This window comes from Hypanus sabinus, chromosome 7 (genome assembly GCF_030144855.1).
Source record: "Hypanus sabinus isolate sHypSab1 chromosome 7, sHypSab1.hap1, whole genome shotgun sequence".
In the NCBI taxonomy this organism is placed as follows: Eukaryota; Metazoa; Chordata; class Chondrichthyes; order Myliobatiformes; family Dasyatidae; genus Hypanus; species Hypanus sabinus.
Window position 1 is genome coordinate 63,786,206 of NC_082712.1, and position 129,796 is coordinate 63,916,001.

At 40.2% G+C, this 129,796-nt stretch overlaps 1 protein-coding gene and 1 pseudogene across 5 annotated transcripts; both read right to left on the reverse strand.

Annotated features, from left to right (window-relative positions):
* Window positions 1-796: 796 nt before the first annotated feature.
* Window positions 797-4,807, reverse strand: LOC132396336 (general transcription factor II-I repeat domain-containing protein 2-like; annotated as a pseudogene).
* An 18,215-nt stretch (window positions 4,808-23,022) lies between these two features.
* Window positions 23,023-105,392, reverse strand: ptbp3 (polypyrimidine tract binding protein 3). 5 transcript variants are annotated; one of them, XM_059974834.1, is made up of 16 exons: window positions 105,209-105,392; window positions 104,304-104,337; window positions 71,195-71,270; window positions 63,141-63,310; window positions 62,424-62,570; window positions 50,814-50,978; window positions 49,834-49,944; window positions 42,365-42,539; window positions 40,198-40,299; window positions 39,754-39,828; window positions 39,136-39,272; window positions 36,824-36,857; window positions 36,417-36,509; window positions 34,801-35,017; window positions 33,978-34,055; window positions 23,023-25,730 (listed from the first exon to the last, which is right to left on the reverse strand). In XM_059974834.1, the coding sequence occupies exons 1-16, from the start codon at window positions 105,214-105,216 to the stop codon at window positions 25,598-25,600; spliced, it is 1,755 nt and encodes a 584-aa protein (XP_059830817.1). In that variant the 5' UTR covers window positions 105,217-105,392; the 3' UTR covers window positions 23,023-25,597. The 5 variants fall into 5 exon arrangements, with proteins under 5 accessions (XP_059830817.1, XP_059830816.1, XP_059830820.1 ...); XM_059974833.1 differs by having other exon boundaries at window positions 42,344-42,539; XM_059974837.1 differs by lacking the exon at window positions 104,304-104,337 and having other exon boundaries at window positions 42,344-42,539.
* Between the last annotated feature and the right edge of the window lie 24,404 nt (window positions 105,393-129,796).

The window sequence follows — 129,796 nt, forward strand, 5'->3', positions numbered from 1 at the left end:
CACATAATTTCCTCTACAAAAAGTACCACCTGATGTGGTTCTGTCCATTGGATTGGGACAAACTGTAAAAAAAATTTAAGGTATCTTGCTCAGTCTAAAAATGCCAAGGAGAAGAGCAAGGATAAAGATATTTAAACAAAACCACCTCGCACTTCTCTTAACTCAGGGTGCAAGCATCTAAACCTACTCAGTCTTAAAGACAACCAAATCATTAAGGAATTGACAAACTACATTTTCTCTGTACTGCATGTATATCACTACTTAAATGAGGAGACCATAACTGCATATTGCTCCTATCCTTGTGACTTTACAGATTTGGCCACATTTGTTTTAAAATAAGTAATTAGAAAGCAGAAGAGCTTAGTCTCCAGTACTGTAACATTTTCTCTGAACCTGAATCAGAATTGGCCTTAGTATCATCAGTTGTGAAATTTGTTAACTTTACGGCAGCAGTACAATGCAATACACGATAAATAAATACAGTATTGATGCACCATCAATAACTCTCTCTGAGACGTGAAGGCGAGATATCGGCTTTTATTGACTGGAAGAAAGAACAAGCAGTAGTTGACCACCATACTACATCCTGGAGACTGAGGGCCGGGCTCAGGCCTCAATCGCCTTTATACAGGGGTCTGTGGGAGGAGCCACAGGAGCAGTCAGCAGGGGGCGTGTCCAGACAGGTATATGTAGTTCACCACAAGTATAGAGAAAAAAACTGAGTTACATTAACGCAGGGGTGTCAAACTCAAATACACAGTGGGCCAAAATTTTAAAAATCGGAACAAGTCGAGGGCCGGACTGGTTCAGCGTTTATTGCAAAACTTATTGAAATGAATTTATTACACATATTAACCTGGAACTAACAAAGCTTAGGTTATTGCCTACAAAAACAACATTGAACATTAAATAAATAAAAAATCAGTTGCATTTATTTCTTATGGCTTTATCTGCAGCTTTTCCGGAGTAATTTCTAATGAAAACATTTTTCCACAGGCCAACACTCTGTGATTCACACTAGTCTAAGCCAGATACTTGGCATCTCATCTTGGATGCAAGTTCATCAATGTTTGGAGTCAGGCTCTGAGCTGAGGAAATCCTCAGAATTGAGTGAAGGTGTTCATCAGAAAGACAACTCCTGTGTGATGTTTTGTTTATCTTCATCAAAGAGAACAGCTGTTCTCACAGATATGTGCTGCCAAACATAGAGAGCATTTGAGCAGCTCGGGTACGCAGCTGGGGCATTGTGTCGGGAATGAAACGTAGAAACTGTGCAGCGCCCACCGAGTCATACTTTGCCTTGAGTGTGTCACTACATTGGAGTTCAATCAGCTCCATTTGTATGTTGGTTGGTGCGCTTTCCACGTCAGCTGCAAATGGATTACTGAGCAGTTCAAACCTGCTTTTTTGGGCTTCAAAGTCGGCAAATCTCCGTGTGAATTCGGCACCAAGTATGCTAAGTTTTTCAGCAAACTTTGCATGTGGGAACACTGCGGTAGAAACCTGCTCTTTCATAGTTTGGCAACATGGAAAATGGCTCAAGTTTTCTTGCTGCATCTGCGTCTCCCACAGGCGCAGCTTGGTTTTAAAAGCCCTCACTGCAGTGTACACGTTGTGATCACACGACCCCACCCCTGAAGCTGCAGGTTGAGTGCATTGAGATGGCTCGTGATGTCACACAGAAACGTCATTTCACAAAGCAACTTTTTATCCCGGAGCTCTGTTGTGTCTTTCCCTTTGCTTTCCATGAAATGACAGATCTCCTCACGCAACTCGAAACGTCTTTTCAGCACTTTTCCTTGGCTTAACCATCGCACCTCTGTGTGATAGGGCAAATCATTATATTCTGAACCCAACTCCTCCAGAAACGACTTGAACTCACGGTGATTTAAACCTTTGGCTCTTATGAAGTTAACTGCTCGTGTTATGGTGCTCATTATATGTTCCATTTTCAAGGCTTTGCCACACAACGATTCCGAGTGTATGATGCAGTGATAAGCTGTCAGCTCACCTGCGCTGTTTTCCTCCCGGATCCTGCCGACCAATCCACTCTTTTGACTGCACATCACGGGCTTCTGTTTCTTGTCCAGATGCTTGTATTTGTCGTGGTGTTTCGTTTCATAGTGTCGTCTTATGTTATATTCTTTAATTACAGCCACACCGTCTCCGCACACAAGACAAACAGGTTTGCCCTTTATATCTGCGAACATATACTCTGCCTCCCACCTGCCTTGAAAACCCGTTTTCAAAGTCCACCTTTCGTTCAGCCATTTTTGGGGTGAGGGATAGCTGAAAGTTGACCACACGTGACTAGCGCCATAAGGATGCTGATGAGAGAGTAAGGGAAGCGTGAGCAATGCACTGGCAGTGCATTGTGGGATTTGTAGTATTAGTGGTGCATGCAATATACCGACGGGCCAGCTCTAATAGAAAAAAAAATATTCATTAATGATATTCAGGAAATAAACCAGGGAAACCGAATAAACACTAAAAACCCTGAAAACCTGGTACCTGAATAAACTCAGCATTAGCCATATCATACACCATAGGCGCTTCGATTACTGGGGCCAGCTTTAATAGTAACTAGATATTATCTCGTGGGCCAAAGATAATTCCACCGCGGGCCGGATTTGGCCCGCAGGCCTTGAGTTTGACATATATGCATTAAGGACATAGATGTCTACTAATTAGTTAAGTTAAAATAAGTAATGCCAAACAACAGAAATAAAGAAGTAGTATGGTCGTGCTCGTGGTTTCAACGTCCATCTAGAAATTGGATGTCAGAGGGGAAGAAGCTATTCCTGAATTGCTGAGTGTGTGCCTTTAGGCTCCTTCTGACAGTAATAACGAAAAAAAAAGGCATGTCCTGGGTGGTGGGGTTCCTTAATGATGGATGCCACCTTTCCAAGGTGCCACTCCTTGAACGTGTATTAGATACTACGCAGGCTAATACCCATGATGGAGCTGAGTAATTTTACAGGTTTCTGCAGCTAATTTCGACCTTGTGCAGTAGGCCCCTCACACCAGACGGGGATGCAGGCCAGTCAGAAGCTAACAGGTCTAGAGTTCACTGCTTTCATACAATCTCCAGGTATTGATGCTTTATGTACATAATTTTGGAAGAATACTGACAACAATGTATCCAGTATTTTCCCAACTGCCTCTGTGAACACCAGGAGATTCAGATCATTGGGTTCTGGGAATTTAATAGTTTTCAGTCTTGTTAGTTTCTGCAACAATTTTTTTAATGGATTAATTCTGAATTCCTTAAATTCTTCCTTTTCATGACTCTTAGCTTCCTAAGCATGCCTGGGACTTAAATCTTCTCTGAAAATGGCTGAATTATGTGTTTAACTGCTTTACCATTTCTTGGTTTCTCTTTATAAGTTCTCCAGTTTCTAACTGTAAAAAAGTGACATTTGCCATTACTAATGGTTATCTTCTATATGTTTTTGGAAACAGCATTTTGCATTCCTTACTATTTACTCAGCTTTACTTCTGTTCTCTAAATCCTTTGGTCCATATGGCTGAAGTCCAAACTGCTGTCAGTTTTCCAGCTTGCACCTTCTGCTTGGAACCTGGTGACCGATGCTGCCCTGGAGGCACAGCCTGACCAGCCAGTCATGGAAGAGCTTGACGCACTGCTACCTATGGAGGAGCTCAGCAAAGCCATCGACTGTCTCGCCATGGGAAAGCCCAAAGGAAAGGTGGAAATCCCCCCGAAGTCTTGAGGAGCAGGAAGCCTGCCTTGCTGCATCATCTACTCGAGCTTCTGCGTCTTTGCTGAGAGAAAGGCCACATTCCCCAAGACATGCAAGGTGCCAATACTTCACACTGTACAAAATCAAGGGCGACCATAGTGATTGTAACAGCCACCATGGATTCTCTCTCCTTAATATTGTGGGATAGTGTTCACCTGCGTCATCTTGGCACAACTTCAGAGCCTTGCATCCAGAGTCTACCTGGAGTCTCAGTGCGGGTTCAGAGCAGGCAGGTCTACAGTGGACATGATCTTTTCATCTTTCACTTTATTCTGTATTCTCCTCAGCAGGCCGACATTTTTCCCCGTCAAATTAGGAGATCCATCTGTGGTGACGTTGATAAGTTTACTCCAAGGGAGCTTCATATTTTCGATGACAGCAGACACCCGGTCATACAAGTCCTGTCCCCGTGTTTTTCCTTTCAGAGACTCCATTGTCAAAAACTCCTCCGTTATTTCAAAAGTATTGTTAATTCCTCGGATAAAAATGAGGAGCTGAGCAGTGTCTTTTACATCGTTGCTTTCATCCAGTGCTAATGAATATAATGTGAACGACTCTGCCTTTTTATTTAAGTCGCTGGTTATATCTTCATTTATCAGTTCTACACGGCGAGTCACTGTCCTGCGTGATAAACTGATTTTTTCAAATTTGTCTTTGCTCTCCGGACACAATACACCTGCTGTCTCCATCATACATTCTTTTAAAAACTCGCCTTCAGACAGAGGCTTGCTGGCCTTTGCTAATTTGAATGACAGCATAAAACTCGCCTTGGTACTTGCCTCATGAATGGCAGTTTGACGGTGAAAAAAATTTTGTTGAGCCTGTAAATTAGCTGCCAACCTCTGAGCATTAGCTTCCCGTTCTTTCGTTGACTGGTTGCTAGCATAGTTGGCATGTTTTGTGGCAAAGTGACAGCTGATATTATATTCTTTAAAAACTGCCACAGTCTCTTGGCATATCAGGCATACAGCAGTTGATCGGTTTTCGGTAAAAAGATATTTAGTTGTCCACTCCTTATTAAACACCCGATATTCTCTATCCACTTTTCTTTTCTTAGCTCCACTCATCTTTACAGAAGGGGTGAGAGGTCAAAGAGTAAAGCGCAAATGTGGAGTAACACGCTGCACCTCAACAAAGGTCAATGTATATAGAGTGCGTCATCTATTGGGAAAACGCCAGAATTGCGGCGAAAAAACATTAACAAGGTTCTGCGGGTCGGATTAAAAAGCTTAACGGGCCGCATATGGACCCCGGGCCGTAGTTTGCCCATGCCTGTCCTACACCATGGTATCTCCTAAGTCAATTACCTTCAGATTTTATCCTAACACCAAATCATTTTCCTTATTGTCTGCCCTTCCCAAGTAATAAATTAGTTAAAATCAGAATAGAGATGAGCTACCTTTATTATGAGGTTTTCACATATCTATATTTACTTTTTAGATATTTTAACTTTTTTTTATACTGCAGACCCTAAATTACTTTCTTAAATTGATCCAATTTGTTAATACAGTCCTTGGTTTGTACATTGAGTCTCTTCAAACAATCTTGTGAACATTTCCTTGTCTTTTTTCCCCCTCTCTTTAACTCTCTCTCCATAGGACCTCACCGTCACATTATGATTGTTTAAAGCTCATCCCTCCATTTAGTCCTCAGATTTCCCAATTGGTATTGCAATCCTTTTAGTCTCTAATTGTGAGCACCCTAAAAGTATTTCTTCAAAGTTTTTGTCATTTCCATAGTTCCCTATCAATTATTCAAATCTGTTCTCAAGAGTAAAAATGCTTGCCTTAATTACTCTTCCTTCATATATGATTGTACAGCATTCCACCTGGGGCAAAACATTTACAACACCAATGCTTTCCTTAAGTCAAGGTATTTTTAATCCAATATGATTTCAAACTGTTTACTCCATGAGCATAAACTTCATTAAATTGTTTCGTGGCATTTTATTAAAAACTGTCAAAATCCAGAGACAACATCGATGTGCTTTTTTTTCCCAGGCCTTTTCAATCACTTAAAAAAGTACTTAATCAAATATAATCTGCCTTTTAGTAAGTAACACACACAAATGCTTGAGGAATTCCAAAGGTCCAATCAGCGTTGAGAACAGAGCACTTTGAAGAGGTCACTTGCAGGTTGGCAAAGCGAGTGAAAAAAGGAGAACTTTGCGGGTGTTCATACATTCCAGAGGGTCCAATCAGTGTCAGGAGCAGAACTGCGAATTAAATAAAAGTACAGAAGGGACAAGCGGGGCAGCTATTGTTGGGAGTAGGCCAGCAGTGAGAGTAAGATCTTCAGGCTTTGATTCAAGAGGCTTCGACGAGAAGAGGCTGAGGCCAAAGAAACAGGTTAGAGGATTTGGTCATAGTTGCCCATTGCACAGTGCAGGCAGGATGGCAGATATGGCAGTGGAATGTTCCTCCAGTGGGATGTGGGAATTCATAGAACCTGATAAGTCTCCCTGATGACTACACCTGCAGGAAATGCAGCCAACTCCAGCTCATGAAAGAGTTGGAGTTGGGTGAAAATTGGAATATCCAGGAGGCAGAGCAATTGATAGATACAACTTTTGACCAGGCAGTTATACCCAGAGTGCAGAATTTGGGCATTAGATGGGTTAATATCGAGAGAGGTAAAGGGCGAAGGAAGTCAGTGCAGGGCCCTCCTGTGGCCCCTCCTGTCAGTAACAAGTATACCCCATTGGATACTGATGAGGGGGGTGTCCTACCTGGGCAAGGCAGCAACAGCCAGATCAATAGCACTGTGGTTGACTGTGAGCCTCAGAAGGGTTGGGTGAAGGCAGGTGGAGCAATAGTCATAGGGGATTTAACAGTTAGGGGGGACAGAAAAGAGATTCTGCAGCAGCAAAAGAAACACCAGGATAGTGTGTTGCCTCCCTAGTGCTAGGGTCCAGGATGTCTCAGAGTTGTTGCAGAATATTCTTGAAGGGAAGGGTGAGCAATCAGAGGTTGTGGCACTGATGCACCATCAATAACTCACACTGAGACGTAGGTGAGATATCGGCTGTTATTGACTGGAAGAAGGAACCAGGAGTGAGTGTCTATCATACAAGGTCCTGGAGACTGAGGCCGATCTTCAGGCCGCAGGTCTCCTTTATACAGGGGCCTGTGGGAGGAGCCACAGGAGCAGTCAGCAGGGGCGTGTCCCGACAGGCACATAGTTCACCACATTCACCCCCCCTTCGTTTGAAAAAGTCCTCATGTAGCGAAGGTTCTTACAAGTCAAGCCGATCAGGCGGTCGAATCTGTCGCTGCGATCTACGTAGCACCGGCTGTGACCGCATAGGTGCCGGCAACATTGGCGATTGCACAGGGGACGGGGGTTGCGCGTGTTCTTGCCCACTAGGCGCCGGTGATCCCTCATGCATGTGCGAGGCGCCTGGTATAAATGCGTACGAAACGCCCGGTATACAAGTGTCGTGAGGAGTCTGTGTAGGGCCTGGTGAGTACGGTGTCACCTCTGGTGCAGGGTTCACAGTTACCGGAGAGCCTTCAGGGTAGTGGTCTGCTGCACCTGCGGGTGCCAGGTCGCGGATGGAGACCGTGTCCTCCCGCCCATCAGGTAAGACCACGTAAGCATACTGGGGGTTCGCATGGAGAAGGTGAACCCTCTCCACCAGCGGGGAGTATTTATTGCTCCTCACATGTTTCCGGAGCAGCACTGGCCCCGGGGACGTCAGCCAAACTGGTAGGGTGGTCCCAGTGACAGACTTCCTGGGAAAAGAGAATAGGCGTTCGTGAGGGGTGGCATTGGTGGACGTACATAACAGAGAGCGGATAGAGTGCAGTGCCTCAGGGAGGACCTCCTGCCATCAAGAGACCGGCAACCCTTTGGACTTAAGGGCTAAAAGTGTGGCCTTCCACACTGTGGCATTCTCCCGCTCCACCTGGCCATTACCCCGGGGATTATAACTCGTGGTCCGACTGGTAGCAATGCCCCTAGCTAGCAAGTACTGGCGCAGCTCCTCACTCATAAAGGAGGACCCTCTATCACTGTGGATATAGCAGGGATACCCGAACAGAGTGAAGAGCTGGCGCAGGGCTTTTATGACGGACGTGGCAGTGGTGTCGGGGCAGGGGATGGCAAAGGGGAACCGTGAGAACTCGTCAATAACACTGAGAAAATAGACATTGCGGTCAGTGGAGGGAAGGGGGCCCTTAAAGTCAACACTCAGGCGTTCAAAAGGGCGGGTGGCCTTGACAAGTTGTGCCGTGTCAGGACAGTAGAAGTGCGGTTTGCACTCGGCACAAATTTGGCAGTCCCTGGTCATCGTCCTGATGTCCTCCAGGGAGTACGGCAGGTTCCGAGCTTTCACAAAATGGTAAAATCGGGTGACCCCCGGATGGCAAAGTTGTGCATGAAGGGCGTACAGCTGGTCGAGCTGTGTGCTAGCACATGTTCCCCGGGATAGGGCATCAGGGGGCTCATTGAGTCTGCCAGGCCGGTACAGGATATCATAGGTGTAGGTGGAGAGTTCTATCCTCCACCGCAAAATCTTATCATTTTTGATCTTGCCCCGCTGTTGGTTGCTGAACAGGAACGCAACCGAGCGCTGGTCGGTCAGCACAGTGAATCTTTTGCCAGCAAGATAGTGCCTCCAGTGCCTAACAGCCTCCACTATGGCCTGGGCTTCTTTCTCCACCGCGGAGTGCCGAATTTCAGAGCCTTGGAGGGTGCGAGAAAAGAATGCTACTGGTCTGCCTTCCTGATTAAGGGTAGCAGCCAGAGCGAAATCGGAGGCATCACACTCCACTTGGAAGGGAGCGGTCTCGTCCACTGCATGCATCGTAGCTTTGGCAATGTCCGCTTTAATGCAGTTGAAGGCCGTGCAGGCCTCAGCAGAGAGGGGAAACGAGGTAGACTTGACCAGGGGGCGAGCCTTGTCTGCGTAATGGGGGACCCATTGGGCGTAATAGGAAAAAAACCCCAGGCACCGTCTGAGGGCCTTGAGAGTGGTGGGAAGAGGGAGCTCTAACAGGGGGCGCATACGTTCGGGATCAGGCCCAATAACCCCGTTTTCCACGACATACCCAAGTATAGCAAGGCGGGTGGTACCAAAAACACACTTGTCCCTGTTATAAGTAAGGTTCAGAGCTGCGGCCACTTGGAGAAACCGTTGGAGGTTGGCGTCGTGATCTGGCCTGTCATGACCACAGATGGTGATGTTATCCAGATAGGGAAATGTGGCCTGCAGTTGGTACTGGTCCACCATCCGGTCCATTTCCCTCTGGAAGACAGAGACACCATTCGTGACACCGAAAGGGACGCGCAGGAAGTGATAGAGCCGGCCACCCGCCTCGAAGGCGGTGTAGGGGCGGTCCTCTGGGCAGATGGGGAGCTGGTGATAAGCGGATTTCAGATCTATTGTCGAGTACACCTTATACTGAGCAATCTGGTTGACCATATCCGCGATGCGGGGTAGGGGGTATGCGTCAAGCTGCGTAAACCTATTGATGGTTTGACTATAGTCCACCACCATCCTATTTTTCTGCCCAGTCCGAACAACAACCACCTGGGCCCTCCAAGGGCTTGTGCTCGGCTCAATGATCCCCTCCCTGAGCAGCCGCTGCACCTCCGACTGAATGAAGGCCCGGTCCCCCGCGCTGTACCTCCTGCTTTTGGTTGCCACAGGTTTACAGTCGGGGGTCAGGTTGGCGAACAGCGGTGGGGGAGGGATCTTGAGAGTGGAGAGGCTGCAAGTGTCGGTAGCGCAGCTGTTGGCCTGGTTCTGGATGGGATGTGTGTGTCCGTGTGTGTGTGTAGTCAGTAGCGGGGTATGTGAAGAAGTCCCACAAAACTGAGGATTCTTGACAGTGAGTGGTGGGAGGGGCCCGTCGTATACCATAGTCACACTTTCGAGATGGCTCTGGAAGTCCAGCCCCAATAGCACAGGTGCACACAGATTAGGCATGACCAGCAGTTCAAAGTCCCGATATTCTGTGCTTTGCACCACCAAAGTCGCTACACAACCCGCCCGGATGTCTGCGGACTGCGACCCAGAGGCCAAATGGAACCTCCGACTGACCGGCCGCGTTGCAAGTCCGCAGCGTTGCACTGTGTCCGGGTGAATAAAACTCCCAGTGCTGCCCGTGTCAAACAGGCATCCAGTCCAGTGCCCCTCCACCTGGATGTCCATCATGGATCTTGCAAGCTGGTGTGGGGCGCTTTGGTCGAGAGTCACAGTGGCCAGAGTTGGATCGCCGTCGGGGTACCCGGTCAGCATCGGAGGGTCGGGGGCGGGGCATGCTGACGCCGACAAAGATGGCCGCTCACATCCGGGGTACCCGGTCAGCATCCGAGGATCGGGGGCGGGGCGTGCTGACGTCGACAAAGATGGCCGCCCACATCCCGGCATGCAAAATGGCGGCCCCCACGTTTCACCCGCAGCGCTGCACTCCGCTCGAGGTTGAGACTTACAGACCTTGGCGAAGTGGCCCCGCTTTCCGCAGCTGGAGCAGGTCGCTTCTCGCGCTGGACAGCGTTGTCGAGGGTGTTTCTTTTGGCCACAGAAATAACAAAGCACGAGTTTCTTACGGGCCACAGCCGTGGTCTGGGTCGGGGAGCTCGTGGAATCGCGACTGGCGGCGGCGTTGGCGAATTCGCTCCCGGGAGCCGGCGGTGGCGGGGTCTGAGGCGTCCACGAAACCGGCGGGGAATCGCGTGACTGGACAGCGTCGGCGTTATGCCGCGCAGCTTCTAGAGCGTTGGCCTTCTCTATCGCCGAGCTTAAGGTAAGATCCGAGTTCTCCAGCAGCCGCTGGCGCATGTACACTGACCTCAGTCCCGTCACAAAGGCGTCTCGCACCAGCAGCTCCGCATGTTGTTCTGCCGTGAGCGTCTTGCAGTCACAAGCTCGGACGAGTGTCTGTAGTGCTCGGAGAAACTCAGCGCACGATTCGCCAGGCCGCTGTTGCCGGGTAGCTAAGCGATGTCTTGCGTAGACGGTGTTCACCGGCCGCAGGTACTGTCGTTTGAGGGCGTCCAGTGCCCCTTCGTAGGTCGGCAGGTCCCGGATAAAGGAGTAAACTTTGGAGGAGACCCTCGAGAGTAGGATTCTGTGCATAACGGCGGGTTCAGTCGCACGAAGCTCCGCCAAGTACGATTGGAAGCATGCAAGCCAGTGTTCAAAAGCGAGAGCTGCGTCAGGGTCTTGAGGGTCCAAATCCAACCGGTCCGGACGCAAAATGGGTTCCATGTTTTAAAACTTCCAGTCAATAAAATTGATGCACCATCAATAACTCACACTGAGACGTAGGCGAGATATCGGCTGTTATTGACTGGAAGAAGGAACCAGGAGTGAGTGTCTATCATACAAGGTCCTGGAGACTGAGGCCGATCTTCAGGCCGCAGGTCTCCTTTATACAGGGGCCTGTGGGAGGAGCCACAGGAGCAGTCAGCAGGGGCGTGTCCCGACAGGCACATAGTTCACCACAGGCACATGTTGGTACCAATGGCAGAGGCAGCAGAGGGGTAGAGGTCCTGCGCAGTAAGTATAGGGAGTTAGGAAGGAGGCTGAAGAGCAGGACCTCCAGGGGGGTAATCTCCAGATTACTCCCAGTGCCACGAGCTAGGGAAGGTCAGAACGGGAAGACAGCACAGATGAATGAGTGGCTGAGGAGGTGCTGCAGGAGGGCAGGGTTTCAAGTTCTTGGATCATCAGAATCTTTTCTGGGGAAGGGTTGCACCTGAACTGGAGGGGAACCAATATCCTGAAAGGGATGTTTGCTAATGCTGTTAGGGAGGGTTTAAATGAGATTTGAAGGGGGTGGGACTGAAGTGAAGAGGCAGAGGATGGGACATTTGCGCATAAGTAGTGACAGCTTGTAGGGAGTTTAAGAGGAAGGATAGGCAGATGATAGAACAAAGAAGCACTCTGCCAGTGGTTTCAGCTGTGTCTTTTTTTAATGCAAGGAGTATCACAAGCCAGGCAGATGAGCTTAAAGCATGGGTCTGCATGTGGAACTTTGATGTTGTGACTTCAATGTCTCAGGAGCAGGAATGGCTGCTGAGTGTGCCAGGCTTTAGATGTTTCAAAAAGGACAAGGAGGGAGGCAAAAGAGGTGGCAGAATGGCACTGCTAATCAGGGATAGTATCATGGCTGAAGAAAAGGAGAAAATCATGGAGGGATTGTCTATTGAGTCATTGTGGTTGGAAGTCAGAAACAGGAAGGGGACAATAACTTTACTGGTTGTATTTTTTTTTAATAGACCCCCATTAGTAACAGGGAAATCAAAGAACAGATAGGGATGTAGATTCTGGAATGGTGCAATAATAATAGGGTTGCTGTGATGGGTGATGTTAACTATACTAATATTGACTGGCATCTCTTTAGAGCAAGGGTTTTAGATGGGGTGGAGCTTGTTAGTTGTGTTCATGAAGGTTTCCTGATGCAATATATAGATATGCCAACTAGAGGAGAGGTTGTACTTGATCTGATATTTGGAAGTGTTAACCTGGTCAGGTGTCAGATCCCTCGGTGGGAGAGCACTTTAGAGGTAGTGACCCCAACTCTATCTCCTTCACCATAGCACTAGAGAGGGATAGGAGCTGGCAAATTTAGGAAAACATTTAATCGGGGTAGAGGGAAAATATGTTGCTACCAGGCAGGAACTTGAGAACATAAATTGGGAGGAGATGTTCTCAGGGAAATGCATGGCAGAAATGTGGCAAATGTTGAGGGAATATTCGCACGGCATTCTGCATAGGTATGTTCCATTGAGGCCAGGAAAGGATGGTAGGATAAGAGAACCATGATGTACAAAGGATGTAGAAAATCTTGTTAAAAAGAAAAGCTGATGAAAGGTTCAAGAAACTAGGTATTGTTAGAGCTCTAGAAAATTACAAGTTTGCAAGGAAGGAGCTCAAGAATAAAATTAGAAGAGGCCATGAGAAGCCCCTGACGAGCAGGATTAAGCAAAAGCCCAAGGCATTCTACAAGTATGTGAAGAGCAAGAGGATGAGCTGTGAGAGAATAGGAACCAGAGTGGAAACATGCATGGAGCCAGAGGAGGTAGCGGAGGTACTTAATGAATACTTTGCTTCAGTATTCACCAGTGAAAAATTGACTTTGGCAATTGTGGGGATGACTTACAGTGGACTGAAATGCTTGAGTGCATAGACATTAATAAAGGGGATGTGCTGGAGCTTTTGAAAGGTATTAAGTTAGATAATTCACCAGGTCCAGACAAAATATACCCCAGGCTACTCTGGGAAGCAAGGGAGGAGATTGATGAGCCTTTGCATCATCAATAGGGATGGGAGCAGTACCAGAGGTACTTCCAGAAGGCTGCAAACATTGTTCCCCTGTTCAAGAATGGGAATAGAGATAACCCAGGAAATTATAGACCAGTGAGTCTTTCTTCAGTGGTGGGCAAATTGTTGAAGATCCTGAGAGGCAGAATGTATGAGCATTTGGAGGGACAACATTTGATTAGGGATAGTCAGCATGGCTTTGTTAAGGGCAGGTTGTGCCTTATGAACCTGACTGAATTCTTTGAGAATTAAACAAAACATATTGATGAAGGTAGAGCAGTGGATCTAGTGTGCATGGACTTCAGTAAGGCACTTGATAAGGTTCCCCATATGAAGCTCATTCAGAAAGTAAGGAGGCATGGGATCCAAGGACACCTTGCTTTGTGGATCTAGAATTGGCTTACCCACAGAAGGCAAAGGGTGGATGTGGATGGTTCGTATTCTGTATGGATGTCAGTGACCAGTGGTGTTCCCACGGGGATCTGTTCTGGGACCCCTCCAGTTTGTGATTTTTATAAATAACCTGGATGAGGAAATAGAACGATGGGTTAGCAAGTTTGCTGATGATACAGAAGTTAGGAGTGTAGTGGATAGTCTTTAGAGTTGTCAGAGTTTAAAACAGGACATCGATAGGATGCAGAACTGGGCTGAGAGGTGACAGATGGAGTTCAACCCAAGTGTGAAGTTGGTAATTTTGGTAGGTCAAATTTGAGACAATATAATATTAATAGTAAGACTCTTGGCAGTGTGGAGGCTCAGCAAGACCTTGGGATCCGTGTCCATAGACACTCAAAGCTGCTGCGCAGGTTGACAGTGTTGCAAAGATGGTGTATGGTGTGATGACCTTCATCAACTGTGGGATTGAGTTCAAGAGCTTTGAGGTAATGTGACAGCTATACAAGATCTTAGTTAGACCCCACTTGGAGTACTGTGTTCATTTCTGGTCACCTCATTACAGGAAGGATGTGCAAAATATGGAGTGCAGAGGAGATTTACAAGGATGTGCCTGGATTGGAGAGCATGGTTTATAAGAATAGGTTGAGTGAACTTGACCTTTTCCTCTTGGAGTGACGGAGGATGAGAGGTAAACTGATAGAGGTGTACAAGATGATGAAAGGCATTGATTGTGTGGATAGCCAACAGCTTTTACCCAGGGCTAAAATGGCTAATATGAGGGGGCATAGTTTAAAGTGCTTGGAAGTAGGTACAGTAGGGATGTCAGGGTTAAGTTTTTCCACACAGAGAGTGGTGGGTGTGTGGAATGCACTGCCAATGAAGGTAGTAGAGGTGGATACAATAGGGTTTTTGAAAAGACTCTTAGATAAGTAAGTGGAGTCTTATAAACCTCTATCAGATCTCCCCTCAGTCTCTGCCGCTCCACAGAAAACAACCCAAGTTTGTCCAATTCTCATGACATCATATGCCCTCTAAACCAGGCAGCATCCTGTAAACCTCTTCCGCACTCTTTCCAAAGCCTCAACATTCATGCCATAGTGGGGCAACCGGAACTGTACGCAATAGTCCAGATGTGGCCTAACCAGAGTTTTATGAAGTTGCAACATAACTTCTTGACTTTTGAACTCAGTGCCTTGACTAAAAAAAACAAGCTTCCCATAAGCCTTCTTAACCACCGTATCGACCTGCGTAACCACTTTCATGGAGCTATGAACTTGGACCCCAAGGTCTCTTGGTTCAGTACCCCTGGTATTTGTCCTACCAAATTACAATATCTCAACATTTACGTGGATTAAACTTCATCTGCCATTTCTCTGCCCATATTTGCAACTGATTTATATCATGCTCTATTCTTTACTAGTTTTCTACACTATCCACAATTCCAGCAATCTTGGTATCATCTACAAAACTAACTAATCCACCCATCTAGATTTTAATCCAGGTCATTTATACGCATCACAGACAGTCGAAGTTCCAGCACAGATCTCTCTGCCGAACGCCACTGATTACAGACCTCCAGCTCGAATAAGACTCTTCAACCACTACCCTGTCTTCTCTGCGCAAGCCAACTCCTAATCTAAACAGCCAATTCACTGTGGACCTCATGCATCCTCATCTTCTGGATTATCCCCTCATGAAGGACTTTGTTAAATGCCTTACAAGAATCCATGTAGATAACATCCACTGCTCTACTTTCATCAATCTCTTTTGTCGCCTTGTCAAAAAACTTAATCAAGCCGGTAAGACACACCTTGCCCTGCACAAAGCCATGCTGGCTCTCGCTAATTAAGCCATGGGTTTGCAAATGCTCAAACCCCTAAGAATTTTCTCCAGCAATTTCCCTACAACTGATGTGAGACTCACCAGTCTATAGTTCCCAGGATTTTCCCTTGTTCCCTCTTAAATAGAGGTACAACATTAGCCATTTGCCAGTCCACCAGAGCTTTGCCTGTGACTAGAGAGGACATGAAGATACTGGTCAAGACCCCAGCAATCTCGTTTCTTGCCTCCTTCAATAATCTTAGGTAAATCTCATCAGACTGTGAGGACTTAACCACCTTTATAATTATTAGACTAAATACTTACTCTTTGTTGAACTCTAAACATCCTAACATATTTATACAGTCAGCACCAATCTCCTGGTCCACCACATTGTTCCCTTGGTAAACACTGAGAAGTACTCATTAAGTACCTCACTCACACTCTCTGCATCCAAGCAAATGCTCCCCCCTTTATCCTTGAGAGATCCCACCCTCTCCTTAGTCATCCTCTTGCCCTTCATGTATGTATTGACTGCCTTGGGATTCACCTTAATCCTACATGGCAGTGACTTTTCATGGCCGCTCCTGGCTTCCTAATTCCCTCCTTTAGTTATTTTCTGGTTTTCTTTTACTCATGTGCTTCATTTGATCCCAGCTTCTGAAGCTTTACATACTTCTTTCCTTTTTTGTCTTAATTAAATACATCACGTCTATGGACATCCAAGGTTCTCATCCTTCCATCCCCATCTGTCCTTCTAACAGGAACATAACTTTCTTGTACTCTGTGCAATAGATCTCTAAACACCCTCTGTATGACTGATGTGGACTTGCCTAACACTCCTTAGTTTGTCTAATGCCCTTGTAATTTGCTCTGCTCCAATTTAAAGCTCTCCCACAAGGATGGTGCTCATTCTTATCTGTAGCTGTCCTGGAAGTTAAGGAGTTGTGGTCATTGTTTCCAAACTACTCACCCACTGACAGGTCAGTCACCTGGCCAGGCTCATTACCCAACACACAGCCCTCCTCTTGTTAATTTTTAAACACTCCCTCTAATTCTTTAGAAAATCCACATTCTACCAGTAATCCAAAGTAAGGGACTTGCCGCTAAGCACTAAGTTTTATTGCTCGTCAGTTTCCTCCCAGCCATCATCTTTACGATATCTCCATCCACTTCTTTGGCAACACCGAAGTACTTAAGTGTTCGAGTGTTGCCTCCTTGGTGCCAAGTAGGTACCTTACATCCAGAACAATTTCTACTGGTTTGCTAACTCCCATTATATTCCGATATTGCCCCCTTTACCAGACTTCTTTACTCTTCTCTTCCAACCTATTAAGCTTGGCTCCTGTTTGAATAATTCACCTAACGTGTCAAGTCTCCCTCTCTCTCTTCCCACTTCATTAAATTCATCTCTCACCATTCGAGTCTCTGTTACCTTTTCTTCATATAGGAACATATATAGCCTGCAGATGAAACAATAGAACATAGGAGCAGAATTAGACCATTTGGCCCATCGAGTCTGCTCTGCCATTCCATCCTGGCTGATTTATTATCCTCTGCGGCCTTCTCCCAGTAAACTTTGACGCCCTGACTAATCAAGAACCTATCAACCTTTGCTTTGAAACATCTCCCAAAAGATTATATTGTTCCATTAGTTTTTTTTTGCAAATAGTTTCATTCTATCTTGGCAATATATCCTCTTATATTACCAATATTTTCTTTTTCCAATGGAGAAGAGGCATCTAGGACTTCATAAAATAACCAACTTTTACCCAAGTGTTCTCCATTGAAACCTTAAAACATGATGCCCATCTCATGCTTCAGCACCAGATCCAGCAATGCCATAGTCCTAGGTAGACTGAGAAAAAAAACTGGTTAAGGAACGTTTTGTAATCACTTTTCAAGAATTCTTCAGTACATTATTCCTTGTACTATGACTAAGTTTAAGATATTGGAGGAAAGTACGAGGGGATGGGGGTATGTCTTTGCACAGCAAGTGGTGGGTACCTGGAATGCCCTAGCTGGGGTGGTAGTAGGCAGCTGTCGATCCCAGGGGATCCAGGGTTTGTGCATGTGGTGGACTGTGTCCTCTACAGGGCTAAAGATTTGAAGAACCGGCTGTTGCCCACATAGTGGGTTCCCCCTCTCCACGTCATTGATGTAGTCCAAGGGAAGGGCAAGCGCTGATATAGCTTGACACCAGTGTCGTCGCAGGAGCTGCCCGAGTGAAGTTATAAACATCAAACGGCCTTAGGGACCCCGGCTCTGGATTTCTTCCGCGGGGTTTACTCCCAAAGCCTTTTCCATGGCTGGATTGGTCGCAAAGCAGCAGAGATTTAAAATCAGAGTTTTCCTTCTACGAGGCAGGCTGCTATCCAAAGCTGATAAGCTCTACCTGCCTGGGGTGCTGGTACAGGCAGTTTAATTATGGGCATTTAAGTAATTCTTAAATAGGCACATGGATGATAGAAAGATGAAGGCTTATGTAGAGGAGTTGGATTGATTTTAGAGTAGGCTGAAAGGTCTACACATCGTGTGTTGTAGTGTTCTATGCTCTCATGTTTTCCCTCACATCAGATGGATAGCCTCTCCAATACCAGATTGCTAGTTCTTGCACATCTCAAATTTGCACTTCTATAGATATCTGAATAATGAGAGGAAGTATAATGATGGAACCTTTATTTTATTTTCCGATACAGCACGGAGTATGTCCTTCCGGCCTTTGAGCCACGCCTCCCTAGCAACTCACAACCCCGATTAACCCTAACATAATCACAGGACATTTTACAATGACCAATTAACGTACTCAGTACGTCTTAGTGCCATCTAAATGTTCTTTCCCACAACAGCGAGAAGGAAATGAACTCCACTACCTTCTCTTTTCTGAACTTCCCTCAAAAAAATTCAGCCAATTTGTTTTGTTATCACATGGTTCAACAGAACACTTTGTTCCTGCCTACCATTAAGCACTGTGCATTTATAGGTACATCATGAAATTCCACATAGTTTCTTCTAATCTATTCTTATCTAGTATGGTACTATTTTCTTCTCTAGTACTATCCAGCATTGTTACCCCTTTGAATGCCTTGCTTTTTTTTTCTAAAATGTTAAAACATTGGTACCAATCGCTTCAGTGGATTTTAAATGCTTGCCAACCACATGACTAAACATCCCCATGAGGACATTGACCCCAATCCAGATTTTCATCACCTTCTGTAGAAAATCTTCCCCCTCATGTTCACTGCAAATTTCTCTCATTAAACCAATGCCTCTGACACAGGGGCAAAAAAATTCTATCCTATTTATGCTGTTCAGACTTTATTAAGTTCTCAACCCCCTTTACCAGTGAGAATAAAGCCAGCCTACCCAATCTCCTCTTGTAATTGCATCCAGGTGGAAACTCTTCTGATCATCTCCCACTAGCAAATTTGTACTGTTGTGTGGCAACCACAACTTAAGGCCAACACTTTGCGTGTGGTATCCCAACTCAGTAATTTTGTTTTCTTAGAATATAATGCCAGGGAATATACTTCTGTTAGTTAAACTTGTAGTTTAGTATTTCTGAACACTTGGTCCCAAAACACAAATTTAAATTAATTTTTCCTCCATAAATCTCACTACCCTTGCAAGACTGGCCTTGAATGAGATTCCTGATTATTGTTCCTGTAAGCTAGGGAGCAATAAGGCTGGATAACAGATGTCAGCAACATTCCCATTCTATGCATTGACATTACTAATAACAATTCCTTTGCTGCCTCTCTTTGTGCTATCCTCCATAATTTGCAACTGTGATTTGGCTATTTGAACTCAAATCCAAACAGTAAAACAAATGTCCTACATATGAAGCTTCCTGGCACCCAAGAGTCCCCATGTTCCCAGATAATAGCCTATAAGACAGTCTGTTTTTATTTACCTCCTTTAAGATAACTTGTATATCTTGTCATTATGGATTAGCATGGATAGCAGAAAGCTGGGAAACTGGTTGGCAATCAGTGGTGAGCAGCGTTGCTGCAGAGGTCGGTGCAGGGCCCCCAACTGTTCATGATATACATTGACATGCTGGAAGATGGAACCAAGTGCAGAGTATCTAAGTTTGTTGATTATACTAAATTGAGTGGAAAAGTAAATTGTGCAGAATATATGGAAAAGCTGTAGAGGAATGTAGATAGGTTAAATAAGTCGGCAAAGGTCTGGCAGATGGAATACAATGTTGGTAGATGTGAGGTCATCCACTTGGGAAAGAAAAATGGAAGAGCAGATTATTATTTAAATAGTGAAGTATTGCAGCATGCTGCTGTGCAGAGGGACTTGGGAGTGTTTGTGTATGAATCACAAAAAGTTGATTTACAGGTGTAGCAGGCTACCAAGAAAGTAAATCAGATGTTGGCCTTCATTACTAGAGGGATTGAATTTAAGAGCGGGGAGGTTATGCTGCAACTGTACAGAGTACTGATGAGGCCACATCTGGAGTACTACGTGCAGTTACAGTCTTCTTACTTGAGGAAGGATATACTGGCTTTGGGAGGTGTTGCAGAGGAAGTTCACCAGGTTGATTCCAGAGATTGGGGGGTTAGACTGAGGAGAGATTGAGTTGTCTGTGACTGTAGTTCAGGAGGATGAGAGATCTTATAGAAACATAGAATTATGAAAGGGATAAGCAAAATAGAGGCAAGAAAGTTGTTTCCACTGGTAGCTGACACTGGAAATGGGGGACGCCATCTCAAGATTGGGGGAGTAAATTTAGGACGGAGATGAGGAAATTAGTGAATCTGTGGAATTCTCTCCCCAATGAAGTACTGGAGGTTAACTCAGTAAATGGAGGCAAGACAAGGTTGGATATTTTTGCATAGGAGGGGAATTAGGGATAATGGCAGGTAGGTGGAGATGAGCCAATGGCTAGATTAGTTATGATCTTATTCAATGGCAGAATAGGCTCGACAGGCAAGATGGCATACTCCTGCCCCTATTACTTAGGTTTAAAACACAAAACTTGTAGTTAACCACCTACCTGCCCATGTTTGAAGTAACCAAAAAAACTTACTGGCTTTACCTGAAAATTGGTCTGTGTGTGACTCTGCCATGTGCCAACATGTTGCATAAGGTAATGCTAAATGCTGAATTGGTCTTTATTCCTTAGTTTTGACAGAGGTGTTTTTATGTAACCAAGTTGCCTGTTAGGAAATTCAGGGTACAATTTGAAATCAATTATATTACTATGGCAACAAAGGCCTGACCAGGCTAAGCCATCAGACTCCACTCCCCCCTCCCCCCCATAAGGGGATTAGTGAAGCATAATGTTTTCGTTTTACATTGCTAATTCCAGCACAGTTTAATTAACAATCCAAATAACATAGCTTATTTAATAGGGTCTCATTATTAGCATGTTAACCAACTCGATTTACTAATTTCAATAATTAGTGTCTCCATTTTAAAAACCACTTAATTCCTCTAAAAATAAGTTTTACTAGTTAAATTTTCTTCATTTCATCCTGGTGGCATGAGACAAATCAGAACTACTCTGGAGTATTCTTCAAAAGCAGCAAATTAAAAGTCACCTCACAATTTTTTTTGATACAAATGCATAGAAATACAAGTTTCTTTTTAAATCTAGGAATAAGCTCATACATAGCTTTCAATTCTTTAGATGTTTTTGCATTCATTTTCACAGTAAACATCACTAGCAATATTTGTCAGTGATATCGTGTTTTATTTAATCAGGGATCTCAGCATGGACTTCACTCAGATGACAATGCTGGGATGCCCTTCTTCAATGTACCCAAAACACTGCCAATTGAACTTAAATGTTCTGAAGGCATTAAATGGCATTGTGGTAAAGTGCCTAATACCTTTTCTGTATAAATATGCATGTTTCTTGATGTGTCAAATGTCAAAATTTTGAGTGTGGCACCAAAAATTCTGTATTACTAGCTATGTGCCACATTGCACAATTTGAAAACTGACTTTACATGCCATCAATTCATTTAATGGAAGCAGTTTGAAGACCAAATCTTGTTTGCCTGAATGGCCTCATTTTACAAACTACACAACGTCCAAGTGTGGCTCTCATCTCTCCAGCTACTAATATATTTGTAATACAAATCCTGAAAATCTATGACTGTCTTGAAAACTGGTGAGAAGATAGTGTATGGTACATCAACTGAATATGGATATTCCCATCGTAAAATTTGAAACTGATGATGTGGTTAACGTTCTGAGTACACAGATCGCAATGAGTGGATGGTACTTATTAAGTAGTTGACTCTATTGTAGCATTGCACCTACTTGAAGTATTGGTATTGACAAATTAGATTGCTTGTTAGACTATGTGAGAAAGGAACTCTTGTCACCCAGTTACTCACATGTAAGCAAAAAGTAGATTGGATTTCTTCCCTTGAAGAAATAGGCAACTGGTTTAAAAATAGAACACCCTTCATCATTTTAAAAAATGATAGTTTGTTGTAATTCAAACCAATGTAAACTCAAACTGCCTCAGCATTATTTATGCTAGGGTATTTACAGGTTTTGTCAAACCATCAGAGGAATCCATTAACAAAACTACTGAATGACCATGCATCTATCCAGTGATACTTTCACAGTAACACTCTCTAAGCACATGCCACAACTAAAAGTTGTTTATGTTGAGAAAACAAGGGATATGAAACAAAATAATCAGGAACAGCTGGTTAATGAAGCAAGATAACAAGGCTCAATAATCCTGCAACAAAGCAAAACTTAATTTTTCTAACCATTTGTTATGCATTGTGCACACATGCGCTTGTTTACAATGCACTAACAAAACAAATGAGATGGACTTTTCTTTTTGAAGATTCCCATTTTGCCCTGCAGCCAACCCTAACACCATTCTTCTCCCAATATCATCTGATAGGATGGGGCTCAACAGAATGGCACAAAGCAAACAGTACAGCTGTAAAGGGCAAAACAATGCCACATTCGTGCATAAGATGTTTAAGAGTACTTCAGCAGGAAAGATTGTATTGAGAAAGATACAAAAAAAATCATTAATTAGATCTCGAGCAGAGGTTTCCAAACTTTTAATAAAAATAAGGCTCCTCTTGAAATGTGTTACTTCAATCTCCCTACTTCCCCTCCTACAAATCAAATTTTGCTTGGATGCCAAGTCTGTCTTTTATGGCATTCTAGCTGCAGAGTATTTTTCTGGAGTTCATCAGATTCACTGCACAAAACTTGTGTTTGAATGTTAAAATGCAAGTACTGAAATCAAGATGGTTACATCAATTATATGCATTGTCATTGCAGATTGTCCCTTCTGCAGAAGACTTGGATTCTGATAAATGTAATGCAAACAGTGAAAGACCAAATGGGCTGCAGTTTCACAGACAAAGCCAATTAACAAGGCCTCCTTGACTATATAGGAGAACATGCTCTGAGACCTACCACATTCATCTCTCTACTATCACAAGAGTACAGTTAACTTAGCAGAATCTGCAGTTCCAAGGTCAGCCTTAGCTCCAATGAAAAAGAACTGCAAATGATCTAATGTGTGGATATACAAATTTCAGTGCATACCATCTCCCTCACATCCTCCCCACACTTCCCCAGTTTGGGAACCTCTGATTTAGAATAAAAGAAAAAAAGGAATTTAAAAGCGTTAGACAAAGAGGCAGGAAGATCAAAGAGGTGTCATGACATTTATTGAAAGCATGCTACAATTAGAAGAAAGATCATCAAGGCCATACAAGTGTACACAACGAAAGAAATGGAACACTTTACACAGACACATGCAATAAACAATTAGAAAATATTATTTTTAATATTTCATTATCTGTGCATTAAAAACAAATCTCAACAGAAATGGAATCCATTTTGTTTCTTCCACTTTTGACACAAACTGCTTTACAAATGAAACCTGGTACTGTTGCTTATCAAAATATACAAGACAATCAATGTTTTCATATAAAAACCAGTTTGTACTTTTACTTGTTCCCAAAAACCTCATTTAAAAAAAAGTTGTTTAAATATTTACAGCATTTTCACTTTGTCTGCTGAACATTCTTACAAACTCAAAAAGGCAGGAATTTTAAGAACAGATCAAGTACATGAAGGAACAGGGAGGAAAGCCTATATACCTGCTGATGACTGAATGTCATAAGGGAAGCAGCTTGAAAGAGTTTAAATATTTCACAGAAAATGCTTCAACCTTTTTTCAACTACTCAGGTAGAAGCATTCCAATGACATTCTACAAACAAAACTGCAGGTCTCAAACCTAGTCATACAGGGTGCTGAAAAAACCCCCATGACTGAATGTATGCATTTACATGTCTGATATTGACCTAGAGTACATCACAAATCTGGGATACCAACTGCATATATCTCCCTATTCTGTGTCATACAATGGTAAGTTTTTAAATGGGGGGGGGGGGGGGGGGAAGAAGAGAAGGTGACACCTCACTGTGTCAGTCTATTAACTCTCTTAATGGAAATTTCACCAGCACTTAGACAATGGTGCAACTCACATTGAGGATGAGCCCATGTTAATTAATTCAGCACAGAGTACAAGTCTTTCACTGTTATGAATGCTACACTATTGTTCAGTATTTAAGAACAAAGGCATAATGCAGCACCCTTTAGACTGAAGTAGGGAATGGTGAAAACAGAATTGCAACTTTGGTAGATTTCTGGCTCAGGGCACCAAATTTGTTGGTGAAGAAATTACTATGCAATTCTGGAAAATTCTTTTAAGACACTTCTTTTATGAAGTGGTTCAATGCTCAGCATGACAGTGCTGAAAAAAATCCAATTTAGTACAAGTTAGTGACCTTTAGTGTTCTCTCTTTCAAGCCTGGTGCAAACTAAACACCTCTTTGCAAAGGAAAAACAAATTATTCTATTTCTCTCATTCTGCCTCCTTTTATATTTGAAACTACATTCACATTTCTATTTTAGCTTTAAAGACAAAAAGTTAAATGGGAGGGAACAGAAAATAAACTGACTATTGAAGGCACATAAACTTTGGTCCTTTTTTCTCTCTGAAACCCTGAAATAAAAGCTTGTATTCCCTATTTTAGTGAATCATTCACTATTTTCTTCTTTTCTGTCAAGTGTGTACTCCTTCAGAATTCCACTTGAATGGGACTAAAAAGTCTTGTATTTAATAAATCAATAGTTCTAACCATGGTTTAGTTGCAGCTTTGCAATGTCTGTGTAGCTCTGAAGTATTCTTTCAGAATGGAAGAGTTAAAGATGTTTTCTAGACTTGCAGTTAGTCCAGCGATCATTCAATAAAACAAAAGCCTAATGCAAATTGCTGGATATTTAGCTAGAGTCTAACAAAATCACATTAAAAAAAACACATGTTCAGAGAGGACTTAAAGTACCTACACTGAAACATTCAAAAGCCAAAAATTCCCTCAAAACAAAAGCCAACATTTAACATTCTTAAACTTAACAGCTACAGTTCGAAATAAATGAAATATTCAAAGATATCATAAAAAAGTTTAGCACACAGATAAGATAATGAAGCTATTTGCATCTTGTAGATCAAGGGAAAGGAAAGCAAAAAAAAATATTCAGGCATTTTCAACTGGTTAAACTTATTCAATTATGCCTCCTGCAGAAGCTTTGTTGTAGCACATCTGCAGCCCTTGACTGGGATGGAAACAACATGGATCAGCAGTCTGCCTGATGAGGAAGAAAATTTGTTATTCCCATCTGTGTACTAAATTGTAATTCAAATCTAAGCATGTAGCAGATTTTCCAACATCGCCAAATGTGTAAAGAAAATTACCTAAAACTACAATGACAAAAGGTCCCTTTTAAAAGAATCCATAATATACTGAAGAAAATGCAGAAAAAAGCTTCTAATCTAATTGGTAAACGGATAATAAGGCACATGATAATTAAACAAGTACACAGTAAATAATTGATTTTTTCATAACTTCAGTGGTATGAAAACCCATGATGTTTAATCTCCCCCTGCCAAGAAAATTACTAAAATATTTGTTTTTAAAGTGTGACAATCATGTAGATCAAACCTGATTTTTTCCCCTTTCCCAAGATTGTAAACTTCTGGAAAAAAAATTCTCAATCACTAAACCAGCCACTAACAGGTGAATAAACATGTATGGCTGCTGATTGCTTGCAACAAACCTGCACTTATGGAAAAAAATTAAAGAAAACTGGTATAAATTGAAGTCAACAGATAGATAAAAGGAAAGTCACTCAAGATGAGAAACTCCACTTTTTGTGTCCCACTTAAATCATTAATCTAAACATCTCTTGCAGGCATGGTTGGTCATTGGTTTTCAGTCTCTGTCTGAATGCTATCTTACCACCTGTGTGGTCCCCAGTCTATAGTGAAAAGAATTATTAAATTGTGGATTTAGAAAAGGACACTCTGAGATGGTGATTTTCTCCAAGGTCATGATTATGAAGGTCAATGAGGGCCTGGATTGCTTCTTCAAGACTGTCTAACTGGATAAGGGCCATCTTACGGTCTTTCCTGCAAAACAAAGAAAATAATTCAAATGAGAGAGACATTTACAGTTTCTTAAAGGGTAGGATTCTATATGTCAATGCTCAATCTTTGGCCAAGAGGTCTAGCAAATAACTTCCTACAATGTTTTTTAATTTGACATTAAAAAGTTTCAAACCTTTGCCAAGATGCCATGGAAAAGATTTGATACTCGCCAAAAAAAATCAAATTAAAAGCCATCTACCATCAATCAAGGGAAGAGCAACATACTGGATGAATTTCTCCATCAATAACTATTAGGAATTATTACAGTTTTATAGTACAGAAGCAATATTGGTAATGTTCTAATGTTTTGTATTGCATTTAAATACACAATTTGTTAACTCAGTTAAACTTTTTTTTAAAATATACCTTTTTCACTATTTCCATGAAACTTTGGTAAATTGGGCAGGCGCTTAAATGGGCCAAAATGTACTGGTTCCCAAGTATCCTCAATAACCAAAATCCATTCTAATAGTTAATGGTCCAATAAATATTTGCAAAGTATTAATAAGCAACTTCAGAGTACTGAGAAATAAATCCTTAAGCATTGGACTCAAATTATTGCATGCCAAAAAATTGGGATGTATTTTTTTTTAACTGACAAATTTGAAAAACATCTTGTGATTCTCTCTTCTGGTGATTTTGGAGTTTGAAAAAAAAAGCCATTTGGAAAATTAGATGTGATAAGGTAAGGAGGATGTTTTAAAATGGATTTAGGCTGAGTGAGTGGGCAAGGTAGATAAAATAATATGCATAAAACAGGAAAGCCATGCGTTTTTAAAAGCAGTAAAAGTAGACAATATTGATGCTGAGTTCTGAGTTCTTGCACACAATACACCAAAAGGAAACAAAACAATTGGACAGTCAACTGTTATGCTGATCTATATTATGAGATTTGAATAGAAGAGTAAACAAAAGATCACTTCCACCTGGTGGATTCGAGTTAATTGGAATACATGGGGACCAGAACATTTTGAACCAATTAAGCGACTGCCCCAATTAGCCAAAATTTCATGGAAATTGTTTTTTTAAAAAGACTATCATTTACCAGAGTAACAAATTACACATTTAAATGAAATACAGAATTAGAGCATTATACCTATGCCTCTGATGTTGTTTGCCCTTCAGGTCCAATAGTAACAAGTGACCTGCGCAAGCGTGTTTTAAAAATGGAAAAGCCACTGCAGTTTCACCCTCTCAGGTCCAGGTCCAGTGGCACTAGCAGCTGTCACAAACTGGGCATGTTCTTGGTTGTAGTAGATGACCATGATTTCTTCCACACCACATCATGTGTTGCAGAACCACCTTCCTGGCCTTTCAATTTCACTGTTCATCTCATCTGCTCAGACCACCAGAGGTGACCATGTGTGACAGGCATGTCCATATATTACCGATGTATGAATGAGGCTCACCAGCTGAAGCAGTGTACTGGGTGTGGACGCTGTCACATGCAGCTAATTACCTGGAGCCACAGGTGAGAGTTGAGTGTCTGGGGGGGGCAGGGACTAGAGCAAATGAGCTCCCCAGAATGGACAAGCCCCTTTGCCCAAGTGGTATCCCTCCTTTGACACTCCATACACCTTACCACCAGAGTACTATAAAGCTATATCGGTTCCTAAAGTAATTGTTGACAGATTAATTCATTCAGTGTACACTGCCAGGTTCTTTTGATTGACTGTAAATGAACAAAACAGCTGACACCTAGTGTAGACAATGCACAGCCTTCATACTTTCGTATCCTCCAAATCTACATTTCCTTTGTAACATTCAAGATTGATTGCCAGTATCTTCAAACTCCTTGTAGTTCCTAACTTGAAGTAGCAAAATAGTTTCATTTTTACCCCTGGCCATTTATGGCATCTCTAAAACTGAATGCTCGAAACTGCAGTGAATAAAACGGTTCTGAATTCTTATTGCTCATTCCTCACCAACAATCAGTGACAAATACCACTGTGTTTTGAAACCAAGCATACATAACTGGCACTATTATAAACTGTTTTACTCTAAGCATGCTGTAGTGTCTAAAGGTCACACAAGTGTACACAACTGACACGAGTTAGAAAATGTTTGGCAACATCCTGCTGCCCCAATTAAGTAGCATCATGTTGTAAATGCACAAAGTGAATGCCACCATTTTCTCTATCATTTTGTGTTTTTGTTTTAAAAAAAAGTTGTCCTAAATAAGTGGGTGCCCTGCATAACCGATGGCCCAATTAACTGGAATCCACTGTATATACATATTATGTACAGGTCTGACCTTAAAAGGATATACTTGTCATCCAAGAACTGCAACAATAATTCACTAATCTGGTTCAGAGAAATTAAGACCCAGCTAATATTCTCTAGGGATTAGGATAGGGATTGGGAGTTGAGGAGAGTTAGGAAGAAATGAGATCTTAGCCACAATCTTTTTAAGAATTTTGCAATTATTAGGCCGACCACAGTGCAAATATTTTCCCCGGCTGAGATGTCTCCAATACAAAATAGGAAGATCATTTAGGACAGATTTTTAAAAAGATCATATAGAAGGTGGCGAACTGTGTGAATTCTCTAATCTGGAGGCTCAGTCATTATGTTAATTCAAAATAGAGTTTGATACATATCTCAACAGTAATATGAAATAAGGATAGGGGCATTGCTCTATCTGTGGCAACATAGATTATGAATTTGACAAACAGCAGAAGATACTCCAAGGACCAAAAGGGACTATGGTTCCTGTTCCTTTTGATGGCCAGTCTCTTACCAGGAAACTGTGTTCTAATTAAAGAGAAAACATCTCAGCTTCCATTTAGTCTATCCTTGCTCACAATCTTACGTTTCAATGAAATCACTCCCTCATTCCTCTAAGTCCTAGTGAGTATAAATTGTATCAATCTGTTCAACCTCTACTCAGATATTAACCCTCTATTTGAGCAAACAACCCTGTAAATCTTCTCTGCATCACCTCTAAAGCAAGCACAGAAAAAAATTTGCAAATCAGTCGGTCTTTTCCAAATCATTTTATGGTTATGCTCAGGTGCAAAAGTGCATGGATGATCTACCTTAGATTCTTCTTCAAATCATTCACAGAAGCCTCTCTTCAGTCACTTTAATTCATTCAATCTGATCAAGATATCATGGAACAAAACATCCCAGCAGTTAAATACTGTAAACTGAACCATGAATGGGCTGTTTCTCTCTCCATAGATATTGTTGTAACGTTCTCCTTCGCGTGTACTAATAACGCTGAATTCAACGTCGAGATAAACCACAGTCAATGAAACCAGATCGCAGTAAGATTAACCATTTACTGTTCACTCTTCACATTAACATATGGTGAAAAAGCGTTGCTCTCACTGTGATTTCTCATGCCTGCAAAACAACTTCTGCTCAGGTGTGCCTCGTGGTGAGCCCCCACCCTCGCGTTAATTTCAAACCGGTACTTTCCCACAAGACGCGGCGAAACCGGATGTGACGTCATCGCATGCCGATATATTTTACATGCAATGAATATACTTTAAACACTTCTAATTCTAACTAGAAAATACTATCGAATGAATTACTAAGCAAAAATATTATAAACTAAATAACTGTCGTAAAGACAGCACACTCCCCGCTTGACCTTCGTAAGGTCATAATGAACAGAGTACAAAACTTAGTCTCTTAATCAGTCATTAGGTAGAAGTAGAATAACTTCTGTAACTGGCCTTCGGTAAATTTTCACATCGCCTTGGTCGGTAGTCTTCAATTCAATCTTCCTGACATGTCCATCCCCGCTAGGGAATGTAGCAGTGATTCTGGCCATTGGCCAGCTGTTGCGGGCGATTTGCTTGTCCCTGAGCAGGTCTAAGTCTCCAACTTGAAGATTCCTGCGGGGTTCTGTCCACTTTTGTCTCTGTTGCAACAAGGGTAGATATTTTTGTCTCCAGCGAGACCAGAGCTGATTTGCCAGAGCCTGGACTTGTCTCCATTGCTTTGTGTACAAATCCTCGTCTGAGAAGCCTCGTGGTGGAGGGGGAGCTCCTGCCTTCTGCGTAAGGAGCATTGATGGCGAAAGTATGAAGGGGTTTTCTGGGTCAGAAGACACAGGTAGGAGTGGTTGTGCGTTTATAATGGCTGTGACCTCTGCCATTAGGGTGCACAGTACCTCGTGGGTCAATCGGGTGCGTTGCTGCATCTCAGGTTTCCTTTTCCGTGTTTTCCGTAAGGACGTGAACCGTTTGACTGCCTGCTCTTTGTTATCTGGTGAGCGCTGGCGCGGTTCTCTGAAAGGCAATGGGGCAACCTCATTATTTGCTTCATCTCTGAAGACCTTGGTGTCCTTTGTTTTTAAAGAAATGGCATCTTGAGCTGATTGTGCAAGTTTATTTCCGTGCTCGATTTGAACGATAACAGACTGACCTAGCGTCTCGTCGGTTACTTTACGCTTGTTAACGTCTTGTTGTGCTTCCTTAATGCACGGAACACTCGGGCAGGGTTGAAAGATTGAATGGCGGCCACTCTCTAGCACATTGGTCTTGAGTATGTTAACCATCGGTTTGTGCACGTCTCCGGGGCACACCCCTCCTATCACCACCCAGCCTAGATCCAAGCGTTGCGCAAAGGGGGCGTCGTGTGGTCCATTGACCTGCTGCCTAACCTTGTGTACCCGGATTACATCTCTTCCTAATAGCAGGAGTATTTCCGCTTTTGGATCCAGTTCTGGGATGTGTTTGGCGATGTGGTGGAGATGTGGCTGGTGTAGCGCCGCACTTGGTGTCGGGATCTCAGTGCGGTTATTCATGATTCCATCGTACTCTAAGAGCGGAGGGAGACAGATGACGACTTTACCATCCAGGGACTCGATCTGGATGCCTTCTGCCTTCCTTCCTTGGGTTTCCATGTTGCCTGAGCAAGTTTTGAGGTAGTATGGGAACTGCTCACTCTCAATGTTGAACAATTTAAAGAACTCTGGACTGACTAGTGAGCGATTGCTCTGATCATCCAGAATCACATAGGCTTTGATGGCCTTGTCTTTGGCTCCTTTAGGGTACACCTTAGTGAGGTAGATCTTGGAACAAGAACGGCTTGACTGAGCTTGACCGCAAACTTCTGTACAGTTCGAGCTGACAATTGTTGTCCTGGGGTGAGCCTCTCCCTCCCCGCCGTCCTGTTGTGGGGGTGAAGGAGCATCGTCGGTTTGCGGTGACAGGTCGGGATGCATGGCCCCGACGTGATCTGGGCTATCACATTCCGAACATTTCACGGCGATCGTACACTCTCTAGCGAGGTGAGAGGTTGAGGAACAGCATCTAAAACATATTATTTTCTCCTTGAGAATGGCCGTCCTCTCTGCAAGGGGTTTTTCCCTAAACATTCTGCATCCTTTGAGGGGGTGAGGTTTGTTATGCAACAGACAATACTTGCTAGGGTCGTTGTTAGTTGCAAGGGTTTCGGTCTTGAGCACTGACACGAGTTCATCAATGTTGAAAACATTTGAAGAGGATCTACCTTGCTTGGTGTAAATCGTACTGCTTCCTGGACCCGCGAGGCTAGGGTCGTTTCGCTTCTTCGCCTCCCTGCACACAAACCTAGTGAGGAGCTCAAAGGGAAGAAATCGATCATCGTGCTCTTCCTTGTAATCTAAAGCAACGGACAGCCACCTGTCCTGCAGCCCAAAAGGAAGTTTGTCCACGACTTGTCTAATCCCGGATGGAGTATCTAGGTATACTAGACCAGCTGAGTAGCCATCTTCTTTGGCGCCTTGGATCTCCATGAGTAAATCTCCGAATTCTCTTAACTTAATGTGATCTTTGGCTGACACCTTAGGAAAGTTTTCCAGACGTCGATATAGCGCCGCTTCAATAACTTCGGGGACCCCATAGCCCTCCCACGCTTTGCTTAAAGCTAGCTCGGGTTTGTTGATGTACACTGAACGTATGCGTCTCACCTGTTCGCGTGATTCTTTTCCCAGCCATTTCGCCATAAGGTCCAACCTTTGGGTTGCACTGAGCTGGACTCCGTCGATCGCGTTGGTGAATGTGGAGTACCATGCACGGTAATTTTCAGGTTTATCGTCAAACTGGTACAGTCCCGAAGTGACGAGATCCCGTCGTGCTAAATACTGCATCGTGGGATCGGCTGTAAGCGGCATGCGGGCTGGAGAAGTACGTTGGCGCCTATATGACTGAGAGCGTACGTTTCTCATGGAATTTGCCGTCCTGGATTCGACCTCTGCATCTCTTCGCATCAAACTTTGTAAGTTTGGTGTCGAGAAGTATCGGTTGTCAGCTCTTTCATTCTTGACTTCATCACGGAGTCGCGAGGGTAAATTTTCTTCCTCGTATGGATGTGATGCAATCGTGACTCTCTGAGGTTTCTCGTAGCTGGGGAAGTTATCGAATACGTATGGAGAGGAGAGACGAGCCTGCCTGTAGAGATTGTACATAGTCGCTTGTGCGTTCCAGTCTGGTCCTTTCTAAAGTAGATCTTACTTCGGTCAGATCACGCGACCCTTCAGCTTCTTCTATGTACTCTGCTTCCGCCTTGGCAGCTTCTTCTTCTCTTTCTAGCTGCAGCACTTGCAACTCTGTCGATATTTTTGCCATTTCCAACTGGGTTTCGGCTTCTCGGGCGGCCGCTTCACTTTGTCTGGCGGCCCTTTCCTTCTGGATTTTGGCTTGTCTGGCGGCCTTTTCCTTCTGGGTTTTGGCTTCTCTGGTGGCCTGTTCCTTCTGGGTTTCGGCTTCTCTGGCGGCCCTTTCCTTCTGGATTTTGGCTTCTCTGGTGGCCTGTTCCATTTTCAAAACTGCTTCTTGTCTGGCGTAACGCAGTCGCACCTTGGCGGCTTCTGCCTTGGCTCTTGCCTGGGTGGACTTACTTGATGTCGCTCTACTGCCCTTGTCGCTGGGTGGCATCGACTTGATCCCAGATCGAGCTGACATTGCAGCACTTGAAACACCTGATAATGCCGCTTTTTCACTGTAACGTTCTCCTTCGCGTGTACTAATAACGCTGAATTCAACGTCGAGATAAACCACAGTCAATGAAACCAGATCGCAGTAAGATTAACCATTTACTGTTCACTCTTCACATTAACATATGGTGAAAAAGCGTTGCTCTCACTGTGATTTCTCATGCCTGCAAAACAACTTCTGCTCAGGTGTGCCTCATGGTGAGCCCCCACCCTCGCGTTAATTTCAAACCGGTACTTTCCCACAAGACGCGGCGAAACCGGATGTGACGTCATTGCATGCCAATATATTTTACATGCAATGAATATACTTTAAACACTTCTAATTCTAACTAGAAAATACTATCGAATGAATTACTAAGCGAAAATATTATAAACTAAATAACTGTCGTAAAGACAGCACAATCGTCCCATCCGCTGCTTACAATATTTGCATTCTGATTTCAAATGTCTAGCACATGTATTCTTCTTGATTTATACCCTACAAGGCAATATTCATTCACCGACTCTCATCACATTTCATAACCAGCAACATATTGAGATCAAACAACCAGAAGAAACAACTAGACTAACCATGTATGGTGAAGGTAAAAGAGCAAACAAAAGGTATCCTGCAACAAGAGGCCTCTGATGCTTCAGATGTCTTTCCACCATTTAAAGGACAGATTTGCTCCTGACCATCAGATAGGCATTTTTGGAATGAAGGGGAGACAGGGCTTTCATTTGTTCGGGGAAAATTACATCTCAATTCAAATTTCAATTCCTGACCCGGATCTGGGCCATACCTTCCAAATATCTGGATCTGACTTGCACTACCGTACTTTCTGTTTTCTAATCATGATTTATAATTTAAATTTTTAATATATTTACTTTGATTTGTACTTCAGGGAGCGCAAAGCGCAGAAACAAATATCACTGTGATGATTGTACGCTCCAGTATCAATTGTTTGGTGACAATAAAGTATTTGTATTTGTAATTTGTTGGAAATCACAACTGGTTGCAGATGCAATGTCCTTTCATCAATGTGGACCACAAGCCAATTATAACTGTCATTTGACCAACATTTAATGTTTACAAGTTTAGATAACACTGTGGGCACATTACAAATCTGTTACAGATCTTGATGGATTACATATGTAGCACCATGTAGCATATCAAATAAACAGTAGAAATACCATAGGATTGGCACATACAGCAATATGAGAAATCTGCAAATAGTGAACATACCTACTCAACCTTGCCAACCAACTGGTTAACATTAAACAGATTATGTACAGAACCTGTGACTTAGAGGACTTACAGAAAAAACTTGAAGGCTTTCACTGAGAATCCAGCACTTTCAAAAAGGTTCTTCAGGTCCTCATCTGTGATTGAAGGTCTATAAATGAACAGAAACACTTTCTTGTATACAATACATTTAAGGTAGAAACTTTCTAAATTCATGAAATGTCAAATGCATATGCAATTACTAAAGAAAAATAGTGCATGTGTGTCTAAAGCTTCAAAATTGTTTTATAATTCATAATTAGTGAATTACATATACAAGTCAAGGTTGATCAATAGTGATACTACATTAATTCAAATACAGGCTCTGGATGCCAGCTATACAAAATCAACACGAATATATGGTTTTGGCTTACTATGCTGCTGAACATGTAGATGTACAAATCACATACAAATTAACTTATGATGCTTGGACATGGCAGTGCACAATAACCAGCATCAGGCCAAAAGAAAATGTTGAATGAATTCTTTCAGTGTTAAGAGTGAAACAGAATTATGAAGATTTAGAAACAGGAAACCAATCCAAGGGATAAATTTGCTCTGCAGTAGCTCTGACAGTGCAATGCAACTCATCTGGGATAAACTGCATTTCAGACCAAGCAGTTAAGTCACAACACTGCGAAGTAATCATGCTGGAAATACTTCAGCCCTAGAATCTGCCTGAACAAATTTGAAAGGCTGATTAAGAAAGTAATATTCAAAGATTGGTAATTAATTAACCAACCCACTGTATAATGCAGTATTTTATCAGAATTATTCCTCAATTATTCTTCCACATCAATGGGCTGCTTTCATATATGCTTTGAGTTCTGTATTAGACATCCATTTGAGCTACTCACGGAATGTTTGAGAGATGTAGGGTGGATGATGGAGGGAAAATATTCTGAAAGTTCTTAGACCCTGGTTTCTTGAAGCGATGAAGTGGAGAATTGCTGTAATCCTTTGTCAGACCCTGATCTTCTTGTCCTTCCCTAGGAAGCTGGACCATCTGGTGCTTTGACAATGTCACACGCAAAACTCGGCCATGCACTTTCTGGCCATTAAGATGGCTCATGGCTGGACAGAATAGAACATTTGTATTTTTAACTCAACATAAAAGAAACACTACCCAACATAATTTTTCAAGTCAACAGAAAGGGTTTGGGCATCTGTTTTAATTAACTTGAAACAACTGAAATTTAAGAAGCAATTAAGCCAGATTGTTTTAATAATAGAACTTCAACATTTTTAATAAACTATCTACAATGCTACATTATAAATGCAAGAGGTTCTGCAGAATGCAAAACCCTCCTTCTCTTCTCCCCACATTTTTATTCTGGTGTCTTTCCCCCCTTTTCAGTTCTGAAGAAGGGCCTTGGCCTGAAGCTTCGACTGTTTTCATTATTTCCATAGATGCTGCCTGACCTGCTGTGTTCCCCCAGAATTTCATGTGTATTACATTGTTTAGTGCTATCCTGCAGAGTACATTCATTTTAGTATCTGTGGTCTGAAGTGGAAACACTTAGTTACTTATGCTTCTATTCTTTGCAAAGAAAAGCCACTCAGGTTGCATCTGCTGTGTCTTTAAGTTAGTGCAATTCCCCATCTTGTACTGATACTTTCAGCAGTGAAACTTTGATTTCAGTGGCACACAGCCCCACTATGAAGTGAAACACCAACAATATATAATAAAAGCACTGCAACATACATATTAGTGAAGATGCCCAAAAGCACACTTGCTGCTGAAAATACATCCAAACATAACAGTACCAATATAATAACCATGTGCTGCAAAGACTGAAAATTTGTATTGAAAAATGTTAAAGTCAGCAAAGATGCTGGATTCAAATCAAAGTAAATGCAAAGAAAACATGAATAGAATGAACAACATGAACAGAATTTGCAAATCATAGATTGGGCAATAATTAAGATGTTGATCTTGGAGTTCAGGTTAGAGAAGAAAATAGTATAGATTAGTGACTTCAAGATGGCAATGTGCTTTTATTAAGACTTCTGAATTCAACAATGACTAGGACAAAAAGCATTCCAGTACAGTTAGTTTCATACTTTCAAATTTAAGCTTTTGATGACTGTTTTGATTTTGGCATACCCTCAAAAGGGAGAAATGTAAAACTATCAAGCAACACATAAATGAATATTTATCAAAATTGGTAAACCTATAGAACGTGCAAAAAAATTTGTTAGCACTCAGCTTACAGCTTTATGAACAGATTTTTGAAAAAGCTTTATTTCTGTCTGTCTATAGTTATAGTTTAATTAATAGTAAAGCAATGAATACACATTAAGCAACAGGATGCATTGTTATTTATTCATTAATCAATGATAACTTCTTTTCAAAATTACCACATATATAAGATTTTTAAAAAAATTATCATAAATTTGGGCACAGGCTCTCAAAATGATTTGCCACCTGTGATTTAGATGAAATACTACTAAGATATTTGTTAACCCTTACCTAGCTGAGCTTGGTTTGCATCTGCCATCTGTATTAAGGCATTTTCTTTTTTATTGAACAGTATCTTCACACGATGCACATCACCATAAACTCCTTTAGTATGACCAAAGAAAAAAAAACTGTTTCAATTTTATATGGAGGAGACACTTCAATAGCAATTAAACAAGAGCTTAAATGGAGACAAAAATTGCAGGAAGGATTATAAAAAAATTAAACACTGAAAAAGACATGTGCACGTTTTAACAAATGCTACACGGCAAAATAAAAACACCAAGTAGCTCATGCATTTAATATTTAGCAAAATTCATTGACAGCATAGATGCAAGATTCTGTTGAAGGATTAAAATATCAACTTAAAATAATGCAAAATAATTCATAATAAAATAGCAGTGGAAATGACAACATACCAAAGAGAATGAACAGCCAGTGAGGTGAAACCTTCTGCAGTAGGGGGAACAAAACAAGTCAGCACAAGATGGATCGGAGACAAACATCAAGTCCCCCGTATCGAAGAGTTTCAGCATTACAGTTGAAGGCCAGTTTGATCCATAGAGAATTCGTTTTGATCACAACAAAAAAGTAAAGGAGGTTCAAATGCAGTAGATGTGCCGTTTTGGGAAAGTTTGTTGATTTGTCAAGTTTTGGAAAAATGATGGAATAACGAAGCAGGACAATGAGGGGGGAAAAGAAAGAAACATTATAAAGTCAGTAAATAAACGTTCAAAGCATATAAAAGTATTATCCCTCTTTTACCCCTCCACAACACACTTATGTAGATGAGTTGAAAACCTTTCCTAACTTATAGTAAGACAGTAATGAAGCAAAAAAAAAAGCCAACTTATTTCATTGCTTTTGGTTTTCATTCCAGATGCAACCAAAAATCGACCAAAGAGAAATTCAAGGCTAATTGAGTATATTTATGATATCCATTTATTTTTGTTTATTCAGAATAATTGCAGAAAACAGCATTAGAATTTTTCCTAAAATTTAGATGTGCTCGAGAGCATTACTTTCAAAATTAAAAGATTAATCCAGGGTCAAATAAAACTGCACCATCAAAAATATATGCATCTTCTCTCACTACCTACTGCACATCAGGCAGCAATATTTTCCCATTTTAACAAAAGGTATTTTTGGTGGCAGTTGCTTTACTCAAGGAAATGTATAATGCAAGCCAAACATCTCAAACTATTAATTTTACTCAGAATTCTTTAGAAAAAACTGCACTAAATTTGATATGACATTTGACCAATCTCCTACATAATGATTCAAAGATTACATTTAATGTCAAAAATAAAACAAATTACTGTAAATAAGGAGTTGCTTATGAAAATATTTTCGTTTGAACTTCAAAAGAAAAAAATTAAAAGGCAGAGCAAATCTCTATTAAAGTAAATGCACAGTTTAGAATATGGGAATTGACTTGTTTTCAGTCACCTAGGGTTGCAAGACTCAACTGTAATGGGAAAGTTGCACTGCGGAATAGAAAAAAAGCATATACCATGAAGATGTAACATCCATGTTCCATGAAAAAGTTTGAGAACAGAATATGAATACATATAAGCATGCATACATTTAGGTAATAAGTGCCCTGAAAAGTCAATAGATGGATAATAATCAATAGATGGATAATCAATAGATGGATAATAATTATAAATATTTAACAGTAACAACTTCTGACAAATCCTTGACTAGTATGAAAGCACTGCAGACCGAGTCAAATCTTCATCCCTATTTCATGAAAATCATAATGGTACAAGAAGATATTGGGCAGTTTCATTTTTATACCACAGGATATGAACATCCCTGGCAAGTTCAGTATTTACTAGTACTCAACGCAAGAACATTTAATATGAGAAATCCCTTATGATGTTAAAGTGAGATGGCATTAAATATCGGTGTTTGCCAGGTGGTACATAGGCAGCTTGATATTTGTGGAAGGTAATTTTGGTTACATTTGGCTAGGCTTTGCCAGTCTCATTATTTTGCTAAAATATGCTGCACTGGTTGTTGATTTGCTTTAAATTCCAGTACAATGAGCTGCCAAAAGGTTTTCAAGGCCTTATCAAATACATGGTTGACAGTATCAACCAATATACAAGCATAATGACCTAGACTAATTTAAATACAATTAAACAGTCAAAAGCACATACTTGATAATGATGTCTAATGATGTCATACTTGATAATAAATGACAATTAGGTTCCCTCAACTTTTCTATGTTACTATATTAATTCTGCAGAGCACTGGAATGTATCGTATATTTATAAATGGTGTAAAACCACCACAGATTATAGAGAGAGCCTTAAGCAAAAATGCTGCCCTGGTGCTGACTGGCACTCAGCAGAGAGTATTGGCTTTTGTTGTAGCTAATGGAAATTAAAAGACCTCAAAACTACAAGCCAAAACTAAATACTAGCAGTCAAAAACTGAGTCATAAACTTAGTCCTGATTACATAAAACTGGAATTTGTTAAGTGTAGATTCTCAGAATTGTAACATATTCTTACAGGTCTCCTTCAAGAAGCCATCATTAATTTCCAATTCTTCCAAATGAACAGCTTTGCTGTAGCCACATCATTCTAAACTCAAATATTACTTTGATAAATTTCAACATACAAATCAGAACCCAAGTTATACTTTAGCAAAAATCATTCCAAATTATAAAACAGCATCTGCAAAGGAGTGGAGAAATTGCAATAAATAACGATGGCACCAACCTCAGGATTTAGGTTGCTGACCAGTAAGACTGAATTTACTGCTGGGCCCATTCCATGCATTGCTAGACGACCTCCTACTGCAGCTTGTGGAAGGCCAAGATGTCCAAGTCCTCCTGGGATTCCTTGCATAGAAAGGCCTGGAAACAAAAAGGACTCTAGCATTAAATGTGTCAGGTGCATAATAAACAAATGCCACACAAAATACAAGACCAATATAAAGTCTATATTTGATAATTATTTTCTTTCACACCTTTAAAGCTGCTAACTCAATGAAATAGTTACCATCTAGAATCTCACAATAAATGCACAATAAAACATTCAGGTCTATAGCTGGAAAACATGGTAACAACAGAAGCCACATCATCCTGAATATGCACTTATTAATAGAGAATTGACACACAGATGATGATGATGCCCATGTTAGGAGAAAGGTAAAATTCCAATGAAGCAACTAAAAATGATCTTCCAGCATTCAACATTTGCCCAGGGTTAAAAAAAATTCAGCTCTTTAAAGTTGCTATTCCATAAAAGGTATTCCCCAAATTGCTGACTATAAATAGGAGTATTATAAACTGCTAATTCATTAAAGTCCATCACCAATGACTGGAGCTTACTAACCTGCAGCTTGAGGGAAGCCAACAGCAGGCCCAAATCCACCAGCACCATAAGGACTGGAGATGATACCTGGTGCACCTATCAAAAGTTAATTAAGTTAGAGTTACTTAAATCACATATCCTACTTTACTTCTTGACAGTCCTTTCTCTTTTAGAATCAATGCACTAATGTTTTAAAAAACTGCTTAAATTACTTTTCTACAATGGAGTAGCAGTTCCTTGCTTTACTGTATTTATATAGTAGATTACATATGCAATCAAGTGTTGCCAGCTACAGCTTCCACTTGCAATTGAAAGAAAACCTCATATAGGGATCATTTACAAAGATTATTCTAGAAATGTAGAGCTTTTGCACACAATATTTAATTCACCTACATTGAAACTGCCTTTGAAATGATAATTACACAACAAAATGAAAACATTCCACTGATAAATCAGCATATTTACTCCAGATTGAGTGTTGTTGCCATTCACTCCCACTCCCTTTCTTCAGCCAATTCAGTTCATATTCAGAGAAAGGTCTGATCAGGTAGGACATACAATTATTTCCTCATGAAGCAAAGAGAAAAACAATCAATTCTAAATGATTGCTGCAAGTACAGGTTTGTGCTATGGGAAATGCTACCAAAGGTATTCTTATGACACAAAATCCCTGAACTCCTTGTTCAGAAGCAATATATCTTTTTGCAACAAATTTCTTGACAAACAGAATAAAATCACTCATTAAAAAAAAATCACTGAATAATTATATCCATAAGGTACCAAGTCACTAGTGAGGCAAAAAAAAAATCAAATAGCACCTTTTCTAACACTAATAAAGCAAAATAGCAAAATTTGGTTTGGGTCTCTTGATATATTGTCCAAACATATTGTTCTGATATTCATCAGTTCAGATTCAATCCTAAGCATTCAAACTTGGCGTAAAGTACACCTTTGGGGCCTGGGGAGGGAGCACTCCCACCTACATACAGTCTGTCAGTAATTTAGCAACCAAGGACAGACTCTTTTCATCTAAAATTTTCACAGTTCAAAGACAAATGAGAATGGCAAATGAAACATTATTACAGCCTTTTCCAGTGTTAAAAAAATACCCCCATCCTGATCTTCAGTTAACTGCTTGTAATTCGATCACAACAAAAATATCTACATTTATTAAGTACAGCTGACTTGACCCTGAAAATTGGAACGGCAATAACAATTTAACTGTGTTTTAACTTACTTGCTGTGATGCACTAAAAGGGGATACAATCCAGTCAATTCAATCCCTTAACTCAGTGTAAACTCTGACTAGCTCAACAGGTGCACATTTAAGTTGTTTGGCAATCACAAAAGACATTGCTTCAAAATTAACAAAGCTACAAATTGGTTGGTCACCTATCATCCCTGACATATTGCCTCAATAGCATACAAATGTTTTCTCTTGAAATCAATTTTTGGTGTAACTGTCTAAAGTTACAAAATCCATCTGCTGGTTTTACCAAAAAGAGATACCCTCAATACTTAATTATAATTTCAAGTACAAGAAAAGCTGTTGGTTGCAAATAATTAAAAGGGTAGCCTGTGTTTTCAAACACCCTCCCTCCAACATCCTTTGGAAAGAAATATTAATCAATGCCTGTAATACTTAAAGTAACCTGGGAATATTGAATATGAAAAAAAAAACATTTGACTAGAAACATTTAGTATCTAATTCAAAGAACACATTACTTGTTGATGCAATGAACCTCAAACAATATGAACATCTACTATTTTTGTTTTTGAACAAGTCGCTAAAACCTATACATGCTTGTACAATGGCCAAGTGCAAAAACCCTGTCAAAAACTGTCAACTGTCCCTACTATTCTAACTACATTAAACCTGCCGAGATAGTTCTCTGTATTTACTAAATGTCACTCAGACTTTTCGTAAATACACAAAATCAAACAAATAGTGCTTTATAAAGCAAGAATTTGCTGTTTAATATGCATTTAATATTAACTGTCCTTCCTTTAGAGCATCTAAGATAATCTTATGCACAGTATTCCAGGGCAACTGCCCCCTAAAAATGTCAATTTAAAAGTTCCATGTTTCTTTGGGAGACAATTTGTTACAGTCAATTCATGCAATACAAGTCAGTATGAATACTGATCAAGAGGCTGGTTGGTACAGGCCTTTTGCGATACAGATCGTACATCTTACAAGTTCTGTAAGAGATTGAGAGACACAAGTTATTGAGACAACAGAAGGGAAGTTAACATTTGCTACTGTTTAGCCCATTATGCCTTTGCCAGCCTTCTGGAAAGATTTGCCATTGAACAGCACACTGAAACTTTATCTCCCGGCTTGTGAATTTTACTGAAGTAACTAAAGATCCAACCTTTCCCCCACGCTAATACTGAATTTTCTTCTACCATATTTTAGGGGTTGCATTTAAAATTATTTTTAAAGATAACTTTAAAGATCTCACCACCCCAAAAAAATTTCTCCAGATTGCAGGCAATAGTTCTAATTGGACAAAAGTGGAGTCTGCCAAGCTAATTATCTGATGTAGAACAGGGTCATCTAAACAGGAGGATCATCAATTTAAAAAGTTACCTGTCATTATGTATTTACCTAGAAGTGAAGTTTCCTTACCAAAAGCGGCGGCCACAGGAGGGTCAACAGTGGGCTGGCCGTCGCCGGAAGGAAGATCAAGGCGTGTAAAGTCTCTGCTTTTGTCATTGTTGTATTTAACGTTAAGGCTGGTCAATTTTGAGAATTCGATACGCAAAGTACAGCAGGCATTGTAGATATTTTGCCCATCTAACGACTGAAATCAGAGAACAACGTTATATGCAGTAAAGCAGAATTGGTTAAATACTTGCCTCTTACAGAATAATGACATGATAAGGGCAAAATATTTATTGGCTTTGCCTGCTTGTTATAGCTATTACAAATGAGCATGAGCTGTAATTGTACACCATACTGCAACTTGGCATGGAATTGTACTTCAATTACAGATAGGTATAATATTTTTACTAATAACTCACTTCACATTGGGAAAAAAAACTCTCCTCCACTCCAGCAAAATATATTGCATCATAAGGATACATACATCACTTAACTCCCATGGTACTCTATCCAAGTTGAGAGAACAATACAATGATAAGGTAAAGTGCAACTAAATATTTAAAATTATATAAACAATTAAAACATGCCTGGTAGAACAGGTGATAGGCTCAGAGTTGAAAGGCTGCATCTGAAATAGTGACATTACAAAACAACGGGCAGTGAAGTCACAAGGACATTTTATTCCTCGACGCCATAGCAGTTAAAATAAGCAGTGAAGAATTTGATAATCAAGAGGATTGGTTTAGAATGGCATGGCTAGTGGCAGACAGGTGGATGCATGAGGGTGTTTTGCACAAATGCTATTTTGTGCTAGCTTATATGGACAGCACAGATTACAGGGAGGGCTAGCAATGAGAATACACTGCATCGAACAAGATAGCTGAGTGAAAAGCCCGATTCTGCTGTTTGCGACAGGTCAATTAAGGAAAAACACAACAGCTCCAAAAAGTTTTGTGTGGTAAAGCTGGTGTTCAGGTTCAGAACACTTCTGCATCAAATGCAGCTGTTATACCAGGAAACAACTAACATGGAGAGAAAAAAATTCTGAAGGAAACTGAACGAAGATTTTAAAATATTAAAAATCAGACCCAAAACTATAGCAATAACTCTAAATGACTACCCCATTAACCAGGTTAACACTGAGTTAATAAGATCAGGGACTTCCATATGTAACTCAAGATTGGTGTGAAAGAAATGGGTTTCAAATAATGTGGGACAATGGCACCAAAAATGAGTAAAGGTGAGAGTGGCTCCATTGACAGTGCTGCTTCAATTGGGGTTGGCACTAGCATCACAGCTGATCAATTCATTGGAGTGGGGAGAGTGGGCAAAGAGGGCTCTAGTGAGAGGAAATTTAAATAAAAACAGCAAAGCAATTCTAAACAAGGTCCTGAAACATACTCTAGAATAAAAGGAGATTATAAAGGCTGAATGCTAATTTTTGGAATGTAAGCAGCACTGAAAACAAGGCAATTGAATTCATAGCATATACAAACTAACAGCTGCTTCAGCTGTAAAAGCACATGCAAATTAACTAAAGTGGGGAGATAAACCTCTCAGTATACTTAAATTTAAAAAGAAACATTCAGAATGCAAAAGTAGCTGATAGTAAAGGATCTTAACTCAGAAAAATTGTAGAATTTGAGTGAAGCTAAAAAGGTACAAACAACATTTATGACATTTGTTTATAAACTGCACAAATACCAATAGAATTAATACAACACTCAGTATAAATCAAGTTAAAGTCAGAAGTAACAAGGATAAAAATAATCACTGTGAACACAAATTTACATCCAGTCTGGCAAGGTATGAGAGTTTCTCTTCTACACAATGAGATTCTGTTCAGATCTCTATTTAAGGTACTAAAGGTACTTTTTAAGGTCAACCTGATCCAAAATCTATACACCGACTTTCTATGGAAGACCATTATGCAACTTTAACCAGTCAGCCAAATATAGTAGTGCTAGAAAGTTTGTGAACCCTGTAGAATTTTCTTCATAAATATGGCCTAAAATGTGATCAGATCTTCACGCAAGTCCTAAACTGGATAAACAGAACCCGATCAATTAAGTAACACTAAGATATAAGACCATAAGATATAGGATGAGAATTAGGCCATTAGACCCATCAAGTGTGCTCTACCATTTCATCATGGCTGATCCAATTTTCCTCTCAGCCCCAATCTTCTGGCTTCTCCCCATTTCCCTTCATGCCATGACCAATCAAGAATCAATGAACTTCTGCCATAAAGATATATAAAGACTTGGCATCCACAGTTGCCTGTGGCAAAGAGTTCCACAGATTCACCACTCTCTGGCTAAGGAAATTACTCTTTATCTCTGTTCTAAAAGGATGCACCTCTATTCAGAGGCTCTACATCCACTCTACATCTACATTCAAAAGGTTTCTGAATTCCAGTGAATACAAGCCCAGAGCCCTCAAATATATTTCATATGATAAGCTGTTTAATCATGGAATCACTTTCATAAACATTCTTTGAACCCTCTCCAGTTTCAGCACATCCATTCTAAGGGGCATAAACCTGCTCACAATACTCCAAGTGAAGCCTCACTGGTTCTTTATAAAGTTTCAACATTGCATCCTTGCTTTAATATTCTAGTCCTCTTGAAATGAATGTTAACAATGTATTTGCCTTCCGCACCACTGCAAATTAACCTTTTGGGAATCCTGCACGAGGACTCCTTTGCACCTCCCTTTCTCTCCTTTTAGAAAATAATCAACCTTTTTATTTCTTCTACCAAAGCACATGACCATACACTTCCCATAACTGTATTCCATCTACCATTTCTTCGCCCATTCCCTCAATCCAAGTCCTTCTGTAGGCTCTCTACTTCCTCAAAACTACCTGCCTTTCCACCTATTTTCATATCATCTGTAAACTTTGCAACAAAGCCATCAATCAATTCCATCATCCATGTAAAAAGTATCAGTCTCAACACAGATGAACACCACTAATTAAGCAGTAGCCAGTCAGAAAAGGCTCTTTATTCCCACTCTTTGCCTCCTGCCAATCAGCTATGGCTTTATTCATGCTAGAATCTTGCATGTAATACCATGGGCGTAGTTTTTAGGCTATGTCTTCCCAATCGCCGAGATCAGACTAACTGGCCTGTAGTTTCCTTTCATCTGCCTCCCTCCCTTCTTGAAGAGTGGAGTGATATTTGCAATATTCCAGTCTTCTGGGACCATTCCTGAGTCCAGTAATTCTCAAAAGATCATAACTAAACCTCCACAACCTCTTCAGCCAACTCTTTCAGAACATTGGGGTGTACACCATTTGGGCCAGGTGACTCGTCAACTTTCAGCTTCCCAAAATCACATTGTACTTGTCCGCCTGTCTGTTTATTTATTTATTTATTTATTTATTAGGGGAAATGATCCAATATTGCATGTATTTGTTGGAAAAAGTATGTGAACTCCTCGGGGTAGTGCCTTCTACAAAAGCTATTTGGTGTTAGGTGTTCCAATCAATGGGATGAGATTGGACGTGTGGGTTATAGCGGTGTATATAGAGGGTTATATAAAAAACACAGGTTATTGACAAAGCCTACTCTTCTCAAGATGTGCACTTTGCCTCAATCAAAACAACTTTCAGAGGACCTTAAAGGAAGAATTGTAGAGACGCACGAAAGTTGGAAAAAGCTACAAAAGCATTTCTAAAGAGCTGAATGTTAACCTGTCCACAGTAAGAAAAATCGTCTACAAATGGAGGAAACCCAGTACTGTTGCTACTCTCCCTAGGAGTGAGCATCCTGCAAAGATCACACCAAGAGCCCAACTGAAGGAGGTGAAAAAGAACCCAAGGGTAACAGCAAAAATCACCCAGCAGAGATCTCCAGAACTTGCTAAAGTCTCTGTTCTCGTGTATATTATACAAAAAACGCTGAACAAGAATGGCATTCATGGAAGGAAACCATGGAGGAAACTACTGCTCTCCAAAAAAAAACTGTTGCACATCTCAAGTTTATAAAAGACCCTGGATGTTCTCCAATGCTCCCAAAGCAAAAGTTGAAGTTTTTGGCAGAACTGCACATTGCTATGTTTGGAGGAGAAAGGGCACTGCACACCAACACCAAAACCTAATCCCAACCGTGGAGGAAGGAGCACCTTGGTTTGGGGCTGCTTTACTGCCCCAGGTCCTGGACAGCTTGCAGTCGTTGAGGGAACAATGAGTTCAAAATTGTATCAAGACATTTTACAGGAGAACGTCAGGCTAGCAGTCCATTGCCTGAAGCTTAAAAGAAATTGGATAATGCAACGAGACAATAATCCAAGACTAAATCAAAACAGAATGGTTTAAAATAGTGGTCACCAACATTTTTAAGCCCAAGATCCCCTACCTCGGCCTTAGTAAAGGCAAGATCGACCCCACATCAATTAGTTATACGCATGTGCACCAGGGCAGAAAAGACCGTAAGCAAAATCCCACAACCCGTAAGTAGAAATAATATATAAACACCGGGGATACCTACCCTTTCTTTTTGCACAACGCACCGGTTTAATATTGATAATATTCTTGCGGAACAGCCGACGGTGTTTAACATCAGGGGTGTTAAACACAAACGGAATACAGCGATACTCGAAGCAGGTTCCTTATGTCCAGCCTATTCTAGTTTTCGTGGCTCTCGGCTTCTGTCCCGCTTGCTCATGTTTTTTCCGCTGAGAAAACTCAGCGGGTTTGGATTCAGGGTACTGAAGCAGTTTTGAAGGCTTCATTGCCTCACTAGACAGCCTCCGGGCCCGAACTCAGCCTCCCACCAGGTGCGGCTGGTCATGGGTGGGGTGAGAGGACAAGGTCAGGGCCAGGGGGTCCTCGTACTGGGGCTGTGGCGGTCACAGTCCAGAGAGCGCAGCCAACCAAGCAGGGATTGCAACAGAGCGCCCGCCCGCTCCCCCCCTCCCAACGGTAGGATCTATTGGCCGACAAATATTTGTTTCAGTAGATCGCAGCACAGTAGCTGCTCTGATACTTAAACGCTGAGTCCGAATTAGGTCGTCTGCAAATATTTTAGCACCGGGTTCCCCACGAACATTCAGTGTGGTAAACAGGTTCAGAGGCAGCGCTCCAGGCCAGTAGAGACAGCATTTCCCACCAGCCGGCCGAGGGGAACCGGTGATCCCTGGCACGAGGGTATCACTACGTTTTGTCGCCTGATGACTTCGCGTGAGTTCAAGTTCAACAGTGGGCTGACAGGGAATGAGGACAGGTGCAGCTGACTCATATCGTTTCTTCATGGCCCAGTGGTTGGGGACCAGTGAATTACACCGTGTAGTGCAGGAGAGCTATATGCATGCACACTGGACAGAAAGAATGGATCTGAAACCCCGCAACCCAGAAACAATCTCTCAACAGCATTTGTGTATTTATTTTTCATATTTTTGCGGGGATCAACTGGGAAAGTCTCAAAGATCGACTAGTCCATCGCAATCGATGGGTTGGCGACCACTAGTTTAAAAGGAAAATTTGTCTTTTGAATGACTAAGTGAAAGTCCTGACCTTAATCCTATAGAAATGTTGTGTAAGGGCCTGAAACAAACAGTTCATGCAAAGAAGCCCATCAACATCCCAGAATTGAAGCAGTTCTGTAAGGAGAAATGGCCTAAAATTCCTCCAAGCTAATGTGCAGGACTGATCAACTATTACCAGAAACGTTTGGTTAAAGTTATTGCTGTACAAGGGGAGTCACACCAGTTATTGAAAGCAAAGGCTTACATACTTTTTCCAACAAATATATGTGATATTGGATCATTTTTCTCAATAAATAAATGAACAAATATACTGCTTTTTGTGTATTTATTTGGGTTCTCTTTATCTATTTTTAGAACATGTGAAGATCTGATCATATTTTAGGCCATATTTGTGCAGAAATAGAGAAAATTCTAGAGTTCACAAACTTTCTAGCGCCAAGGGAAAGAACTGTGCTCAGTGATGTTTTGAATATTACGGAGGCTGTTTATAATGACCAAGGAATCATATGTTCATGTTTTTTTTAAAATATGGAAGATGAAAATCTTGCCTCATTTTCCTTACTTTGGGCTGCAGTTCAAAGACAAAACATGAAGCCAAGTATCATCATGCTTTTTGATGAGGATGGGGGTGGGGGGTTGGGTGGAAAGCAGAATTACTTTCAGCTTTTATATTCCTTTTAAATTAAGTGTGAAAGCTCCAACATGTAGCATTAATCAGATAACAGCAAAGGAAAGTATTATATGATTCTCAACTTCTCTGGCATGAATATAAAATGGTTCACAAAGCAGCCACTAAAGCATTAAGAGTGAATGCTGAAAAAAATCTTACACATTAAAATTATTGCAAGGTGTTATGTTAGTCACAGCTGAGGATTTTTGTCAAATGCTACCAATACTTTCACAAGATACTAAAGCAGATAAAATTGAAAGTCTATATTAAAGCATAATGTATTTGGGGAAAAAATAGTAAACAATTAGACTTGAAAAATAACACAAACATATTTAAGCAGGCAGTTCACATGCAAGGGAGTTCAAATTTACTCAAATTGATAAAAAAGGGAAATTAAATATGAAGATTAAAGAAGAATGATTCTGATGGAAAGACTTGGGCTGAATTGTTACATTACTGCACAATCACATGGGGTTTTTAGATGGGTTTAAAAAGACAGTAAACCCCAAGTCTATGAAGATTGGAAGTTGTAAACTAGCGGTATGCAGGAGCGACAGTTGAGAGGATCGTCAATAGTCACAATCTAGATGCAGCTGCAAAATACCTAATTTTATTGTTACCATGTTGGATGTCAATTTAAATGGAGGTAGATCCCAAAAGGCTTCAGGGGGCATAGATAAATAACAGGTATAGGCACTGTTGCTTCATTATATTGCAAGGCAAAGCATTTAACAAAAAAAAAGCAATAAAAAAATGTGGCATGACAGCAAAGTTTTCCCCAGATGGACTTAGATGTCCAAGATAGTCATATACAGGTATGACAAATTGGAGCTTGAGAGGCATGTTGGCCTTTATGAACCACAGTAAAGATATCTTCTAGCAATTATATAGTGCTCAGATGAGACATCACATTGACCTAGGGTCAATGGTCCCTAGGATATTTGAAATAATGTGAATTGAATGAGGAGAATTCAATTAACCCAGGCCTGGTTTCGAGGGAGGACTTCAAAATCCCCTCTCAAAGAAATCAGGACTGAGTTGATTGCAATCTGCCCAGCAGCCCCTGATATAACCCTAGCATAATCACAGGACAATTTACATCAACTAACTTATAAACCAGTAAATTTTTGGACTGTCGGCTGAAACCAGAGTACCCAAAGGAAACATACACAATCATGGGGAGAACATATGAACTTGTTACAGCAGTGGGATTTGTTATCTGCAAAGTTTCTCAAAAATTAATTTTGCAAAAGACAAGATGAATAAACAACCAGGTTTGTTTGGCCCAAAAAAGCAACAAATAAATGGAGTTCCTGCTCAACCCAACACTAACCAGCTTAGCATGATGTGCATGCATTGGATCAGCATACTGTAGGAGTGCCTGGAATTGATTATTCTTTGTGAAAGTGATTATTTTCAGCACAGTTCCATACTTTGTAAAGATCTGTTGGAAGAAAAACAAACTGCCATGAAAAAAAGTTTATTGACTACTTGCATTTGAGCAGCAAATCTTACAGAAGGCCGTGGATTTGGCCCACTACATCACGAGTAAAGCCCTCCCAACTATTGAGAATATCTACATGAAACACTGTCGCAGGAAAGCAGTATCCATCGTCAAAGATCCTCAGCACCCACGACATGCCTTTACTCATTGCTGCCAGGTAGAGGTATACACCACCAGGTTCAAGAACAGTTACCACTCCTCAACCATCAGCCTCTTGAACAAGAGGATAACTTCACTCATCTGCTGAGATGTTCCCATATCCAATTATCTCATTTTAAGGACTCTATCTTGTTTATCATGTTCTTGTTATTTATTGCTATTTATATTTCATTTTACAGAGTTTGTTATCTTTGTGCTCTACTTGAACTTTCATTGATTCTGTTTACAGTTACTATTCTATCGATTTGCTGAGTATGCCTGTAGGAAAAAGAATCTCAGAGCTGTATGTGATGACATACATGTACTCTGATAATAAAATTTACTTTGAAGTTTAAAATTTGCTGGTTGCCATTCAAATGAAATAGAATGACTCCCATGACTGCAAAGCAAGCTGAAATGTAACTGGTCATCAAAGCAATATAAGGATTACCTTAGGGCAGTATATTTTGTTTTACCAAAGCAATGCTAAACATTTTTGTTAGGTACTCTGAATTATGAAAGCAAACATAATTGAATCTACCATTTTCAACCATTAGCACTAGTGAAGGCAAATGGTACACCATTTCCCAAAACAAATTCTACACATTTAATTAATCTGCTTCACTTCATCTGAAATATCTTTTAAAATTACTAAAGCTGTCAATCCTCACCTGATGCAAGACTTCCAGAGTAACAGGATAAAAGAGATTCTCCACAATGATGCGCAAGACAGAACTTTGGCCTGCAAGCAGTGCCCCGTCATTAACTGTGCTGCCCGCCATTGACATATTACTGGTATGCACTGCATTTAATGCTTGCAGAGCAGCTTGGGTGCGCTGTAAAAAGAAATTACACGTTTTACAAATTACAACTTTTCACAAAAATTATATGGGCACCTTGAACACAAATTAATTTTTGAAACAGAGTTGATAGCATACCTGCGTTTTTGGAGCAGGTTCTCACAGAAAAATAACATTAAAGAACACAATGATAAATTGCCAGCAAGGTTTAAAACATATCGAGTATAACTACATTCATTCATCTCATACTTGCTTACTAGTATATTAACACCGCAATTCAATGTAGGAATGTTCAGACAGAATCTGACATCAAGTCTCAATCAAGAATGACCACAAGTGCCTAAAGTCTGGCTGGGAAAATAAATTCTGAAGTTACTTCTTGTTTTTAAAAAATGCAAACCTATTTAAAAGATAGCCTACAGATTTGTAAGAGTGGAGGTTCAAGTTATATTGAATGCCTTCGGGGCAGGAAAGGAATTTAATTCTAATCCCATGCTTCACAATTTTACTGGAAAGTTTCTGCAACAGATAACTTCACCTGGGTCATTCATTTTAAGTGCAATAACATATTTCAGTTCCAGTATTTGGCATTTCCGTTCAGTCAGCTGTGAACCTGGTAGATATAACCAGCAATACATATAACTGTCATATTGCAAACGAACCAGTTACCAATCATTAATTCTTAAGATGTCAGCTTTGACCACAGTTGAATTTGTAATCTGTGTATTTTAAAACCAGCAGCAAATAAACAAAGGGAGTACAAGAATTCACAAGTGAAGCTGCAAACCACAAGTGCATTAAAAAAGAATGGAAGCTCGCACAATGTAAGGATTTAAAATTAGTTAATAATGTAAGTTGTTAAATTAAGAGAAAAACTACTCCACAATTTTAGTGGCATGCTTATAATTGAGTTTATAACTAGCCTAGTTTATTAGCACAAAAATAATAACTGTAGTATGCAGATACATGTAAAATTCTGTGATCCTAAAGATAATTAGCAAAATATGATGAGTCATTCAGACCTGGCTCCATTACCCTCAACTTACCCAATGATAGTTACCTATCCTGTAATATCTAGCAATTCAAATAATTCTAGTACCTTGGAACTGTACTTCCTGAGAAGTCAACAGACATTTTCCAAACTTGAGTTTTGCAAGATTATTTTTAAATGGCCATTTCATGTTGCACATCAAATCAGGGAGTGGTCTATGTTCAGTTAAAATGTAATATACAATAGTTTTTGGATACAGATTCCAAAAGCATCTTTAAACATGTGTTGTACATAAATTGCCAGTGGCTCCTGTGCTACAAGTCTTAAGCATGCTTATATTTTAATAGTCAGAATATGCCTTACATTAGTGCAGAACAAACTAATGGAGAGGATTTTTAGGGATTTATGAGCAATTGGAGAAGCACAGTTTGATTAGGCTTGACTTTGTGAGAAGCAGGTCATTCCTCATGGGCTTGAATGATTTTGAAGAACTAAAACTAAACTGATGATGGTAGAGCACTGAATGTGGTGTAGATGCATTTTACTAAGGTTCCCCATGGAAAGCTCTCCAGAAAGACATGAGATCCAGGTTAACTTGGCAGCAAGGACTTGGAAGTAGTTAACCCACAGAAGCTAAAGGATAGCAGTAGAGGGTGCGCATTCTGTCTTAAAGTTTTGACTAGTGGTGTTCTACAGGGATACCTGCTCTGTGATTTTTATGAAGAACTTGGATAAGGAAGTGAAAAGGCTGGTTAGCAAGCTTGCAGGTGACATGAAGCTTGAGGATCGTTCTGATTAGGGTTGTTGTAGGTTATAGAATGTAGAACAATAGCTGACAGAGGTCAATTCAGAAAGGTTGAACTTAAAGGTAGAGTAATGGCAGGATTCTTAGCATTGTTAAACAGGGGAACCTTGGGGCCCACTGTCCGTATATATAAGGTTGTTAAGAACACATATGGTGTTACCCTTCATTAGTCAGAGGATTGAGTTTCAGAGTCGCAAGGTAATATTACAGCTCCATTAAACTCTGGTTAGACCACACTTGGAATATTGTGCTCAGTTGTGGCTACCCCATTACAGGAAGGATGTGGAAGCTTTAGAGAAGGTGCAGAGATTTACCAGGAAACTGCCTGGATTACAGAAACAAATGCAAAATGCTGGAGGAGTTCAGGCGGTCAGACAGCATCTATGAAAATTAATAAACAATCACATTTTTCGGGACGAGGCACTTTATTAGGACAGGAAATGAAGGGGGAAGAAGCCAGAATAAGGTGATGGGGGAACAGAAAAGAGTACAAGCTAAACGGTGGTTGGTGAAGCCAAGTGGATGGGGGAGGGGAATGAAGTAAGAAGCTAGGTGGAAAAGGTAAAGGGTTGGCGGAGGAGGAATCTGATTGGAGAGAAAAGAGGGCAACAGAAAAAGAGGAAAGGGGTATTGATACAATCATGGAAAAAAATCAGCAGTTATATATATTTAATTTGGAGTCTGAGGAGATTTGGTATGCCACCAAAAACTCGAGCAAATTTCTACAGGCATACCATGAAGAACATTCTAACTGGTTGCATCTGTTTAGTCTGGATGAGCCTCTGCACAGGATCAGAAAAAACTGCAGAGTGTTGAAAACTCAGCCAGCACCATCATGAGCACTATTATATGGCTACTATTTGAGGGCATCTTCAAGTAGTGATGCCTCAAAAAGGCAGCATCCATCATTAAGGACTCCTACCACTGAGGACATGCTCTCTTCTCATTATTACTACAGAGAGGTATAAGAGCCTGAAGGCATACAATGAACTTCGATCCCTCCGCCGTCAGATTTCTGAATGGATAATGAACCCATGAACACTATCTCACTACTTTTGCACTAATTTTTAAATTACAAGGTTATGAGCTATATAGTGGGGAAATTAGATTGATCATGGAGTACGTTAAAAGGTCAGTAAAGCATTGTAGGCCGAAGTGCCCTTACTGTTGTTTGTTCTGTATGTCCTACATTAAGGCAACTGACATAATTCCAGTCATGAAAAGCTGCCAAAGGCATGTTTGATAAACACCAAATGTATTACCAGATGTTTGAATGGAGCACCAAATAAAACCCTATGGCTCAGCATGAAATGTCAATTAATAACACTTGTCAGGTGATAAGCAGCAGGTCCATTTGTGTTGTGACATAATCGACAATTTGTACCATACATTGTGGAATGAATTGTGCTTTGTAAGCATATATTCAATGGTACCGATTGATGTTGCAAATTTAGCTGGTCCATTTATCTGCATGCTCCTTTCAAAACCATTATCACTAGCAAGAACCCCAGGGAAAGCTTTGTCCTTGAGATTCCATCCCAACATTACTGGAATGGCTTATCTTGGACTGTAAAGCTATAAGCCTAGCAGAAGACCAAGGGGAAAACTTAGTATAGATATTACATTAGAATGTTGTCACTGAATTAAAGGCACAGCAGTAAAGTTATAGGAAATCAAATGCAAGCTAGGTTAAAACAAATACAAGCAGCAGGACCCTGAGAATGAACATGCACTTCCAAGGTCTTAAGTAATGTAACAAAACTTGGGTTTCAGTGAAAGCAATGCATCAGATGATTAGAAAGCAGGCTATGAAGTGCAGGGTTAGAGAAGACACCATAAATAAAGAACAGTTGATGATGGAAAGATACCAGTGTTTTGGGATACAATCTTTAAACTTCAAGAGGTCAGAAAAAAATCTAAAGGAAATAAATTACAATTCACACAATTCTTTTTAAATATTTTTTTAAATATTGCCAGCAATGTAGGAAGTCATCTATTTTGTGGAATGGCAAGCTTCACAACCATTCTAAATTTATGAGATTCTATTTCAAAACCAATAAGATGATCTGTTAAGTCAGCCACATCAAAATGCTACTAGATGAAAAAGGATCATGGAACAAAATGAAGCAAATTATGATGAATCTGAAACGTAAGCAAACACTCACCTTATCAGGCATCTGTGGAGAGAATAGATGTGCTAATTATTTAAAGTAAATCCCAGGCTGCACCCATTAGATATGAGCAACAGGGAAAGACACTATTCAAGAATAGAAAAGAATAATTCATCAAGAACGGAAGAGCAGAGGTAGGAAGATCAGAGATATTCAGAGGTAGAGAACACTTTAGTATCTTTTAGGCAATGCTGACAAGCAAATCTTAAAATTTTAAAACAAAGCACACTTCAATGGTTCATATAGTCAAGAGAGACAGACAGCCTACCTCATTAAGATTAGGTGGTTTAGCCCCCTACCCAAGCTCTGAACTCTTGCCTCAAATTACTCCCCAGCCATTAATATCCATCTGCGTTACAAACCATCCATAACACAAACAGACCAAGCAGTGCACTGCTGCAGAACTGAATGTGCGAGACTGAAGTGGCTTGTGACAGCCATAAAGATCTTTTGAAATTTGGCCCATGCAGCTGTACATATCAATTGACTAATTACCCTACAATAATTTCAAAACCGCATGACCTCTTCCCACATATCTGCAAGCACTCTATCTTCCTGTCCTTTATTCACTGCTCTCTCAATCCTAGTTTCCTCTTAAGTACACACTTTGCCTCAAACAACCCATGGTAGCAAGTCACACAATGTGACTCTGGTAAACAAACAGAACAGACCAGCACAGCAACAGCACTTTAGTTTACAGTCCTTCTTTAAGTATTTAGCCACTAACCATTCATATAAATGAGTTTCATAATCAGGAATTTTGAGCAATTTAACTGAGAATTATTTGTGAATCACATGCTTCCCCCCCCCCCCCAGTAGAGCCCACAAGATGGGAAATTGTAAAGCATGAAAAACGAAAAATTCAAAAACTGAAGTGTCAGCAGTACAAAAGTATTCATCCCCCTTTGTTCAGCACTTAGTTGAGCCACCTCTCACAGCTACGACAGCCAGTCCTTTTTGGATAAGTGTGTTAGCTTTGCACTACATGATGGAGCAAGATTTGTCTCTTCTTCCTTGCAAAATTGCTCAGCTGAGCAAGGTTATTTGGGGAGTGGCAATGAACTGACAACTTGAGTCTTGCCAGAAATGTCCAATTAGGTTAAGGTAAGAACTGACTGGGCCACTCAAAGACATCAAATTTCTTCCTTTGAAGCCACTCTATGGTTGCACTGACAGCGTGCTTTGAGTCATTGTCCATTTTAAGTTTTCTGGCAGAGGCTAGCAGGTTTTTAATCTGGGATATATCTGTATTTAGCAGCATTCATCTTCCCATCAATCCTGACCAAATTTCCAGTCTCTGATGCTGAAAAGCATCCCCAAAGCATGATGCCAACTCCATGTTACTTGGCCGATGTACAGTATTAGATTCACGCCACTCGTTCCTTTTAGTATTGAGGCCAAAAAAGTTCTATTTTAGTTCCATCTGACCACAAGACATTCTTCCTTTTTGTGCAAGGGCTTATGGAACCATAAACTTAATTTCCAGTTGCAGCCACCAACTTCTGCAGCCCACTCAAAAGTGACTGTTGGCTTCATAGTAGCCCTTATTCTCCAGCAACTAAGTTCAAAGGGGCAGCCTGACCGGGAAAGTACAGTCATTTGTGTAAAAGTAGGAAAAATGATGCCCAGCCACACTAAGCTCTGAATACATTCAGTGCCTTTGAGATTACCTTGTACCCTTTCCCTAGATTTGTGCTTCTCCATTATCATTTCCCTAACTAATATTGAATGCTCTTTTGTCTTTGTTTTGGCTTGATCTGTTGAAAATCTACCTTTGGACCTTACAGAGAGAGGGGATATTCTTAAGAATTCACTGAAAACAGATGATTCTCCAATTTTCCACATCAATAAATAGGGTGAGTTGGTAAGGCAATAGTATATTTTCACCTGAAGAAAGCTAGCAGAGTAATTACAAAAAGGGAGGAATACCTTTTCAGCCTCACAATTTTGCTTAAGTTTTAGTAAACTGTTGACAGGTTTAGGAATTTTACTTTTGATTTGACATGATGCAATGTTTTGTAGATTAGCACAAAAAAAAACTAATAATATAATTTGCTTACAATACATCTGCTTACACAGGACCTGCACACCCAGCATACTCACATGGCTAAGGAATCTTAAATGTTGCTAATGTATCTGCTTCTATCACCTCACTGGCTAGCATATTATTCCAGGGGAATGTGATAAATTTAAACTTGTTCGCCTTAAATCTGTACCCTTTAGTATTTAACCTTTTAAGCTATAGGAGCAAAATTAGGCTATTCAGCCCAACAAGTCTGCTCCACCATTCATGGCTGAATTATTTTTCCTCCCAAACCCATTCTCCTGCCTTTCCTACATAACCTTTGACACCCTGACTAATTCAGAACCTACCAGCCTCTGCTTTTACACTTGGAAAAAGATAATTTTTAATCAGGACGTCCTTCTACCTGACACTCCAAAGAAAACAATTCGTGTTTTTCAATTTCTTCTTAAAGCCAATAAACTCTAATCTAGAAAACATCCTGCTAAATCTCTTCTACACTTTCCCCAAAGCCTCTGAATCCTTCTTATACTGTGGTGACCAGAACTGCACCCAAGAATGCAAACATGTCCTAAAGTTTTAAACATTACAACGTAACTTTTCAACTTCTAGTCAATGACACAACCATTGTATGTCACAATGCCTTGCCACCTATTTCGTTGTGTTGTCATTTTAAGGGAGCTATGAAATACACCCCTAGATCTCTAAGTCAATGTTTTTAAGTATCCTAACATTTTCTGTAAACTTTTTTCTTGGACTTTACCTCCTAAAATGCATACCTCATGTGTCTGGTTTAAATTCCACTTCTTGCTTGTATGCCTAAAATTTCAAATGAGCAATATCCTACTGCATCTTTTAGCAACTTTCCTTACTATCCACAACTCTACCATCACACCTCAATATTCAAATTGACTTTCTGGTGAACCTTAATGCAGTTGCTGAATCACTTTCACATTTTATCTATTCTATATGAGCCATTATATTAATGTGGATTCCAAGAAAGGAAACTCTTCTTTGTTGTAAGAAATTAGCTTCTTACAAGCTGAAAACCACCTGTGCAGCCTCATACTTAAATCTCAGCTCCCATTCCTGGTGTAGGCAAAGCTCATGGAAGATTTAAGGTCAGCCAGTGAAAACTGTTGTAGACACCACTTTTACTGTATCTTTTGTCTTACAATAGCTTGGATGTGAAGCAAAGTCACAACAATTCATTCCACACGTGCTGCCATTGCAAAGTAAACTCTCAACATAAAAATTACCTTCAGATCTTGGCTCTTTTTTTTAAATAAACACAATCAACTAAGATCTACTGTTTGAAAGCGGAAAATCACTTTTTAAAATTTAGGGTTTTACACAGAATTGGAAGCCACTGGTTGGAGGAAATTTCGAGGAGATAGCCGAAAATGGTCAGGCATCTGCAATGAAAATGAATGTGGAGCAATGGATGCAAGTGCCAGTACATTAAAAATCTGTACAACCTTAACACTGAAAATGTTGCAATGATCAGTAAAGACAGACAATTAAGAGCTCTCTGCATTTCAGAGGCATGAAACATCTTAAGTTGCACTTGCAACTTGAAACCTGCAACTTCGACAGTCAAAAAAAGACAAGGGCAATATTCACACAAGAGCATATTCACCTAGATCTGGAGGTCTAAATCCTGCAACGCCTGATCCAATAGCATTACAGTATTATGGGAGCATGTTGATTGAGGGATCCCAGAGGTTCAAAATTTCTGCTTCGGGGAAGGATGCTAAGGTGCCATTCAACTCAGGACCAAAGCTTTAAAATAATTCCTTGGCAATGAATGAACATTAGTTTCCAAAATAAATGTTCTCTGCCTCCAGAAATAACTAGACATCTAGTGGAGGTCTACTCCTAATTTCCTAGCTGTTAATGTCTCTTGATATTTCAGTAAAGATATTTACTATTAAAATAGGTTAATTATGAAAACTAATGTTTTATCATTCAGTTAATTGGAAGGATCTAAACAAATTATTATACTCCCACCCTGATCCCCATTACAGCAGTTGTCTCTATGAACAGAATTGCTGAAAAATGCCAAATCCAATCTGTTAGATTTTCAACATCAATTTTCAACAATCAAGGACTTTAAAATAGCCCTCAGAAGTTACTAACATACACTGTAGCACAGTACTATTTCCCACTATTTTGCTCCTGCAGCAAAACTATACAATCTATCCATTCAAAGGACTGAATATCAATTTACATTTTTCATTTATTTTTATGTTAAATTTGGCAAATATTTTCTAAAAAGTAGGTTCAGGCTACTGACCAATCACACTTCTAAATGAAACTTGTCATGGTTTGATTACTATCCTGGAATTTAACAATTGAAAATAACTTGATGTGGATATTACTCATGAATGCTTGGAGATCTAAACTTGTTAATCTCTTGACTAAAATTCAGTCAACTGCATAAAATAACTAACCATGACAATCAGTAAAACGTGCCAAAATATTTGAATATTTGCTGATTTCTGGTGGCCTAAAAAAGTATTACACTTTGAAAGTGTGAAAAGGCACAGACAGCTTCTGAAAGAATGCTAACTAGTGTTGTGGGTTCTTCAGTATATTATAGTTCAAAGGATTCCAGTGATTGAGAAATAGAAAGTATCTTACTGCAACATTGCCTTCAAAAGATCTTAGTCTATTAGATCCCAGATTTTATTCAATTATGATTATGCTCATCTTTTTAAATATGGCTTGAGATAGTTGATGTATTGGTTTTAAATTTCAAATGCTTTATCACTTGAACAACAGTGCATTAATATTGCAAAAAAGAAAATTAATTTGTTAAAAGCAGGGGATAAAATGTGGGAAACTAAACATTGGAAAAATATCAGTAACTGTCATTGACAACAAAGAGGAGCACTTTGTAAATTTCAACATAAATCAGGTATTGGCTTCCTGTGAAAAAATCATGTTTGCCCAGGTTATTGAGAGCTCTCTTAAGTAATACGCTGTGAATAATAGAGAAATGGTAAATGACATTGCTAAAGGGCTTCAAAGTGTAATGCAGAAAAGCTGCTGTAGAGGATATACATTTTTCCTGGCTGACAGGAAATAGTTAGCCTAAGTCTCTGTTCCACAAAATTTAATGAATTCTGTATCACATGATTAGTAGTAGGGCTTCAATTTCTTATATAAATGACTTTGATGGTGCTTGCTTGATTTGGCAATAAGATTGGTGGGAATGGAAGTTGTGAAAAAACCATACAGAAGCCAAGGTAAGAATTTTTCTTACACAATATTCCAGACTTGGTGATCTTCACAGTCAATTACTTGGCCAAAATCAACAGTTGATCCATCAAGTTTGGCAGTATCATAATTATATAATTTAACGTGTAAGAAATTAATATTTTGCCCTCTTAATTAGCTTGCATATCAACCAGCTGAAGAAATCAAGTGGAATTCTCCTTCAAATTTCTCATTTATGACTAATTTAGTTAGCTGTCTCTTCATTACAAGTGAGAAGGACAAGTTTAGTCAAGATGTTTTACCAATATATAACAAACAAGTGAGGGCAATATTTTCAGTAATGCATAATTGCAAAACATACATTTCAAACAGCAAATAGAAATGCATGAAAAAAGGATATGCTATTCTATGAGTTCACATATTGTACAGCTTTCACATTCAAAAACCTTAAGTGCTCAAGGTAGTCATCAATTATGGCTCTGAACTTCAATAATGAGGCAATGTATAATAGCACAAAGGAATGCCTTCCAAGTTATCCCTGCTGCTCTTTCATGAGCAGTCTCAAAACACTTCAGGGTTACTTGATTAAAGTGAAGTGTATAGAATCTAACTGGTGAAGCAGATCTCAAGACCAACTACATGCAGTATAACGTAAGCTCTAAAATCCAGCAAGGCTCACTACCAGAATCCCCAATAATAGTGAGCAATAAGTTAAGTACATTTCTTTGCCTTTTCACTGACTGGGCAAGAACTTCACAAACAAACTGAAGTTTGTCAGCAGTACTGAAGGTTGGGCAGAATACTGATTCCAAGAGAACACCTAGTGAGGTAAATACCCCCCCCCCCCCACCCCCATGCAACTTTCTTTTACAGAACAAAATATTCTCATCACCGCCAAATTTTACTTTCTGGGTTACTAATTAAGCATGCACCTGAAGCTCATCAGCTTGGGAAGGCCGTCCACCTAAGAGGGGAAAACTGATTTTAAACCTCCACTGCCTTGCGCCTAATACCCACTCATGGGAAAGGCTTCAGGAGTAAACCCTGAGGACAAATCTGGAGCTGGAGTCCCTAAGGCAGTCCGACATGGTCTTCAACCTCGTTCTGGCAACTCCTGTGATGACACTGGTGCCAAGATGTATCGGCCCTTGCCCTTCCTTTGGACAACATCGGTGGTGTGGAGAGGGGAGACGCTGCATGGGCAACAGCCGATCTTCCATACACCTTGCCCAGGCCTGTACCCTGGAGAAGACTTTCCAGGCACAGATCCATGGTCTCATGAGACTAACAGATGCCATACATGCACCTAAGAATGCACATGTGCAGCCCCAATCATATTTTCCATTAAATATTAATTTTTAAATTCAGGCCAACTTATTGGCTATCAGTCAAAGGAAATTGGGTATTTCATAATGTCAGAGTGATGACAAATAGCTCGATAAAAAGCCAAACTTATAAAATTATCCATAGATGCTGCCTGGTCTGCTGAATTCCTCCAGCATCTTGTGTGTGTTGCTTCAGTACTCAAATCCTTTATCATCCTCATTTCATGGTAAAACTGGTTTCACCTTCAGAGTCCTTTTCCCTTCTTGACAACTGCCAATAGCTTCTCCCTGCTTTTCATCTCATCCCAATGTAATAGCGTCCTGATTTCCTTATACGTTCAAAAAACTTTATCAAGGCAGATCAGCATTATTTCCCTTGGCTACGAGATGTTAACAAGTACCGCATTTTTAACATTCTAGGGTAGAGGTGTTTCCTTTCTATCAGCTGGACAAAAATATTCTATCAATAATAGCAACATTTGTCAACCGATCATATTAACTACAAAGGGTGCAAATTGATGTAACTGACCATGCAGTCACAAATTGGTACTCACTTTCATATGATGACAAATTACTCTACGGGAAAGTTAGGATGTTCTCATATTTAAATAACACTTAAGATTGGGGTATTATGATTTCACAAGTGAGAGAGTAACTTCTCTGTAGTAATGTGTATACCACACGTGCATTTAAGTTGGAGACCAGATTGTCTGGCCATTCAAAGGGCTTTTCAAAGATATTTAAACATGCTGAGGACAAAGCAATTAGTTACAGGTCAAAATTTGATTCCTGTCAACATCCAAAATCCATTACAACAACAGAAAACATCTTTCACCCATGACCCAGCATTACTGTATTTTTTTTATATACACATTTCAAATGATTTCCTCCCCCCCCCACCCCACTATTGCTCCCCAAATTTTCACTCATCAAGAAATACTTACAGCTTGGTTGGGCAAGTTGTCCGTCTTCAATTCCCGGTGGTTGGAATACTGGATGTATATGGGCTGATTGCGGAGGTGTGGAGTGACTGTAGTGTAATAGTTCACCATAGTAACGGCTGCTTCTTCTGAAGCCATTTCAAGGAAAGCCTGCAGCAGCAGGGAGTGGGAGTGAGAAGCACAAGTAAAAATATTAACTTGCAAAATAATATGATTAAAAGAAATAGAATGATTAAGACCACGGATCAAGGTAGTTTATCTCCACATAAATAGAATATTTCAGTCATTTCCAATTAAGAAACACTAATTTATATACTACATATTATAATGTATTTTCCATGACTATTTGGTACCCCTGACTTAAAATGAGCTATTCCAGTGTATGTTATCATTCAAATTGGGCAGATAATGCAAGGAAAATGTCATTACTTTTATCACCAACAGAAACAAGAGGTTTACAGCAGCAGCCCTAGCAAAGAGTACAATTAAAATTATTAAGAGTGTTGCTTTAAAATATCTCCTGCATTGGTGCAGAATGTTATGACAAGATAAATAAAAACATTCAATTAGAAATATAAATTCCTTGTCAACTTCTTATCAAATTGGTGACTAAACTTTAAAACTACAATTCTTTTTAAGTTTTACATGAAAATACTGCAAGACCATAAAATATTAAATACATTTAGAAAAATAATTAAATAAATACATGCCCGCACCTACCTGACTTTTGCTTTTCAGCATCAACAGATTAGTGACTTTGCCAAATGGTATACCTAATGAAAGGACCTCTGTTTCTGAAACATCATTTGGAATTTTACGAATATGAAGAACACGAGAAGGAGGATTGGGAGATCCGTCTCCTTTAAACTTTTTTGTGTTGTTTCCATTAGCTTGAGAAAAGAAAAAAAATGATTATTCCATTGAGTTTCTCTGGTAGCTTCTGTAATTTTGCAAATGCTTTTATATGTCTCTATAGTTTTAGTTCAATCACACAGCCTTTTATTTGCATTAAAATGCATAATTTTTTAAACATATTTTGATTCCAATATACACAAATTCAAATGATCAAAACATCTAGGTTAGGACAAATATGGACTGAAACTTGTTCATATTTCTTATCAGTGGAAGACAGACCTGAAATTCCTTACAATATCTTGTAGGCCCAAGCCCAAAAGACAACAGATGCTTCCTAAAAGAAGTCTTAGAAACTTTAAGAAACAAAAGATTTAATTTTGGCACACAAAATTTTCAGGACTAGAGACTAATCAAACAGATTGCTCTTGAGGCTACATCTTACATTCAAGCAAGTTTAACGAGAGGAAATGGAAGAAACCAACTAACAATTTGAATACAAATGACATGCAAAAAGGCAAATATTTCTTACTGAGCTACATTGGTTTCCATGTAACTGCAGGTTGGCAGATGACCAGGGCTGTTGCAGAATTCAGGATCATCTTAAAACTTATGGATGGCACAACAAAAGCCAGGATTGCACTGGAAAAGTCTACTCTAGAATCAAGCTCAAGTCTAAGTATCAATCAATAATACGTGAATACCTGTTTATTTTTTGTGATGTAATATATAATTGATGTAAAAAATTATACTGTACTAATCTTAGTCAAACATTTGTTGTATTTGTCATACTGTCAAGACATAGTCTTGACCAACTTGTTTCATCATTTTAATATTCAAATCAGTTTCCCATTTTTGTCTTGACTTATGAATTACTTGTTTAATTGCCTGTTTTTGAATCAAACTATACATACAAGAAATAATTTTTTTGATTTTTCCTTCATGAATTAAAGTTTCTATTTCATTAGGTTTCGGCAATAACATTGTTTGACACAGTTTATCTCTTAAATAAGCCCTTAATTGGAAATAACAACAGAGTTTTATTTGATATTTTGTATCTATTCTTTAATTGATCGAATGACAATATACCTCCTTTAAAACAGTCTCCTATATATCTAATCCCTAAATAAACAGATTAAACCCAAATTTATCTGATCAATGTTTTCGATGTAATCAAGAAATTGGTACTTTTTTACACTCTACTTGGCCTTGTTTTAAAATTCAACCTTCTTGGACAAATTTAAGAGTTTTACTGGAACAAATTATTGGAACACAACTTCCACACAACCCAATATTATTCTTACTAGGTGATATTGAAGGGATAAAATCGAAACCCAAATTGAACAAATATCAGAAAGAATTCATAAAAATTGCATTGGCAGTAGCCAAAAAGGCTATTGCAGTTACTTGGAAATCGGATTTATACTTAAGTATAGATTGTTGGAAGAATTAAATTTTCAGCTGCATTCCACTTGAAAAAGTTACTTATAATTTAAGAAATAAATATATTTTTGAAAATTTGGCGCCCTTATTTACAAAAGATAGGATTAAATATGAGATGCTCCGAAGATAAAATTATTGGTCATCCGGGGGAAAAAAATAAATATATATATGTTAAAGCTATTTTGAACCCCAAGGAGCATGTGGGGATCTTCTGATATCCGGGCACTCTTTTTCTTTTTTCCCCTCTTTTTCATATATATAGGGATGTTGGGGGGGGGAGGGCCGATATATTATTTTCTTCTATTCTGTAACCTACTTGAAAATTCAATATTAAAAAAATAAATAAAAATACATGAATACCCAAGAATAAAGCCAAATGAAAGGGTCAAGGTGTGAAACATGGCACCAACAGTTATGCACAGTATAAGAAAGCAAGTACATAAGCCATCAGTTAAATGCAGTTAAACACAATTCAGCTTGTCCTCTGACAAACACACTGGGGGGGGGGGGGGGGGGGCACCAATCCCAGCTTCCCACACTGCTCCCAACACTCTGGTGGAGTGCACCAACTCCCAACGCCTCTTCTTAAGGGGTGGCTATAAACAGGTGACACCACAGTTTGAGGCCTGATCCTCATTACGACCAGGAATCCTGTAAATTCCCACTTTAAAGTGATTGGTATGTGGATGTATCTTTAGAAGCCAAGAGCCTTACAACAAACGTTCAAACAGAGGGTACATTCCAAAGAACCATAGAACACTACAGCACAGTACAGGCCCTTTAGCCCTCCATGTTGTGCCGATCCATATAATCCTTAAAAGTACTAAACCCACACTACCCCATAACCCTCCATTTTTCTTTCACCCATGTGCCTGTCCAAGAGGCTCTTAAATACCCCTAATGTTTTCGCCTCCACCACCATCCCTGTGGCAAGTCATTCCAGGCACTCACAACCCTCTGTGTAAAAAACTTACCCCTGATGTCTCCCCTAAACTTCCCTCAATTTTGTACTTATGCCCTCTGGTGTTTGCTATTGATGCCCTGGGAAATAGGTACTGACTATCCACCCTATCTATGCCTCTCATAATCTGTAGACCTCTATCAAATCCCTTCTCGTTCTTCTACGCTCCAAAGAGAAAAGTCCCAGCTCTGCTAACCTTGCTTCATATGACTTGTTCTCCAATCCAGGCAACATCCTGGTAAAACACCTCTGCACCCTCTCCATAGCTTCCACATCCTTCCTATAATGAGGTTACCAGAATTGAACACAATACTCTAAGTGCGGTCTCACCAGAGATTTGTAGAGTTTCCTTTCACTGTTTCAGTATACAATTTCTAAATCCAGAATTTTGCTTTAACTTTCCACAATATCCATGCAGATGACTTGTTTTCTATTCATGGTGGTCTCAAATAAGTACACGTTCTAAATTAATGACTAACATGACATTCTTAAGCTTTTCTATAGTGTATTTTGTATCCATGGGGTATATGTATTGAAGGAAAGTTTTGTATTCTAATATTCCATGACAAATAGCAACCTTTTATATCTCTCCTTCATAGATCATTTTATCTGCCACATTAACAAAGTGCAGTCTGCATGTGCCATTCATCTGTTAGGATGCAGAATTGCTTTAAAATAAATGCAGTATTTAAGTACTGCAAGTAATGCAGATGAGGTCAATAACAGCTTTGTTGATTGTTACTAAAGAAGGCTTTCCTTAATGGATTTGAACCCACTGTAGCCAAAGCTCAGTTTCAAGTCACTATAGGAAACACTTCCTGTGTAACATTAGCTCCCAAAAATTTAGTCACAACTACTATACATATATCAACATACCTTATAACTGGTTTACAAAACACAGTTAATCTTCAATGAAGAATTTACCTCATTAGTGCCACACACTGCAATTTTGTGATTAAGACCACAAAATAGTCTTAACATCTTCCAAATGTTATTTCGCTAGTGTCCATCCCTTAAACACTAAACCTAAATATTAGGAATTTAAGTTCCCCACCTTCAGTTTCTATTGGACCATTAGCGCAATCCTCAGAACTCACAGGTAATTGTCTATCTCATTCACTAGCATGTTTTTTTTTCTAAATTGTGAAAATGTTACAACTTTTAAACCTTTGTGATAAGGATTCACCAGTCTGCTTTGTATACTCTTTTGTGTCAAGCACAAGGTTGGTAAATAAGTATCTCTTCGCACCTTCAATGCATCATAGTACTTTCCTGAATGTGAAGTTGTGTTGCTGAAATCTACAGTAGTGATTTACTGCAAATGGAAAGCTGTCAAATGTAGTTAGCTTATGTTATCTTCAATGGAATTTAGCATTGCCTCTAATATAGTGCATATAAAAAGTATTCACTCCTTTTTGGAAATTTTCATGTTTTATTGTTTTACAACATTGAATCACAGTAGATTTAATTTGGCTTTTTGCTGACGCTGATCAACAGAAAATTTGTCATCTAATTAGAAATATATAAGACAAAATAATTGATTGCATAAGTATTCTCCCCCTTTAATATGACACACCAAATCATCACTGATGCAGCCAATTGGTTTTAGAAGCCACATAATTAATTAAATGGAGATCACCTGTGTGCAGACAAGGTGCTTCAATGGACTGCAGTAAAAATACACCCGTGTCTGGAAGGTCCATCTGCTGGTGAGTCAGTATCCTGGCTAAAACTACACCATGAAGGCAAAAGAACACTCCAAGCAACTCTGCAGAAGGTTATTGAAAAGCACAAGTCTAAAGATGGATATAAGAAAATTTCTAATTCACTGAATATCCCTTGGAATACAATTAAGTCAATCAAGAAATGGAAAGAATATGGCACAGCTGTAAATCTGCCTAGAGCAGGCTGTTCTCAAATACTGAGTGACCATGCAAGAGGGGAACTAATGAAGGAGGCCACCCAAGAGACCCATGACAACTCCGGAGGAGTGAGATGGCAGACACAGAGAAACCTACTGTTGAAAAAAAATTTCACAAGAAATCTTGGCTTGAATTTGCCACAAGGCACATGGGAGACTCAGAAGTCAATTGGAAGAAGGTTCTATGATCTGATAAAACCAAAACTGAGCTTTTTGGCCATCAGACTAAATGCTATGTTTGGCATAAGCCAAACACCGCACATCAAAAACACACTATTCCTACCATGAAGCATGGAGATGGCTGCATCATGTTGTGGGATAATTCAGTGCAGCAGGCACTGGAAGGGTAGAGGGTAAAATGAATGCAACAAAGTACGGGGAATTCATGGAGGAAAACCTGATACAGTCCGCAAGAGAACTGTGACTTGGGAGAAGATCTGTTTCCTAGAAAGACAATGACCACAAGCACAAAGCCAAAGCTACACAGGAATGGCTTAAAAACAACAAAATTAGTATCCTAGAGTGACCAAGTCAAGAGTCCAGACCTCAATCCAATTGAGAATTTGTGGCTGGACTTGAAAAGGACTGTTCACTCACAATCCCTATATAATCTGACAGAGCTTGAGCAGTTTTGTATGGAGAAAAATTGCAGTGTCTAGATGTGCAAAGCTGATAGAGACCTATCCACACAGACTCAAAGCTGTAATTGCTGCCAAAGGTGCAGCTACTAAATACTGACTTGAAGGGGGTGAGTAATTAACCAAAGAATTATTTTGTTTTTAATAATTACAATAAATTTGCACCAATTTGTAAAAACTTGTTTTCACTTTGACACGAAAGATTCTTGTTCTGTTGATCAGTGTTAAATAAGCCAAATTAAATCCACTGTGACTCAATGTTCAAAAAAATAAAACATGAAAACTTCTGGGGGCAGGGGTGGTAGTGAATAATTTTTAAAGGTACTGCATATTATCCAATAATACTGCCAAATTACTGACAACCCTTCTTGTACCATTGGGAAGTCCCAATGAATGATGGCCAATAAAAGCATACCAAGCCATTATTTTTCCTGCTGTTTTTAATCTTTTCTCTTCTTGAGAACTGGTGTTAGAAGACTACAATCAGGACAATATTCAGCAACCTATTGCCAAAAAACCACTCTAAAAGCAAATAAATACTTAGACCACACAACCATATTCTCCTCCTCTGACCTCTTATCACTTTCCAAGTCTCCTGAAAGACTTCTCACCATTAGTACCTGATCCCTAAACACACTCAACACGCACAGCCTTCTAGTTGGCCCATTCATTGGAGTCAGTACAAGCCAGTCACACTTATTCCATCCCTCTATCTAGTAATATAACAAATGCACTTCTGATTCTAGAAAAAGCAACAGTTGAGCTTTACTTATCTTATTATCCTATATGGGGGAATATTTCATTTTAGGTCTCATCAGATCCAACCCTTAAACTTTCCACAGTGCAATGTAAACGTATCATTTTAATATTTACTATCTCTTCCTCTTACCACTCATGACATTAGACATTCCCACTTTTAACCCTCTTCATGTTTAACTACTAATCTCTTGCAATGTTTTTGAGGAAACATTTATGTTGCTCTCAGCCCAAATGTCGACTGTACTTCTTCCTGTAGATGCTGCCTGGCCTACTACGTTCCACCAGCATTTTGTGTGTGTTGCTTGAATTTCCATCATCTGCAGATTTCTTTGTGTTTGCTGATCCACCTGCCTAGTATTTTCCCACATTTTAAGACTGTTATGATATCCAGCCTGAATCAGTCACAATATGAAAAACCCTATTAGTGCATATTAAAGCACTAAAGAATTTGTATTAAAAAAAGTAATACAATGATAATACACACATACTTAGATGCCACAAGTGTTCTTATGGGATCAAAGCTAAAGTTCTTTAGAGAGCATTGTTTCCCAGCTTGAAGGTTTTCTCCAGAACAAAATTCTCCAGGTTACAGCTTCGCTACAAAATTAACTGCTCCCCCTCCCAATCTGAGTCAGCAACTTAATAGCTAAGGGATGTATGAAATGTGAGGAGGATGTTATGAGAATGCAGGGTGACTTGGACAGGTTGGGTGAGTGGGCAGATGCAGTTTAATGTGGATAAATGTGAGGTTATCCACTTTGGCGGCAAGAACCGGAAGGCAGATTACTATCTGAATGGTGTCAAATTAGGAAAAGGGGAAGTACAAGGAGATCTAGGTGTCCTTGTTCATCAGTCACTGAAAGTAAGAATGCAGGTACAGCAGGCAGTGAAGAAAGCTAATGGCATGTTGGCCTTCATAACAAAGGGAGCTGAGCATAGGAGCAAAGAGGTCCTTCTGCAGTTGTACAGGGCCCAGGTGAGACCACAGCTGGAGTACTGTGTGCAGTTTTGGTCTCCAAATTTGAGGAAGGACATTCTTGCTATTGAGAGAGTGCAGCGTAGGTTCACGAGGTTAATTCCTGGGATGGCAGGGCTGTCACATGTTGAAAGATTGGAGCGACTGGGCTTGTATACACTGGAATTTAGAAGGATGAGAGGGGATCTGATTGAAACCAATAAAATTAAGGGATTGGACACGTTAGAGGCAGGAAACATGTTCCTGATGTTGGGAGAGTCCAGAACCAGAGGCCACTGTTTAAGAATAAGGGTTAGGCCCTTTAGAACGGAGTTGAGAAACCTTTCTCACCCAGAGTGTTGTGAATCTGTGGAATGCTCTGCCTCAGAAGGCAGTCAAGGCCAATTCTCCAAATGATTTCAAAAGTTAGATAGAGCTCTTAAAGATAGCAGAGTCAAGGGATATGGGGAGAAGGCAGGAACAGGGTAATGATTGTGGATGATCAGCCATGATCACAGTGAATGGCAGTGCTGGCTCAAAGGGCCGAATGGCCTACTCCTGCACCTATTGTCTATTGGATGAGCATAGTGAAAAGGCATGGTAAACAATAAACAAAATCTACTCTTTTTGGGAATTGAACATTCAGAAAAGTCAACATTTTTAAAGTAAGTCTATGGTGAAACATGTTAAAACTAAATACATGCAATCAATCATACTCACTAACAAGATCATTTATATCATCATAAAATTAGGGTCCAAAAATTTCATGAAGAAACCTGTTTTATTCGGTATATAAACAACGTTTCAATACAGTGTTCATGCTCCCAGGACAGCACATCCTCAACATTTTTATTTCAACCACACCATCTTATTTGCTTTAAGGACACAAATTCCATTTGAAATCCAATCAAGATTAGTTTTCAGCAACAAAATCTGCTGGAGGAATTCAATGCAAGTCAAGAGGTATACATGGGGGATTGTACAGGTTGAAAGCCTGCATCAGAAGTTCAACCCTAATCCTGCACACACCTTGGCACTGCTCCACCAACACAGATGTTGCTCAATCCACTGAATTCCTCCTGCAGATTGTTGCCTAATTTCTAGCGTCCATAGTCTCATGCACCTCTTTTTGAGTCTGATATGTAAAGTGTTGGAACAGACTCTTGGGTAGGCATATGGATGAAAGAAAAAAATGGCGGGCTATCTGGAAGAGGAGGGTTAGATTGATTAATGAGTTGCAAATACCTGCAGCCAAAGTAGAATTGCTCATGGTAGAGGGGCCGTTAACAATACCAGCAGAAAGCAGCTCGTCAGATCCTCTCTGCGAAACAAAAAAAAATCAGTTGATTTGCCAGCATTTGAAAGTTTTTAATTCTTTATTAAAATTCATTGACATACATGTAACATATGGGGAACATTACATAAGCAAATAATTTAAACAATCAACTGGAAAATAACCCTGAACTTAACTGATGATACTTATACCCGATAATGGAACTGAATTTGCATTTTTTTCCCCCTCAATGAATCCCACCACTGGGACAAATTAACACAAGTACTTTGTTTATAATGAGCAATTTTCAAGACGTTTTAGAATTGCCCTGGAGATATAATGACAAGTGTCCCCACAACAAAGCCCAAATTATGAAAAACAAATTGACACTACAACCTATAAAATATGTAAAGACATTGGAATATGATGCACACAGAAAAATTGTAAAGTGTTTACAAAAAAATCATTCCATTTTCTTCAAAATACAAAATATGTGGCAACAATTAGTTGGAAGGTATTAACACACATTCCTAGGCTCTGCACATTCTGGAACAGAAGCAGAAGTGCTGACATATATTGCAACAAAATTTAAGTACAGGAATATTTTGCACATCATCTTAGCACTCCGCTAGCTTACTTGCACGCCTTATTTCATTATTTACAAGATTCACAGACTAACCCAACAATCTGACTTCACTGGCTTCCAATTTCTGTCTTCTCAGAGCATGGTTGTTAAATATAAACATGCAAACTTGACTGCTCAGCCCCATAAACTTGTATTACAATTTAACAACTTAACAGCTAAAGTTTATAACCTAAGTGTGAACTCCCATGGACTAAAGGTACCTTTCAACCCTTGGCTTATCAAATACCCAACTAAATCTGCATTTAAAATATTCCCCAAGTGTCTGCTTCCAGCACCTTTGACACATGGCCCTCAGAATAAATTTCACCTCAACTTAAATAATTTAAACAATGACTATATCTACATTTTGCCCCCACAACCCTTCAAGACAGCCTCAGAACTGTTTCAATCAATGAACTTCACATTCTTAAGCAAAATTATTCTGAATAGCAATGCAGATAAAGTCTGTCCAAAGACCTACAAATGCAATCCTCCAACTCAAATTCTCAAACAACAAGCACCTTGCAAACCTCCCTTTTACTATACTAGTTAGCTGGCTTTGTAATTTGCCCCCCCACATTTCCCCACAAAGTAGTTGAATTTCCAGACCTTTCTCCACAGACAAGTAGCTAGGCTGTTTGTGAAATCAAATTTAGTAACCAACCCTCTGGACAGGTCATTGATGGAAATTATGACTTGTTCAGGCCCAGTATTGTGGATCACCGTTTAGAACACATTGGGCTTCAGATACGCATGGAGTAGCAAGCACCTCTTATGGAAAGATGGGAGAAAATCTTGAATGTCAATGAATGAACTTTCTGAACAGCCTCATGAAATAAGTAAATTTATTATCACCATATACAACCCAAGATTCATTTTCTTGCAGGCATACTCAGTAAATCCAAGAATCCTAACAGATTCAAAAAAGGACCACACCCAACAAGACGAACAAACATCCAAAGAGCAAAATATGCAAATACAAGAGAGAGAAAAAAATCAATATTGAGAGCATGAGATGAAGAGTTCTTGAAAGTGAGTCCATAGGTTGTGGGAACAGTTCGGTGGTGGGTGAAGTGAAGTTGAATGAAGTTATCTCCAGGTTCAAGAGCCTGATGATTGAGGGGAATAACTGTTCCTTAACCTAACAGTGAAAATAGAAGAGCATGACCTAGATGGTGGGGGTCCCTAATGGTGAATGCTACTTTCCTGCGACAGTGCTCCCTCTGTGCAAATGTACTCAATGGAGGGGAGAGCTTACTCTGTGATACACTGGACTATATCCACTACTTCTTGTCGGATCTTCCAATCACGGGCATTGGTGTTTCCATACCAATAATCTGTGATACAGCCAGTCACAATACTTTCCTCCACACATCTACTGAAGTTTGTCAAAGTATTAGATGTCATGATGAATCTTCACAAACTTCTAAAGAAGCAGAGGCACTTGCATGCTGGGCCCTGGACAGATCCTCTAAAACACAGATGAATTTAAAATTGCTGACCCTCTCCACCTTTGATTCCCCAATAAGGACAAGTGGTGCTCCGGCTTCCTCTTCCTGAAATCAAGAATCAGCTGTTTGGTCTTGCTGACACTGAGTGAAAGGGTGTTATTGTGGCACTGCTCAGCCAGATTTTCAATATACTGATTTGTCACCACATTTGTATCAATGATACAAAAACAAAAATTAACACCTATGTTAACTCCAATACAGTGGTGACATACAATAAAAACAAGAAAGTCTTAATCTTAAGTAGTTCATGTAAATGTCATTTACATCGGAACTAATAAATACTAGGTCACGTGGTCCTTCATATCACATTGACTATTCAATGATCATGACTCATCTAAGCTTGGCATAAACTCTACTATTCCTTATAATCTTTAGCTCCCTAACAAAAAGATTTAGCACAATATTAAATACATTAAACTCGAGGAAATCTGCAGATGCTGGAAATTCAAACAACACACACAAAATGCTGGTGGAACACAGGAGGCCAGGCAGCATCTATAAGGAGAAGCACTGTCGATGTTTTGGACTGAGACCCTTAGTCAGGACTAACTGAAAGGAGATACACTAAGAGATTTGCAAGTAGTGGGGGGAGGGGGAAATGCAAAATGATAGAACATAGGAGGGGGTGGGATGAAGCTAAGAGCTGGAAAGGTGATTGGCGAAAGTGATACAGAGCTGAAGAAGGGAAGGATCATGGGACGGGAGGCCTTGGGAGAAAGAAGGGGGGGGGGGGGTGGAGCACCAGAGGGAGATGGAGAACAGGCAGAGTGATAGGCAGAGAGAGAGAAAAAAATGTCAGGGATGGGGTAAGAAGGGGAGGAGGGGCATTAACGGAAATTAGAGAAGTCAATGTTCATGCCATCAGGTTGGAGGCTACCCAGCCGGTATATAAAGTGTTGTTCCTCCAACTTGAGTTTGGATTCATTTTGACAGTAGAGGAGGCCATGGATAGACATATCAGAATTGGAATGGGACGTGGAATTAAAACGTGTGGCCACTGGGAGATCCTGCTTTCTCTGGCAGACCAAGCGTAGGTGTTCAGCAAAACGGTCTCCCAGTCTGCATCGGGTCTCACCAATATATAAAAGGCCACACCGGGAGCACCGGACGCAGTATACCACACCAGCCAACTCACAGGTGAAGTGTCGCCTCACCTGGAAGGACTGTCTGGGGCCCTGAATGGTGGTGAGAGAGGAAGTGTAAGGGCAGGTGTAGCACGTGGATGCTGACGAGTCCATTCTCTCAATGCACGAGATGTTTATTTTTCACTTTATGCAGTGTTTAAATTTTTCATTAACTTCTTTTTATTACATATGCGAAGTCACTTCTCAGAACTTTCTGTGATGTGCAGAGACCTATGCATCACATGGGAGCTTTCCCAGCACCTTGTGAAATTTTCCATTTGTGACATTATGGCAGCACTCAGAAAAAATTTTGCATTTCAGAGATTTTCAGATTATGGAATTTTGGATCAGGGTAACCCAACTTGTATTAGCCTTTTGAGATATGATGTCAACTAAGCCTTTTGAAATGGAGTTACACAGGCAGAAAAAGTATCATCAGGTACTGAACTGTTTATCATTGTATTCCAAAATATTTTCTCTAAATGATAGCCATTTAGCTATCAATTGTCTCCACTGAAGTCATTATGTAATCTATGAACATCCCTACAGAATTCATGGCTTACCCATGCTCACTTGCAGTATTTTTTTTAAAAACACACAGGATTAAAATATACAAGTTGGAGGTGTCATGAAAATGTACACTTAACACTGCAAAATTACTTATCCAAACTCAATCTGCTCAAAAGAAACTTTTACACGAAGTTTTATATGAGCAATAAACCACTGAAATCCAGCACTAAGCAAAAAGATCAAAGAGTTGGACGAATCTATTCTTTATGATTTGTCAGGAAAAACTACTTCACCCTGAGAGTTGTGGATCTATGGAATGCTCTGCCTCAGAAGGCAGTGGAGGCCAATTCTCTGGATGCTTTCAAGAAAGAGTTAAATAGAGCTCTTAAAGACAGCAGAGTCAAGGGATATGGGGAGAAGGCAGGAATGGGGTACTGATTGTGGATGATCAGCCATGATCACAGTGAATGGCGGTGCTGGCACAAAGGGCCGAATGGCCTACTCCTGCAATTGTCTAACATGGCGTTTCATCTTAAAGCACAAAACCAAAAAGTTGTAATCAGCATTCAGAGCAGCTTATTGAAATCAATCCAATCTCCAGCTGTTTCTTATGATCTAATTCTTATATTAAACTTCATTTCAGCCAAATCAAACTGCCTTACACAGATGATTATATGAAATAATGCTTTTTAGATAAAGCAGCAACAAAATGGATCACCTGCTTCAAACGTCCACACCTTCTGTTCAAGAGAATTTTGTTCAGGTTTCCTTCCAAGCTTCACCTGACCAACACTACTAAATTTCTCAAAATAACAGACGAGGTTGCAAACAGCTTGTTAAATCAGGACATATGCGAGCATAATCTTCATTCTCAACCATCGCTGAAACATCTTTCTGAGTCTGAATATTTAAATTAAAACTTTTCCTCCAAGGTCAATATGCCTACAGTAAAGATTACCAACGTTTGTCATCTCTGCCTTAACAATCGTTTTTTCCATAAATGCATGCATTGCTCATCTTGTTCACACATGCTACAGATTTAAGTTGGAGGCCTCTTCAAGACACCACACATTTGATGATAGCAGACTTCAACTCAAAAACTACGAAATTGGTAGTTAACTATGAAAATGTAGTAACTGTAGAATGCCATTCCAATTGCTAGAGGTACTCAGCAGATCAAGCAGCATCTTTTAGAAGGGAATAAAAAAGAGGCAAAAGCAAAGGAGCAGGGGAGAGTGGAGCACAAACTAACATGTAATAAGCAAATTTCTAGGTTTGTTCTTATTTTTGCCCTTAATATTACCTGCATAGTAGCTTGTTGCTTTTATAACTAGGGCACCATCTTTTTTTATCAAGTAATCAGAGACCTGTTGTTTTCCAAAAAGCTAGCTATGACTCAAACTGGTAAGGTACAAATGTATCTAAAAAGGAACCAAAGTCTTGTGAGGTACCAAATAAATAGCTTAAATATTGTTCCAGTAAAAATATGAGATTCTTCTGGGATAAGTGTACAATAGCTCATTAAGCAGCATTAGATCCAACATTGCAAGATCTTATGACATAATGCTAAATTAATGTATTACATTAATTTTCTTTAATCAAATGCTATCAGGAGTTCTAAAAAGGTACTTAGTGGATAAGTAGAAAGCCTGTATCAAAGCATTGTGTATTTGCAAGAATGTTAAATGATCATACTCAAAAATCAATACATTTGACGACCAATGTACGTGCAATAAAATTTGCTTTGAGTTCAGAAATAGGGATATTAAACTTAACTTCACAAGAATGATTTTGACTCAATATTACAAAAGGTTGCACAAAATAACTTTTGCACCAGAACAACAGCGCTGGCCATGAATAAAGACCTTCTATTGAAATTTCCCAGACAAGCTGGTTTATCAACAGTGTGACAGACAGGCCTTGTTGGCTATGTTTCCTGTGACTTTTTAAAAACACTATCAGCACCTGATGTGATATCACAATCTTAAAATCCAATCATGCTACTCAGTAACATGGATTCAATAATATTATGCAAAGCAGATGATTATCAGTTCAGAAATTAACATTGTTCACAGTATGTTCCCCCCCCCCCACCCCTGCCACCCCTGCCATGGTCAAAATGTGTACTAATTTTTATCTCGATCCTCTCTTCAAATAGAATTCTAATTCAGTATTTACATATAGAATTACAGAATCACTTAATCTGCTCGATAAACTTTAATACAGACTAATTATTGTCAGAAACATGCAATAAAGGACAAAACTTCAAAATTAATGCTTTTTGACAGATGCATCCTACATTTGATTTACATATCAAGCACCTTTGAGCACCTAACATAAAATTCCCCTGGGCAGAATCGGTTTCAGCCATATCTTACCATAAAAAGGCAAAAAGGCCTTTTGAGGAGATATAGGACACCAGTTTAATGATTAAGCAAGTACAAAATAGTTTTAAGGAGCAGTTAAGATGAGCAGACTTTTATAACAAGCAAATGAGAAAAGCACAAATACACTCCAGTTTAAAAAAAAATACAGCCATAATTTAGCCTACAATACAGTCATATCTGATATGCAAGTAACCTCAAGCGTTAAACAATTCAGAAATCAGCAAAACTTGTACTCTAAAATCATTGGATGCTGACTTGTAACAACTGTGCCTATTACAGTTCAAAAATGTCCAATAACTTGCATAAAACGAAACCTGAAGAACTGACTGCTGCATATAGAGTACAAACCTGGTCAAAAGATGACAAAAAAATTGAAGGATTTCAAGAATGCACAAGAGTGCACCATGAAGCAGTTTCATCAAGCGGTGGAGATTAACATTTTGTCAGAAGTGGATGAGTAAAGCTCCAACAGCATATTAATGTGTCAAAAACCAATAACTCTCAACATAGAAAGCATCTTCAGTTGGTTGTCTTAAATTTGTAGAAACCTACAATATTATGTGTTCACACTATGAGAGAAATAAACACAACTTGAACATTGAATATCTCTCAGCACTGTGATCCCTCTCCTTCCCCATTTTGCCAATCTACACAAAGACACCATAATGTAATGGATTAATTAAGATATCACAAGTATATTTCAAAATAAATCTTGTTCCAGTACAAATTGATTTTAATGCAGGCAAAGTTACATGTACAAACTTACATGGAAATTGAAAATATGCTAATATTTTTGAATAACCCAGAAGAAATTAACACATCTTTTTGTTTCCATCCAAAGAAAAGAATACAGCTCTAGTGAAACATTTCTAACCAAAACAAAATCTAGGTTGCAATGCTTGGAGGAAAAAGAACAATTTTAAATACATTTTGTCTCAACAACAACATACCTAAATATATAAATATCAAACACCTTCTATAAAATTGGTTACAAAACTTAAAAATCTGTTCTTCTGACAAAGCTATTAAAAGCTGAGCTTCTCCAACAATTAGTATATGTAAATTTCAAAAATCCCAAAAACAATGTACCTCCAGTAGTTGATCATAGCATTCAGCATTCCAGTCTGTATTCTTTAAAAAAAGAAAAAAATCCCACTGAATAATACAAGAGCCGAAAAGGGTGTTAAAACAGGCTCAAATAATAACTGATTCAAGCTAACATTACGTTTAAAATACTTCAATATTATTCAAGTAAATACTTTGTACTTGAAATTGTGGTCACTTCATTGTGTAACGAAATAGACTGACTGCAAGTATCATGGAGAATACCACTGCAGAATGATTGGTTATCACCGTAGAAACAAGAGGTTTCTGAAGGCAGCAACAGCTGCAGACTTAGCCACACGTGCTCTGCCCAACACAGAGCTCATGAGGTCCATTGTCTGATACATAAATTATTGAGAACCAGTGGAAAGACGACACTTCCCAGCTCCATGCCTAATTAGAACCCTAGTTTCATCCATGTAACATTCATGAAGAATGGCAAATTCTTAAAGGAACTTTCAAGAACCTTCCAAATGATCAACTTTTTCCCATTTTACCTTGCAGGATGCGTGTGAATAATTGCCAAAAACAAAGATTCATGCCATTGCCGCCAAAGTAGCTCTCAGTTTAATTGAATACTGCAGGCCTTAGAGATTTTACCTTTTAAGTTCTGATTTTAGTCAATCGTAATTATTTGGCATATGGGGGCAATAGCTTAAGTTTGGCAATTTTCTCTGCACCAGAGTACAACTTTGAAGGGGTTCACAAAAAAATATGGCATTTAGTAACAAAGTTGGCCAAATCCAAGTCACTTCTGCATAAACAACTCCAGTGTAATTAGTATATTATTCTGCCACTATAATTTCTCCATTCAACTTGTATGTAAAGGAATAAACCTGTCATAAGTCAACATCTAGTGCAAATTCCTTTCTAATGATTTATGCAATCAAATTTTGTAAACACAGCAAATAAATCAGTGCTCTCCCTCCCCATTTAAACTACATGTTCATGCAGTGTTGCCATCCTGCACTTTAGGTTTGAGAGTATAAAATAATGACACTGAAACCCTACCTGAGCACTTAACCATGAACAAAGTTTAAAGTTCATTTAATATCAATGTACGTATACCTTATACAACCCCAAGATTCATCTCCTTACAGGCAACTACAAAACAAGAAACCCAAAAGAACCCATTAAAAATCCAACAAACACCCAATGTGCAAACAGATAAAATAAACCATGCAAACTAAAGCAAGCAAACAACAATCAGATCAAAAGTGAGTCCACAGGCATGAACCCCAGAGTAGGCCCACAACCTCAGTACAGCAAAGAGCAGAGTAAATTGTCGTGGAGGACCGGCCCAACTCTCACCTCCAGTCCCAACACCCTGCCTTTTCCAATCCATCCAGCCTGGCATTTTAATTGACTAAATAGGTCATTCCTCTCACTAGGGCACTGCGTTTTGATGCACTCTGGGCCTGGACCCCATTGCCACATGTTAGCCCATACCCAACCTTTCCAAATCAGCCTAGTGCTTAGATCAATGAAACCTTGCTCTTGGCAGACTCTGAAACTTCTCCACTCCACTCGCTCCAACTCTGGTCTCCGACTTCAAACACATGCATCGATTACACTTGCATCCACACCCTCAACCCTCATGTCAGCTTCATCTTCGCCTGCCTCTTCCTTGTTTATGGTGATCATTTACCTTTTTTTTAAAAAAGTAAAAATGTTGTTAAAGTATTTAGTTGCAATTCTTGCTTTGCAAACTGCCAGTAAGCTGTCACCTTCAGCAGCACCATCTTAAGCCAGAAATAACAGAACTACAGAGCAAAGGACTTGACAAATATCAATTCACGTGCAGCAATGCAAAAGCAAACTTAAAACCAGTTTGATCTGGATCAAATATTGAGATTGGTTTCTTCAATACTGTCCAACCCAAAGTGCCAAAATACACAATACTGATTGCTTATGCAAAATGACTGAGGCATGAAACAGAATTAGATTGTCACTATAAGTTATGTGACTAGTAACGTAAAAGCTATACTTCAACATGGCTACTAGGAAACATTATTAAAGACTCTTGATGTTAATTTTTACTACTTCAAGCACTACCATACGCTACTGGTATAATCTTAAAACATTTCAACTTCGAAATTATTGGGCAAATAAGGAAGCATTTTCTTAAGATACAATAAAATCCAGTCTGAGAAAGATAGTGAGGTGCTGTTCATGAACCATTCAGAAATCTGATGACAGAGGGGAAGATGTCCAAAATTGTGGAATGTGGGTGGTCAGGATTCTCTATCTCCTTTCCAATAGTAGTAATGTTAAGAGCACAATCAACAAACTCCTAAACATTAAAGATTCTGCAGATCTGGAAATCTTGAGAAATAAACACAAAATAATGGAGGATCTCAGCAACTCAGACTGATCAGGCTGAGGACTGTGGGCTACCATCAAATTTCTATTTTAAATAATCGCATCAAACTATAATGGAGGACTGCAAGTGCAAGTTCATTGGCTGTAAACATTTCTTTTAAATCTTCCAAGTCAGTTTCAAATTTAATTATATACTCATGTTTAAACAGAATTCATTAGCAAACTTTTTAAACTTTCAGTTTTAGCCCAGAAGATACTCAGCTAGCTTCTGTATTCCAATACATAGATCAAGGCAGGACACTGAGAAAATAAATGAGGCAACCAAGCTTTAAGCATTAATTAGTGGTAGCAAAATATATGACATTTGCTACTTTATTACCTGATAATTTGCACTTTCCTTATTTAAATAAATTTCCAGATCATAAGACTTGCAAATTTCTAGTACAGATGGTGAGAGGTTAATAATGAAATGCTAGACTTAGTACAATGGAAGGGAGAAATAATAAAAACTCAATGGAATCATTGAAACAAAAAGCAAAACAATAACCCAGTTACAGCATGTAATAACTGTCATGCCACGTACACTGTCAATATATTCCTCAATGTGAATGGCTAAGTGTTATACGAACCCCCTTGAGCACAAGTGACAGTACAAATATGATCAACAAGTTACTCCACTTTCAAAGATGAAGCTTTATTCATCTTTGCCCAAGTATTCAAGGATAAAACAAGTAAAAATTGTGTCCTACTTCCTCTTTGCATTATCACTGTGCTCTAGAACACCTGGACAACAAGAAGATAAGCTGTATTGCATTTTGTGCAGTTCTTCTTTGAGGCATCCAGGACGTGTAGATTTTGAACAAAATGCTGTTCTTGCAATATTTTAACAGCACAGAAACAAAGCTCTCAATATAATATTTAGAAACCAAAAACATCTTTGCCAGGATTCCAAACAGATAAGATTATGAATTATAAAGAAACCACTGGCATTCAAGACTACATTATGCCCTCTTTTACTTCTCTCCAGTCAAAATTATATTTAAGGCATGAAATTGTGCAAGGGCATTTGCTTCATTCCAAATTATGCTCATCCAAGGATCAGGCAACTTGAACAGAACTTGAAATATATTCAATTCTTTGAAATTGGCTCTGAAAAACCCAATTCCTTTTTGGAAATTGGAAATTATGCTGTTGCCAGATTATCCAATTACTCAAGGGTCAAAACAAGACACTCTTATCCAAAACAAAGATGGCCACAAGGTTCCATTTGCTGAGCACAGTCTAAGCTGAGAATTCAATATGGAACTGTCAGAATACCATGGTTCAATTATATTAATCAGACAGACTGTCTGCCAGTTTGCTGAAGGTAATATGGTATAATGTCAGGAGAATGGTCATTCTAACTACATAGACAAAATAGCAAATACAGAAAAATGTGCTCAATATGCAATATCTATAATGAGTAGCGTCAATTGCCTCAATCTCACAACTGACGCCACTCATTATAGCATCCATGGAGCAGAGGACTCCAAGAATATTTAACCAGCCAGCATTATAAACAGAAACTATAATCGCTGTACCAACAGACAGATTCTGCATTCTAACTGTTGAATTAATCTAATTTCCACCATGTCAGTGGGAACAAACATTGCAATAAAAAAAATTGACAATTCCTAGTTTCCATGATTATCTTCTCTGCAGGCCACTGTAGAGATCACAATGAAATCTTGTTTTTAAAATCAGTCTATTTTCCAATTTGAAGAAACTTGCCTCCATGCAGCAGTTAATAAAATTATCAAAGCATTCTTGGACAGGAAGCACCTTCACAATTCATTAGAAAGATCAATACGGCTTTGCCACATAAAATCATGTCACTTAAAGAACATATTGTAGGTTCAAGATGTGTAGGAAAACCAGCTTTTAATCTGCAGCAATACAAGGATTTGACAATACTGTTTAGACTGAGACAGCACAAACACTTAAGGATCATATCCAAGAACAGAGGAGTGGTGTCAGACAGTCAGCTTCCACTGGAAGAACATTTCAACCATGGCTTCACCTTGATGCTCAGGTGTCCAAGACGACATCATTAATGTTCCTCTGTTTAGGAGAGAGTGACAAGCCAAAAGGACTGCAAATGCTGGGTTTGTGAAATAATGGAAGGTGTTCGTCAACTAGTCCAAATAATGGTCATGTACAAGGACTTCTACAAGTCAACAGACATGTTACTTTCTCAATGCAGGCTTTGAGAATGTCTTGAATTGCTTACACCAGCTTGAGTACAACTACAGAATTTTGGGATCTTGGAATTAGAATATGAACAAAATGGTAATGCTTTCACTGCAACCGCAAGAAGATTCTGACCACTTCCCCTATGACTTCAATTTTAACCATCTCCATCAGGTCTCCCCTCAGCCACCAATGCTCGAGGGAAAGCAACCCAAATTTTTCCACTCCTTGCTTTCTAGTTCAAACCCGCTACACCAGGAATCATTTTGATAAACATCTTCTGCGTCTTCATATTCTTCCCTGTACTAGGGGATCAGATTTGTACACCACAGAGATTGAATTAAAAATTAAAGTTAGAAATTATCAGTTACAAAAATTGTACCAAACAAAAAATCAAAGCAATGGCGCAGCCAACTGAAGTAAATCAAGGGTGGAATTCAAGGCTCAAGATGAATTGCGGGCAGGTTAGTTCAGGGTCATGGAGACATTTTGCAAAAGGTCACCTAGAGTTTGGCTTTTTCAATATGGAGGTCACCACGTAACAAACACCAACTGTAATTTTTTTTAGAATTATAGGAATTTTCATTGTTGCTCTCATTTTCATGCAGTCCATTTTTGATTCTGCCTCTCCTCAATATACAATACACTTGCCTTTCCAAGTAGAACAGAACATTTGCCATCTCTTCCACTCAATGCTTTCTCCCACTTTACAGATTTTTTCAGTCTTCTAAAAGGTAACCAAGCATCCCAAGTTGTCTGTTACTCTAATTCCCCATCCCACTTTGGCTCACCGGTGCTGTACACAGAGCTCCAATGATGCACAGCAACAGGTGATGTGAAATGCCATGATGACTAATAGTAGCTTTTTCTCAATAGATGTACAAACAACTGGCTTCTATTGCCAGCTGCTTAGCCCCCTCTCCCTCAGCAACCCTGTGAATACTAGCTGAGATCAATATGTGAGCATCCTTCAGGAGGATGAACCCATGGAAAACATCTGGCCCAGATGGCGTTCTAATGACTTGTGCTGATCAGTTGGCTGGAGTGTTCATCAATATCTTTAATCTCTCACTTCAGCAACCTGAGATACCCACCTGCTGCAAGCAGGTCTCAATCATAAAGGTGCCCAAGAACACAGTAATCTACCTCATTGATTATGGTACAGAATCACTTACTGTGATTAAGTGCTTTGAGAGGTTGATGATGAAATATACCAATTCTTGCCTGAGAAGCAAATCGGATCTGCTCCAATTTGCCAACCATCACCACAGGTCCACCATCTTAGCAGATACCATTTCATTGGCTTTTCACTCAATCTTGGAAAATACGGACATGAAGGAGGCTTGCAACAGGACATACTTTATCTATTAAGGTTTTGCATTCAAAACAATTATCAATTCAAAACTAATCAATAAGCTTCAAGACCTTGGCCTCCATACCTCCTTGTGGAACTGGATCTTTTATTTTCTCACTTGCAGATCCCAGTCAGTTCTGGTTGACAACAACATCTCCTCCATAAACTCCATCAGTAAAGGTGTACCATAAGACTGTGTGCTTAAGCCCCTGCTCTACTCACCTTACACAAGTGACTGTGGTCGAGCATTGCTCTAGCACCATGTTTAAGTCTGCTGATGACACCACTGTTGGCTGAACCAAAGGTGGTGACGAATCTGCATATTGAAAATCTGGCTGAGTGGTACCACAAAAATCAAGCTTTCAATCAGTCAGCAAGACCAAGGAGCTGATAACTGACTTCATGAGGAAACCAAAGGTCCATGAACCATTGGGGGTTATCAGGCATGGAGAGAGCAACTCCTCAGTGTTCTTCATCCCAGTGTTATAACTTCAGAGGACCTGTCCTGGGTCCAGCATATTTCACCAAATTTTACTTTTCCTTCCTAAAAGGAAGTAACAATGTCTTGCATTTTAAATATCTTCTAGAATCATTTACTCAATGCAAGTTATTGAATAATACCGTAAGACACAAGAACATAATTAGGCTATTCAGCCCATCTAGTCTGCTCCAACATTCAAATCATGGCTGATCCATTTCTCCCCTCCTCAGCCCCACTCCCCACCCTTCTCCCATGGTACCATGTCCAATCAAGAAACTATCAACCTCTGCCTTAAATACCCAATGACCTGGCCTCCACAGCTGCCTGTGGTAACAAATTCCACAAATTTCTTCTACCAAATTCACCACTCTCTGGCTAAAGAAATTACTCTTTATCTCCATTCTAAAAGGATGTACCTCTATTTGGAGGCTGTGTCCTCTGGAGTTAGATTCTCCCACCATAAGGAAACATCCTCTCCATATCCACTGTATCAACATTCAATAGGTTTCTGAATTACAGTGAATACAGGCCCAGAGCCATCAAATATACTTCATATGATAAGCTGTTTAATCCTGGAATCACTTTCAGAAACGTTCTTTGAACCCTCTCCAGTTTCAGAACATCCTTTCTAAGGTAAGAGGCATAAACCTGCACACAATACTCCAAGTGAAGCCTCAGTGATTCTTTATATAGTTTCAACATTACATCCTTGCTTTTATATTCTTCCTAAAACTGTATTCCATCTGCCATTTCTTCGCCCATTCCCTCAATCCATCCAAGTCCTTCTGTAGCCTTAACTACTTCCTCAAAGCTACCTGCCTCTCCACCCATTTTCCTATCATCTGTAAACTTGGCAACAAAGTCATCAATTCTATCATCCAAATAATTGACAAATAATGTAAAAAGAATCAGCCCCAACACAGGCCCTTGTGGAACACCACTATATCAGCAGTCGCCAACCAGAAAATTCTCCCTTTATTCCCACTCTTTTCCTCCTGTCAATCAGCTATTGCTTTATCCATGGACTTGTAGTTTGTTAAGCTACATCTTCCAGACCAACTGGCCTATAGCTTCCTTTCTTCTGCCTCTCTCCCTTCTTGAAGAGTGGAGTGACATTTGCAATATTCCAGTCTTCGGGGACCATTCCAGAATCTAGTGATTCTTGAAAGCATCCACAATCTCTTCAGCCACCTCTTTCAGAACTCTGGAGTATACACCATCTGGTCCAGGTGACTTGTCAACTTATTGACTTTTTTTGGTTTTCCAAGAACCTTCTCTCCAGTTATGCTAACTTCATGCCCCCGACACTTAGAGCTTCCATCACACTTCTGGAGTCTTCCACAGTGAAGACTGATGCAAAGTATTTATTCATAAGACGACTTAAAACTAGAGGCAAAATATAGCACTCTACCCCTCCTGAAATCCAGAACCAATTTGAAGTTCTCAATCTACCTTGCATATTGAAGTCCTTCTTAACAGGTAACATTGCCTTTTTGGCATGTATTTTCTATTTCCTGTTTGTAGGTCACATCCTTAATGATGCTCGAGGGTTTGTATACAACTCCCATCTGTTTCTTTTTACCCTTGCCTCTATCCAAAATGATTCAACATCTTCCGACCCGATGTCACCTCTATCTCAGAATGGCAGCATCCATTATTAAGGATTTTCTGTTACCATCCGGTAGGAAGTACATAACCCTGAAGGCACACTCAGCAATTCAGGAACAGCTTCTTTCCCTCTGCCATCCGATTCCTAAATGGAAATTCAACCCGTGAACTCACTTTTTTTAAATATGAATTATTTCAGTTTTTTTGCACTATTTTAATCTATTCAATACACATATACTGTAACTTACTTACACATTATTTTTTCTTCTACTTTATGTATTGCATTGAACTGCTACGGCTAAGTTAACAAATTTCACGACACACGCCAATGATAATACACCCAAATTCTGATTTCTTTCTAATGATTTAATTATTTTTTACCAATAGAACAATGCCAACCCGCTGTCTTCCTGCCTATCCTTTCGATACAATGTGTATCCTGAGACACGCAACTCCCAGCTAAATTTTTCAGCCTTGATTCAGTGATGACCACAACATATACCTGCTGACCTGCACTGTACTGTAAGTTTGTCTACCTTATTCCGTATACATGCACCTCATTACACCGACCTACCTTATTCATGATACTGTGCGCATTCAGATGTTGGATACCAATATCCTTGTCACTAAAATTCAACTTGCGTCTGGAGTTAGTGAATAGGAAGGCAAATGCCATGTTGGCTTCTTTACAAGGGATTTAACTACAATTATTTGGGATCTACACTGGGCACCAGGTTCAAGAACAACTAGTTCCCTTCAACTGTTTTTTTAACCAACTGGCAAAGCCTTAAACATTACAGTTGATCACTTGGCACAAAAATGAACTATTTTTATTCTAATTGTGTTTGCTCTGGTGAAAATTGGATGTAGTTGGTATTCGTGAATGCTGCTTGCATGATGCCCAGTGTCAGTGATGCTGCAAGTACGTTATTCATTACACCTGCACTTATGATAACACTTGAAAGTGAACCTAAGGTAGGATATCACCCATTAATTTCTAGCTGGCTCAACATACAAATGTCACTAAACTCCAACAGTCTTGCAGAGTTACGACGTTGGTACTCAACTAGCAGATTTCAGCCCATTGTTCTGTCATGACATTTTAAAAAATGAAGCAATATTAAGTTCAGTTCAAAGGGAGTGTGGTGACTGAAGCCTGAATAAGGAGCAGAGCAAACATCATCTGTTGAGCTAGGTGGCAATCTAACAGGGTTTTACTGCAGTGCAGCCTACTTCTACTCTATTTAAAAATGTTCCTATGTTACATATTTAATGCAGAGGGCACTACATCACCTTGGTTTCAAACTAAAGAAACTAACACATCTCCAAGAAAGTTTGTAAAGAATATTGAATGCTCTTTGATGTCTAATACAGCCTAATCTCTTAATTTCTGACTGGTGTAAAACTCAATCATACTATTTCAGATTTTTTTTTATTTCATTCTGCAGTTCAGCATTCTAAGTTAGAACTATTAAGGATACAAGGGCATACCACACTAACCTTTTCATGAGAGAAAAACTAAAGAGCACTGAGTTCAAGGACCTTTTACAGTGTCGCATTGTTCAGGGTTCTTAAATGAGAAACTAAGATCAGCAACATATCTTGAAGCTCATACTGCATCTTTTAGACACATATGGTCTATGCCACTTCAACCATGAATTAGGGTGACATTCTCACTTACATCTCAAGTTTGGTGCTTAAGTCCCACTTTGAAAACCTGACCATATTGGTGTCTACTAATATGTTAAAAGCAGTTCTAAGTTTCCACCTTTGGGAGTAGATGTTAAAAGCTGGCCCCATCTGCTCTCTGCAAAAGATATCATGCCAGTACTTCAACCAAGAGTGTAGAGTTATGACTTGACCAATATATTTTCTTTATTAAACATTACATAAACAGATCACTTTACCAAATTTTTACATTACATTTTGCAAAATAAAACATTTTGTGCAACTGCAATCACCTTTTCCTAGATTCTATCAATGGCTATAATTATGTTTACTTTTAACTTTTTTAGACTCAAAACTTAAGAATGAAAGGGAAGATTCTTTTTGCTTCAGGCTGGTGGTAAAATAAATTCAATGAATCTTCTCTTCTTTGTTGCTTAATATCTTGAGCTTTCAGCCCAAATGCATTGTTAGTTATATTAAAGATCAAATGCATCCATCATACCCATCAAAACAGAAAGGCTCAGCTGTATCAGAAGGCCAACCAAAAATTTATACACAATATGGCAAGCACAAACTTACTGCTTTTCAATTATTTTCTACTGCTGCTTTTACATCTTAGCTCCTTCCAAATGCAGATCTTTTCACAGCGCTCTGTTTTGCAAATCCTGAAGCTTGTGCATGGATTTACTTTTCCTTTTCAATCCTATTCAATGTCATTAATCAGAATTTTGGCTTTGACCACTGACAGTCCACTTAAGAGTCAGGTCACCAAGCTCACTACTCTTGAAGCTGTATAATTTTCATATCTGTAAAATTCACCCTATTCATTCTAGTTGGATCAGACACACTTGAGTTCTTAATTCAGGAAAACCAAATATCATCTTTGTAATACATTGTCAATATCTGAAGAGCTACTAAGCAGATATCCAAAGATTAGTTCCAAGAGGAATACACAGTAAAATTTGTTCTTAATTACCTCAGAACACAACCAATGGTGATCTTTATAGTCAGCCACATTTCGTTGTTGCTCTATTTTGTACTCCATTTTCTATCAACTGGAATGGATATAGCACCAAATTGCCAGAAACCATGGCAACATCACAAAACATTCCTGCCTTGATTTGCAATTCAACAATGCATCACAGGTGGCACTGCACTTGCGTTAGCAACACAAGTTTAATTCCACTGTTCTCTGCTAAGGAGTTTGTATGTTCTTACTTTACCCACATGGACTTAATCCGGGTGGCCCAGTATCCTCTTACATTCCAAAGATGCATGTTAGTAGGATTGGTCACATGGGTATAATTGGGCAGTGCAGGCTCATTGGGATGAATGGACCTGTTGCATTATGGTAGCAAGTAGTACCGAGAGAAAAAAAATTACATTGTAAAAATAGTTTGATCATATCAAAATAAGACTGACAACAGCTCCTTAGTAGAGGTCATATACTTAAAACCTATCACAATTCATTCATAGATGCTAACTCAAGTTTATTGCCTCAACTTCCTCAAAAGCAGGCTGCAGCTAGTCATATGGCAAGTAGTTAAATATTAATTAAATGTGGGATAACTGGAAGAAGTTGAAATGCAACCATGTTACTTCATCATTCTCTCAGTGGGATAGATGGTGTAAAAAGCTGACTAAACTTCCACTCCGGTTCAAATATCAAGTCCCAACGGATGAGTGGTGCTCAACAGGGCAAGCATGCAGGGGTGATACATTACTTATGTAATTTTTGCAGCATTTACACAATCAACCAAAGGTTCTTTGCCGATGGTCATGAAACAGGTGAACCCGTAAACCAGTGGGGATTCAGTTATACACCATAGAAACACCTCAAGTCCGTAAGACATGAGCAGAATCTGGCTGCTCCACCATTCTATCATGACTGATTTATTTTTCCTCAACTCTATTCTCCCGCGTTTTTTCTGTAAATTTTATCACCCTTACTAATCAAGAGTCTGACCATTTACATTAAATATACAAAACGACTTGCTCTCTACAACCCACTAGAGCATTGAATTCCCCACGATCTGCTAAAGAAATATCCAAATATCATTATCTCTGTTCTAAAGGGACATTTCTTGATTCTGAGGCTAAGCCCTCTGGTCCCAAATTCCCTCAACGTCCACTCTATTTTGGCCTTAACATTTGGCATTGTGTGTTTCAATGAGATTTATCCTTCTAAACTCAAGTACAGGCCCACAACCATCGAATGTTCTTTGTATATCAACTCTTTATTCCTAGGGTCATTCTCGTAAACCTCCTCTGGACCTTTTCCAATACCAACATATCCTTCTTTACTGTATGCGAGGCCCAAAACTGCTCTATTCCTCTTTGAAAGTAATGCTAACATTGCATTTGCCTTCCTCACTACAGACTCAAACTGCAAGTTATCCTTTAGGGACTTCTACATGTGGACTTCCATGTCCTTTTGCACTTCCGATTTCTAAATTTGCCCCGTTTAGAAAATGGTCAATGCTTTTATTCTTTCTAGCAAAGTACATGACCATTGAACTCTATTTTCCATCTTCTACTTCTTTGCCTATTCTCCCAAACTTGCCAAAACCTTTTGAAGATTTTCTGCTTCCTCGACACTACCTGCCTCTCCACCTGTTCGTATCATCAGCAAACTTAGCCCCAAAGCCAGCAATTCCATAATCCAGATCATTACATGTAAAGCCGCAAGACCACCAATGATCCCTGGAGAGCACCACTGGTTACCAGTAGCCAACCAGAAAAGACCCTTTTACAGTATTCCTACTCTTTCCTTTCTGCCAGTCAGCCAATCTTCTATCCATGCCAGTATCTTTCATGTAACACTATGGACTCCTCATGTTGTTTAGTAGTCTCGTGTGCAGCACTTTGTCAAGGGCCTTCTGTTTACTCAGGTAAACAACATTCACGAGCCTGCTTGTTACTTTATATTAGGGGCCAGCTTACTGGTATTTTTCTTTTCTACCCTTACTGCTCTTTTGAGTTGCCTTCTGTTGGTTTTTAACAGCTTCCCTCTAATTTTTGCCTTGGCAGCCAGTTACCTCATCCTTCCTTTAGAATTTTTAAAAAATAATTTGTTTAGATACACAGCATAGTAACAGGTTCTTCCGGCCCAACGAGCCCACACCACCCATGTGCCCAATTACAACTTTGGAATGCAAGAGGAAACTGGAGCACCCGGAGGGAATTCATTTGCCTTAAGGAGAATGTACAAATTTCTTACAGAAAGCGAGCTGCATTATTCTAACCTCTATGCCACTGTAACACTCTTATTTAAGATGAAATGATCCTGCATCTTCTGAATTCCTACCAGTCCTATCTTAAATCAATTCATCGAACAACACCAAATCCAGTATTGTCTGGATAAGGGGCTCAACCACAAGCTACTCTAAAAAGTCATTTTGTAGGTATTTCACAAATTCCTTCTCTTGGAATCTAGTGCCAATGTGATTCTACCTATCTATTGAAGTCCTGCATGACTACCATAACATTGTCTTTCTTGCATGCATTTTCTATTACTCTTTGTAATTTGTACCCCACATCCTTGTTACTATTTGAAGGCCTGTAGCGGTGTGCTACACGCAGTGCTAAAATAACGACACGGAGTCAGTAAACTGCAGTTAAAGAAGATTTTATTCGAACTTCGCGGCCTCGCTTTAAAGCCTCCCTGATCCCGCCCTCCCCGGGCGCGGATGCTGTAGGAGGCACGTATTCACAGTCCCACGCGAGCTTTTCTCTTTGTTGGTGAAGCAGACCTGGCGCTCTTTTGGGACTGGCCTTTATGCCGTGTGCGGGCTACTTGTGAGCCGATTCCAGTCCGCTAGGAAGTGGGTCGCCACATAACAACCCCCCCCCCCCAGAACCGGCGATAAACCCCCCCAATATCCACAGTCTGGGCCAGACCCTGTTTGGGAGGTCGGCCCCTGCGCCGTGGTGCCGGGAACTCTACCGGCTGCGCCACGTACACATGGGCCGGTTTGAGTTGGTCTACCGTGAAAAACTCCTCTCTCCCAACGTCCAGCACGAACGTGGACCCGTTGTTCCTGAGCACTGTAAACGGCCCCTCGTAGGGCCGTTGCAGTGGTGGCCGATGCCCGCCCCTTCGTACAAACACAAACTTACAGTTCTGCAGGTCTTTGGGTACACAGGTCGGGTTCTGCCCATGCTGCGGGTTCTTCGTCATGCCCCCTTGGGGCTGGTATGAACTCCCCGGAGACAACCAGGGGTGCGCCGTACACCAACACGGCCGACGAGGTGTGCAGATCGTCTTTGGGCGCCGTGTGGATGCCGAGTAGGACCCAGGGAAGCTTGTTCACCCAGTTAGCTCCTCGCAGGCGGGCCATGAGAGCCGACTTTAGGTGACGATGGAAACGCTCCACCAGGCCGTTCAACTGTGGGTGGTAGGCAGTTGTGTGGTGCAGCTGTGTCCCCAAAAGGCTGGCCGTAGCTGACCACAGGCTGGAGGTGAACAGGGCGCCTCTGTCGGAGGTAATGTGGGCCGGTACACCAAAGTGGGACACCCAGGTGGTGATCAGTGCCCGGGTGCAAGATTCGGAGGTGGTGTCGGTGAGCGGGATCGCCTCTGGCCATCTGGTGAACCGGTCCACGATAGTGAGGAGGTGCCGCGCTCTGCGCGACACTGGCAGGGGGCCCACGATATCCACATGAATGTGGTCGAAACGCCGGTGGGTGGGGTGGAACTGCTGTGGCAGAGCTTTGGTGTGCCGCTGCACCTTGGCTGTCCGACAGTGCATGCACATTTTGGCCCATTCACTGACCTGCTTGCAGAGACCGTGCCAAACGAACCTGCTGGAGACCATCCGGATGGTTGTCCTGATGGAGGGGTGCGCTAAGCTATGAATGGAGTCGAAAACACGGCGCCGCCAGTTTGCCGGGACAACAGGACAGGGTTGGCCGGTGCTGACGTCACAGAGTAGGGTCCTCTCACCTGGGCCTACGGGGAGGTCCTGGAGCTGCAAACCGGAGACTGCGGTTCTATAACTAGGGATCTCCTCGTCTGCCTGCTGCGCCTCAAAGTCTACCCCTTGGGAAAGGGCATGAATGTTAGAGCAAGAGAGCGCATCCGCCACGACATTGTCCTTACCCGAGACATGCCGGACATCCGTCGTGTATTCAGAGATAAAGGACAGATGGCGCTGCTGGCGGGACGACCAGGGGTCGGACACCTTCGTGAACGTACAGGCTTGTGGTCCGTGAACGCGGTGAAGGGCCGACCTTCTAAGAAGTACCTGAAATGTCGGATTGCCAGGTATAGCGCCAACAGTTCCGGGTCGAAAGCACTGTACTTGAGCTCGGGTGGTCGCAGGTGTTTGCTGAAAAACGCCAGGGGTTGCCAGCGACCTGCGATGAGTTGCTCCAGCACCCCATCGACTGCTGTGTTGGATGCATCCACTGTGAGAGCAGTAGGGACGTTCATTCTGGGGTGCACTAGCATCGTGGCATTTGCCAAGGCTTCTTTCGTTTTAATGAAAGCGGCAAAGGAATCCTCATCCCAGGTAACGTCCTTGCCCGGACCCGACATCAGGGAGAACAAGGGGCACATGATTCGGGCAGCTGAAGGGAGGAAGCGGTGGTAGAAATTTACCATACCCACGAATTCTTGAAGGCCTTTGATTGTGGTGGGTCGGGGAAAATGGCGGACTGCGTCTACCTTAGCGGGCAGAGGGGTTGCCCCGTCTTTAGTAATCCTGTGGCCCAGGAAGTTGATGGTGTCCAGCCCGAACTGGCATTTGGCCGGGTTGATTGTTAGACCATATTCACTCAGTCGGGCGTAGAGTTGACAGAGGTGGGACAGATGCTCCTGACGACTGCTGCTTGCTATGAGGATGTCGTCCAAGTAGATGAAAGCAAAGTCCAGGTCGCGTCCCACCGCGTCCATTAACCGCTGGAACGTCTGTGCGGCATTCTTCAGGCCAAACAACATGCGGAGGAACTCGAAAAGGCCGAACGGGGAGACGAGTGCCGTTTTGGGGACGTCGTCCGGATGCATCAGGATTTGATAGTATCCCTGGACGAGGTCTACCTTGGAGAAGATCCGTGCGCCGTGCAGGTTTGTTGCAAAATCCTGATATGCGGCACAGGGTAGCAGACCGATGTAGCCTCGTTCAGCCTGCGGTAGTCGCCGCATGGTCTCCAGCCCCGTCGCTTTGGGCACCATGTGCAGGGGGGAGGCCCATGGGCTGTTGGACCTCCGTATGATCCCCAATACCTCCATCCTTTTGAACTCCTCCTTCGCCAGTCGGAGCTTGTCCGGGGGAAGCCTTCGAGCACAGGCATGGAGGGGTGGTCTCTGGGTCTGTATGTGGTGCTGTACACCGTGCCGGGGCATGGCTGCCGTGAACTGCGGTGCCAGAACTGATGGGAAATCCGCCAGGACCCTGGTGAAGTCGTTGTCGGACAGCATGATGGAATTGAGGTGAGGGGCTGGCAACTGGGCTGCACCCAGGGAAAATGTCTGAAAGGACTCGGCGTGGACCAGTCTGGGCAAGTCGACCAGTAGGCTGTGAGCCCGCAAAAAATCTGCACCCAGAAGCGGTTGGGCTACGGCGGCCAGTGTGAAGTCCCACGTGAACCTGCTGGAGCCAAACTGTAGCTGCACTGTATGGGTGCTGTAGGTCCTTACTGTGCTGCCGTTCATGGCCCTCGGGGGTGACCCGGTTCCCTGTCGTAACTCGTGGGAGGTAAGACGCTGATCTTGGCACCAGTGTCGACCAAAAAACAGCGTCCCGACCGCTTGTCCCAAACATACAGGAGGCTATCCCGATGGCCAGCCGCCATAGCCATCAGCAGCGACTGGCCCTAGTGTTTCCCGGGAACTTGCAGGGCAGGCTACAGCAGCAGGCTTCTGCGCCCCACCGCTGGTGGTAGAAGCACCACTGTTCATTGGGCTCCCCACCCCTGCCTCAGGGGCTAGCAGGCTCTGTGGCCGGGCCGTGTCTGGTTTGCTGCTGGGAGCGTGGCCTTGGGATCTGTGTGACGGACGCCCCACTCACCTTCTTGGCATTCCACTGCAAGTCCGCCCGGGCTGTGACCTTCCGGTGGTCGCTGAAATCCGTGTCGGACAGCAGCAGGCGTATGTCCTCAGGCAGCTGCTCCAGGAATGCCTGCTTAAACATGAGGCAGGGCTTGTGTCCGCCGGCCAGAGACAACATCTCATTCATTAAAGCCAATGGAAGTCTGTCCCCCAAACCATCCAGGTGCAGTAAACGGGCAGCCCACTCGCGCCGTTAAGAGTCCGAAAGTCTTTATGAGCAGGGCTTTGAATTCCGTGTATTTGCCGTCCGCTGGGGGAGACTGTACGAACTCCTCAACCTGGGTGGCTGTCTCCTGGTCGAGGGAGCTCACCATGTAGTAGTAACGTGTGTCCTCTGAGGTTATCTGCCGAACGTGGAATTGGGCTTCTGCTTGCTGGAACCACAGGTGAGATTGCAGCGTCCAGAAGCTTGGCAGTTTCAACAAAACTGCATGAACAGGTACGGCGTCGTTCATCTCTGGTCCAAATATCGTTTGGACCGTCGGGGTCACCAATTGTAGCTGTGTGCTACACGCAGCTCTAACGTAATGACACCGAGTCAGTAAACTGCAGTTAAAGAAGATTTTATTCCAAATTCGCGGCCTCGCTTTAAAGCCTCCCTGATCCTGCCCTCCCCGGGCACGGATGCTGTAGGAGGCATGTATTCACAGTCCCGCACGAGCTTTTCACTTTGTTGGTGAAGCAGACCTGGTGCCCTTTTGGGACTGGCCTTTATGCCGGCGCGCTGGCTATTCGTGAGCCGGTTTGAGTGCGCTAGGAAATGGGTCACCACAGGCCTGTATATAATTTCCATCAGGGTAATTTTACTTCTGCAGTCCCTTACTCTACCCACAAGGATTCTACATGCTCTGATCCTATATCATTTCTTGCTAAGTACTGATTTCATTTTTAACTAAAAGCCCCTCCCACTCCCCGGCTGGTGGCATAGTGGCATCAGCGCAGGACTTTGGGGCGACAGATCCCAAGTTTGAATCCGGCCGACTCCCTTGCACGCTCTCCACCCGTGCTGGGTTAAGCGTCGAGCTAGCAACTCGACCTCGTAAAAAAAATCTGGAGAGGGATGGGCTCTGCCGGGTTTCAGGTGCCCAAAACACACACCGCATGATGAGCTATCACCAAAAAGATTGGTACAAAAAAGCTTGTAATGACTGCACCCCAACTACTCCACCAGGAGTTAAGGGCACACAACACGCTCCCCTGCACACCCGTCTTGTCTTTAGAATAGGATGTGTATCCTTGCATGTTTAGCTCCCAGATGTGATCTTCTTTTAGCCATGACTATGTGGCTTACAACATTCTACCTGCCAATTTCTAACTTCACTGTAAACTCATCTACTTTACTTTGTATGCCGCATGCATCCAAACATTACACCTCCCCTCTTTTCAAATTTGTTTTCATGTTGCTTGAAGTCAAATGCTTATCCATTTGGAAACTTCTGTCTTTTTTTTAATTCTGGAGACTTCAGTCGCTCTCCAGTGCTACCTTTCCTTCTTACTTCATCCATACTTTTCCATTCTGTTCAATCCATCCCTCAATTTAAAATCCTATCCACAGCCTGAGTTATGTGATTCAGCAAGATTCTGACCCTGGTTCAGGAGGAACTTATCCCTGAACAGCTCATTCCCCACGCCCCCCGTAAGATGCCAACATCCTGTAAATTCAAACCCACTTCTCTCACACCAATCTTTGAGACATGCATTTAATTCTTAACCCTAGCTGATTCCACCTGCCTGCACTGGTGAGAAAGACTGATTTAACCCATGCCCCTCCATAAGGTCACTACTTATTCTTTGTTCCAAGGAAAACAGCACAGCCTAGCCAATTTCTCATCAATCTAACCTTCAGCTCCAACAATATCATTGTAAATCATTACTGCAACACACATAAACAAATCTTTCCTGCACCTAACCATAATCCCATTTTCTTATAGCACAGCAACCAGAACTGCACACAATACTCTGATTTTGGCTTAACCAACTGTTTCTACATATCTTACATCCTTACATTTTCTCTATCCAAGACCTTGACCACACCCTACAATCAGCTCTCTGCCCTCATGCTAATTTCCTCACAGTTGAGAACTTGTTCAAGGCTGTCTAGTCCTCAATGCTAGCTTGAAGACACCAACATGGATTAATTCACTCTGCCAGTGGATTGGGGGATTCTGCAGAGACAACATTGGTGGTAGCAGTAGTACCTCTCCTCTTTTCAAGCTTTTTGCTCGAGAAATCTCTGCTGCTGAGAATGAGCGTTGTCGCCAAAAGCCCACTCACTCATATTATGTGTATAGCTTACTGTTGTAGTGGCAATGGTGAAGTTTACCATCTGTGTTCACCTTCAATAGGCAACTTCCAAGATGTGGCAATTGCCCCTTGCTTGCCAGAGTTTTGTTAGGAACCTTAAAACTGTTAACAGCATATAGTGGATTTTATTTTGCAGGACTCCAATACAAAGTTCATTCTGTATTTTCTTTCATAATCTAGTTCAACTCCTGGAGCTTTCAGCTCCAAATGTACAATCTGCAATGGAGATGACTACGGTTGAATAGTTTTTCCCCATTTGAACCCACAACCAGCTCCATGCCAGTTGGAACCTTGATTTACACAAGATGGATCAAGTTTAGGATGTCTTGCTTAACCCCAGACTACCCTGTGAAACCTTTAGTAGCAATCAGAGTACGTAACTGATATAAAATGGAGACAAAATGGAGAACAGCTGAACTTAACAATTTTTGTTTGTCAACTCTCAGTTCTCTCGATGTTCTCTTCCTTTCAATGGCTAAAAAAACTTCCCAAGTCAGTATGAATTGCAACCACTTGGGAGGCACAATGAATATCTATACTGCATGATATCCAAGAAAAATAGGGGGGGGGGGGGGGAGAGAAGGGAGAAGAGCACAGAATCAACCACTACACTTTGGCCCTTTACACTACAGAACAGTCTTGGAAACACATCATCATCAGGTGCCATGCCCAGTTTGAGCTTTTGACTGCCATGGCCCACATACTCCAGTTTCAGTCAAGTGGATCAATTCATTAGTATTCATTTCCAGTTTTCAGGCTGCTGTCCCCATCACCATTTGTCCTTGCCTTCCTCTTGCTTAGCCAAATGCTTCCACATAGCCAGATGAAATAAGACTGTATGGGAGAAGGGTAGGATCAGCTTTCAGCAAGATTTTAGGTCAAAGCTGGCACTGGATCCTGCTGGCACCTTTGGAATAAAAATCCTATGGGCTATAAGCAAAGTTTTAAACTTGAGTTACCTGAGTGTGTTGCTGTCTTCACAGGCTGAAAAAGGGAATCAAATCTAATTGACACATAAAATTAAGTACTTTTAAATTACTCCACTGAATGAAACAAGGTTTACCATCAGTGTATGATGTACTTAATGAGGAACACCATTTGTTGTACCATTTTTGAACTTGCAAATCAAACAGCTTAATAAACTTGTTTTGAAAATAGAAACATGTACCTATAAATAGTTAGTGGTCAAAGAAACCAATGTATCCAATTTATTTCCTTTAATCTGCAAGACGAACTTATCACTTGTATAGGTTATTGGGGCCTCAAACACAAAAGGCTAATACAACACAGGAACAGGACCTTCACCCCAGTGTTATGCTAAACTAGTGAAACAATCAAATGTCGAACTAATCTTCTTTGCCCGCACTGTATTCTTCTATTTCCTGCAATTCACGTACCCATCTACAAGTCCCTTGAATATCCCTATTGTACTTGCCTCCATCACCACTCCAGGGAGTGCATTCTAAGCACTGTATTAAAAATACTTGCCTACTCATCATATTTGAACTTACCCTCTCACCTCAAATGCATGCCCTCTAGTATTAGATATTTCCAAAAAAAAGTGATACTGACTGTTTATCCACTCCAGAGAAAACAAACCAAATCTGTCCACCCTACCATATAGCAATGGCCTCTAAGCCAGGCAGTGTCCTGATAAGCCTCAATATCCTTCCTATAATGGGGCATCAGAACTGAATGCAATTCTCCAGATTAACTTAACTAGTTTTATAAAGCTGCAATGTAACCTCCTGACTCTTGAGGCAAGCACATCAATGCCTTCATTACTATCTCATTGATCTGTGTAGCCAATTTCAGGAAAGTATGAGCCTGGACTTCAAGATCCATTTGCTCATCATGACAGTTAAGGGTCTTGCTATTAACAAACAGCATACTGTTCTTTCACACTGGATCTCTCCAAGTACAATATTTCACTTTTGGCTGGGTTAAACTCATATTTGGCAGGGTCATGTAAGTAAAAACTCCAGTATTTCCACAAAGGCTTGAAATATTAAAAGGGAAAACTTTTGTTTCTTGACTAGAAGTCCATCTGTAGTGGCATACTAAAGCATGGTGTGGGGGCTTTTTTTTGTAAATACGTTATGGGTTCTGCATTCCATATCCAGCAACTACATACAAATATATTTGTTCCAATATGCAGATAAATTAAGTAATGAAAACACAACTAGAATTTTCAATTATGTTTAACAACAATGGAGAGCTTTGAAGCTACAACATGTTATTGACATCAGTGAAAGAAATAGAAACATTAAAGAAATGCAAGAACAAGAGAACCAAAACATTAAAATTTACCAAGCAAGGGATGGCAAAGCCAAATACTTCCCAATGAAAATGCCCATCTTTTCCCTGCAAAATGCCATTTAAAGATCTAACAATCTGAATTGGAGTTGGCAGATATCTGTACTTGGACATCTATGAAGCTAAACACCTCTATGTCTCTCCCTCAACAAAAACCTATCTGTTGCCAAGTCTAAAATACAAGGATATGGATATAGATTTTCAGTTATGCCATTTAACTAATGAAGAGATAGCTCTCTATGCACATCAAAAATGGGACAACCTGGACCTTATTTGGCTACAAGCCTATGGAAACTACAATATTTACATCTTATGAGCTATAAGCACACACTAAGAACAATTCAATGGAGGCACAAACCATCCTTGAATTAATCTGGGTCTTAACAGGGACCAAAATCTGAATGAACTTCCTGAACTAAAATATCTTATGGTTATACTAGCCATCTTACTTCAGAAAACATCTCAAAAAGTACCAAGAGGCACTTGGCTAATACTGCAAAACACCAAAAAAATAGGATAACATTGGATTTGAATTGCATTCTATAAAAAAAGTACTAGTCACAAGTATCAGCATTTCTAGTGCTCTGGGCCTCAATGATATTGGCATCTTTAAGTATGCTGAATGCACAAACATTACACAAAAGGAACAATACCTTATGATGAAGCCAATTGAGTTAATTAAATTTATACTTAATTAAGCCACAACTAAATGTGTAAATTAAAAGTATATATTAGATAATTAATTCTAAACATCTCACAAAATCACACAAACACACAACTCACTAAAATCAGTTCTTGGGCTGGCTGCTTGCTCTATTTCAGCCCTACTGATTAACAATTAGTTTATTGTGCCTTTCAAATTAACTAATCAGAGCCATCAGCCAGCTTCATTCCACATCAGACAATAAATAAGGCTCTCAATTGTCACCGGCACTGCTCCAGATTAGTACACTCTCCCACTTTTTCCATATGCTTTCACGCACCGTCTCAATCCAAATACGGAAGTACTGACACTAATAGATAATACAATTGTTATGCAACAAATAACCTGTTGTTATACAAACTGGTGAGACTACAATAAAACATAATGCCCTCTTGGAGGTCAATATCCCAGATGATACGAGGATAGACAAAGTCTGAAGTCTATGGATTGAATAAAGAACTTGTTTTTTTTGCAGAGGTCATTGTGGCTTTAATACACTTGCATATTAACAAGAACTGCATTTTGACAGTTAATCGTCTTGTCCCAAAAAATCATATCCAGAAAGTCTAAGTGTTAAAAGATTATGTCAAACCCGACTTGTTGACCATTTAAACCATAAAGCATTGCAGTTACCTATTATTGCAACTACCATAAAATAATGGTCAATTGTATTGCTTCCTCATTGAGCAGGATAAACTTCATTTTTCTCAACTTTAAAGCACAAAAAGCTCTATATACAAGTATGGAAAATATTGACTGCAGTCATCAACTTAAATTTACATGTTTGTTCCATGTTGATGTCAGCAGGCACAGGGTAGTCCCTGAGTTACGAATGTCTGACTTACTGACAACTCGTGCTTACAAACCAAGGAAGGAGAATGCTGTCCGCTATTTAAGTCGGATTTCGACACTGTCCGCCATTTTAAGTCGTTGCCGTTGACACTGTGTTCAGTGGGTAACTTTGTATTTGGCTTAAAACTTTCTTAGTAAGATTCACCCTGACCCCGCCCCCTTTTCCAGTCAGCTGGTGGCTCAATGAGATCAGCACCAGGCTCGAGAAAGGAGGTTCCCAAGTTCAATCCAGTGACAGACTGTTCCCAAGCGTGCTCTCCATTCATGCCAGGTTGATGTCGAGCTTGCAACTCGACCTCATAAAAAAAATACACTGCCGCCTCCAGTTTAAATTCCCACACAGAATATTGTGAAGGCTCAAATACCCAAACCCCGCACAGCCCCCACTTGTCCCATTTAAGCTGTCTCAGTGCAGTGTACTTTAGGACCCAGGGAATTTAGTTTGGTGGTCTTTAGTCTCAGGACCTACCGCCCGCAGTGTTTCTGTTCTGTTGATGGGAAGTGATCACGATCGAAAATAAAGTGGAAATAATAAAGCATTTGGAAAGAGGTGAAACGTCACTGGTCATTGGAAAAGCGTTAGGCTACAGTCAGTCAATGATCAGAACAATTTTAAAGGATAAAGTGAGAATAATGGAGTATGTGAAAGGCCCTGCCCCGATAAAAGCTATAATTATTACCAAGCAACACAGTGGTTTAATTATTGGAATACATGTGTTTAAGTGTTTTATATGCATAGAAAGGTAAAATATATACTATGTATTAAGACAAGTGTTTCACTAACTGATGCTAAATAATACCAGATGTACTTGTTCCAAATTACGTACAAATCGGACTTAAAGAGGGACTCAGGAACAGTACTCGTTCGTAACCCTGGGACTGCCTGTAGTAACCTGTGTTATCAACTCATATTTCCCCAAAGAGTGCAGACTTCAGGCTAATGTGTAAATTAAGCAATTTATAGATCAAAGACAAAAGACTGCAAATGCTGAATTTGGAACAAATACAGTCCGTGAAATATAATTTATACTACAGTTTTATAATCAGTTGTTGGATTAGACATTCTCGTTCATGGGAACCTAGTAATTGTAGCCTATGTTACGAAAACTAGTGAAGCAAACTGCAAGTTTTATAGTTCCATCAGTTAAAAAAATAATTTGTGTTCAAGCAATAAACATAAATTTTAACAACTGCCCCGTGCTTATGCAGGATACCAATCAAAACTCCTGAATATCACATATTGTGTAGAGATTTAACTAAAACTTAAATTATAAATTATTCTCTCTCAAAAAATTTATTATTTCAATCACATGTTCTCAAGCATCAGTTGTGTTGAAATTTTCTGCAAGAAAAAGGGAATAACTTGAGAACTGACTATAATGGGACAATATGAAGCATTAACACACAAGAATGGAGAAAGCAATTCAACTGTAAATGTCATCACTTTGGCTGGGTTCTTGATTATGTTCACCTGGCTACCACACTTATGATAAAATATTCCATCCACAGATTCTACAACATACAAATCATTAGACATGTGGAAAAATACACTAAACGGTGCACAGATCAAGGCTGGTGGCAAAAACTTGACAGCAGGTAGGTACAACACACACAAAATGCTGATGGAACACAGCAGACCAGTCAGCATCTATATGGAGAAGCACTGTCGACATTTCAGGCCGAGACCCTTCGTCAGGTAGGTACTAGAGATTTTAGGAAGAGAGATTAAGTAATCTTAGCACTAGCTCAGTAATGCTGGGGTCAAGACTATATTCAAACAAAGGCTCGAGTACAGATTTTAAAGACCATTTTCCTGGGCCACATCTACATAAAGGTCTTTAAAAGAATCATTGCAAGTTATGTCTGACAGACATTATAAAATTAATAACTAGAATGCTTCAAGGATGTGGTTTAACTCAGTTACACATTCCAAAAAACAAATGGTGTAAAGAAATTGTTGATAAAATTTCTCAATCCAACAAAAAAATGCTTCTGGACCACAAGATATTCCTAAAACCCAGTTCAAAGTTGAGTGGGGGAGGGAGTAATAATGGTCTGCAAGCTAGCATAAGCTTGATGGGCTGAATGGCTTATGTTATAATTTAAAATGGAATATGGAAAATATCTTACACATTTTAACCTGCTTGTGGTTTGTTAAATCACCAATCCAAGTTGTACTAAAAACATTAAGTTTTATTTGTTGTCGTATGTACAATTTCTCCAGGGAATCCACAAATTCAAAAAGCGGAGACTGACGTCGACTCCTGCCAGTTAAGACCAACAATGAGCTCGGTTAAATACAGAAAACATCACCGACTACTGGCTGCGCACAGCCCAAGGGAAAACTACCTCAATGTGGACTACCCACTTAAAACGCATCATAATTTTTCATAAACTCAAGGAACTGCGTTTCAAAACGATTGCACGGCATATACATTTATTTTTAGTTAAAAAAAAACATGCAGTTCTAAAGTAAAACCCGAAACAGGACTCACGAAAGTAACGAACCGGTTAGATATATATAAAAAAAACATCAGTTCCTCCTTCAACAACAGCTACATACTTCCTGTTGATTTCAGCTTTATTTTCTCGCTAGAAGTTGGCAACAAGTTTCAGTAAAAAAAAACATGACCAAGTTGCTTATAATTGCCGCAAAACCTTTTCGGGGCCTTCACATAATCCTTTTACGAAGAGAAACGGCTCCATTGCTCCAACCCTATGACTAATTGTTTGAGAAGCTGTTGTTGAAACAGCAGCCCTGCCAGAAAATGGTGACGATGAACTAGAGAGAAGAAAATCCTCTAAGCGATACAATGAAACACAAAAGGCAGGAGATTCAAGGCTGAACTTTTCAAAGCATGTAACTTAAGAAGAATGCATGAAATTAATAAAGGAAAAATAGTGAAGTTAGAAAGAGAGAAAAGACTCCTACCTTTAAACCGACTGCTATAAGATCGGTGACAATGCTGTAGGGAAGGAAAAGGGGAAAAAGAGAACGTGAGAAAAAAAAGTTAAAGCGCCAGTTATTTATACAGTGATATAATGAAACTTAAGAGACAAGGAGGGGTGTGGAAATAATTTATAAACTTAAAAATGGATTTTAACAAAGGGGAAAGCTTATGGAAAAGTATGCTTATGGCTTACGTTTGCAGTTTTTTTTCTTAAAAGGCAAAAAGAGAACACAGATGAAGCTACTCGAGTTAAGGAAACAGAAAAAGTCTCTAAGCTTTCATAATGGGGAAGGCGCTTCACGCCAGCTCGGTGGTGGTGTACAAACCAAACTACAATCTGAACCACGGTCGCTCGTACAAAGCGAAATAGGAGGGGGGAAAAAGCCAGAGAAGGCCATGATACTCTACCAGGAAACCAACACTCACCCTCCAGCCCCTCGCTCGTTACCACAAGTTCTAGTTGTAGACAGAACTGGCTTTGGGGGAGGGGGAACCTTTCTTTGATTAAAAAAATAAAACGTGTTCATAAATAAACATTTTTCCCCTCATATTTACAATTTCACATAACATTTCGAATTTATTTTGGGAGTTATCGTGCTATGACTAATTAATGGAACATTTTTAAGACTCAAAAGGAAGGCACACACGCACACAAAAAAAAATCAAGTTGTAGAGCGAAATTTTAATTCAAATTTACCAAACGGCTCTGGAATCTCAACATGATCAGACGACAAAATGTCACGCAAGTTTAACCCCATCAAATCATCCTAGACGCACGGTAATAAATTTAAAAGGAAAACAAGTCGGCGTCGACGAGTCTGGGCGCCAGCGTAAGCCCGCGGCCCGAGAAGGAAGGGGAGGAAAAAAAAGGCCACCATGAACTTACCCGTCCATCGCACACACGCCCGCCTTATGCTCAGATCCACAGCGAGAAGGAGCAGCGCCGGCGGCCGTTGGTGGGGAAGGGGAAGGGGGCTGCCGCGAGCTGAGCCCTCAAACACGCGGTGATGTCCGAAGAGAAGACGGCAGCGGCAACTTCCCGCCGTGAGTAATACCGAAGGGAGCGAGGCGTGCCAGAGCGAAAGGCTGACGGAAAGGGAGGTGATTGAGAGGAAAGGGACTGGGAGGGGCGGGCGAAACAGAAACTCCTCCTTCTCAAACCCTCATCCACTTCGCACTCACATTCACAAAATGGCCACCAAGCCTTGGTAACGCCGCCAGATCTGGAAACCCACGGCAACGTTTTGCTTACTTAACCACTCCGAATGTTGTCTGATGCGTTTATTTTGCATTCCTTTTCAATTGCGTAATATGAATTGTTCTTGCCCACGTACGTCGGTATAATTCCTCTTCTACTGATATTTGCTTCAAAATGTAAATATGGTTTTGTTGTTTTTGGTTCCCTGGTTGTGGAAGCAACTTTGGTGATCACCGTCTGTATCCATACACAAATACAAACAGAAGAAGAAAATCGGGGGGGGGGGGGGGGGAACTGCAGATGCTGAAGGTCTTAAATAAAAACAGACACTGCTAAAAAAAATCAACAGATCGAACAGGATCTGTTTTGCCGAAGGGTTTGACACCTGAAACGTTTATAGTTACTCTTTCTACAGTTCCTGCCTGAACTGTTGAATATTTCTGTTGTTTTCTCCTTTATGAACTCAGCTGGTAACGATAGTATTCTGGTTCCACGTTCGTTAACAGGAATAAACGTGTTTTGAGTTTCAGTAAATAGATTTAATTTGGTTTCTTCTTAATGTTTTAAATCTTTTAACAAATTCATTCCAAATTATAGCCCTGGGTGAAATGACGTTTCTATGGAATTTTTGTAACTGAGTCATTAACTGGTAATTTTCAAGATTTGTTGCAGTTTGCCAATATTGCATTTTGGAGTATTGCAAGAAATATTAAAATAGATTCAAGATTTAATTTCAGATTTCCAGTACTGTATCTGTTTCTTTGATTTTTTTTTTCATTTATTATCATTGAAACTTGTGAAGTAAGAGATTAAATTTCTTTGACTCTCAGAAGAAAAAGAGTATCTATCCCACTCCTGTACCAACATGTCTGTCCATGCCCTCCACTACTGCCCTGAATCGGAATCAGGTTTCATATCACCAGAATATGTCATGAAATTTGTTAACCTTGCAGCAGCAGTACAAGCAATATATATAAATTTAGGGGGGGAACTGTGGATTACAGAATATATCATCAAATTCGCTGATGACACGACTGTGGTGGGTCTCATCAGCAAGAACGACGAGTCAACATACAGAGAGGACGTGCAGCAGCTAACGGACTGGTGCAGAGCCAACAACCTGTCTCTTAATGTGAACCATATAACCACATAACAATCACAGCACAGAAACAGGCCATCTCGGCCCTCCTAGTCCGTGCCGAACTCTTAATCTCACCTAGTCCCACCTACCCGCACTCAGCCCATAACCTTCCACTCCTTTCCTGTCCATATACCTATCCAATTTTACCTTAAATGACACAACTGAACTGGCCTCTACTACTTCTACAGGAAGCTCATTCCACACAGCTATCACTCTCTGAACAAAACAAAAGAGATGGTTGTTGACTTCAGGAGGGCACGGAGCAACCACTCCCTGCTGAACATCGACGGCTCATCGGTAGAGATCGTAAACAGGACCAAGTTTCTTGGTGTTCACCTGACGGAGAATCTCACCTGGTCCCTCAACACCAGCTCCATAGCAAAGAAAGCCCAGCAGCGTCTCTACTTTTTGTGAAGGCCGAGGAAAGTCCATCTCCCACCCCCCCCCCCCCCCATCCTCATCACATTCTACAGGGGTTGTATTGAGAGCACCCTGAGCAGCTGCATCGCTGCTTGGTTCGGAAATTGCACCATCTCGGATTGCAAGACCCTGCAGCAGATAGTAAGGTCAGCAGAGAAAATCATCAGGGTCTCTCTTCCTGCCATCGCGGACATTTACACTACATGCTGCATCCGCAAAGCAAACAGCATTATGAAGGACCCCATGCACCCCTCATACAATCTCTTCTCCCTCCTGCCATCTGTGAAAAAGGCTCCGAAGCATTCGGGCTCTCACAACCAGACTATGTAACAGTTTCTTCCCTCAAGCTATCAGGTTCCTCAATATCCGAAGCCTGGACTGACAACTTGCCCTACTGTCCTGTTCATTATTTATTGTAATGCCTGCACTGTTTTTGTGCACTTTATGTAGTCCAGTGTAGGTCTGTAGTCTAGTGTAGTTTTCTCTGTGTTTTTTATTATTACATAGTTCAGTCTAGTTTTTTGTACTGTGTCATGTAACACCATGGTCCTGAAAAATATTGTCTGATTTTTACTATGCACTGTACCAGCAGTTATGGTCGAAATGACAATAAAAGTTGACTTGATTTGACAAAAGCAGAAATAGAAAGTAGTGAGGTAGTGTTCATAGGTTCAATGTCCATTCAAAAATTGGATGGCATAGAGGAAGAAGCTTTTCCTGAATCTCTGAGTGTGTGCCTTCAGGCTTCTGTATCTCCTTCCTGATGGTAGCAATGAGAAGAGGGCATGTCCTGGGTAGTGGGAGTCCTGAATGATGGATGTGACTCAGATTTGTGGAACATCACTTCATTTTTCATCTGAGTAGCTTCCAACCTCATGACTTGAACCTTGATTTTTTTCAACTTCCATAATCACTCCCCTCTTTCCCCATCCCATCTCTATTTTGCCATTTCCCATTCTTGTTCCCCTTTCATCCCTTATTCCCCACCCCAACCCTGCTCGTGACCAGACGATCACCTTCTACTGCTTTACCACCTCCTGTCCTTTATTCCCACTGTGTTCTCTTTTAAGATCCCTTCTTCCACAGCCCTTTACATCTTTCAATTATCACCTCCCAGTTTCAAATATTATTCCTGCTCTCCCACCCTTTTTCCTCCTTACCTGGTTTCACCTATCACCTACCACCTTTGTACTCCTCCCCTCCCCCACATTCTTTTTCTGGCTTCTACCCCCTCTCCCAGGCCTGGTGAATGGTCTCAGCCTGAAACGTCAACTCCATTTTTCTACATAGTGACTTGCTGAGTTCCTCCAGCACTCTGTGTGTTGCTCAAGATTCACAACATCTACAGAATCTCTTGTGTCTCTGATTTGCTCCCATCCAGTTCTGTTGGATTTGAGATGGCTGATAGATTCTGCTGTAGGAGGGTCAGTGGATTATTGATGGTGGGTGGGTAGCTTAGGAGATGGTGAAACCTGTTTGTTGTTTTCGCAAAGCTTCAGCGTGCTCTTCATGCAAACCACGTGCATATTTCGAGCATTTATAGGCCAGTGATTCCCAAAGCTAGTGAAGATGTTACAATTCTTGAGAATGCTTTAAGAACAAATCTGAACCTGTTTTCCTTTGTCTCACTAAAAAGCTCTTGTGATACTGCTTTGATTAGAATGTCTGTTTTGGGATTCTGGTGTTAAGCATGCAAGCAACAGGTAAACAAGCCTGTTGGGAAAAGACACATTGATTAGAGAATTTAGATTAATTTGCAGAGTCAGCCATGATGAACGTCGTCTAATGGGTAGGCCTTGACTCTGAAGAATTAGGGAAGACTGGATTACTGCTGCCTGGTGGACCATAACTTGGTGCCAAATTTAAGCTCTTCAGCTCCAAAAATTCTTTTACATGTGGCCAAATAACACACTGGATAAAATGGGATAATGCATAGTGATTTATGTTTTCTTAGATCACATCATGGACCTCTTGTTGAGTCCAGTGTTATACAGGGAGGGCATGTAGGTAGAGGACTCCCTACTTTGAAAGTAAAGATGAGATCTACTGAAAGTACTCCACAGTATCTATGGAAAGAAAAATAGAGTTAATCTTTGTCAGACCTGGAACATTAATTTTGTTTCTCTTTCCACAGATATTGCCTGACCTGCTGAATGTTTCTAACATTGCTGTCAAGAAGAGAAAGTCTGCAGCTCTTGGAAATCCGAGCAACACACACAAAATGCTGGAGGAACTCAGCAGGCTAAGCAGCATCTATGGCAAAAAGTATAGTTGACGTCTCAGGTCAAAACCCTTCATTTTCTGTATTTATTTCAGATCTTCAGCATCTTAAGTTTTATTTGTTTTGCAGACTTGTAGAATATGGCCAGTTTTTGTACATTTCATTGACTGAATTAATGATGATATGGAGTATGGTCTTCAAAGATGTGTACCAGCAAGCATTATCAATGTACTGTGGTCTCAAGACTGAAGCTGCAGTGACTGGTTCTGAAGTATAGGCAGCAGATTTTAAATGTCTTCCCTTTGTTCTGAAGATAAACTCTACTCTATTGGCAACCTTTAACATAGGAGTTGGTTGTATAATTTGAGTGGATGTGGAGGAATTCCAGCTGAACTCTAATAACTTCATGATTAGTGTTATATTCTGTGAAGTCACCATGTACACTGTGTTTCCAATGTTAGTTAACCTCCAATATATCCAATTCCAAATCAAAATTACTTCAGCTGCAGTCATCCAGTTGCAGGATGTAACAAAGATGAAGCTTGTGCACACTTAGAAGCTGAGCTCCAAATCATCATTGACATGTTTGTGGAGAATGAGTCACCCACTAAACATTCATAAATAAATGTGTTCTACCAATGCCTTCTGTCCACTGCACAACAAGATCAATAAAGTGAACCAGATAGGATTATCTGAAATCTGGTTCATCTACCTTTTATCTTGGATGCCATCATTTAACAAAGGAGGACACTGTTATTGAAATTTATCACAGCCTTTAGGGTGTTCATATTCTTTGTGAAAAATAATTGTTTGTGGATTACAACCTCAAAACTGGGCCATGAACTGTCAAGCAGTAGTGATCACTGCCAGTTGATCAGCAGCAGGTATTCAAAAGCACATTAGAGGTGCCCTAATGATGAATTCTCAAGGTTCTTCAAAAATAGTACCAGATAAACAATTTGGAGATTGCAAATTGTTGGTCTTTCCCAGGCGAGCAGTTCCTTTGTTTAGTTTTTAGTTATACTCAACCAGATCTGATGGACAGGCTACATTGATTGTGTACCCAAAACCACACTCCTGAAATAGGCACTCTGAACTCTTTGGTGGTAAAACTACTGAAAGGATGGAGAAAGCACTTTAAGCATCATCTCAAAGCTTTCTTGAAAATACATGATCCTCTCCACATTATGGTTATCCCTCATCCATTACCAATTAAGATGGTGAATAAACATTTGAGAGTAAAGAAAATACCTGGTAAGTGAACAGTCACAGCTGATAATTTCAAGGATTACAAGTGAGGGAAAAATGCCTCATTTCATTTTTAAGTAGATGCCTTGTTAAACTGATACCATCTCCAGCCAGTTCCACCTAGCTCCATTTTACTGCGTCATCTCCATATTCCTTTGTTATCTTACAATGAATCTACTTAAAAATGCAGGCAGAAAATACATGTGGTTTTCTAGCTGCTGTGTTATCAAAGCTCTATTCAGTAGCAAGACCAATTTTGTTATCTCCCTGCAATAAAGGCCAACATTCCATTTGCTTCCCAGATTTCTTGCTTTACCTATATGCTACATATCTGATTTTCTTGCAAATGTACATACAGGTTTTTCAGAAACTAATTGTCTCACACCACTTAAGTGCTATCATGAGGAAATCTGCAGATGCTGGAAATTCAAACAACACACACAAAATGCTGGTGGAACACAGCAGGCCAGGCAGCATCTATAGGGAGAAGCACTGTCAACATTTCGGGCCGAGACCCTTCGTCAGGACTAACTGAAAGGAGAGATACTAAGAGATTTGGAAGTGGTGGGGGGAGGGGGAAATGCAAAATGATAGGAGAAGACCGGAGGAGTTGGGATGAAGCTAAGAACTGGAAAGGTGCTTGGCAAAAGTGATACAGAGCTGGAGAAGGGAAAGGATCATGGGACGGGAGGCGTTGTTCCTCCACCCTTCATCATGAATCCACACTCGGGTTGGAGTAACAACACCTTATATACCGGCTGGGTAGCCTCCAACCTGATGGCATGAACATTGACTTCTCTAACTTCCGTTAATGCCCCTCCTCCCCTTCTTACCCCATCCCTGACATACTTAGTTGTTTGTTTTTTCTCTCTCTCTCTCTGCCCATCACCCTGCCTGTTCTCCATCTCCCTCTGGTGCTCCCCCCTCCCCCTTTCTTTCTCCCGAGGCCTCCCGTCCCATGATCCTTTCCGTTCTCCAGCTCTGTATCACTGTATCATAAAGATAACATCATCTTTATGCATGATGTGATAGAAAAGTAATCAGATATCTGTTAAGTACTTTGGTTTTGTAAATCAAAGTGCTATCTTCAATGACATGCCAATTAGTACATAATATGGACATCATTTGGACAATCTTTTTAAGTTATTCCAATAATTTACAAACTGCACAGCCCTCGATTGGGAAAGCTGATGCTAAACAAATGGTTAAGACCTGCTTCAATGCTGCTTAGTCCATGACTTTCCCTGGGACACTGCTGTTGACCAATGTTAAAGAGTATTCCTAAGATAAGTTCCTCGATTATGCTCAAAATCTTCCATGAAGATTTCAAGAAGGAGCTAGATAGGTATCTTATGGATAGGGGAATCAAGGGATATGGGGACAAGGCAGGAACTGGGTATTGATAGTAGATGATCAGCCATGATCTCAAAATGACAGTGCAGGCTCAAAGGGCCGAATGGTCTACTTCTGCACCTATTGTCTATGATGACCACCATCCACAACTCCCACTATCATCTTATCCAACCTCCACCTCCTTTGTAAAATTGATGTTATTCTCTTTTAATATACTGATTTTCCTCTTCCCATACTCCCTAGAATCATCCAGACTAAGCCTGTCTCAACTTCTTCAGTCACGTCCTAGCATCCTCCTCCAGATCCTCTCACCAGTCTACTCTCATGTTCTTTAGTGCCCTACTTCCATTATTTTTTTCCTTCCCCTAACCAACACCAACAATCTTGCCCCTCACATACCTCATCCCAGTCATTGTAACAGATCCTAGAGGCAGGCCTATCATGCAATTTAAACATTATGCAATGTGGGAATCCAATCTGACATTTATTTCTCCAATTTAGATCTTGAGGAACAGCTTTGTAATTTTTAAATTGTCGGCCTGCATTATTTTTCAAAGCAATTTAAACTTTTCAAACATTAGTGTGACAAGGCTCTTGAGAGGCGCTTATAAAATGAGATTTTAAAAAAATCAAATATTGTTCTCTCTTCCACAGCAGATTGGGTAATGACAAGACTTTTCTCAAACAATGTCCATATCCTCACCGCGTCGAGAAGCCTGAAACTAGAGGTATCAGTTTCTCAGCTTAAATAGCATGATACCATTCATCAATTCTTCAGGTGAAATGATCTATTTAACTATTCGGGGATGGAAGGCAATCTTATATTGTTTTTCTGACTTTTCCTGGCTGGGCAGGGACAGAATACGGACAACAAAATTCAGAAGTATTTTGAGTAAGGCTTTGGTTGAATCAAACACTTGACATACACTGAAAAGAAAATGTAAAATGTCAGGGTTCCTGGAATGATTGGTGAAAGGGAGACACAGGACACCAATTTAGAATCAATTATTCTTCCAGGTGGTTTGGAACTGGCAAGCACCTGCAGCCTAGCAGACAAGGAAAAGACTTTTGGAAGAATGAAGTAAGGCATGCCAATTGCATGTTTAAGCATGCATTGCTCTTATTAAGAAGCAACACAACAGTTATTCAGGATTAAATTGGTAATTGGTTTGTTTTTGTCATAAATGCTGAGATACAGTAAAAAGCTTCTGTTTGCATCCTATCCAAACAGATCATTCCGTACATAAGTATATCATGGTAGTAAAGAGTGAAAAAAATGCAGACTATAGTGTTACAGTTACACAAGGTACAGTGCAGGTAGACAAATGAAATGCAAGGGCCATGACGAGTTAGATCGAAAGATCATCTTTTATCATGTAAGAAGCCCATACATGAATCTTACTGCAGTGTGATAGAAGTTGTCTTTCAGTTTGGCAGTACATGTTCTCAAGATTTTGTGCCTTACCCAATGGAAGGTAGGGGTGGTAGAGAGAATGACTGCACATTGAGGGATTCTTGATTTGTTGACTGCTTTCTTGAGACAGCAGGAAGTATAGATAAAATCAATGGATGGAAGGCAATTTCTTATGATTGACTAGGCTACATTCACAAATCCCTGCAATTTCTTGTGGTCTTGCTTGCCACACCAAGCTGCAATGCATTCAGACAGGATGTTTTCTATGGTGAATTTATTAAAAATAGGTGAACATGTGGAATTTCCTTAGCCTTCTGAGGAAATAAAGGTGCTGGTGTGCTTTCTTGGCCATAGCACCGACATGGCTGGACCAGGACAAATTGTTGGGAATATTTACACTTAGGGATTTGAAGCTCTCAGCTATCTCCACCTCAATGTCTTTGATTTAGACAGGAGTGTGTACTCTACCTTGTTTCCTAAGGTCAATGAGCTCTTTTGTTGGCATTAAGGAAGAGGAGATGAGTTATGATTAAGTGCCAAGGAGATAGGTATGAATTGGTCTGTGCAAGTGTGAGAGACCTTGTGCTATTGGGTGTGTACACACAGATTTCATCTCTTTTAAGGATACTACATTAACTGTTGCATCCCCTGTCTCCTGTCCAAGACTGTAAGTGTATTTTGCCTGACTTGAATGGAATAGACAAATGAATTAGATATGTAGTATGGCCCAGGCAAAAAAAAAACTAGTAGCAGCATATCAGTATATGAGCCCTTACGGCATCATATGTCACTGGTGTTCAAAAGGATTGAAGGTGCACTGCTCTTGTGGCTCTGGGAATGTGGCTTACTGGGGAGGAATTTTCTGAGTTCCAAAGATAACAAAGAAACATGTCAGGTTTTTATTTTGTGCTGAATTAAGATTGAAAAATACTGACGTCTCTTACCAATATGGTTTATTATAAGTTATGCTGGCTGCCATCACGACTTTGGCCAATTACAGTTAGGAAGTGAAGGATTTTCTATCTAATTGACTAATATAAACAAGAACATCTGTTACATGTTAAAGTAGTGGGAATAATAAAGTCAGAGAAAGGTTTTCCGGAGATTGCAGCATTCATTGGAGATCTTTGCAAGTGCATATGTGTTATTTTCTTCTCACAACACTGGGGTTAATCTTCATCCTTCACTACTGCAATGTTGGCAGTAAAAACCTCAGGGCAAACTATGTAATAAATTTAATATACCATAAACAGTATTCAGGAACAACTATTTAATTAGATACCTTTGATATATAAATAAAGCACTACAGCAGTGAACTATAGTTATCTTGAATTATCCTGTGTACTCTGCAAAGATAAGTACTTTATGTCAGATGAGTGTATGACATTTGCTTTTGCTTTGAGGCTCTTGGGTTGTATGGAAAGCACCTTCAATTGTACTTTTATGATAATTAGGTAGAGCTGGATTAAAGGAACAGGAAAAACTTATTTTCTTGCTTGTACTGAAGATATTTATTATTTGCTGCAATCTGATTTCAGAAATGCTATTTATTGTTGTGATCAAATAATCATTTGTTCATTCCCAAATTTGGGGCTATCGATTTTGTCCCTTTCACTACTTTGATTAAAATTGCTGAAGTTCATGCTATATCTATCAGCACCTTACTGAATCTTTAGTTTATATTTGTAATTTAACCACACTGACATTGAGAAAATTCCTTATGTGACATGCTGACTGACATTAACTCTGCTTGAGACACTATTATCACATATGTGGACCTTTTAATTAACTTGCTGTCCTTGTTTATTATATACTCCTAAATCAATTTATCCAAATAATTATCAAGTTGCACTCGGTGGGCACTCTATTAGGTACCTCTTGAGCCTAATAGAGTGGCCCTGCATATATGTTTGTGGTTTTCTGCTGCGCAGCCCATCCACTTCAAGGTTTGACACATTGTGCATTCATTGATGTTCTTCTGCACACCATAGAAACATAGAAAAAAGAACTAGAACTGGAACTAGAAATCTATCAGTACCTAGTTTCTTGAATGTTTTGTAATGTTTTCTTTTCGTCTTAACCAGATTTTCTATATCCTTTGTACACCATGTTTCTTTTACCCTACCACCCTTTCCCTGCCTCAATGGAACATACCTCTGCAGAATACCATGCAAATCTTCAATGAACATTTGCCATGTTTTTGCCATGCATTTCTCTGAGAACATCTGCTCCCAAGTTCCTGCCTAATAGCATCATATTTCCTCCTACTCCAATTAAATGTTTTCCCCAATTGTCTGCTCCTATCCCTCTCCAGCGCTCTGGTAAAGGAGATAGAGTTGTGGTCACTACCTTCAAAATGCTCTCCAACCAAGAAAGCTGATACCTGACCAGGTTCATTTCACTACTCCTTAATTTTGTTGTCATCTGCAGACTTACTAAGCACACTTTCTTCATTCTTATTCAAATAATTAGTAATTGTGAATCATTGATGTATTTCTCCAGGTTAAACTACAGGATATAAATTGTCTTTATTACCTTGAAATTAATTGAAGATATTCACAGATGTGCATTTGACTGATGGCATACCATGCTCTCATTCCATACTGAGGTTGCCCTTGTCCTTGTTCTTACATTTCAGGTATAATATCATATCATCACCAATAATACTATTATCTATTTGTGTTTGAATTTTTTTGTTATCAGACTTTGAATAAAAAATATAACTTTATTATACTGAGAAATAAAAATATCCTCTTCGGTATTCTGGATCATTCTAATATGTGGAAAGAGTTAACAATTTCAAGTTCCTAAGTGTCAAGATCTCTTGAGGATCTAACTTGGTCCCAACATATCGATGCAGTCTTATAGAGTGCAAGACAGCGGCTATACTTCATTAGGAGTTTTAGGAGATTTGGTTTGTCACCAAAAACATATATGCCAGTGATATTAAACCTGATTCTGATTCTGTATGATTATTCCAGTCTAATTTTCTCCAGGAGTACTTGCATTCTAACTATATTTTCATGTGGAAATACACAATCATGACATCTCATATTTTCTTTCATCCACTCTGCAATATTTTATTGTAATATATTTTTAAACACTGCATTTTAAATTTGCTTCTGTTTCAGAAAGTGCAATTAGAAGAAAACTGCATACAACACATTAGAATCAGAACAGTTTAATATCACTGGCATATGTCGTGAAATTTGTTAACTTAGCGGCTGCAGTAGTACAATGCTATACGTGATAATATAAAAAAAGTAAATCAAGTCTATTAAGTATATATATGTGTATATATTAGTGAAATTAAAAATAGTGCAAAAACATAAATAATTTTAAAAATGAGGTAATGTTCATGGGTGCAATTTCCATTTAGGAATCAGATGGCAGAGAGGAAGAAGTTTTTCCTGAATCGTTGAGAGAGTGCCTTGATGCTTTTGTACTGTCTTCCTGATGGTAACAGTGAGAAGTGGGCTTGTCCATTAGGAAGGAAGGTTAGAAATTAGGATAGTTTTCCTGAAGTTGACAAAGCAATCCAGAACCTCTGGTATATATTGGTCATGTAAAGAGCATAACGAGCCAATAATTTTGGAAAGATTTGTTAACAATAATTGCTGTTTTAGGATTTCATATTAAGCATTGTATCATGTAATTAATTATTCTCTCTGTTATTGCAACAAATGTTGTTGCAGGCAATTCCAGAAAGTTTGTGTGTCTCATGGAGAACCCCAGTGAGAAAGCTGTCCTTCCAAAGTCAGTTTTTCTTTCATTTTATGAAGAACTCTTGGATTTAAATTGAATTACCAATTATTTGTCTTGTATCACATTTAATGAGACAATTGCTGATCAACAACACAACTGAAGCTCCTCTGGCTGAAGCAACTCTTTTTTTTCAGTGGGCAGTCAACAAAATTTAAGAAAATTAATGTAACACGAAAGGAGATGCTTATCTTGTAAAAAAAAACCTCAAATATCTCTTGTATTATTTGGTTTCCTGCAGGACCAGGAAAGATTAAGCTTAAATTTCTTTTCATTGAAGATGTTGAACAGAGATGAGCAAAGGTGACAATTTGGGCAGCAGGATACTGGCTCAAATATTTTGAATTGGAAAATGTAGAAAATGATATAAAAGTCTTGCAAGTTGGTAAAATATATTGTTTATGATTAATTAAATTGCATTTTCAGACTAATTTATCCTTACTGTAAAACAATTTAAAAAATCTGTCCATCTTAATTTCAATAGGAGTTTGTAATTGATATTTGTCTGCAAGAAGGTGTATTAACATGAAACATGTTTTCAAGTTGATTGTTAGTGCTGTTTACCTAATACTTGGGAGGTCATAACTCGCAAGCGCACAATATGAACATTATTTATTACATGCTTAAAATTACAACTTCAGAGGTATTACATTACATAACTTAAAGTGTTTAGTGATTACAATATTAAAACAGCATTGCTAAAATTGATCATTTTTCTTTCCAACTTTATTTTGTAATATGTAGCAAATAGCATTGCTATAAAAGGATCAACATTTCTGTAAAACACTGATTTTCTAAACTGTATAATTATCATCTCATTGGATGGAACATGGATCTTTGACACACTCCATTGGTTTTTCTGGACATGGTCTATTATCCAGTCTTATGAGGCAACTTCCAGTCAGAGCAAAGGTGTGCTTCAAAATAATGGTGTGTAATTTATTGTACAGCTGATGGGTGTGTTTATATCACATGGATGGAGATAGTTCATTTCATACTTCCTGACTTATTTCTATTTTTACCCACAAATATAGCAAGAAAGGTACATAATCTGTAAGCCATCTTCTTTTGTTCAAAATATTTCCTATTGCTGAATTGTGCTTCCATTTCCTTCCTATTCAATGCGCGCAAGGTTTGTTCATCTTAGCGTATAAAATGTTTTTGCACTTTATCGAAATCAGCAGGCCAGGTAGCAACCATGGAGAAAAGTACAGTCGATGTTTCGGGCTGAAAACCTTCAACAGGACTGGAGAACACACCATTTCCTTGCCTGTCCATCAGCTCCCTCTGGTGCTCTTCCCCCCCCCCCCCTTTTTTCTCTTTTTTCCATGGACTTCTGTCTCTTTTATCAATTAACTTCTCCCTGCAGGTTTCCCCTAACATCTAGTGTTTCTCTCTCCCCTCTCCCCACCTTTTAAATCTACTCAGCTTTTTTTCTCCAGTCCTGCTGAAGGATTTCAGCCTGAAATATTGACTGTACTTTTTTCATAAATGCTACCTGGCTTGCTGAGTTCCTCCAGCATTTTGTGTGTTGCTCTGATTTCCAGCATCTGCAGAATTTCTCTTGTTTGCACTTTATTGTGTTACTTTGACTTTTGTACTGATCTCAAATTTGTTTTTATCCTAAATCTTCTTCTACTTCAGTTCACTTAATCATTCTGATACATTTTTCTTTATTAATAACATGTTATTGAGATTATTTGTGATATATATATATGATTTGAATAAAAATGTAGATGGTTGATTGGTAAGATTGCAGACAACACAAAAGATTGTGGATTGCGAAGAAGGTTGTCAAATGATTCAACAGTATTTAGACCAGTTGGAAAAATATGTAGAGATATGGCATATGGGAGTTTAATCTGGACAGATGTAAGATGTTGCACCATGAGAGATCAAATGCCAGAGGAAAGTATATAGTAAATGGCAGGACCTTTCAGAGTATTGATATACAGTAGAATTTTGTGGTGCAACTCAATAGCTTCCTCTAAGTGGCAACACAAGTAAATAAGGTAATAAAGAAGGTGATTATCATGCTTGTCTTCATTGTTCAGGGAGCTGAGTATGAGGTTTGGGAAGTCATATTTCAGCTGCACAAAACTTTGGTTAGGCCATATTTGCAACAATGTGTACTATTCTCATTGTCACATCACAGGAAGAAAATAGAGGATTTGGACAAGGAAAGGATTGGAAAGATTTCAATTGTTTTCTCTGAAGCATTGAAGTATGAGGGGCAACTTGATATAAGTATTTAAAATTAAGAGAGGCATAGATAGGGAAGATAATCAGAGGGTTTTTTTCTCTCAGGATGGAATTGTCAAATACAGTACATAAGAGCACTGTTTTGAGATGAGAGAAGGGAAGTTCAAAGGAGATTTACAAGGCAAGTTGTTTTTTAGAGGGTGATGGGTGCCTGGCATATGGTGCCAAGAAAAGTAGAATAGTAATATTTAAGAGGCAGTAAGAGGCACATGAATGTGCAGGAAATGAAGGAATGTAAGACCACGTTGAAGAAAATGGATTAGTTTAAATTGTTCTGACTTGTGTCTATGTTAGTGGACAATACAAAGATAGGTGGAGGGGCAGGTAGTGTTGAGAAAGCAGGCATTTTGCAGAAGGACTTAGACAGATTAGGAGAATGAGCAAATAAATGGCAGATAGAATACAGTGTAGGGAATCATATGATCAAGCAATTTGGTAGAAGATGTAAAGGTGTAGACTATTTTCTAAAAAGGAAACAATTCAGAAATCAGCAGTGCAAAGGGACTTGGAAATCCTCGTGCAGTATTCGTGAAAGGTTAACTTGCAAGTTGAGTCGGTGGTAAGGAAGGCAAATGCAATGTTAGCATTCATTTTGAGAGGACTAGAATATAAAAGTAGCAATGTAATGTGGCTTTTTAAGGCATTGGTCAGACAGCATTTGGAGTATTGAGTCCTGATGAAGGTTTTGACCCAAAATGTCAACTATTTATTCATTTCCATTGATGCCACCGGACTAGCTGAGTTCCTCCAGCATTTTGTGTGTGTTACTTGGAGTATTGTGTGCAGTTTTGGGCCTCTTATCTAAGAAAGAATGTGCTGGTATGTACAGTACGTGCTCATAGGCACACACTCATCCTCACAGGTTTTAATGAAGTCAGTGACAATTGTTGCGTAATCATTCAGACTCGAAGATGAATCCCTGAATACTGTCAGACCACCAACTCAAAGCAGTTCTGTAGGTGCACCTCCATCTCCCTTGTACACAGCTTCTTTGTCCTCACTACTGGTGCAGTGGTCTTCAGTCTTATACTCAGGAAGTAGACATACAGCCAGGTGATCAGACATCCCAAAGAGTGGGCATAGGATCACACCATAAGCATTCTTGATGGCATTATAACAGTGGTCCAGCATGTTGGCTCCTCTGGTTCCACAAGTGATTTGTTGGTGATAATTACTGAGACTTTTTCAAGCTGGCCTGGTTCAAATCCCCAAAATGATGAGGAAGGCTTCATGGTGCTCTGATTAATTGCTTGTTGATTACATTGGTCAGTTCATCTCCAGCCTACTTGACAGGGGCCTGAGGTGAAAAGTACATTGCTACCAGGATGATGGCTAAAAACTCCTGTGGCAAATAAAGTGGATAGCAGTTGTTTGCTAGATGTTCCAGGTTGGTGAACGGCAATGGAATAGAGCTGCCATGTTAGTGCACCATGAGGAGTTAATTGTTAAGCATACTCCACCTCCTCTGCCTTTGAAAGACTCAGCAGTCCTATCTTGGCGGAGAATCATGAAGCCAGCGAGCTGTATCGCTGCATCCAGAATGGTGGCGGATAGCCAAGACTCCATGAAACAAAAAACCGCAACAGTCCTCGATGTCCCACTAATACAGTAATCTTAATCTGAGTTCTTTTATTTTATTTTCCAGAGACCACATTTGCCAGCAGAATAGATGGTGATGGAAGTCAGAAGTCTCTTCTTAAATGAGCTTTTAATCCAATGTGACATCCTCTCACCCTCTCTTCTGCTGACTTGTAGGGCAACCCCACTTGCAACTGAAGACTGTCGTTCAAGACTTGACAACTTTGAGTAGCAATGGATTTTTAAAATGCCTTAAAATGATTTTGCTTACCATATTGTCCATGTGGATTTTAGTTGTAGCTATGGATTTCGGCTCAGCAGTCTAAAACAGAATATTTGAAGATTTCTATCAGAACTGCTCACATGAGTTCCTTCTTGATGCCACTGGAAGTAATCTCACAACAATTACCCTCCGTAAGCACCGACACAACTATTCTTGGGAGAATTTCAGATGGTGATGAGAAGGCATACAGTACTGAGATAGATTAGCAGGTTGAGTGGTGTTGCAGCAACAAACTTGCACTCAGTGTCAGTAAGACCAAGGAATTGATTGTGGACTTCATAAAGGGTAAGTCAAGGGACACACACCAGTCTTCATTGAGAGATCAAAAGTGGAAAGGGTGAGTAATTTCATGGGGATCAACATCTCTGAGGATCTATTCTGGGCCCAACATATTGATGCAGTGATAGCGGACCAGTTCACAGGATCAAAATAAACTGCAGAAAGTTGTAAACTCAGTCAGCTCAATTTTGGGCACTAGCCTCTTCAGCATCTAGGTCATCTTCAAGCAGTATTGCTTCAAAATGGCGTCATCCATCATTAAGGACCCCATCACCCAGGACATGCCCTCTTCTCAGTGCTACCATCAGGGAGGAGGTACAGGAGCCTGAATAGCTTCTTACCCTCTGCAATTAGATTTCTGAAAGGACATTATACCCATGAATACAACTTTACTACTTTTTTTCTTTTTTGCACTACTTATTTAACTTAAATACATTGTTATTTACAGTTTTTTATTATTATGTACTGCTGCCGCATAACAAATTTCACGACATATGCCGTCGATATTAAACCTGATTCTGAATCTGGCATTGGAGAGAGTCCAGAGATGGTTCATGAGAATGATCCCAAAATGAAAGTATGATGAGTGTTTGATAGCTCTGGGAATGTACTTAGTGGAGTTTAGAAGAATGAGGAGGATCTCATTGAAACATACTGAATATTGAAATGTCTAGAACAAGGGTCTTCCATGGACCCTTCAGTTAATGGTAGGGGTCCAAGGCCTAAAAAAGGTTGGAAGCACCTGGTCTAGAAGGAATGGATGTGGAAAGGATGTTTTCTATTTTGGGGGAGTCTAGGACCAGAGGGCATGAGCTCAGAATAGAAGGACATACCCTTAGAACAGAGATGAGGAGGATTTCTTCTAGAAAGAGGGTGGTGAATCTGTGGAATTCATTGCCACAGTTAGCTGAGGAAGCCAAGTCATTGGGTATATTTAATATGGAGGTTGATAGGTTCTTAATTAGTCAGGGTGTCAAAGGTTCTGGAAAGAAGGCAGGAGAATGGGGTTGAGAGAAATAATAAAACTGTGATGATGGAATGACAGAGAAGACTTGATGGTCTGAATGGCTTAATTCTGCTCTACTGGTCATCATAGATGGTACGGACTTATTGGGTCAAAGGATCTGTGTTGCGCTGTACTGTTTATTCCATGTTCTATTTCCTAAGCTTGGTGCAAAGTAGCTGTTATGATTATCAAGAATTGGATATATAAAACTGTAATGATTATAATTCTGTTGTTGGCACTTTTTTAATTTGCCGGCAGATTTTATCCTCAATTTTATTTTCACCATTATGCAATATCATACTTCCTGTTTTGTTACTGATGCCTTCATATGTCCAGAGGGTATTTAATGACTTATTTAAATTCCTGTGCATTCTGTTGTGTTTTTTCTCTATACAACACCCGTTACAAATACTACCATTGAATGATAATCCACCCCTCTAATTTTATTTGGTACATGATTTTATGGTTTTGTAACTGACTTGAATGCTTTAGTTTGGTTGTTTGTAAATTATTGATTTATATGATAGATTTTTAATTGGGATGCTATTTATTTGGCATTTTTTTGTATTCCCACAAACTTGTGATTTTTTTTTCTGTCTCATTCAGATCAGCTTTCATAGCCATTACCATTTTCATATGTTTGATGAAACATTGCTTTTCAAAATGTTGATTTTACCTTCCAGACCTCACCTTTTCTCTTGAAGTTTATTTGCAGCTGTTGGTGACTTTCCTTCAATGAGATTGGTTTAAGTTTTGTTCAAATGTAAGCCACTCTTAGTTCTTGTCCCACTACTTGTGCTCCAGAAAACCATAGCTTTGCCCCTTTTTTACAGAAAGATATTTACATTTGGATATTTGGATGACTGCGGAGGTGCGTGCGCTACTGAGGACCCGTGACTCCGCCTTCAGAGCCGGCGACAAGGCAGCCCTAACAACAGCAAGGTCCAAACTGTCCCGGGCCATCAGAGGGGCCCTGTGAATCCACAGCCACTTCCAGGACAGTGGCAACATGCAGCACATGTGGAAGGGCATCCAGGACATCACCAATTACAGGACAACATCACCGGACTGTGCAGGTGATGCTTCCCTTGCAGATGCGCTGAATAACTTCTACGCCCATTTTGAGGCGGAAAATGACGTGGCGGCGAGGAAGTCTACCCCTCCTACAAATGACCAGGTGCTGTGTCTCACCGTGGCTGATGTGAGAAGAACCCTGTGCAGGGTCAACCCACGGAAGGCTGCGGGACCAGAGAACATCCCTGGTAGAGTGCTCAGAGGATGTGCAGACCAGCTAGCAGATGTTCTCACTGACATCTTCAACATCTTCCTCAGCAGCATCACCGTTCCAACGTGCTTCAAGGTCGCCACCATCGTCCCCGTGCCGAAGAAGTCTTCAGTGTCCTGCTTCAATGACTACCGTCCCATTGCACTCACATCCATCATCATGAAGTGTTTCGAGAGGCTCCTCATGAGGCATATCTAGATCCAGCTGCCCCCCTCACTGGACCCCCTGCAGTTTGCATACCGTTCCAACCGCTCAACAGACAATGCCATTGCCATCACCCTCCACCTGGCCCTAACCCACCTGGACAAAAAAGACACATACATTCAAATGCTGTTCACAAACTTCAGTTCAGCATTCAGCACAAATGATCCCTGAGAAACTGATTAGAAAGCTGAGCCTACTGGGCCTGAACACCTCCCTCTGCAACTGGATCCTAGACTTCCCAACTGGGAGACCTCAGTCAGTCCGGATCGGGAGCAGCATCTCCAACACCATCACACTGAGTATGGGGGCCCCCCAGGGCTGTGTGCTCAGTCCACTGCTGTCCACTCTGCTGACCCACGCAACACACAGCTCGAACCACATAATCAAGTTCACCGATGACATGACCATGGTGGGTCTCATCAGCAAGAACGACGAATCAACTTACAGAGAGGACGTGCAGCGGCTAATGGACTGGTGCAGAGCCAGCAACCTGTCTCTGAATGTGAACAAAACAAAAGAGATGGTTGTTAACTTCAGGAGGGCATGGAGCGACCACTCCCCGCTGAACATCGACGGCTCCTCGGTAGAGATTGTTAAGAGCACCAAATTTCTTGGTGTTCACCTGGCGGAGAATCTTACCTGGTCCCTCAACACCAGCTCCATAGCAAAGAAAGCCCAGCAGCGTTTCTGCTTTCTGCGAAGGCTGAGGAAAGTCCATATCCCACCCCCTATCCTCATCACATTCTACAGGGGTTGTACTGAGAGCATCCGGAGCAGTTGCATCACTGCCTGGTTCAGAAATTGCATCATCTGGGATCACAAGACCCTGCAGCGGATAGTGAGGTCAGCTGAGAAGATCATCGGGGTCTCTCTTCCTGCCATTACAGACATTTACACTACACGCTGCATCCGCAAAGCAAACAGGATTATGAAGGACCCCACACACCCCTCATACAAAATCTTCTCCCTCCCGCTGTCTGGGAAAAGGCACCAAAGCATTCAGGCTCTCACGACCAGACTATGTAACAGTTTCTTCCCCCAAGCTATTGGACTCAAGACCCAGAGCCTGGACTGACACCTTACTGCCCTATTGTCTTGTTTATTATTTATTGTAATGCCTGCACTGTTTTGTGCACTTTATGCAGTCCTGGGTAGGTCTATAGTCTAATGTAGTTTTTTTTCTGTGTTTTTTACATAGTTCAGTCTAGTTTTTGTACTGTGTCATGTAACACCATGGTCCTGAAAAACGTTGTCTCATTTTTACCATGTACTGTACCAGCAGTTATGGTCGAAATGACTATAAAAGTGACTTGACTTGATTTGATTTGTATATCGGACATAATTTTGAAGAATAGTTTTTCATCTATATCATTTATTCACTGTCATAGTCCCATTCTTCCAAATGTTCTGCATTGTATACAGTTGTAGAATTCCTTTCAAATTGTGTCCTTTTTGAAATTCACCTTGAGGAAAATATTTAGGCTTGATTTTTTGTCAGTGCTTCAGGAATCTTGATTGTTTGCAATACTGTCTTTCCAACTACCACTTTATTTTTAAAGTAACTGGTCTTTTTTGATTAGAGGTAAAATTTCATATATTTTCTTGATTTTCTAAATTTTGTTTATATTAGCTAAACTGCAAAAAGAATCTATAGCAACAATGTAGTCAAAGACAAGTTTATTGTCTTATGCTCAATACATATTTGCTCAGGTGCAATGAAAAACTTACTTGCAGCAGCAACACAGGCACACAGCATTGGAGGATAACAGTATGAAGGATATTTTAGACTTAGCAAAAAGTTAGCAAAAGTGGAATTTTAAATATTTGGACTTCAAAAGATATTTGAAATCCCACACAAGAGCTCAGTGTGCAGAATTAAGGCACATGATATTGGGGAAATATACTGGCATGGATAGAATATGGGTTGATTATCAGCAACTGGAGACTGGAAATAAATAGGTCTTTTGTGCACTGACAAGCAGTGACTAGTGTATTACCACAGGAATCAGTGCTAGAGCCCCAGCTATTTATAAAGGTAACAATGATTTGGATGTAGGAAATTGATGTAAGATTATTCAATTTGCCAATGACACAAAACTGGGTGGGATTGTACAGTATGTAAGTTGGCAAATGTGGGGGGGGGGGGAGAAGGGAAGTCCCTGGGTTGTGAGTTCTGACTTCACTCAAGTTCTCTCATAAATTTTAAGACATTTTTCAAGACGATAAAGTTATTTATAGAAATACAATGGGAATACGAACATTTTCTGGAGTTATAAAATAATTACAGCATCAAGTTAATTCAAAAGACACCTGGTCTTCCAAACAAAACAGTTTCCAGGTGATCTCCCTACTCTATTCTAACAGAAAGATGGTCTTTAAGAGCACACAAGTATAGAAAGAACATAACTAGACTGTCTTATAAATAGCAAAGAGAGTATCATTGATCAAGATGTATTTGGATTTTCAGAAGATTTTTGAAGTCTCACTTAAGAGGTCAGTATGCAGTTTCATAGCTGGAGGCCACTTAAGGATTTGCTTTGGAAACTGACAAGGCAAATCTCTTTTATTGACATACATAAAATATTTTATCAACTCAAGTAATATCCATTGATGTTTTAGGGACATCAAAATTTGCCATTGGATGTGGGTCTTTCTGATTCTGTGCCAATATACCCGTATGACGGAAGACAGTAAGTAAATGTTCATGTTAATTAAACCTGAATGAAATTGATTCTGAGTTACATAAAAATCATTTTAAGGATAGTTTTCTGGAACAGAATAATCATAAGCTAGGGACTGCATTTATGTGGTAAATGCAGTATATTTAATACCATAATGGTGGAAATATATTCAGTAATAATTTCAAAATGAGATGTGTACTTGAAGAAGATCATTACAAAAAATGAGAAAAGAGCAAGAAGGTAGGACTAATATGTTAATGCTTTAAGATTTGACATGAGCACAGTGGGTTGGTTGTCTTTTTTTCCCTCTAAACAACTGTGATCTTAAAACTACCATCGATTCTCAGATTGCCAAATATACATTAACATCAGGTGATCATAATACACAAAAATGAAATACAGTAGATCTGGTAATTTAAGGAATAGGGAGTATTTGAAATGAAGGTTAGATGTTGACAATGGAAATAGAAGCCGATTTATGGAATTACAGATACTTAATTAACTTGCTAACAAAGTTTCTGACTTACTGAAACTCCATGTTAGCGATGATTCTCAAGAATAGAACCCTCATGTAACCCGTGAAATGCCCAGTACTTATCATAATGAACAATTCTCATACTCAGAGGAAGTTGATCGTGGGGCAATTTCTGTTGTTCAGCACTTTCTGTGATCTTGCTATCTCCACCCCTCTCTCCCCACATGGATCCTCCTATCACTCACTGGCTCCTGGTTCACAGCACCTCGTCAGTTCTTTACATTACCCATCTCTCTTTTACACTAATACTTATGTAGGGTCTTGACCTAAAACATCTATCTCTTTGATTCCACAGATTGCCTCCTGACCAACTAATTTGCTCCAGCCATTTGTGTTTCTTTTTGCTCCAGTAATAAGCAATGGTTAGAGAAACAGAGAGTTTTGACTGGGAGGTAGAGACTTTACACCGAAAAAAAAACTAGATGAGACAGTGAAGGAATGTAAACCTGTTTGTCAGATTTGGACTAAAGATATTGGAGAAACTGAGAGGTGAAGTGAACAGATGGGTGAAGGGGATTTTCCAACAGCAAAACCCATTACTCCTGATTTCTGTTTTACATCTGCTCTGTCAATGCCTCAGGTTAAAAACATCAGTATATTGTTTAAATCCTACTAACTCTGAAATTGTAGTGGTGGCCTATTGTTTTTTTTCGCTGTTGCATGTACTTTCACATAGTTGAGTCAGCTAATAACAGAATATGCTCTTTGAAAGCATCCACTTTCAAACCTCACAGCAGTCACAGTTACTATTATAAGAGTATTGAATTGTTCCCTCGTATAAGATGGACCCTTGACCCTACAATCTATCTTGTAACGTTACACCTTACTGTGTACCTGCACTGCACTTTCTTTCTACTGCAACATTTTATTCTGCACTTCATTACTGTTTTGTGTTTGTACTACCTCAATGCAATATTGTAATGATTTGATCTGTAAGGACATGTGACAATGATATACTGTATTAATTTAATGAAAGCTCAAGCTCATATTACATAGTACAGTCAGCTCTTAAAAAGTACACTTACACTTATATTTTACACAAAGTTATTTCAACATATGAAGACATCTCATCTCACTGTCCCAAATCTGTTACTTCTGTCAAACTATTCCCTAATACATTTCCCATCCCTTTGTCCTACCTTTGGCAACTCTTGTCTTCATCTAAAAACAGTAGACTCTACAGCCAGTTCCTAGATTTCCTTCCCCAATTTGCTTTAATATCTACCTTCAATCTCATCATTTTATTGAATTTTTGTCACTCCACTTATATTAGTTCTACAAGGACAGAGGAACAATTATCACCTGCTGGAAGAAGAACAATAGAATTGCTCTCCAAAGCTCTGTCTTTAATATAAATGCCCTCAACTCATTTCCACAGTACTCTGTCCAGTATTGTCTCAGTCCAACAACAGGTTAAAATGCCATCTACCAGAAGAAAAGCAACAAGGACTCTGGAACAGATAGCATTTCTGCTGAAGTTTTCAGTGGCGAAGAAGTATTTGTGGTATAAATTCATATTCTCATCTCTCCAATCTAGGAGGGGAGCACCTCAGAGATGCTGTAATCATGACATTATGCTGGAAAAGAGAAAAAGTCTGACTACAATAAGTACAGAGGCTCCCTGCCACAGAGAAAATCAGCGCAAGCATCCTCTTGAACCATCACTTGCTGGTGGCTGAAGAGTTGCAAAAATATTTTGTCCATTAAAGAACAGTCATGATTTTCACCGTGAGACAAATCTTAAGTGCAGGGAGCAATACCGATCATCGTATGTGTCCTTTTAGACTTCAGAAAAGATTTCAGCTTTATCCACTGAATGGGATTAGAGAGAATCCTTCTCAGAATTGTCATTCCATATCTGCAATCTGTTATCCTCACCAGCATATCCACTGCACACCCAATCTTAGTGGAAATCATGGTTAAGCAAAGATGTATTATTATATCAATGCTCTGGTTGATATACCTCAATGCCCCTCTGCACTTCACCTTCAGCAGGCTCACCATGGAGTGGAATGAATCCAATGGTTGAATGGGAAACTTCAGCCTTTAACACTTCTGCTCCAGAACATGTCACTTAAAACTCAAACATCAATACATTTGTATATGCATGCTTCAGGCCAATGTCCAATGAATTGTTGACTCTTTTACTGCAACATACAAGAGGATGGGCTTCACACTAAACACCTAGAAGAGAAATAATATCTTATAAGTGCTCTTTCAGCATCATACTAATCTATGATAACTAAGATCTGTAACATGGATTACTTTACACTACTCAGAGTTGTGGCTAGTCTCTGAAATAAGTAATCTACACTCTTCATCAGAGCCAACGATTTCCAGGAAGGTATAGAGAAATTTTCAAAGGTTTTCTCAGGATCTTGGGGAAAAATTGACTGTTCTCAGCCTGATTTCAATCAAAAATCAGAAATAAGTATCCACAAGGGTACCAAACACTTCAAATGTAGATGATATGAGAATACAGAGGCCATCAGCAATAATCTCAACTATCACTCCCTTCCACCTGTGGATCCCTAATAGATTTCAGTGACTATCTCAAACACATGAAATGAATTAGAAGTAAAACATTCTGGATCAATGCAGAAG

Bases quoted from the DNA above. Each gene is read 5' to 3' on its own strand.
- ptbp3 (XM_059974833.1), bottom strand. The intron at 63,311-71,194 runs GTATTTGCAACT...TCTTTTCTCAAG, and splicing joins CAATTCTACTTTGGCTGCAG to CTAATGGAAACAACACAAAA. The intron at 42,540-49,833 runs GTTAGTGTTGGG...CTCTGATTTCAG, and splicing joins ATGCACATCATGCTAAGCTG to TCGTTAGATGGGCAAAATAT.